At 38.7% G+C, this 144,179-nt stretch overlaps 6 protein-coding genes and 1 non-coding gene across 12 annotated transcripts in view; 4 read left to right on the top strand and 3 right to left on the bottom strand.

The window, feature by feature from the left end:
- Nucleotides 1-14,241: 14,241 nt before the first annotated feature.
- Nucleotides 14,242-14,986, bottom strand: LOC104600840 (histone H4). Its single transcript, XM_010263973.3, has one exon. The coding sequence runs from the start codon at nt 14,877-14,879 to the stop codon at nt 14,568-14,570; it is 312 nt and encodes a 103-aa protein (XP_010262275.1). The 5' UTR covers nt 14,880-14,986; the 3' UTR covers nt 14,242-14,567.
- A 23,331-nt stretch (nt 14,987-38,317) lies between these two features.
- On the bottom strand, nt 38,318-38,909 carry LOC104600841 (histone H4). The gene has a single exon (XM_010263974.2). The coding sequence runs from the start codon at nt 38,815-38,817 to the stop codon at nt 38,506-38,508; it is 312 nt and encodes a 103-aa protein (XP_010262276.1). The 5' UTR covers nt 38,818-38,909; the 3' UTR covers nt 38,318-38,505.
- Nucleotides 38,910-64,137: 25,228 nt separating this feature from the next.
- LOC104600842 (alpha/beta-Hydrolases superfamily protein) lies at nt 64,138-77,791 on the bottom strand. The gene is made up of 8 exons (XM_010263975.2): nt 77,514-77,791; nt 76,862-77,170; nt 74,959-75,158; nt 74,421-74,771; nt 74,104-74,304; nt 73,938-74,008; nt 65,739-65,878; nt 64,138-64,667 (listed from the first exon to the last, which is right to left on the bottom strand). Exons 1-8 carry the CDS (start codon nt 77,551-77,553, stop codon nt 64,318-64,320), a joined length of 1,662 nt encoding a protein of 553 aa, XP_010262277.1. The 5' UTR covers nt 77,554-77,791; the 3' UTR covers nt 64,138-64,317.
- LOC109114927 (uncharacterized) lies at nt 68,251-70,795 on the top strand. The gene has a single exon (XM_019198374.2). The coding sequence runs from the start codon at nt 68,384-68,386 to the stop codon at nt 70,643-70,645; it is 2,262 nt and encodes a 753-aa protein (XP_019053919.1). The 5' UTR covers nt 68,251-68,383; the 3' UTR covers nt 70,646-70,795.
- A 23,597-nt stretch (nt 77,792-101,388) lies between the features above and the next one.
- LOC104600843 (HR-like lesion-inducing protein-like protein) lies at nt 101,389-107,464 on the top strand. Its single transcript, XM_010263978.2, has 5 exons — nt 101,389-101,607; nt 106,427-106,541; nt 106,640-106,729; nt 106,848-106,946; nt 107,042-107,464. The coding sequence occupies exons 1-5, from the start codon at nt 101,540-101,542 to the stop codon at nt 107,141-107,143; spliced, it is 474 nt and encodes a 157-aa protein (XP_010262280.1). The 5' UTR covers nt 101,389-101,539; the 3' UTR covers nt 107,144-107,464.
- A 15,161-nt stretch (nt 107,465-122,625) lies between these two features.
- Nucleotides 122,626-122,716, top strand: TRNAY-GUA (transfer RNA tyrosine (anticodon GUA)). The gene is given in 2 exon segments: nt 122,626-122,662; nt 122,681-122,716. It is a non-coding gene; the product is annotated as a tRNA-Tyr (tRNA).
- A 19,585-nt stretch (nt 122,717-142,301) lies between these two features.
- LOC104600844 (1-aminocyclopropane-1-carboxylate oxidase homolog 1-like) overlaps nt 142,302-144,179 on the top strand; it is a 4,432-nt gene continuing 2,554 nt past the window's right edge. The window contains exons 1-3 of one of the 6 annotated variants that reach the window (XM_088901159.1): nt 142,302-143,058; nt 143,262-143,545; nt 144,004-144,179. The exon at nt 144,004-144,179 is cut by the window's right edge and continues 404 nt beyond it. In XM_088901159.1, the coding sequence (XP_088757285.1) occupies nt 144,036-144,179 (144 nt within the window). In that variant the 5' untranslated portion in view covers nt 142,302-143,058; nt 143,262-143,545; nt 144,004-144,035. Of the gene's footprint in view, nt 143,059-143,261; nt 143,546-143,610 lie in introns of those variants that run through there. The other 5 variants (XM_088901160.1, XM_088901158.1, XM_088901161.1 and 2 more) reach the window with 5 other exon arrangements.

A 144,179-nucleotide genomic window follows, 5' to 3' on the forward strand; every position in this document is an offset into this window, starting at 1 on the left:
AATGATAAAACTTGGTCATTTTTCCAACAAAATTACCTTTTACTTATCACCATAAAATGGACAATAATAATTACTAAAATCTTTCTCGTAATTGAGATATATAAAACGATTAGTTTTCTGAGATATACCCAATTCGTCCTTTTTTAGTTTTTTTAGTTTAAAAAGAAAAGAATTATGTCTTAAAAAAAAAAAGAATTCTAATGTTTTATAGAACTACTTCATCGGTTCGAATTAGATATCTGTTAAAATAGAACGGATCGAATTTAAATCACGATTTACAAAATCTGGCGGGTTCATATTGAATTCAAAGCCCCATAAAAAATTTTATGAGATTGACTCGGATAGACCACTTATCAAATTTGATTAGATCTTTCGTAACCTTACCCCTAACCAATAGAGTTGTAACTAGGTCAGATTTAATTCAGGTCTAGATACATCCGAATCTAATGCAATCATTAAAAAAGAAAAACTCAAACTCATCTAATTATTAAAATTAGGGGTAAGGTGCTTTGGATCCGGCCAGATTTCACAGCACATTCGGATGCTAACTGGATTAAATTATTAAACGAATCAAAGTTTCTTAGAAATTTGAAATAGAAATAATTTTGGAAACCCGCTCACTAAGAAACAGAATTTTAAATCATCTTAATGGCATATAAAAGTACCTAGAAACCAAAGAATCTATGTTTCTTAGAAATTTGGAAGAAACTCTTAGAAGGAATCTTCTGCAATTCTGAGGCATGAAGAATTTTTTTTGGAAACAAAAATCTGGAATCCAGTGGCTCAAAGAAAACACCAGATTCTTCCATATGACTACCCTTCGAAGAAAATTCTATAGTCATTGCCATTAAGAAAGACCAAATAAGTGGACACAAGACCCTTAAGAGCTAAAGAATTTATTTTTTAGATGATTCTAAATCCCTTTATGGTCAACTTGAACCACAAATCCAAACCTTGGCATTTTACCCATGTATCAAATCGATCCCTGACACCCACACCAATCATTTATATTGCACTTTTCTAATTTTTTTTATAAAGCGCATACACATATATATATATATATAGTTGAAAAATACTTGTAATAAAGGTTTTTAAAACCGATTCAGAGAACGAATCGGTCAGGACTCCGGTTCCCGGGTCGAACGATTGGCCTGTTCTAACAAAAAATAAAAAAAATGGTCAAAACCATTGAACAATTCAACTGCCTGGATCAGCGGTTTGCTGACCAAATCAATGTTTTTTTTTGCAAATATCCGGTTTTTTTGGTCTGACCATCCGGTCTGATCCAGTTTTGAAAACCATACTTATAATTTTTGTTTTTCTTTATTCAAACTATTATATTTTCTTTTTTTCTTTTAATAATTTGTTATTTTTTAAATGAAATTGGATAAAATCATATACGAATATCTGACTTCTTATTCGAATTCAAATTCCAATTAGTAATTATAAGATCCAACCGGATCTTCGGATCATATCTATAATGTTATCAGATTGGATCCAAATAATCTAATCCATTTGCATTCCAAACAACAAGCACTCCAAAAATGATATTTTCCCCTCATCATCCAATCAGACTGGTTATCTACCATCAATGCTATTCAACAAGGAAGATGGTCCAATTGGCGAACTGAACTACTAAAGTGCTATTCAAAAACAATCTACACCCAATCGGTCTATGCACAAATATTAGCTTCTCACATTGCTGCAGACAAGCAAACAGATGTGTCCATAGCGTGCTCGTAGAAGATATCTAAATAACCCACGTATAAATATTCTTACTTTTTTGTTAAAAGATATGACTGCTTCTCCCCAGAAAAGATGTAAGCTTTCTATTAGATAGTTTTAATTTCACTTCTTTAGGATAAAAAATAATCCAAAAGTAGTCAAGTTGTCATATCGAGTTTCAAGTTTTTTGACCATGTAATATCTTTCAAACAATATTTATTTGTGTATATTTGTATGTATCATATACTTTTAGCTATGTTTACATATTTACCTTGTAGTGTCAATTGTAAAAGATGTTCACAGTTCAGGAACAAGCATAAGATGACTTGACTTAGGGCTTGGGCACAAACTTTGGAATTCTAGTTAGGTCAAAAAGCTCAGGTTTAAAAATCTTGTGTCATTTGACAAGTTTTTTTAGGAAGATCTTTTCAACGCCAAGATAGTTAAAAAGATATATTGAACTTTTGGAATCTTATCTTAAAGATCAAGACTGTTGGTAGGTATCCTGGTCTACGTGGTCTTTTGAGCTATTAAATGAAAGGTTTTAGATTGTGAAAAGACCATAAACATCATTTAATGCTCCCTATTTTTAGGTCATTTTAGGTTTTTGTAAGTTTTTTGAGTCACAGTTTTTCCAATTTCCTACCTTTTATTATCACATGGAAAGACCAAATTTTGGCCTTCCAAGCTTTGAAAAGCTAGGAAGACTATGCGGAAAGGCTTGTCAAATGCCTCCTTATTCCAATGCTCCAAGCTCATGATTTTTAGGTAAAATTTTCTCACGAGTCAGGACTACAAAATTCTGTTTGACAACTCGGGTCAGGCCCTAGGCTTCACATTTAGGGTTGTCTCTAGGTTAGCCATAATACAAACCCATCACACCCAAGTTACAATTCTAATGATTGGTATTGTTTTCTAACACAGAGAAATGTCAATGATATAGGGTCAACCTCCCGAATGGTCTGAGTTGCAAATCCTTAGGTTTGCAAACTCAGTGGAGGTATATCGAGGCTGAAATTTGGGGATTAAGTTATTAATGAATGTCTTATTATCACCATAAAGGACATAGAGTGAAGATGTATGCACGGTTAATAGAATTCAAGTGAGCTAGGGATCAACCACCTTGGGGCTAAGACAACCACACCCCAATTAGCAACTCTCTTTTTTTTTTATAATTGAGGGAAACAAATTAAATATTAAAAACCACAAGATCAGAGGAGAACCCCCGTAGGCATCAACAAAACAAATATATCCAAAACCCATACAACTATACTTAGAAGAGGAGATATTCCATGAGTGTCTTTTGTTAACTAACCAATCCGTAACATATATAGATAGCCTCCCTAATTAGGATATGGTTTCAATTATTTAGTTAGTCCTTTACTCCAACACACTTCATAACAATCTCCTACATATCAGAGGTTCCATTTTCCTTTGTAGCCATTGCTTGAGCATCAAACGCCGCCCACGCTTCTACTTCATTAATACTACAAACACTATATATCTCGTGCTTCTACATAGAGCACCTTGCCATATATCGTCATCTCTCACCACAACCCCCAACGCACAATGAACAACCTCCCATCTTCACGCACCTTGATAGCTCAGCATAGGTTGCAACATTTCTTGACTCTCCAACTTATGGTTGACATGCAAGAAGCTTGAGTAACATGATGATGAGAAATACAATTAACATCCCTGCTCACAAAAGACCAATACACAGAAATAAAACTAACTCAACTATGATATTTTCAATTAATGATAAAGCAAACCTCCATCAGCTCCATTGGCACTGAATCATTCAAAATACTAACTACACAAGCGCAATTCGAGAAGACCTTGATGGCCAAGAGCCCCGATTCTTTAGCTAGTCCAATACCTTGTAAAATAGCAGAGTCTTTAGAGAATAGAGCCGAGCGAGGAGTTTCTTTCAAAGCCCCTGGGTGCCACAAAAGAACCACTCGGGGAATATAAAGAAAAAAAATACCACAACCAACAAACTGATGAGAACAAATGCGTGAAAAGCCCAATTCTCACCAACAAAAGAAACAGAGTTAGAGCTGAGGATCTATGAGTGTTGAACACTTGGTCGTCCCTCTAGGATTATCCTATGAGGTAGCATTATCCATAACAAAGTTAAAATCAGCCAACTCTTTTCATAAGTTATTTTATTGGGCCTTATCCAATTGCACCAACAAACAATAAGAAAAACCAAGATCTTGTGCTTAATATATGATGCTTGACCCAGTATGTCATCAATCCATTTGAGTAACCACTCTTTTAGGGATCTATTCCCAATCAAGTTTGGTCTTAGCCCAACACTTGAAGCAAACCAAATTATTGGTCTAACAATCAAATAGTAAAGGCACTTTGGGTCAACATCGGTTATTCTCTTTGCAACATGATCTCTCACGGGGATACATTACTTGAGCTTTCCAAAAGAAAGATTATTTAATTTTATAGCTCCAAACTAAATTCTTGAGCCAAGAGTCGATATTGTTTCCTAAGATTAGGGGTCTTTGACCACCCTCAATCACTTATCTAGCCACTAGGTGAGCAATTTTAATAGTGAACACATTGTTGTCCATTGACCAACAAATCCTATCCTCACGGTCTACAAAAGCGATGTAAATCCATATGATTTTCCTTAGAAATCCAAGCCAAGTTGGGGGGGGGGGGGGGGTAATCGGATTAACCTTCCACCTTCTAGACCGACTATTGATCAAGTTAGACACCATTGGAAGAAGGTATCCAGGTAGTTTTTCTATAGGAACTTGAAACCCCAAAACCATTGGAATAAGAAATTACCAACCCTTCACAACCTTTCAAGATAGTTGCATTTTCAGCTCAAACGCTGCACCATCAGCCCCAAGATCACCCACTCTAAGCCTCTACTTTTAGAAGAAAATCTCTATAAAAAAATATTTAGCCTTGTATAATTTAGTTAACAAGTAGGGGTGCTCATAAAAAACCGAGCAAACCGAAACGAAAAATGCAGTTAACCGAACTCATTGATATATGTATTTATATGTATATTATATATTTTGTTAATATATCTCATATATTAATTATATATTATATGCCATTTATTATTTATAACACAATACATTATATTTATTTATTCCTAATATATGTTATAAGTATAAAAAACTGAAAAACCAAATTGGTCATAAACCAAAATTGGTCAACCGATTAATCGTTGGCATCAGTTTGGAGATATGAAAAAACCGAGAGGACCAGTTTGGTTTCTAAAAAACCCTCAGTTAACTGAATCATGAGCACCCCTATTAACAACGACATAGATAGGGCTGTTAATTCAGTCAGTTCGGTTCGGAAATAGAAGCTAACCAATATTTCGGTTAGGGCATTATATAATTGAAATACATATTATATATTATTATTGATATAAATAGTAATATTAAGATTTATATTTACAATTAAAATATAAATATGATATATATTTATTTCAATTAGTTTGATTCAATTGAAAATTTTCTCAAGCCAAACCGAAAATTGAAGTAACCAAATCAAATTAGCTTCTTTGGATTGGTTCCAATTAGTAACTAAATTACAACACCCCTAGACTTAGGGTTCTTAAAGGAAGGGGTGAGCATTATTTGGTTAAAACTGAATTACCAAATCGAAAATTTCGGTTTTAGTTTTTTCGGTTCGGTTTTTAGATAATTTGGTTTTCAGATTTAGAAATTTGGTTAACAAAAAAAACCGAATTAACTATAATTTATTATATAATATACAATATTTAATATTTAATATATGATATGTTATATATTAATATATTATATTTAATGTATTATAATGAAGTTAAATTTCATAATATATATATATATTATAAGTTATAATATATAACATTATGTATATATTAATTAAATTCAGTTTTAACCGAAAACCAAACCAAAAATTTTGGTTTTATTATAATTCGGTTTTTTATTCGATTTTCATTTTCAAATTTCGGTTTATTTAGTTAGATTTTTAATCAAATAAATCGAATGCTCACCCATACTTAAAGGTACTCCATGCTTGTTTTGCCGATAAAACTCTATTAAAAAGGAAGGGATCCCAAATTACAAGACCTCTCACTCCTTTGTTTTTGCACAAAGTATTCCACTTAATCCAATTAATTTTCCTTTTACCCCTTCTACAAGACTACAACCCCACCAAAGGCTCGTTGAACTTTAAGGATAGTAGTGCACACTAATGTCCACAATAGGAAGTAGACATTGAATAAACAAATAAGGCCAAAATAACTCCTTTAGGCTATGTTTGGTTGAAGAAAATGTAGGGAAAGGTAGGAAAACCTTTGCAAACCTTGAATTGATTTTCCTGTCTTTCCCTTTCTTTCTGTGCTTTTTCCTTCAAACCAAATATAGCCTAAGGAGAACCTCCTTACCTACTAGGAATGACAACGGGACGGGTTTTGGGCGGGGCACCCCCTCCCCGTCCCTGCCCTAAAGTCACGATACCTTGCCCCGTCCCCGGTGGTGGGGAGAGTTTGGGGCGGGGCATCCATTCCCCATCTGGGAATGGGAATCTCCGAATTCTCCTTGCTCCAAGGTAATTACTTAAAAATTATCTATTTTATGGACAATTTATACATAGGATATAAGAATTTGAGAGTAATTTAGAATTGAATTATAATACTTTTGGGATAATTCAAAAATAAAATTATGGGATCCTACGATTTTAAAAATTTAGAGAAAAATTAGAGATATTTTAAATATCAATATAAAACCTAGAGATATTTTACTAATTTACCTTCGGATTCAAGGTTAGTTCAGAGAATTATATACAAAACCCATCCCCACCCCATACCTGATTCAAGGAAAATTTATTTTCCCCATCCCTGCCCCCATCCTTATTTAAGGTCAGGAAAAGGGCGGGGGTTTTACGGGGGAAATTGCCATCCCTATTAGCAATTCTATTAAAGACAAATTCAAAGCCTTGATTTTTATCTTTTTGGCTTTCTGAGAGCAAGTTCAAATAGATAATTGGGTGGCACTCAATTGCGCTGAACAGATTTCAGAATGTTGAAAATATTGCTTTTTCAACAGTCAGTGGTCGTTTAGTTTCACCTCTGAACATATCCTTCGAGATCTCTGAAAGTACCTCCAAAAATTTCAGAGGTCGAGATACCTCCAAGTTCATTCGGAGGTAGGGGATGAATTTTTTTTTTCACCGATGCCCCCTGATAAATTGGAAAACCCGAAGGTATTTAATAGTTTCATTGTGGGATGAGAAGAAAATTAAAAAAAAAAAAAAAAAAGCAAACGGTAGCAAGGGAATGAAGAATCCTGCAAAGGAGTGCTTCGATTGAGTTGAAGAATCAAGTAGCTCTATTTCTGGTTTAATTGTAGTGGTAGTGAGGGACAAAAAGAAAAGCATAGTAAGAGAGAGAGAGACTCATAGCTGGGATTGTCGAACAACTTTATTACACTCTGTTAAATTATCTCAATAGTTATGACAGATTCATAGCTGGGATCGCTATCTCTGATAGGTATCCTTAGATATCATGTAGCTTATCCTCTAATAATTTTCTAGATAAACTCTAACTCTATAATTGTTATTTTTTGTACATAATTATCCTCTTGTAACTAGTTCTCTATTTAAATGACTCAAGAGACTGGTCATTCTTGATTGAGTCATTCCCTTCTCATTGTTCTAGTATTGCTCTTATACACTCAAATACCTGTAAAAGCAGAAAAATAAGTTTTTACGGATTGCTTTTAGAGCTTTTTTAGAGTTTTTTTTTCTATTTTGCTTTTTAGACTTCAAAAATTTACCGAATGACACTTTATATTGTTTGCTCTCCTCATTCCAAGAAATTTTGATTAAGTGGCAATCAAACTCTGAAACCTATTATGAGAGTTCTTACTAAAGTAAACTTCAGACTTACAAAGGTTGATTTTCTAACCAAATGCACTTTCATACTTCTTAAGTGTATCTAATATTTCACTTGCTTCTACTAGATCTACCATTGAAAATGTAATTCATCAACAAAAACTTGTGAGTAATTGTGGGAGCTCTTTAATTTATTTTAACAATGGATATGGCTCCACTATTTAATTTGCCAAACATAGCAACTGGTAAGGCTTCAGAAACCAATAAAAGGAGGTAGGGTGAGAGTGGATATCCCTATTTTATGCCCTGACAAGGGTAGATGACCTTTCCAAGGGGAACCATTAACCAAAAGTTTGTATGAAACAATGCTTACACACTTCTAAAAGGCCCATTTAACCCAATTTTGCCAAACGATGCCAAAACCCAACCTAGCCATCACCACTTCTAAAAGGCCCATTTAACTCTATCATAGGCTTTCATCATGCCCAATTTAAGAGCCATTTGCCTAGTGTGGATTTAGTTTTCCTTATAAAATGTATAATCTCATGTGTCAGTATCAGTAATTTGCCTATCAACACTTAAAAGAACTTTGGTTTTGATTAATGAGCTTCTCCAGGACCTTGTTAATCCTATTGGAAATTATTTTTACAATAATTTTGTAAGGGATACTGCACAAACTAATGGGTGTGATTCGTGTGAATTGAGTAAAATAATCAGGTAATGAGAGTGTTTTTTAACTCTTTTAACATTCTACCTATCCTAAAAAGTTCAAGAACAACATCTATTATCTCCTTACCAACTATGGACCAATATTTTTGCAAAAAAAAGAAATTTGGCAACCCATTTGATCTAGGTGCCTTTGAAGGAGCCATACTAAACAATGCCAGAATCATCTCATCCTCAAAAACCGATTGTTCTGGAAAGTGATCTTTCCCCAAAAAGGCACAAAGTAATATTATAAACTAAGTCTTGGTGTTGCTAAGCCCTTCACTACTATACAGGTTACTGAAAAAGCCATCAATGTGATCCGAAATCCACTCAACATCTCTTGACCAATGCCCATTATTATCTTTGATACCCTGAATTTGATTTCTTCTCCTCTAGATGATCGAGACATGAAAGAAATCTGTGTTCCTATTCCCGCAATAAACTCAACATTTTTTGGACGTTTGCTTCCACAAGGTTTCTTGTCTTCGTAACTGTATGTCCAAATCATCCTCTAGCTTCTTGAGATAGTCCTTGTCTTTCACCGATTTGGATCCTTTTAATCATTGTACAAGGCCTCTTCAGCCTTTCTAATGTTTTGGCCTATATCACCAAATGCATTCTTGTTCTAGCTTTTAATGACTAGGCCCATTTTCAATCTTCCTGGACAGTTTGAACATTTTGGTACCCTTAACCTCACTCTTCCAACATTCACTCGTAATAGATTCACATTGATCATGGGTGCACCGCAACACTTTAAACTTGAAGAGTCTTGACTAAATGTTGTCCCCATGGCTCTGACCCATTGCACCCACTGATATACTCCCTAAAATGAGGTTTTACTCTTTATTCTATTAATGATGTATTCAAATATCCTAATTTTTTATATGCTAAAGTGGGATAGGAGATTTCGAAATTTAAGATGGACATTGGAGCTAAAAGCAATGTTTTCGAACCATTGTTGACCCAGATGATCAGACCGTTTGGACCAAGAACCATCTAGGCAACCAATTTCGTTTTACCCCAAATTTGGTCCTCGATCAAAAACTATTGAATTGGTCAATGCCAATGACCTGTTGATGGTCGAACCATCGACCCGTTCAACAATTTTTTGTCGTTTTTTATTTTTTAATTTTTTTATCAAAACAGGTCATCCGTTCGAACTAGCTTGTCAAACCATCAACCAAAAAACCGGTGGCTAGAATTATTCCAATTCCAGGTCAGTTTTTAAAACATTGGCTAAAAGAGACCTCTAATTATTCATATTCACCTATTGACTACAAGCCAACATATACACCTTAACAACATCCAGAATCCTTTGCCCTTCCACAAGATCTACTTTTGTGAAGATGTAGATACCATCCGCAAATAATAATAATAACAACAACAACAATAATAATAATAAAAGAGAGATAGTTGGACAACCATGATAAAACTTAATACAAAAAAATCTGCTTATTTTTAACAAACTTATTAAGTAATCTTGAGAAAACATAAAAGGGGGAGGCATATATATGGTGAGAGAGAATCTCCTTGTCTTCAGTCCCTACTTGCAAAGAAAATTTTACTTGCAAAATCATTTAGAAGCACTTAGTAGGAGACCAAGGTAATACATTCCATTCCATAATACATCCAATCCGTTCCACTCTGTCATATGCTTTATTCATGTCTATCTCAACAAATACGAAACCTTTTCTTTTCCTTTGTTTTTTTTTTTATACTAAAAAAATCTATGGGCAAATAGGATGTTATTAGATATATTTCTACCTTCCAGGAAAATACTCTAGTTTAAACTTTAAAGAACACCTTTAGTTAGTTTTGTTTTCAGCTCATTCGCTAAAAATATTGTTATTATTTTATAAATTGTATTGTATAGACTGACATGCCTAAACTAACTTGGGTCTTCAGGGAGGTCAACTTTGGGAATCAAGGAAATTAAAGTATTATTTACATCCTCAGTAATTTTCCTTCACTGAAGAATAGTTTGACTGTAGCTATGCTGCTTCAGTGTTTCTTTCAAATCTTCTTCCTTTCTTCATCTCTTTGTAGGTCACAACTTAGAGCCTTGCTACCTTAGCTCTAGGCGTTGTTTTCCGTTCCTCAATTCTTCTTTGGAGTTCAAACTTTATTCTTCAGCAAATAGGCAATAGCAATTGATTGAAGGATAGTCTCTTTTCACCTTTCTTGACTCCGTACAAAAAGAACATGATAACATGCATTAGGGACTATGATTATATCATGCCCCCATCAATAATATGTAAAAAACTAAATATCAATGTTTTCTGGATAACTGATTTTTCAAAACTAGTAACCGAATTAGAGCTAAACCGAAATTAAAAACCAAAGCTGAACTGATGATCAAAATAACCAAGCCGATAGAACCGAAACCAAAATTTCAATTTGGTTTTTCGGTTTTAACTGAACTATGCTCAACCCTAACTACACAGACTAAAAGAATATTCTAGAATTCCAACTTCATGCAATGTAAGTTACCTCCTCTCTTCTATAAATAGGGAGGCATCCTCTATGAAAGTGAATCAAAGTCTCATTCTACTCAAAGCAAAGCTCCATTCCTTGCTTCCTTCGGTGAGATCTTCCCTTCCCATTCCCAAGCCTCCAAGTTCATTCTTATTCCTATTAGCTTATAGGAAGAAATAGGGCTGACTGTAAATTCCGAGGATCATAAGTTTTTAAATGTGTATTAAATTAATTTTTAATTCATTTACTTAAAGTGGACTAACAAAAAAAAATGTATTCCTATCACCCCATTTTTGCCACATCTTGATTTTTGTGCCCAAAACACCTCTTCCCTTTTTTAAAGCTTTCCTCCTACATTTGTTAGTGTCATATCCACATCACCTGGAGCTTCTTCAATCCTCTTGTTCAAATTCCCAAAACAATCCCTATTCCATTTCTTCCAATTGCAGCCATCTACATTTATTTCTCAAGTAATGTTGGTTAGACCTCTAATTTCTTTTATCCAATTATCCGCAATCACTTATGCATAGTCTTCATAACAGATTTGGGGTGTGGTCTCAAGCAGCTCGCTCAAGCTATGCCCAAACAAAGTTTAGCATGCTCTAACATTTTATTTATAACGTGTTGATGCTCGGATTGGAATACACATCTCAAGTTCCGATGAGACTGAAGTGTTGGAGTCCTGAGGATTGAAGTCCGATGTGATGAAAATCCAAGGTTCAAAATATTGATATGCATGATACATCGGTAAGGGTATATCGAGCGAATCAATACTATTTTGTTTTACTTTTTTTTTTATTTTTTTTCTAAAACCAGTTTAAGGGGGCGGTTTAGGGCTCCTCCACCCCCTAAACCAGTCAAACCCCCGATACACCCACTATAGGGGCATATCAAAGGGGTCCTGGAAGACCGATATGGGCTGATACATGTCAATACTTTGAACTTTGCCAAGATCCAAGGACCAAGGTCCACTAGGTCTAGTATCTGAGGTAGCTGAGGGCCAAGGGGTCGGTTCTACAAGAGGTAAATTGTTAGAGGCCTCGAGTGAAGACCCAAGGCGAGGACTTCGACAATCAAGTTAGTACCAAGGTGTGGAATGGATGAGGTCCAAGGTACAAGCACCCAGACAAGGTCACAAGAGAGCAATAAATCTCAAGTGCTAGTGGGAGAGCTCGAGTATTCAATCCCCTACTTGGAGGGGGGTCAACTCGTATTTATACTTGGAACCACCTAGAGATAGGTGAGCTCAGACAGTGGGAAACGAGTCCGTACACAGGGAGTGTGTCCATCCTAGGCCGCCAAGGGACCCACACTATTGCTTCCCCGAAATCCGCTAAGCTGGATAGGGCACGTCCGCTGATTGGGGAGCTCTCACTCACGCCACCCGACACGTGTGAGTCCTACGATTGGACAGGGCGATCAACGCCGACATCATAACGCAAATCCATATGTTAGACAAAAGATGTACGAGGTCAAGGAGTAAGCATAAGAAGACCTAACTATTACCAAAAAGAGTACAAGAAGAATTGAGACCAAAAGCAATATGTGGATGATTAAACGCCTTCAGAACCAGGAAAAAAAAAATTGTTGGTTGTTTAGGGTTGAAATTTGATTGGGGCTAATTTGAGCCCAACTTGAACTTTCCCTTGGGCTCAGTTTGGAAGCAATACAGATGCAAATATAAACATCATAAATATATACAAAATATATAAATTTTGCACTCTACATATTTGTATTACTCTTTCCAAACTCAGCCTTAGGCTTGGGTATAAATTTTTATGATTCTAGTTGGGAGCAGGTCTAAAAGTTCAGCCTTACCAAAATGTTGAGCGGGCTAAGGTACACTGAGACCAATTCAAACCTGGCCAAATGGGGAACGCTGAAAAATATTTGGATGGACCTTTATTTTTTTCTAGTTCCGATTGTTAAGAGTCTTAAGATAAGACTGAATAGGAGATAGAAAGAGCTATGAATTAGCATTTATATTGTGAAATTACCAATCTAAGGGTTTTATATTATAATCATGTACCCAAAAAGTATGAAGAATCCAACTTAACATGCAATGTATCCTTTTTTTTTATTACAATTTTTTATGTCATATATCATTTTTCATTTTAAATTGCTAAAACTAGGTCACATTATAAAGCGCGACTCACACTGATCTCACAGCCACATACAATTTTTTGCATCGAGTACATCTCCCCATAGATAATAAATACAAATATGGTGTGAGGCGTGTCTATTCAATTTTTTTGTAGCATTTTCAATTATATGGTTTCTGGTTTGAATCATACAAACATGAGTAGATCGCCGAAACTTGGATCGACTACATTTGTTTTATCGTTCAAGAGATCAAACAAAGTTCAAGTCCTGTTTTGTATCAATTTTTTGTGTTTTCTGCAATTTCTGTTTTTGGTTTGAAATATATAATTTTTTGAATTTTGAATTTTCATCAATTTATATATTTTATGCAATTGCAACTTTTTTGTTGAAATACATATTATTTTGATTGTTTTTTTCCTTGCACTCTTAACTTCTTAGCTGAAATGTATAATGTTTTAAATTTTTACATTTTCTGTTTTTATGTAGTTTATGCATTTTCATTTGAAATATATAATTTTTGAATTTTTTATCATATTGTATTCTTTTTTTTGCAATTTCTCATTCTACTTTTTTTCGAAAAAATTATGGTAATTGAAAGACCAATTCCGAACCGGGGAACACCTCCTACATGACTTAGTAGCTAGTTCATGAGCTAGCATATTATGTTGTCTATTTACATGCTTAACCATACGTACATCATACGACCTCGTAAGAGAGTGAAACTTATCTAAATACAACTTATTAACCCAGTTACAATCCATAGTATTGTTATGTAAGGTGTCACTACTCCCATGACATCACAAAAAACAGATATACTATATTGAAACAGCTTGTCCAACTTTCCAAATGGGCATTTGGAACCTGAAAGGGATTCTCAAGGCCCATATAATGTTCCAATTAACTGTACGAGAAGAAGACGAGGGATGAGGGACAGTAGACTTAACAGAACATTTACGAGATCAAAAGTACTTCCACAACACTCGGTTACTGTTAAAATGAGAAGCAATGTGTATTTTCAACACTTGTCGTCTAAAGCTTGCCTATTCCATTTGATAGATCCTTGACTTTGATATTCTTGCCAATGTATAAGAGATGGAATGCTTCCATGGTCGAATACCATGACCTATCTAATCGTCAAGGTAAACTCTCAATATTTCTTATATGTAGAAGAATCTATTTAGAACCTGTTGTAAATAGTTTATTTCGTTAATTAATATTAATGTTTTACTTATCAAAAAAACACCACAACAGGACCAGCTACGGTAAACCTTGTTCTTTTGAAAGAAGATATTTCTCACCAGCGCTTAACTAAATCCCTTTAGATAACTGAGACTTGTTGGTAGAATTTTAAGGTCAGAATGATGGATCAAATAATCGCCGTATAACCTCTGATCAAAACCATATCATTAACTCCTTGCTATTTAGCGACAACAAAAACCAGAAAATGAGAAATAACACAAAGGAGTCTTCTATCTTAACAAGAAATAAGAAGACAAATTAATAATGCAAGGAAAATAAACATGAAAATATATTGAACTAAGAAGTACTCATCCAATAAGAGGAAAAAAACTAGTATTTTACTTGAACCGCCCATGGAATATAGAATATAATCAACCCCAGAAATGAGAAAGAAACAAGCAAGGACAAAAAACGCGGTTCCCTTCGTATTAACAAACGCTCATTACTAGATGCAAGAAACCCTAACCACCGAATCCGTAGAGAGTCCTGCCCTGTCTCTTGAGAGCATAGACGACGTCCATGGCAGTGACGGTCTTCCGGCGAGCGTGCTCAGTGTAGGTTACGGCATCACGAATGACGTTCTCGAGGAAGATCTTGAGAACCCCACGAGTCTCCTCATAGATGAGACCACTGATACGCTTCACACCACCACGTCGAGCCAAGCGGCGAATGGCAGGCTTGGTGATACCTTGAATGTTATCCCTCAGCACCTTACGATGCCTCTTCGCTCCTCCCTTTCCCAATCCCTTACCTCCCTTCCCTCTTCCTGACATTTTCTCCCTCCCTCTGCAACTCTTCTCTTCCCTCTCCCGCCCCGCGAGTTTTCGCCTTTTCTTTTCCCTCTTTTTTCTGCTTCTGTGTCTCTTCTCTTCGCTTGGTTTCTCAAAAATTGACCGAGGGAGGGGTCTTCTATAACTTTCTCCGAGACTCCGAGTTGGGGTTGAGGAGCACGTTTAAGCCGTAAGATTGGGCTGCGATCCGTGCAGTTCTTTAACGGAGAGGTGTGGTCCGTGAGATGCGAAAATACTGAAATGTGATTGGTCGAAAAAACAAAGCGGGGGATTGTCTTGTCGCTTTGTTTTCTTCTCCCATCTCCCGCTCTCTTTTGGATTTTGCTGTTTCGCCGGGCGGGTTAATTAATTAAAAGTTTAAAACCTCAAAGTGCTGTAATTATCATAATACCTACCACCTTTGGTTTAGTTTTCTACCACTCCTATACTCAAAGTAACAAGTGTTATCGTCCACCGGATATATGCCCTTTTGATGATTAAGGGTTTGTTTGTTTCTTCTTTATTGTTATCTTTTAAGAGGAATTATTTAACGAGAAAAACGGTTGTTAGTTTCTTCTTATTTTTCTTAAAGTGTAATCATACAATTTTTTATTTTTCAATGATATCCCCATAAACGTAAACAAAAATTCTAATATATAGAGTCAAAATGGATATTTGATCATTTTCAGAATTCAAAACAATATTCTCCACATTCACTTCAAATCAAACAAAAAATTACCACTACCAATATACCTTTTAATGTGATTATTGCACTTTCAAATGTTAGACTTCTGAACAAACGAACAAGCCCTAAGTGGTTGTTAAAATTACTTATTACACAAATATTTCTTAAAAATGTTTATTTTAATAAACACTTAAGATTAGTTGGTGACTCACATGTCAAGTCACTTATTATGCATTTAATTACTTATTCGAATGAGGATATTTGGTAAACTACTTTCCCATAAGTGTTTATATTGACACAAATAACAATTTTAGCCCTTATTTCACTAATACATATATACAATATTTTTCACATATTATACTAAACATTTCAATGAAAAAATGCTATATCATGACAACTGAGAACCCACGTGGACCCACACGCAAATAAACGCCACATCATGCAACAAATTAAAATTCGGATTATTCAAAAAATCACAAAAAAGATTACCAATACCAATGAGAATTTAAAGAAAAATAAAATATGATAGTATTAGGTATACATGTTAATAATAAATCAAAAAATCGAATTTTGATTATTCAAGAAAATATAAAAAACACCACCTATATCCTATCTAAAAAAATAAAATAGGATAATGCAACAACTTAAAATTTAGATTGTTCAAAAAAAATCACAGAAACATATCCAAAACATAACAAATATTCACAAGTTGTCAAAAAATAATTCAAACAATGTTTGCATTATTGTTTGCACCATTTTCACTATACAAAAATAATTCAAACAATGCCAAAAAATATACAAAAATCAAGAAAACAATCTGTAACCCACATATTTCAGCATATGTTTGCATCATTTTTAACAATAAAACAAAAAAAAAAAATCTATTCATGCATAGGAATCTATCATATAAATAATGCAAAAAAAAAACCAAGCAAATATTTTGGATCTAACGAAAAATTAATCAGAAGTTAAAAAAATAAAACATCACAAATATTCAAACATCAAAATGCAACCAAGATATTCATCCAACTTCAGTCATTTTTTTGCATGATTTTTAATAAAAAAAAATCGGATTTCTTATATGAAACCAAAATATTTTTATTAGACAAATAATCATACAAAATAACAAAAAAAAAACACCAAACATGGAGGGGAGGAGTTGGGCGAACTAACCTCCTTTTCACTAGTGGTTGGACACTAAGATTGTCACTGTTAAACTCTTCCAAATTGCATATTTGTGAACACATCAAACAAAAGATTTTCAAGTTAAAAAAAAGTGGTTTAATATGAAGAAAAACTTCACAAAATGTAAGAAAATGGCAAAACGATAGGTCTGTACGCCATTTTTCCTCATTGCCAATCGTCACTAATGGACCAGTAACTAGGTACACCGCTATCTTCAAATGAGAGGAGATGAAGGTAAGACCTTCGTGCAGGGGTATTTTGGGTATTAAAAATACTAGGGACTAGTTTGTCCCATTCTATTGAAAGAATTACTTCTCCAAGAAATACTAAAAAAGCCAAATTCGTGTCACTTTAAAAAAAAAAAATACTTCTTTTAAGAAAAACTACTTATTTCCCACTTTTTTACCAAATACATAAAAACACTTAATGTGATCCAAATTGGGCATAAATCACCCAGAAATTTAATTAATATAATACCCTCGTGATGTCGATGCACACTTTTCCAATCCAATATTCTAGACAATCGATTTGATAACCACGTGATGTAATGTTAAATAAACGAACCACAAATGAGCATAATACAGTTTCGTCCATATCAGCTTCAGCCTTCAATGTATGAAACGTGGTTGGGCTGCAAATTAGTCAGTTATGATGCATTTGGAATCACAATTATTTTTAAGAAAATTCTCGATTAGTACCTGTATTTTGCCTCTAGTGTTAATTTGGTCTTCAAAATTTAAAATGCTTGAATTCAGTATCTGAATTTTCAAAAAAATAATTAACCAGCGCTATCACGTAACACCATGTACGAATTAAATAATTAAAAAATTCCAAAATTAACCTTGTTTATATTTTTCAAACAATTTTACCCTTTTTATTTAAAGTTCATAAAATGTTTAAGTAAAAACATACCCTCTGGAATTGCTTCCATTGCATTTGCCTTGGCTGCTTGAGAAGCATCACGGTTCTCTTCCGAGACCTCAAAGATGGGTCTCCCATCTATAACATGTTCAAAATGTCATTTTATTTGGGATCCACCTTATGTGGAGGATCATTGTCAGGTTCTACAATCTCTCCTTCAACATACAATTCCGTCAATTCACTCTCGTATTAGTGGAGTGGAGGGAAAGATAACGAACAACATTATCATATGGCCCTTCGTCTTGCTCACACGTTGCAACACAGAGAGTACCATTTCTAGCGGGTGCTCTTCCTCTACTTTTACGTGTTGTGTCAATGCTTCTACTTTTCATCTTTTAGTGAAACAGAAAAGGTTGATCAACAGAAACAGAGCACCTCGTCGGATTATATTAGGCCTCGGTGCCTCATTTCTGTGTCAGCTTATGGGTATGGCAGGTATGGGCGGACGAAAATCTTTTCTGGCTTCTACTAGACAGTAAGGGATCTCTTCGGTTGAACAGGTTATATTTTCATTTCATTGTTGCGCTCGCATCTATGGTTATAAGCTCTCTTAATGGCTTTGGCTTCTAGAGAATGCATGAATTTTAGGTATAAAAGAAAATTAAAATTTCAAAGCTCCTGGTTATCTCTTCAGTCTCCCATCATTGTCAGGTTTTACAATCTCTCCATCAAGATCGACATCCGATTCGATTAGTGGCAAATGCATTCTGAAGTGGGAGCCTGGGTGTTTTTAATCAATGGCATTATTTCATTACTCCAAGATTACAATCCTAGATTTGGGTGTTATTGTTTTCAATTATAGCGCCGGCAACACTTGGGTGAGTGCTAAATGCCTCCTTCACTAGGTGTTTTTTTTTTTTCCAGTTACAGTTTGCTCTCCTGTACTATAATTTTCACTCAATCAGTGGCAAATGCGTTACAAACACTGACAACCTTGCTTGTCTTCTTCGGCGCCGGCAACAAACGGTCGTCTTCTCCGGTAACAGTATGATTAAAAGCACTTCTAACATTGGCAAATGCGCTCTGTTCTGACGATATTTTCCCAAATAAGTGGAGAAGATCTTCGTACAACACTCTTCGATATAATTTTCGGTCAATTTCAGCTTTTCTGGCGTCGTATTCTGCTTATCAACACCAACAGGAAGAACTGGTCTCTTCGGACTATTAGGGCATAGAGTGGTGAGCAGTGGTTCCCATTCGCAAAGGAATTGAGGTCATTTCCGTCATTTCAAAAAATCATTTCATTCGGTTTTTGAAAACATGTGGGGTATTTATGCCTTTTTCCATTCTAATTCACGATCCATTAATGGTAAGTACCGGATTGTTGAGTTTTGAAAGTCCAAATACTGACTTATCGGATTTTAAAGTTGTATGACCAAATTGTCACTAGAGAAAAAATAAATGGAGAATTTATCATTATTTTTTAATGGGGCTACACAATGGGTAGACCATCCCCCTCCTTTAAACTCTCCCACCACCCACACTAGTAGCAGAGGGATTTGATCCCAGGGTTTTTACTCCAATGAGTTAAAGATCCTATCATTGGAATCACCATTGGTAGGTATTTTGAATTAGATTTATTTAATTGATGGACCTAATTTGAATGTACCACCCCCAATTCGATCCATTAAGATCCAATCCAATATAATTTATTCTTTTAATTTTTTATATCGCTTTAAAAAAATTATTTAGGACACTTATACCCTAAGTTAATAGTTTAGGTTTCATTCAAAGTGTTCTAATTTTATTTTTATTATGTCTAAACTTAGAAACTGACTTATAAGCCTAAAGCCCTAACAAATTGATTTCATTTTAAGTTCCATTCAAACCGCCTAAAGCCTTAACAAATTGATTTCAGCCCATTCTCAGCCTTCAATAGTATTAGCAAAGTTCAGCCTACAGCTAACCAATCCGTCACTACAACCGATCACATGGGTCATGTATGGACACAGATCATGTTGGAAGCATGTTGAAATAGTTTTTGTTGTGAGCAAATCTCAGCCCATTGAATGGATGGTAATAACAACCATATTAAACAAAAAAATGGACCCAAGTATGAAATGCCCTCCTTTATTCTTTTTATCTTGAACAAGTGGATGAATTTAAGTTCCATTTACGTAAAATTTTTTAGTAAATTGCAAATTAGTACCTTGTAGTTTAAAGTAAGTCTCATTAGTACCTAAACTTCCAAACATGCCATGGCAATATCTAAACTCCTAAATACCATCAATTTAGTATTCATCATTAGCATTCCATCCCTTAATTATGTCATGTGGCAACACGTGTGACTTAAAATTTTTGAAAGTGTCATAATTACCCTTTAAATAATTGTTGAGACAATTTTACCCTTTCTACAAAACTATTAAAACATTGGGAACGTTAAAGTTCTTGTTTATCTCATTCAAGCTTGTTTCTAAGAGTGACTGGAGCAGTTCTTGAACAAGTGATTCTTGTTTTCCATTCAACATTGAACGATCGATTCAACTATACATACGTAACAAAGAATACAAATCATTTCAATCATTTTCACCTAATTACACAGAGTCATCCATGTGTTCTCTAGCAATGTTTGTCAACTTTTAGGTCCCTATTTTCCATGGGACATAATGATTCTTAAAGTGGTTCAAGTCACTAGAGTTAAGGATTAAAGTATTGGTATCAGGTATCGTATCAGATAATTCGGATGCAGATATAGATATGGATACGCTTTGGAAACACATGGATACGAACGAAAAAAGATGGATACACATGAATACACTAGGGAAATACACACAAATTTCATAAATATATTAATAATACTAAACTTAAGATCAAAATTATCACAAAATAATATATAAATACATAAAAATATAAATATTAAGGTTATATATAAGAAGAAATATATTACGATTAATGAATCGGGATGCATAATTTCATTTATAGTGCATCAATCAAGAATCCAAGACAATAAACATATGCACCTATTATATTTTAGTTATTATATCAATTATTTTTTATTTTACTATTTTAATTTTTTAACATTAAGAAAAAAATAACTAAATATTAAATTTTCAAGTGCAAATTAAATTATCAATTAATAATTTATAAAAATATAATCTTAACTTAAAGTATATCAAAGTTCTTCAAACTTCTAAGATGCATATCATATACAAATTCATAGTTTTTAATTACTAAAATAATTATTCCATTATTAATATTTTTATTTATATAAATTTTATGAAATAAAAATTCATTTTTTGAAATAAATGTAGATTAGTGGATTTGATAGATTCGATTTAATATTATATTCTTCAATATTGTGTATATAATATTTTATTTTTTTTGTAAATAATAAATATGTTGTTATTACTTATTAATGTAAATTAAAATATTACTTAATAACTAATAAAAGTATATAAAAATTTTAAGATTTATATCATGTGCAAATTTATAAATTTTAAGAATTAAAATAATTATTCTATTTTTATAAATTTCTTGATATTAAAAATAATCTTTTTTATATAAATGTGGATTTGATACATTATTTATTCTATTAGTTTATAAAATGCTATTTTTAAATATACTTTTTTAATTTTTAGTTAGAGTTGTTAAATATAAATATGTGTTTTTTATTTAAATTGCATGTGAACAAAAAAAAAGAATAAAATTTATTTTATTTTACATTAAATTACAAAATGAAGTGTGGCTTACCGGTTTGGAAATGAAGTGAATTCTAAACACATGTGAGGTGACTTGAGTTTGAATCACTTGATTCACATTTTTATGGAGACTACTAATGGACGCAGCACATATCGGCTTGTATCGATATAAGACGAGATCCATTCTCCTTTGTTTTCTACCAACAAGTTGAGAAAATCCACTCTATCTTTGTTTTTCATGGCTAATCTTAATAAAATGCCTTGCCCCATGTTCTCAATTTCTTGTCCAAAGAAAATACTACATCTACCTATGCATTTCCAAGCTAAGAATGCTAGAATCACCTATCAACTAAGGAATAGCCCAATTGGTGCGATAGATGAATTGTCCCAAAAATGGTGCGATTTCAAATCCCACAGTTATCAAAGAAAATAATTGTTGACTATTCACTTAAAAGATCACAGACCCTAAAGGAGTGTCAAACAATGATTAATACGAAAAAAAACAAAACAAAACAAAATAATGCTAGAATCACCTTTAAGTAGTGACGCAATGTTAGTGAATGAAGGAATGTGTCATTATTAGGGATGCATTGAACCATTTCGAGATTTCGTGTCCTCCATTACCAATAAAAATCTCACCCGCTCTGGTTACCAATAAATTTCTTGTCTTTCCGTGCGATTATGGATTCAGGAACTTGTATAGCCAACACTATGGCATGAACACAACCATGTTGAGCATTGCTCTCTTGAACAATGGCCTAAGTTGTTGTGCATGCTTGGGAACTAAATGCACCAACAACCCCTAGTGGTGTCATTCTCGCAGTCCCTACTAACTTAAGCCTCAAAATTAACAACTCCATCATAATTGAATTATTCCCTATAACCCCTATAATTAGTTAACTACCCTTTCTTCTTTTTATAAGAACTCTAATAATTATTCCTACCTCTTTCAATAACCCCTAGGTTTTTTTACAATAATAGAAACCTCTCCTATATTTTGATCAAATACCTCCCCTATAGTTTGAACAAAACGTCAAGTTGCCTCCCTTTTGTCATCTTTCCAATGGAAAGTTCTGATGTAATGTATTTATTTTTTGAAATGCCATCTTTACCCCTAGTTAGTTTTTTTTTTTTTTTTTTTTACTTTGGACAAATATAAAACACTATTCATTATATTTAACCTTTTGGCACCGCAACAAGCAATGCGAATCCAATGACCGAGCAGCAATAGTGACAAGTCTCACCATCCCTCACTTCCTCTTTTCTTTCTCCTCCCCCCTTTTTCCTTCTCTTTCCGTCTCTTGCTTCCAAGTTCCATCTTCTCTACAGCAAGCGAACATGGGAGAAACCATATTAGTCCAATAATTGCTTCATTCTTTTATCTTCCCATCATTCTTTTTTCGGTCCTTCTATCTTTCTCTATTAATTTTCCCTCTTTCACTCGTTGCTACAACTAAACCAAAGTAATCATCCATCACCAAACCAACCCGGTATCTTCCAATATTGAATCCATGTTTGTTCTCACGCCAACAAGATCTATCTCATCATCAATTATCAAATGTTAACAAACTGTGATATATTCTCCATACCCTCAAATCAGTCTATCTTGGGTATCACACCATAAATGGACATTTGGTTTTACAATTCCAATTGATTGTAGGTGGTTAAAGACATCCTAAGCACCTAATTTCACACATACAAAGGAATAGTTGATTATCAGAAAACCTAGGTGATGGTTGCATCATTCTCCATCTCACCATTAGTGATTAAATTGAGGTGGCAACAGCTAAATACCATCATCATTCTCTATTTCTATAATTTTATTTAAATTGTTACACTTGCTAACCCACCAAATTGACGACCTTCACCGCCATTGTTATCAAACCAAAGTTTCCCTCCTCGTCCCACCCTTTCTTTGTAACTATAACATCTCAATGTCGAGTATCTCATTATTGAAGCCTTGAAGGTAATAAATAAGGGTGAGGGTATCTCTTTTGTGCCATTAATCGATTACAGTAGTAGGTTGACCATTGATAGATGTTGCATATGGTACTTGATATGGCATTTTGGTAATTTTAATGGATCTATTATTGAAGAATTAATGGAAGGGAGGTATTTATGCCTTTTTATCTAAACATAAGGGGAGGTTTTGTTAGGGCCAATAGAGAAAGTAGGTTTATAAGATTGTGAAAATTAAGGGGATTTTTTTATATTTTACCCTACTAATAAGTATGCACGTGGCATTTTTTTGTGATGATGATGATGTAAGAAAATAATATATTTTTAATTTTTTTACAATTTTTTATATTTCTATATCTATAAAAATTATTCTAATTTGTCACACTATAATTTCTACAAATACATTTTGACCCAAAATGTTGAATTGTTGACTCTCCACCAAACAAGAAAACAACTCCACCTTTAAAGTTGTATTTTATTTCTATCACCAATAAAACAATTATTCTTTATCACATTTATTTTTCTTTAATTTGGTTAATTAATATAGGATTAAATGAAATAATGGGAGTGAATACCCTAAATGTAAAAATTAATGAGAATGAATCGAATGAGGAGAAATGTAGTAGTTAAAATTACATTTTGTGCCCTCATAATTAGAGAGCTAAAAAATGGGTCGACAATAGATTAACAATCGAGGCCGAGATTTTGGCACCACAACCCTATTGCATGCATGAACCCAACTAACTACTTTACCCCCCTTGTACATCACCGTTTGAGAGCAAGCGGGTTCAGTACGACTCGGCACTAGCTTTATATCACCTCTCACTCGTTCAGAGCAACCACACCAAACTCGTGAAAATGGGTTCAATCCCAACACTGTTAAAAGAAAGGGGAAGAAGACAGATCGGGGGGAGAGATAGAGAGACAGAGGAGAGAGAGAAATGTGAAGGAATCATGGGGAAGATGAATAGTGTTTTTCACGACTAAATACTTTTATTTTTGTAAATAATAAACATGATGCTATTTATTATAAATTAAAATAATAATTAAATGTTTTATAAAAACTTTAAGGTATATACTTATCATGTGAAAATTTATAAATTTTAAGTACTAAACTATTTATTGTTTTATTAGTATTTTTGTATAAATTTCTTGTGATTAAAAATCATTTTTTGATACAAATGTGGATTTGATAGATTATTTATGCCATTATTTATAATAATACCAAATTTGAATATATTTTTCTTTTTCTTTAGTTGGAGTTGTTGAACAAAATGTTATTTGTTTTATTTGCAAGTGGATACCAAGGTTCAAAATATCGATACACCTGACACACCGGTATGGGTGTATCAGGCGAATCAATACTCCTTTTTTTTTTTTGCTTTTTTTCTGAAACCAGTTCAGCGGGGCCGGTTTAGGGCTTGTCCACCCATGAACCGGTCAGACCCCCAATACACCCACTATAGGGGCGTATCACAAAGGTCCCAAAACGATACGTATCAGCCGATACATGCCAATACTTTGAACCTTGATGGACACAAATGGTTATAAAAGTCAAGGTTCAAAGTATCGAAAACGCAAGATATATCGATATGGCAATTTTAAGAGGTGTATGTATTAGGGTATGCTTTAGATACATATGGATACAAATGAAAAATAATGATACATATGAGTACACTAATAAACTAAAGTAAAATCTTAGGGATTCAGCCCCCTCCTACTTTGCTAGTACCCTACCCTTTAAACCGGATCCTATATATATATATATATATATATATATTAGAAACAATAGATATAAGTTTTATATAATTATAAATTAATTATTTAAATATAAAAAACCTTACTTCAAGGGTTTATATAAATTGTGAGATATTAGGACACAATTGGTAGTCATTTGAGTTTGATGGAAGAACTAAAATTTATATTTATGTAACTTAGTTTTCATAAATCAATAAAATTTATTTTAATATTTATTAGTATATAAATTTTAGGAAAAAGCAAATGCTAAAAAATGATTGGGAAAAACTGGTAATTTATTAATAGAAGAGGCCAAACCCGTGAGATGGGCTGCTCTATGTACCCCTATGAGAGGGATTGGGCTGAATGTAATTCAGTGTGTGTCTTTGAGTGGCACGGAAACAAAAAAGGATAGGGACTATGTACAATGACGAAAAGATGCAGTGCACCAATATCAAGGGCAACATTTGAAATAGTCGAGCAAACAGACAAATTATTCTCAACTCTTGGCAAAACATCCAAATCGATCACAAATATGTTTTCCTTAGGTGGGCTCTCAATGGCACATTCTACAGTCCACGCAAAGGTCATATCTTCAATTACCGATGATGGCTTAAAATTGGAATTGGTAACTTTGCTCAATTGAGGGTGCAACGACATCATATTTTTCTCCTTATAGTGACTACTTCCTCTAAGAGTTGGTAGAAAACTCGTAGCATGTTTTGATCGAGGCCAAGAGGTCCAACTAGCTGATGACTTGACTCTAAAAGAATGGGCCATTGTCGAGGCTCTAACGGGAGTGATAAGAATGCTAAGATATAAAAAGACATTTCCTTCACCCAAGAAATTGATGGAAGTGTCAAAATTTTCCCTTGAATCGAGTAATAGGTTCTAGGGGCCTTTTATAAAATGCTACATTTGCACAAGGTCCCGGTAAGTGAGAATGTTACCATCAATCAAATCTTGAATTGCAAACTTCAACTGCTAGCAGTGGTCGGTGGTGTGACCAGGTCCTTGAATTGCAAACTTCTCGTGGAGGCTTCCATGTAAGTAGCCGTAAAAATCCACCTTGAACTAAAGCAGGGAGCAATCGAGGATGAGCACATGGCAAAGGGGAAAGTTTTCTTGAGTGATCAGGGTATTGGGAGGTAGATGATATGTTTGTGTTTGTGTGGGTGAGGGATAATATATTTGCTTGAGGGCTGTCCAACCGGTCTGAGAAGATCCTGAATAAACTACCGCTTTGAAACTTTTTGGATAATATGTTTGTGTTTGGCATCAGGTGCTGCAATTTAACTGTCATTTCACGCACCGATATGCATAATCCAAGAAACTTTCTCCTGAGTTTTGTGTCAGACTCAAGGTCTGCTCGATCAGGTGCTAACTCCATACTATAAGAAAATTGGTCTAAGAATACTTCTGAAACACCATTCCAAGTCCTCTTCTTTTCATCTACCAAATTTGCAAACCAAGTTCTAGCACTCCTGGTAAAGCTATTCTAAAACGTCCGAATGAGTAACTTCCCATTTGAGCCATACTGAAACATATCACTGCAAAATATCTTCAGATGGGTTTGTGGGCATCTATTCCAATCATATTTTTCAAGGTCTGGCACTTTGAACTTAACAGGCAACTCTGCATTAGGGTACAAGCACAACTCTCTAAAATCTATCCAAACTTCTTTTAGCTTCTTCAACTCATATTTCATCTACTCTATTTCAATCTTAAGATAAAGACTGGATGGCGATCATATTCAAATTCTTTCCTCCCGAGAGCACAACAACGAGTTGAAGTATGATTGAATTCTCAAAGTTATGAGTGAAAAATATCCTTGACTGATGAGCCTATTTGGTTTCCGTAATTAAAATAAAGGGAGATGACCAATATGATGCTTTTGACATGGGACCAGGTTATGGAACGAAGATGATGCAAAGGCATAGGATGTAAAAGGGAAAAATGATTGGATTCCCATTGCAAGAGCAGATTGAGCAGTATGATCACTTTAAGGGGTTTCAAAAATGGTAGGAATCGAGTAAAAGTTGGGAGTAATTTACAAACATAGCGCAAGTTTGTGATATGGTCACTATCTCACCCAAAACAAATGGGAAAGCATTATAGGGAATATTCTCCTTTTCTTGTCCAGTGGACCCAACCAAACGGACTGTAAGAGATTTCGCCTTCCTAAAATGTATCCTTATCTTAACTATGTGAAACGATATATGATACCTATAATTTAATCCTTAAATAAACCCTAAACCCTAAGATCAACCAAGAATTTAAAACCAAAACCCACCATAACATATCAAGTGGTTGTTGGATCTACTACAATTTATTTTAAAATGTTTTACAATGTCTTCATACAAATCGGAAAACATGGGTGAAAAGCATTTATTGGTGAATAGATGCCACATAACATAAGTTGAATCTTGAAAAAAACACCAATGTGTTTGGGGAACTTTAAAAATAAAAAATAAAAACTTTCAAGCTTCCCTCCAGTAAGAAATGGCACCATTGGCACAAGGCCGATCCAAAATCGGTTGGTTTTATTCGATTCTGATTCAGCTCAGCGGGCAACCGCTAAGTAGATAATTAGATAACAGCATACCACATAGTTTCCGGTAGATGTTCGGCCCCTTTTGATAGTAGTTTTTCCATGAACCACTGTCATCGTACCTGATATAGCGCAATCCGGTCACTCCTAGTTGGCACCCACGTGGCTCCTGAAAGATACCTGAGATGAAGAAGAAGAAGAATCCCTTGGGGGTTTGCCTGTCGGGGACCCTCCGATGGTTAAGTTAGTACTCTGTAAGAGAAGCAAGGAGAAGGTAAAGACTAAGAGTGCTGATAGCGCGTTACCACTATACTCAAGAGATTAGAAGTCTCAAGAAGAAGTCTCTCCTCCGCCCTGAGGGCTTTTATAAGGGCATTCACGTCAGGTCGGGCATAACCGTCACTGGGCTCCTGCCATAGCCGTTACCTGCTAGGGCTGCGCAAGTGGCCGTTGTGACGTACTTCTCGCCCGGGTGAGTGACACGTCTCCAAAGTGGCAGGCATGCCTCCGCCTGCTGAGAGACGTGAACGTAGGCCGTCGAAAGGACAAGGACTGCGCCATTAGTAAGGGACATGGCACAGTCTGATCGGTACGGCCTGCCAGATAGAAGCTTCCTGAGGAGCGCCCATACAACTCATTCACGAGCTACTTTGTAGCGAGCTTGGAACACTCCAGGATTATCCTTAGTAGAATCGGTCCTTGGGATGACTTGTCTGCTTGGGAGCTTAGGCAAGCTAATAACTTCAACTTGCGAGCTAAAGTTGCCTCGGAGTATCTCTTCAAAGGTAGCTCGGGGAACCCGGAGCTCGCGTTGTGGCGAGCTTCTCCTTTTGTGAGCTACAATATAGCGAGCTGCTTTATGGGCCCGTCACTTGGTCGCACCAGGCTACAACGCTGAGCTGTCGCTCGTGATGAGTCAATGTCCATGTGTCACTGTTTCATAGGTTGGGTCAAATCGTCCTCCATCAATTCCCCCCACTCCTCGGGCTGAGAGCGCTGTCTTAGCGCGAGGAGTTCATGAAGCGTGATAGACTAATTTGACCAAAATTCAAACTTGATTGACTACTTATATTAAATGCATTTACGGGAATCAAGAGATTTTCTGACTTTCCTGACTTTTCAGATTCCGAAAACGTGCTGAAGTGGCTCTTAACTCCGAACGCCGTGCGACCGCGATTACCTTAATCGTGGAAGATGTGCCGCCAATCACCTTCAGTTTTCAGAAGGCGTGCGGTCGATGCGCCTATGAGCCGTTGGATCTGCTTTGATATGGGCCGTCAATTTGGAGGAGTGGAGACTATAAATAGGAGGGCCTTCTGGGCCTCATTTTCTCTCACGCTATCTTGCTGTCTTTGGATTCTGAGGTCGCGCGTTCATCTAGTCCACCCGAATTCCTCAGTTTGCTTCGTTCTGTCTCTTCTGGTGAGTCCAATTGCTGTCAACCATGTCTAGGTACCCATACCACACCTACCACCGGGGCGATAACCAAGACGACGATGCTCCCTCGAGCTCGGGGGGAGCCTGGGAGCAGGTCCCGAAGGCTCGGGAGGCCTCTGGTGATGTAGCATCTACTTCTCGGGGGAGGGAGCCTGAAACTTTTGGCCCTTCCTCCCTGACAGCGGAGAGACTCAGATCTCTGATCCGCTATTTTCGCCTCCCTAGGGACCTGGCCTACAACCTCCCTATTGGCAGCTTCCCTTGGGAGCATGGTCCCAATGACATAGTAATCTTCCAGGAACAGCTCAAGGCTGACTTGCATCTCCCCCTGCACCCCTTGATAGTGGAGGTGCTAAATCATTTTAATGTCACCATTGATCAGCTTCATCCCAACACCATTCGAAACATGGTTGGGAATATATCTTTGTGTTACGAGTACTGTCTTCCCTTGAACCTTGACATTTTTGCCTCTATTCTTTGTATAAAAAATGTTGCTCCTGGGGTCCCTCCGGAGAGGCGCTTTTACTACCTCTCTCCCCGCCGCGGCTATAAGCTCTTGTACGAGCTGCCGAATAAGATTCCCACCTGGAAGCGGGATTACTTCATGGTCCGCAACCCCGAGGGGTGGCCCTTCCCAACTTCTTGGAGGGGCACCATCCAGGACCCCGGGGCCGAGCTGAACCCCGAAACTCGGAAAACGATGCTGTCCTGGGCATCGATAGGCTTCCTCTATTCGGACTACTTGGCCGAGGAGAAACTCATGCAGGCCAGCCTGAGCCAGGGTAGGTTGTCTTTTTAGGTCACGTGGTTTTTGTAACAACATCGTGCTCATATTCACAAGTATATATTTCATTCTTATTGAACTAATACTGATGTCTTCTTGGCAGCCATCATGTCTAGTATTGATTCGCATCGCCTTCTCTCAAGCAACCAGAGGCGCCAAGCGAAGAGGACGCGCTCCGACCGGACACCCCCCTCGGGAGGTACTGAGTTCGGGTCTGCCGAGTCGGTTTTATCCTCCCCTCTGCTAGAGATCCCGGCACCCCCATCCGAGGGAACTAGTGGGGTTGGCTTCGGAGGGGACGAGCTCCCTCAGGAAGGGGTGGCTCCCTATAACCCCCTCCAGCCATGCCCTTACCCTCCGTTCCTAGTGGGGAATTAGGAAGGGGTGAACGACTACCTCGTGGCTCGTCAGAGGAGCAGAAGGCGATTAGTAACGACGAGATCGCTCACTGGGGGAATATGGAGCCCGGGGACCTCGTCGCGTTCGCCTCCGCCCACTGCATGGTGGTAAGTGATTCTTTCCCTTTTTCTTCTCTCATTTTGCTTCCTTTCACTGTCCTCTGACCTTCTCTTCTGTTGGCAGGTGAATTCCGCTATCCATGCCATGGCTCTCCAGACGCGCTTCCACCGCGGCGACGCCCTCGACCAGCAAGCTACTAATAAGAAGCTCCAGGGCGAGCTCGACCGGATCCGGGGCGAGCTCCACCACATTCGCTTGGGGAGCGAGTCTCAAGAGCTGCTCGTCCACGACCAGGAGGATCAAATTGCCCGATTTTCTGAAGAGAGCGCGCGTTACAGGGAGGAGTCATCAAGGGTGGTGGCGGAGAGGGAGCTCCTCAAGCAGTAGGTGCGGGACTTGGAATCCACTCTTCTAGACCGGACTCAAAACTTTGATCAGATGGCAGAGGCTAAACGAGAAAAAGCAGTCTGGGATTTTAGAGACTCCCAGGAATACCACGACCTCCAGGTAGAATATGGTTCGAGTTCGTACCACTCTATGTTTAAGCTCTACCGGTGGCTGGTTCGGAAAAAGTTCTCCGGGCTCAACCTCGACGGCATCACTATGAAGGGCCTGTCTCCCGAGACGGCGGACCAAGCGAAGGAAGAGGAGCCTGACTCCCCAGAGGATGAGGATGAGGAGGCGGACCCTTGAGGCGGTGTTTCTCTGGACTTCTGGATGCCATAAACCCGGTCTTTCAAAGGTCTTTCGGTTGGGCGGTTGTGCCCTGTTACTGTCTACTTTCCCGAGCTGTTTAGCTCGGTTATCACATTGTCTTTTCTTTCTCTTTCTGTTCTTTTTGTTTGTTTCTTTTTTGAAATGGTAATGAAAGTTTTCCTTTTTTCCTCCCAATATGATATGCTCCCTCTATCTTTGCTAAGGCGATTTCAGCACCCAAGCAACTAGAGCTACATACCCAAAGTAGGACTCCTCGATAATCGTTATTTTCGAACTATTCCTTGAATTGTTTGAGACATCTCTATAGTGTATGGCAAAGCGAATACCACGCGTGCCCAAACTATATGCTCGTCGATCATTCTCTAGTTCGATCATCGTACTAGAACGAGCTATGTTTGGTGGGGTTTAAGCCCGAGCTGCTTACACCTCACTTAAAGTTCGCCCATGTCATGGAGACGACTAAGTCTTATTGTGCCGAGATCGTGTTAGCTCGGAATTTTGGCCCCTTAGGCTCTGGGAGTGGCTCGTGGCCTACTCAGTTGTTACAGATAATATTGTCTTAAGTTGACAATATTCCATGCCCGAGGTACTTGTTTCACTTCAAGGGTCTCAAGCTCATACGTTCCTTCCCCGAGTACTCGTTTCACTCGGTAAGGTCCTTCTCAGTTAGACCCAAACTTGCCAGCGCCAAGCTCAGGTATCATAACCTTATGAAGAACCAGGTCACCAACGCGGAGGTTCTGCTTCTTGACCTTGGCGTTATAGTACCGAGCTATTCTCTGCTGGTAGGCTGCAATCCTAATGTACGCGAGGTCCCTTACTTCGTCGAGTAGATCAAGGTTGGTACAGAGCTCATCTTCATTCGTTTGATCACTGTATGCTTCTAGTCGCAGCGTAGGGACTTCGATCTTTGTTGGGATAACTACTTCGGTGCCGTATGTGAGGTTGAAGGGTGTTTCTCCCATGGCGGTCTTCTCCGTGGTCTGGTAGGCCCATAGGACGCTGGGTAGCTCATCTGCCCACAACCCTTTAGCTCGGTCCAGTCGTGCCTTCAGTTCGCGGAGGATGGCTCTGTTCGTGACTTCTGCCTGACCATTTGCTTGAGGGTGTGCGACTGAAGTAAAATTTTGTCGGATTCCCATGTCTTGGCACCAGTCTTGAAATTTGATGTCCTCGAACTACTTGCCGTTGTCAGAAATCAATACCCGAGGTAACCCGAAGCGGCACATGATGTTCTTCTAAAAGAAGTTTTGGACGTTCCGGGTTGTGATCGTTACAAGGGGTTCAGCTTCTACCCACTTGGTGAAATAGTCCACTGCTACTACTAAGAACTTCCTCCCACCCGTTACTGGCGGGAATGGCCCGATTAGATCGATGCTTCATTGTGCAAAGGGCCACGGGCTGGTGAGATACTTAAGGTTGGCAGCAGGTTGGTAGTGAATATTGGCATGTCTCTGGCATTTGTCACATTTCCTAACGAGCTCGATGGTGTCTTCTTTCATTGTTGGCCAATAATACCCCTGTCAGAGTGCCTTCTAGGCAAGGGCCCTGCCCCCCAAGTGTCCGCCGCACAATCCCTCATGAGTGTCGCGGAGTACGAGCTCGGCTTCGGTAGGTCGCAAGCAACGCAGGTAGGGGAATGTGTAAGATCTCTAGTATGGCCGTTCGTCTGTCATGACGTATTTGGCTGCCTGGTGCTGCACCCTTCTGGCTGCATTTCGATCTGTAGGGAGGGTCCCGTGTAGCAAGAAGCTCGCAAAAGGGTCAATCTAGCTCGGCTCTGCTTGGACGACGGGAGCGACCTCCTCTGCCCCCCCGAGAATGCTAGGCCAGGGCAAGTCTTCTATGTACACGGTTCTCATGGTGATGTCGCTGGCGCTGGCTAATCTAGACAAGGCGTCAGCGTTCTCTGACCTTGGGATTTGCCTGATAAAGTGTGACTGGAAGTTGAGCAGGGCCTCTCTGACTTTGGATAAGTAGGCGATCATGGTTGGCTCGCGAGCTTCGTACTCGCCGGTGACCTGGTTGACCACGAGCTGGGAGTCGCTGCAGATAACGATGTGCTTGGCTTTTACTTCTCTGGCTAGAGCTAGTCCAGCTATCAACGCCTCGTACTCCGCTTCATTGTTAGATGCCGCGAACTCGAAGCGTAGCGCGTACTCCAGTTTCGTGCCACTTGGGTCGTGCAGAACTATTCCGGCTCCGCTGCCCTGCTGGTTCGAGGAGTCATCTACATGGAGGATCCAGGGCTCCTCATCCCAGCTCGCGCTTGGCCGAACTAGGAGAGATGCCACACTGGCTGCTACCTCACGGGGCTCGGACTCGACCGGCCTAGGAGCTTCGGGCTCACCCAAATTGAGGACCTCGTTCTCAACCGGCCTGCGAATTTCGGAACTGAATGTGCACTCGGCGATGAAATTTGCTAAGGCTTGGGCCTTAATGGCAGTTCGCGGCTTGTACTGGAGGTCGTACTCGCTGAGCTCAATGGCCCACTTCGTCAACTGACTAGAGACCTCAGGCTTAAGTAAGACTTGCCTCAGAGGCTTGTCGGTGAGAACGATAACAGTGTAAGCCTGGAAGTACGGACAGAGCTTTCGAGCTGCAATTACCAGTGCGTATGCTTGCTTTTCTATCTCTATGTATCTCGTCTCTGCTCCCTGCAATACTTTACTAACATAATAGATGGGTCGTTAACCCCGATCTACTTCTTTTATTACTACCGAACTGACCACTTCGTCGCTTGCCGAGAGGTACAGTTATAAAATATCACCGTCCTCGAGCCAGGTTAAGATCGACATACTAGCAAGGTATTTCTTGAGTTCGTCAAATGCGAGCTGACAGTCTTGGGTCTATTCGAAACCTTTGCTCTTGATTGCCTTAAAGAACGGCAGACAGCGATCCGCCGATTTGGACATGAAGCGGCTTAGGGCGGCTATGCGGCCATTCAACCTCGGAACCTCCTTCAACTTCCGATGTGGTCTCATATCTAAGATGGCCTTAATTTTGTCCGGGTTGGCCTCAATGTCGCGCCGGTTAATGATGTATCCTAGGAACTTGCCCGAGGTCACACCGAATACATACTTGTTTGGGTTCAGTCTCATATTAAACTTACGCAAAATTTCAAAAACAGAATGCTAGTCTTGCACTAATTTATGTGAAAATTGAGTTTTGACGACCATGTCGTCTACATAGCATTCTACTTTTTTGCCAATTAGTGGTGCAAACAACTTATTTACAAGTCTTTGAAAGGTTGCCCCTGCGTTTTTCAACCCGAAGAGCATAACCTTGTAACAGTATAGACCGAACTCCGTAATGAAGGCAGTTTTTTTCTTCGTCCACTGGGTCCATCTTGATTTGGTTATAGCCCGAATATTCGTCTAAGAAACTTAGCAACTCGTGCCCTGAGGTCGCGTCCACCAAACGGTCAATTCTGGGGAAAGAGAAACAGTCTTTTGGGCAAGCCCGGTTTAGGTTGGTGTACTCGACGCACATGCACCACTTGTCGTTGGCCTTCTTTACTAGGATGGGGTTGGCTACCCAACTAAGGTAGTAGACTTCTCTTATGAAGTCAACTGCGAGGAGCTTCTCGACCTCCTCGTCGACCGCTTTCCACCGCTCCGGGGCTAGGTTGTGTTTCTTCTATCTAACGGGCCTAACTACATGATCAGTATTCAGCTTGTGAGTTATGAGGTCGGGGTCTATACCGGGCATCTCTGCCGCGGGCCATGCGAAAATATCTAAATTTTGAAGTAAGAAACTTACTAGTTCGGATCGTAGAGGTTCTTGGACGAAAGCGCCGATCTGAAGCGTCCGAGATGGGTCGGCTGCTGAGGTTGGGACTGCGATTGTTTGTTCCGTGGGCGCGCCTCGTTCTTCGCCTTGCTCCGTAGGCCGCTCTAGTTTGAGGTCGTCGGCCACCTTGGTTTTTCCCTTCAGAGTTGTGACATAGCACATGTAGAACTTGAGCTGGTCGCCCCGCGCTACCCCTACACCGAAGTTTGTTGGGAACTTCATAGCCAAATGATAGGTGGAAACCACTGTCCATAGGACATGGGTGATCGGCCGGCTTATTATGGCATTGTATGGGGAGGGGGTCGCGACCACTAGGAAGTCGTGTTTGAATCTGACTACGCAAGGCCATGTGCCAAATTCCACAGGTACTGTTATCTTCCCAAGGGGCCGGACTTCTTCGCTGAAGCCCACCAAAAGAGTGTTCGCAGGCTTCAAGTCGCTTCTCTACAACTGAAACTGGTCGAATGCAGCTTTGAAAAGGATGTCGGCCGAGCTGCCCGAATCAACGAATACGCGCCTAACCTCGAAGTCGTTGATTCTCAACTTTATTACGAGTGCGTCATCGTGGGGGTAGTGTACCCCTCGCGCATCATCTTCTGTGAAGAAAATTGGCTATTCTATCCTCGGCCGCTTTGGAGGATTTTGTTCTTCCTAGGCGGCCTCACGAACTGACGTCCGAACTGCTGCTGAAGTACAACCCGCAACGATCGAACCTCCCACTATCACGTGGATGGTCCCCCGAACCGGCCTCTCTTCCAGAGGCTGCCTCTGTGGCTGTTCGGCCGGCCTGCCGCTGGACTCGGGAGCATCCTTACCGTGCTCCCCTTGCCGACCTACTTTATTATTACTATTACTATTTTGTACAAAGTTCCTTAAATATCTGCGACGGACGAGCTCCTCAATCTCGTCGTGGAGGTTTTTACAATTTTCAATGCTATGACCGTGATCTATGTGAAAACTACAGTATATATTCTTATTTCTCTCATTGAGATTTCCCCTCAAACAGGGTGGCCACTTCACATACGAGGCGTCCTCGATCGCCATCAGGATTTTGGCCCGCTTCGCATTCAATGGGGTGTAATCCGTTCGGTCCGCTACAGGAGCTCGGAACGACTGACTTGGCTTTGCCCCCGAGCTGCATCGTTTTTCTTTCGGTTGTTCCCTTGGCTGAAAGGCTCTCCTTCCCTCTTCCTCTTTTCAGGCACGCCCTCGCCCTTTTGGTTGATCTCTTCGATGGCTATGAACCTGTCCGCGAGTTTAAGAAATTCGGTTATGGTCACTGGTTGGTAACGACCATGTGCCATTTGAACTCTTTATGCGTCACGCCTTCCTTGGCTGCTGCAAGGTGCATGGCGGGGTCCAGGCGCGGTATCTGCATGCATGCATTGTTGAACCGCTTGATATAGCCCCGGATGGACTCTCTCTCTCTGCACTGTTGAGGAGGCTTTCTTCAATCCACGAGCACTGCTTGCTGGTAATGAAGTGGGACGTGAAGGCTTGCGCGAACTGCACCCAACTTCTTATTGATCCAGGCGCCAGGTTCTGATACCATGTGCGGGCTGCTCCCTTGAAAGTGGTGGAGAAGGCCACGCACATGCACGACTCACTGGCTCTTGCCAGGTGCATCTGCGACTGGAAGGCATCTACATGATCATTTGGGTCGAATGACCCGTCGTATTTGTCAAGAGGGGGGAGCTTGAAGTCTTTAGGCATTGGGACTGTCAGGAGCTCGGGAGATAGATGTATTGAACTGAAAGGAGGGGAGCCTTGACTTCGGCCGAACTTACCTCTTCTTTGCCTCCGGGCTCAGGCAAATCGCGAGTGGCAGATCGGCGAGCTCGGCGGCGACGTCTCTGCTTCTTGGCGGGCTCGGAGCTTGTGCTGCTCACCTTTGTGTTGTCAGGGATGGCGTGTGCAGGAAGTCGCTCAGCCGCCGGTGATAACTGCAAACAGAGGGATCCAGCTTGGAACCTGCGACCAGAATCTCAAATCAATTCTAGGAACGGGGTATCAGGCTTGGAGGGCTGAGGCGACGTGGACTTGACGAGCTGGGGTCCTTCCGACCTGACTGCCCATGGCGAGGCCGGAGTGGCCGGCCTTTCTTGTCTGCCGCAGGAGGAGGCATGGCTCCTTGGAGGGTTCTGGGGGGCCTCTCCTTGGCGAGACCTAACTCGCTGCGAGACTGGGTGTCGAGGAGGGAGCTGCGATTGTTGAAGTTGAGGTTAAGGCAGTTGGGAAAATTGTTGCTGATACTGATATTGGAAGACCTGGTGTAGCATATGTTGTTGATAGAACTGAAACTGTTGGAACTGCTACATTTGAGCATGCATGGCCCGCATGCACTGCATCAAGTCTTCCAGTTGGTTCGGGCTGGCCGCCGAAGGCACAACCGAGGGTTCAATGAAGGTTGCTCCGACTGTAGTAAGGAGCAGTGCGACGACGGGTGCCCCTGTAATAGGCACGTTCAAACTAAGAATCCCGTCCGCTGAGAAGGGGACGGTGAACTGTTTGATGCAGACAATAGGAAACTGGGGCTGTTCCCTAGAGTTATCAATCTCCGTGTTTCGTCCGATGTTGATAGAGAAAACCATGAGTGTTGAGTTTTTGAAAGGTAAAGAGACGTAAAAGTTTAGAGAAAGGCTTTTTGAAGCATTTTCCATAAATGATGCCAAATGATTTAACGCAATCCGATCACTCGTAACTGACACCCAAATGGCTCTTGAAAGATACCTGAGATGAAGAAGAATCCTTTAGGTGTTTGTCCGACAGGGACCCTCCGATAGTTAAATTAATACTTTGTAGGAGAAACAAGAAAAAGGTAATAAGAGTGCTCAGCCCTGGAGGCTTTTATAAGGGCATTCACGTACTGGGCTTTTGCCACAACCATTACCTACCAAGGTTGCAAACGTGGCCGTTGTGACATACTTAAAGTGTGTGGCACAATAAAGGGTGTGGACGCAGGACATGGACTACAATAAAGTGTGTGGCACAATCCGATCGATACGACCTGCTAGATAAAAGCTTCCTAAGGAGCACCCATACAACTCATTCATGAGCTTGGAACACTCCAACATTATCGTTAGTAAAATTGGTCATGGGGATGCTTGGGAGCTCAAGCTAAAGTTGCTTCGAAGTATCTTTTATGAGTCGGTACCTACCTAACCATAAGCTGAAAGATTGGCTATCGTAAACAAAGACGGTTACAGGCTGGAGGGAGATTTAAGATGGAGAAAATTCAGGCTTAGAAGCGAAACAAGTGATTGAAATTTAAGACAATCGAAGTATTTAGACATAATTTTATATTTACATTAAACATGAAATTGCTCGCGAAGAATTGAATAGCTCATTGGTAGAATTTCAGGGGTCAAATGCTTCTGCAATTTCGCTAATGATGATAAATTAGAGAAATAAAAACGTAATACTAGATTTTAGATCTCATCAGCAAGCAATGACCTTAGAATTTGACAGCCCTAAATCCCGGCATAACCTCTGATTACTCTTCATGAAAGAAGAAAACCGAAAAAAAAAGGAAATCAGGACAGAAGGTAAAAATCAAGATAAATGAACATTGGAATATTTTGAAATCTTAACCAATTCTTATCATTCAATACCTCATTGATTCTTTTCCATCAATAGCTCAGAAAAGATACATAACCCCATCAATGTAAAGAGAACAAAGAAGAGAATACATCACATATCATCTATATTAACAGATGCCCATAAGAGAAAAACAAAAAATGCAAAAGATAAAATAGGCCGAAACCCTAACCACCGAACCCATAGAGAGTCCTGCCCTGTCTCTTGAGAGCATAGACGACGTCCATAGCGGTGACGGTCTTCCGGCGAGCGTGCTCAGTGTAGGTAACGGCATCACGAATGACGTTTTCAAGAAATATCTTGAGAACCCCACGAGTCTCCTCGTAGATGAGACCACTAATACGCTTGACACCACCACGTCTAGCCAAGCGACGAATGGCAGGCTTGGTGATACCTTGGATGTTATCCCTCAACACCTTACGATGCCTCTTCGCTCCTCCCTTTCCCAATCCCTTACCACCCTTCCCTCTTCCTGACATTTTCCCCCTCCCTCTGCAACTCTTCTCCCTCACGCGAGCTTTTATTTTCCCTCTTTCTCTGCTTCTGTGTCTACTCGCTTCGCTTTGGTTTGCGAAGCTTTGACCGGCCGGTCCTTTTATAGCTTTGTCCAGTTAAGCGAACGAGTTTACGCCGTAGGATTGGACAGCGATCCGTGAAGTTGCTTTAGGGAGAGGTCTAGTCCGTCAGATCATAAAAGCTGAAACTTTATTGGTTGAATAGACAAAGCGAGGATCGGCGCTTTGTTCTCTTCTCCCGCTCTCTTTTGGATTTTGGAATTTCCGATTTTGCCGAGCGGGTTAAAAACTTCACTTATGACTGTAATACCGCCTTTGTTTTCTTCTTCCACTCGATTTGTGACACGTGCAAAAAACAAGGGTGTTATGGTCAAGATCTAGATTGCATAGCTTCGTTTAATACACATAATGACTAATTGACTACGATGTCCTCGTTAGATGCTACATGATGCAACTTGATTGGTCCTAATCAATAGCACTATAATCAGGTCGAATTCGATTTGGATCAAGTCATATCCAAATCCGATCTGACTATCAAAGCCAAAGCTAAGGGGATGTCAAAAAACCAGAAAATAAGGGGACCAAAATCAGTTCCTATTTTAGTTCAAATCCCTTTCATGATGTTCAAAATTTTAAAGAAAATTTAGAAATTGAAAAAATAACATTGGATTTATTTAATTATATATGGATAGAATGTAACAAAAATTTATATTTATATATAATCTATGTATAGGTGCATAAAATTTATGGAGAAGTATGGATTTACCCAATGCAGATTTCTGATTTATATTATAGAGTTATAAACATTCAAAAGGACCACAATCCACATTCTATGCACCAATGTCCACTTTGAAATGGCATTAATTCCAAGTTGGCACCTACCACCTACCCCGATAATACTTTAAGTCTACAAATTCTGACCTTGGCTTGATCAGTCATTTTCCCTAGAATTTATACATGCTCTTTTTTTTTATAAAAGAGGGTAAACTCTACCTCCCATCCAATCCGATTATTAAATGGCAGATTAAGTTTCTTTACTCTTTAGATTCTCTTGCATCATGGATTAAGGTATATCATCTTGATAAATCCCCCCTTTGTTGTTTAAGTTGCTTCCAAGAAACTATTCACTCTTAGGGGGTGTTCTTTTTCTGGATTTTGAGAGGGGGGAAAATTGGTTGATGGGATTTTGATTCCCTTTGATAAAAAATCCTATGTTCTATTTTCAATTTTATGGTGGACCATAAAAAGTTTTTCTTCTTGGGATACCTATTTCCTAGGTGGGTAAATATCTTTTCCACCTAGGGGAAAGTTGCCAACACTTGAATGGGACAAGCATGCCCCTTGTAATAATGGACTTTATGATTAAAATGGTCATTGTCTTATTTGCATGGGAAATAAAAAAAGATGGGTAAATGCACTTACCCAAATAAGTGTTTCCCATGAAAGACTTACTTGAATAAATAACTTAACGAAAAGTGAACATGGTCTTCAATTATCTAACAATTATCTAAAACATTCCTTACTGTTATTAACCATCGTGTTCTATAAACATGTAACATCATGTGATTAATATATTGTTAAAAGTTATTAAATTATTCTTTTAAAATTTTTCCAAGTTGTTGTTGCTCAGCCCACACATGAACGGGATTCCATGATGTGGCAACAACTTGGAAAAGATGTGGCAACGAGATGCTAGAGGTGGCAACATCGGCGATGGTTGTGGCATTGCCATCTGTGGAGTTATGTGAAAAGGGGACAAAGTGTGCACTGTGTAAAGAGATGGGAGGAGGAAAAGACGTGTGTGAGCTGCCTTGTTGTGACGATTCAACATAGGCTTAGCCTTGCCTACGCTTGGCAGGCTTACGTTAGGGACATCACCATCATTTTCGCCTGTAAGATTTTTGGGAGAACTGATGTCATCTTCAGGCAGACCACCAAAAGCTTAACGTACTCTTTGAGGAGGGGTGGTCGACCTCCTTGGGTGCCTAACCTTGGAACTCCTAGACCATCAACCCCTTGCGGGGCGGCCCTGGTTAACGGCTAGCATGGCTGCCAAGGTTCCTCATGGGTGCACACTTGCTCATGGGAACAGTGTTGGACCGGCACTGCGCTACCGACTCTCAAGGGAGGCTTGGCATGCGGGCCTGGCTCAAGCATGACCCTTCACCTCGCCAACCCCTTACCCAAGCTGATTGAGCTATCCCGTTGCCCCTAGCGCACGGGTGTGTTTCGGCCCAAGCGGTTTCCTATCATCATGGCACACAGGTGCCTGTCATCATCGACATACAGAAGACCCTTCACATCGGTGCCAAATCACCTCATCGGCGCATGGTCGCCTTGCATTATGGTTGTCCCCCTTTAGCACGTAAGTGGCGCCTCCCATGGACCGGTCTGCGCCAGGAGAGTGCCCCGACCATTGGACTTGAGGTCATGATCCAGTGCTATTGACGTTGGTGAAGCCATCCCATCGGGCAACTCCTAGCCTCTAAGCGTACAAAGGCTTGTCCTGGCCTATCATGGCCTGGACACCGCACGGGTTTCTTCCGCTGTAGAACTACCCCCGTGACAGTTGGTATCAGAGCGAGCTAGCCAGTTGCAGCCGCAGCTGGTTTTCAGCAGATTAGCCCAGAGCCAGTTGAAGCGATCATTACGACAAGCAGCATTTTGTGGGGTGCAGTCCCTAGGCACTTCCACCCAGGATCGAGCAGATTTCATATCAGGCCTGGCAAGAGGCCATTCATTGTTCGTGTCCCCATTCCAATGACATTAAAATAGCTTCCCTTGCGGGGGCAGACGCATTGGTTGTTGTCCTCATGCGGGGGCAAACGCGTGAGCTTGATAGGAATATGGGTACACTGCCCGAGCAGATTGCTTATCAGGCCTAGCAAGAGGCCATTCATTGTTCGCGTTCCCATTCCAATGACCCTAAAACAGCTTCCCTTGCGGGTGCAGACGCATTGGGTGTTCTCCTCATGTGGGGGCAGACGCGTGAGCCTTGTTAGGAATGTGGTTACGCTAGCCGTTGGAGCATGGCGGCCCTACATAGGCAAAGTATCATGTGGACATGCTCAGTTTTCAGGTTGATCACTTGCAGTAGCAGAAGCTTATCACAAGGCGAGTGCATGTTCGGCAACTCATGGGTAAAAGTTGCCACCACTCGCAGAGATTGCGGTCAAGTCTCCTTGAGGCAGCAACAGTGGGGCCCCCTTGGAACGAACATGTAGCCCGAACCAGCGAGATGAAGCGTAGTTTCGAGGGCCGTGAGAGTATAAGCCATGACTAGGTTTGAGTAACCCTCACAGGGCGAGGTGAAGACCGCAGGCCAGCCTGGTGAAAGGGTACACCCAACATCCATTGCCAACAACAGGAGTAGACCTATCAGCGTGTTCGGTAGCATCACTAAAAAGCTACCAAGAAGACGGTTGAGCCTTGAGGTAAGATGATACATGGGGCGGACCTCCGCGAAGCACCACACACATTTCTTCGAGGGCCCTTCTTTCACAGTTCAACGACATAGCCATTGCGCGGTTTGAGTAACCTCGACACTGGGGGTGAAGTCTAGGCAGGCCGGAATGGTGAAATGGTTCCGCCCCATAAATGGACACCAACATAGGCAAGACCCGGGTTGACTAGGTGAGCCCTGGAACTGGTGGAGAAGTGGATGGCGCGGGACACAGACGCCCATTCACAAGAAGACCATTGTCGAGGACGACAATGGATTGAGTGGGGGAGCCTGTGACAGTTCAACACAGGCTTAGCCTTGCCTACGCTTGGCAGGCTTACGTTAGGGACATCACCATCATTTTCGCCTGTAAGATTTTTGGGAGAATTGATGTCTCTTTCAGGCAGACCACCAAAAGCTTAACGTACTCTTTGAGGAGGGGTGGTCGACCTCCTTGGGTGCCTAACCTTGGCACTCCTAGACCATCATCCCCTTGCGGGGCAGCCCTGGTTAACGACTAGCATGGCTACTAGAGTTCCTCATGGGCGCTCACTTGCTCATGGGGATAGTGTTGGACCAGCACTGCGCTACCGACTCTAAAGGGAGGCTTGGCATGCGGGTCTGACTCAAGCATGACTCTTCACCTCGCCGGCCTTTGCCCAAGCTGATTGAGCTATCACATTGCCCCTAGCGCATGGGTGTGTTTCGGCCCAAGCGGTTGCCTATCATCATGGCACACAGGTGCCTGTCATCATCGACATACAGGAGACCCTTCACATCGGTGCCAAGTCACCTCATCGGCGCATGGTCGCCTTGCATTATGGTTGTCCCCCTTTAGCACATAAGCGATGCCTCCCATGGACCGGTCTGAGCCAGGAGAGTGCCCCGGCCATTGGACTTGAGATCATGATCCAGTGCTACTGACGTTGGTGGAGCCATCCCATCGGGCAACTCCTAGCCTCTAAGCGTACAAAGGCTTGTCCTGGCCTACCTTGGCCTGGACGCCGCACGGGTTTCTTCCGCTGTAGAACTACCCCCGTGACATTGTGGTCAGTGGTCACATGTTTCACCGGATGTGTACACTGCCATAGCTTGCCAAGAGGAATACTTAACCTTGTTGTAGACTCCGACTTCCGACCGATGATGTGATGGAAAGATTGAGAAACTCTAGGGTGTGCTTGTCAAAATAGGTCGTAACCCAAGGAATTCTTGTGGAAATTGATTTTAGGGATTATTGGGCTGCAATTCCCCTCAGGAATTTTTTTTTCAGCCCCCACCTAGTTGTGGTGGAGTATTCATCGAATACCCCCAATATCTGCCGTATTGAGGGGGGCACTAAATTGCTCCAGAGCAGCACTCTATCTCCCTGTGCCCTTTATTTAGATGAGTTCATCCAAGAAGGGCATAGACACAAGTGTTTCTCTCGGTTCTTCAATCTGGAGATGAGAGTTACTTTATTGGGCTTGATGAGCCATAAGAAATCCAATAACTTTTTCCAATTTTTTATCATGACAGGCTTGAAGTATTCATCGAATGCCTTTTGCTTTTGCAGACTCACAAATCACAACCCTATCATTTCATTCAAAATGCATATGTCCTAAGTATTTCCCTCCATCATAGTCACATTTTCAACAACCATTTCCATGAAATTGGTCTTATGGACAGCTGAGAGCGCTTTGGGATTCATTAGGGTGCAACCCATAAAATTCATGTGTAATCAGTTCACATCCAAAAAAAGCAGAGCTGTTTTTCTTACTTGATTTGTGACTGGATGTCTTTGCTGCTTTGAGATATCAAAAGTGTTTGGCTGAAATGGTATCGTGTTGACCCACCGGTGGTTGAGGAGTTTCCAGATATGCACATTATGTACTTGCTGTGGAGGGCCTAGGCCCTAGAGGACTCTGTTTGTCCTCTCCTTGCTGATACTCCAACTGCAACATACCTAACAGAAGGCCCTTTGGGTTTTGCTCCTTCACACCCACAACAAGGAAAACCCACTTCTAAAACCCTACTGTATGATGCATCTCCCTCTAGAGTCGAACAATAATCTAAAGCAAAAAAGAAAGAAAAAACAGGATTTATGTGTTGAAAGTAATGATTGAGAGAGAAAGGCTGGAAGGGTTTAGGAGGCTTTTTTATCTTCTTACAGAACAATGGAGAGATGAATTGACTGAAAGAAAAAAAGGAGGATGCTAGACCTCTGAAACAATAGGATGTGAATTGTGGAGATACAAGAGTTTAAATTTTTCATCAGTTGGGTTTTGTTTTGAAATTTTGAGAAATAGTGGAGGGTAAATTTGCTATTTTATTTTTTTATTAGTGGAGGGTAAATTTAAAGGTATTTTAAGAAATTTACCCTTTTTTATTTTGTTTACTATATTCCCACGGTCCCTCATTTTCCCCAATTGTTGGGATTCTCTCTTGGTTAGGTTGTATTTTCTTACGTTGGAGTGGTAGGATCTTTCATCAATTAAAAATAAAATGATAATGTTGTTACTGTTCATGAAATTATTTTTTTTTTATGAAACAATGTAAAAATGGAAGCTGGCATCTTGTTATTAAAGTGGATATGATGAAAGCCCGTGATAGGATTGAATGGAATTATTTTATTTTGGTCATAAAGGCCTTAGGTATTTTATATGAGTGGTTTGATTTTTTTTTGTACTTTATATTGTTTATTTTTTATTCTTGTGAATGGTTCCCCTAAGGGATTTTTTTTATTGCTTTTTAGGCAAGGTGATTCATTATCTCCCTATTTGTTTATTTTAGCCTTTGAGAGTTTTTGTATAATACTTGTTAAAGTTGAAGATTTAAGTTTGACTCATGAGGTTGAAATAAGGAATGCTCCCTTTCTTCTCATTTTTTTACTAATGATGTGTTTTTGTTATTAGAGCATTTAGAAAAGAGGTTTCTAATTTGTTGGACATTTTAAATAAATTTCAAGAAATGTCTCGTTAGTTAATGAACTTTAAGAATCTAGTATTTACTAGGGGTGCAAATTGGATGGGCCCAACCTGAGCCTGATCCGGCTCAATTGAAGCTTTTTTTATAAGTTGGGATTGAGTTTTTGAACTTTAAACTGGTCTTGGGCCAGAAACTCAAATCTAACATAAACTTAGGTTGGGCTTGGATTAAGGTATCAAGTAGCCCAACCCAACCCAATCCAATTTGAGATTGCCCAACATTTTATGATATGCATATCTACATATTATCAATCTATTACTACTTGGAAATTGGGCTATAATGTTAAACACACCGAAGCCCAAACCTAGCTCAAGATATTGGGTTAAGATTAGGTTGGGCCTAGGTTGGAAAGAGAAAAATATTGGTAATTTTCAATAATTAATAATTACTTACTAATAAATAACAAAAATAGAATAGCAATAATTATGGATAATTTACTAACCTAGGCCCAAGTTTATCATTCCAACCTTAGCTCGAATTTACCAACCTAGACCCAACTTGAGCTTAACCCAGCATCTTAGGCTAGGCTTGGGGTTAGGCATGTTGAGCTTTGTAGCCCAATTTCCAAGCAGAATATGTTGATAATATGTAGATATGCATATCATAAAATGTTAGGTAGGCTCAAATTGGGTTAGATCAAACTTAGGCTACCCAAGCCCAAGCTTAACATGAATTTAAGTTAGGTCTGAATTTTTTTGCTGAGCTAGCTTGAAGTTTGAAAACTCAAGCCCAACTTGTGCAAAAGTTTTGGTTAAGTTGGGTTGGGCTCAAGTTGGGTCCATCTAAGCTACACCCTTAAATCCCTTTACTTTAAAATCTCTTTTGACAAAGCCCTTTTATAGCACGGGTTCCCACTAGTTTACTAATATTTTTGTGTTGGTTTCTACTATTTCGTGGGCATGGTAATTTTCATACTTTTGTGCCAATTTTTACGATTTCATAGATATTTCTATTATTTATGACATTTTTTGCTAATTACTAGTAATTTATGATCATTTGTGGTAATTTATAAAGATTTTTGTAAATTTATCACATTTTTTTTTAAATTACTGGCAATTTTTTGCTAAATTCTACAAATTTATGGTAATTTTTGTTTATTTATTTAACTAAAAGATTTAAACAACACTCATCAGATTACAAAAATTCAAACAACAAAATTTTTAAATAACAATAATTTAAAATAAATATGCAACCGTATCAAAACGGAACTTTAAACGAAGGCAATTTGATTAGCAAAAGAAAACACTCAAAGCACAAATTCATCAACTAGCATAGTTAACAACAATAATTTTCATTTATACTTATTACTTTTTTATAGCTATTAATAATTTTAATTAAATTTTTAAATTTGTAAATTGATAATTTAATTTACTATAGCTATTAATTTTTAAATTTTATAATTGTTAATTTATAAAAATGATTACTCTTATTAATAGTACTATTAATAACAAAAATATTTTTGGTAATATTAAAAATAGAAATAGTTAATAAATATCATTGTTATTAATAGTAATATTCATTAATATTAATAATTAATAAAATTAATATCACTAATTATTAAAAACAATAATAATTTTTGGTTTCTTTTAATTAATCATGAAAGTATTTCATTATTTTTGTACACAATTAATAACACCAATAATTTTAATAGTTATTAATAGCACTAATTTTGGTATTAATAAAATGAAAATTGTCAATTAACAAAAAATAATATTTGCTGATACTTTTTAACTAATCATGAAAAAAAAAATAATTAATGTTGTTAATATTTATAAATAAAAATTATTTTAACAATAAATTCAAATTTAATAATTACTAAAATAATAAATTTTTGGCATTTTTCATTAACTATTTTTATCTACTGTTATTATATTTTAATATTCAATAATTATTGCTAATTCTACTAACTTTTGGTAAATTATTGTTTATTTTGGTAATTTTCAATAAGTTCTGTTAATTTCCATAATTATTGAATTACTGAAATAACAAAAATTAATTTTAACAAAATTAGTAAATAACAAAAGTTCTTTTAAAAATTACTATTATTATTTTTAATTATTTATTATTATTATTATTCAATAATACTTGCTATTAATACTGGTTTTCTCAAAATTAATAATTATCACCTAATTAGACCAGTGATTCAAAAATTATAGATAATTTCGTAGAATTTTTAAAAATTACTGCTAATTATTAGTAATTCATGAATCGGATTAAGATAAGCATCTGGACCGGAGTCGATCGGATCAAGAAAACGGTACGAACCGTGCAGGAAAGGCCAAATACATGGAAGATTGGATTCGGTATTTCGGTATCGGGTGTAGAGTGGATTGTATCATTGTATAAACCCAAACCTTTAAACCCTTCTTTTTGACCCAGTCAAAAGCTACAGTGGTCGCTCGACATGGCGAAAATAGTAGCAACACAGAGGCGTTGTTTTCACTTTTCACCGTGTTTCCACAAACGACCCACACCCACATACTTCGGCAAGACATACCTAGGATGACTGTTCCCTGCCCCTGTTTTTTCTGTACAACTGAGAGAAAATTGCTATGTTTCGCCCCTGTTTTGTTCTGTAAAACTAAGTGATAGTTGCAGCGGGAAGAAGTTGAAGCCAGAACTTTTTGTGTGGTTTCCTGTTATACCACGACTTAAAATCATGAAAGATTATGACCCTATTTACTTGGGGTGGAAGAGATTAGAGATGGAGAGAGAGATGCTGAGATAGCAACTTAAGAGAGGTGAAGTTGCTGAAGTGGGCCTGTATATGCTGAGATGTCAATATGAGAGAGGGAGAGGAGACCGGTGAGGTGGCTTAATGAGAGAGCAAAACAGACTATCAAATTGGGGTCGAGAGATGGCATGTTCTATTTTAGTAATTGATGGAGGGTGATTTGGCCCAACCTCGCAGCACAGGTACACGTGGGCGTGACCTTGCTCAAACAGTGACTCAACATCACAGCACAACGAACGCAACCACAACTCGGAGGGAAAGTCCCACCGAGCTCAACTCGGCAACTAGGCGGGTAAGCCACTCGCCGGAAGCCACCTTACCCGCACCTCCACCCCGGGGTTAAGGCACTTCGGGGGGGTCCCAAGTTCGGGGCACCCTGACCTCTCTAAAGGCCCGAGCTCCCCCAATGGACCTCGGGCCCCTCCCAGACAGGAACGCACCGATCCATCTCTAGACACCTTGAGGCATGGACACCTCGGGTCAGGCAGCTCGACATAACTTGATACGGGCAGCTCGTCACTCAAGAGATAGCCCGACTCAGGGTAATTTGCAGAAGGGTAGCTCGACAAACCGCAGGAAGGCTTTCTGCCCAACCGTCGTACCCGACAAATCTGTGGACAGCAGACATGTCCCTCGTCAGAAAGCACCGCGCTTGTCACCTTCACTCTTAGCCTTCGTTTTCCCTTTGCTTCCTGCACAAAATACTGACTTAATCATCGGAGTGTTCTCGCCAGGCAAAACCCCGGGAGTTCTTCTTCCTCTTCGTTCCAGGTACCTCTCAGGAGCCACGTGAGTGCCAGCTAGGAGTGACCGGATCGCGCGACATCATTTGCCGCCGTATGTGGGAATACGCTTCAAAAGGCCTTTCTCTCTAAACTCTCACAGTTCTCTTCTTCCTTGAAAAAATTCAGCGCTAATGGCTTCCTCTAGTAACGTCGGACGAAGCACGGAAATGGATAACTCCAGGGAACAACCCCAGCTTCCTACTGTCTATATCGGACAGTTCACCGTCCCCCTCTCGGCGGACGGAATCCCCAGCTTGAATGTGCCTCTTACAGTGGCACCTGTCGTCATCCCACTCCCTGTTACAGTCGGAGGGACGTTCACCGAACCTTCGGTCGTGCCTCCGGCGGCCGGCCCGAATCAACTGAAGGACTTGATGCAGTGCATGCGGGCCATGCAGGCCCAAATGCAACAGTTCCGGCAACTTCAACCCTACCAACAACATGTGCTGCACCAGGTCTCCCAGTATCAACAACAGTTTCCCCAGCTGCCTCAACCTCAGCTTCAGCAACCGCAGTTCCCGCCTCGGCACCCAGCCTCGCAGCAAGCTAAGTCTCGCCGCCAGAACGAGCACCCCTCTGACCAAGGAGAGGCCCCTCAAAACCTCCCAAAAAACCAGGCCTCCCCCGCGACAGACGAGAGAGACCGGCTACCCCGGTCTCGCCGCGAGCGGACAGGTCGGGAGGACCTCAGCTCGCCAGCTCTACATCACCTCGGCAGTCGAAGTTTGAAACCCCGATCCTTGAGAACCGGTTCGAGATCCTGGCAACAGACTCCAAGTAGGACCCCTCTGTTCGCAACCATCACCAATAGACGGGGCTACTTCCTGCACAAACCGTTCCGGACAGCGTAGAGGTGAGCAGCACGAACGCCGAGCCCACCAAGAAGCAGAGACGTCGCCGCCGAGCTCGCCGATCTGTTACCCGTGATTTGCCTGAGCTCGGGGGCAAAGAAGAGGTAAGCTCGGCCGAAGTCAAAGCTCCCCTCCTCTCAGTTCCATCCCCCCTGTCTTTCGAACTCCTGGCAGTCCCAATGCCCAAAGACTTCAAACTCCCCCCTCTTGACAAGTATGACGGGTCGTTTGACCCGAATGATCATGTTGATGCCTTTCAGTCACAGATGCACCTGGCGATAGCCAGTGAGTCATGCATGCACGTGGCCTTCTCCACTACTTTTAGAGGAGCAGCCCGCACATGGTACCGGAACTTAGCACCTAGGTCGATAAGAAGTTGGGTGCAGTTCGCACAAACCTTCACGTCCCACTTCGTCACTAGCAAATGGTGCCCGCGAACTGAAGAAAGCCTCCTCAGCATAATGCAGAGAGAGGGAGAGTCCATCCGGGGCTATATCAAGCGGTTCAACGATGCCTGTATGCAGATACCGCACCTGGACCCCGCCGTACGCCTTGCAGCAACCAAGAAGGGCGTGACACACAAAGAGTTCAAATGGCACATGGTCGTCAACCAACCAGCGACCATAACCGAGTTTCTGAAGCTCGCGGACAGGTTCATAGCCACCGAAGAGGAGATCACCAAAAGGGCGAGAGCGCACCCAAAAAAAGAAAGAGGGAAGGAGAGCTTTCCAGTCAAGGGGACAGCCGAAAGAAAAATGATACAACTCGGGGGGCAAAGTCGGGTCAATTATTCCGAGCTCCTGTAGCGGACCGAGCTGATTACACCCCACTGAACGCGAAGCGGGCCGAAATCCTGATGGCGATCAAAGACGCCCCGTACATGAAGTGGCCACCCCGTTTGAGGGGGAATCCCAATAAAAGAAATAAGAATCTGTATTGCAGTTTTCACAAAGATCACGATCACAGTACCGAGAGTTGTAAAAACCTCCGCGATGAGATAGAGGAGCTCATCCGTCATGGATATTTGAGAAACTTTGTACAAAATAATAATAATAATAATAATAATAATAATAGTAATAAAACAGGTTGGCAAGGGGAGCACGGCAGGGATGCTCCCGAGTCCAGTAGCAGGCCGGCTGAACAACCGCAGAGGCAGCCTCCGGAGGAGAGGCCTGTTCGGGGGACCATCCACATGATAGTGGGAGGTTTGATTGTTGCGGGTTGCACTTCAGCAGCAGCTCGGAGTTAGTTCATGAGGTCACCCGGGAGGAGCAAAACCCCCCAAAGCGGCCAAGGATGGAAGACTCAATTTTCATCACAGAAGATGATGCGCGAGGGGTCCACTATCCCCACGATGACGCGCTCATAATAAAACTAAGAATCAACGACTTTGAGGTCAGGTGCGTACTCGTTGACTCAGGCAGCTCAGCCGACATCCTCTTCAAAGCTGTGTTCGACTAGCTTCAGTTGCAGAGAAGCGACCTAAAGCCTACAAACACTCCTTTGGTGGGCTTCAGCGGAGAAGAAGTCCGGCCCCTTGGGAAAATAACAGTACCTGTGGAAGTCGACACATGGCCTTGTGTGGTCAGATTCAAACATGACTTCCTGGTGGTCGCGACCCCCTCCCCCTACAATGCTATAATAGGTCGACCGATCACCCATGTCCTACGGGCGGTGGTCTCCACCAACCATCTGGCTATGAAGTTCCCTACAGACTTCAGTGTGGGGGTAACGCGGGGCGACCAGCTCGAGTCCCGCAAGTGCTATGTCGCCGCCCAGAAGGGAAAGACCAAGGTAGTCGACGACCTCGAACTAGAGCGACCTACGGAGCAAGGCGAAGAACAAGCCGCGCCCACAGAAGAAACCGTCACAGTCCCAACCTCAGCGGTAGACCCAGCTCGGACGCTTCAAATCGGCGCTTCCGTCCAGGAACCTCTATGATCCGAACTGGTAAATTTCTTACTTCAAAATTTGGATATTTTTGCATGGTCTGCGGCAAAGATGCCCGGTATAGACCCCAAACTCATAACTCACAAGCTGAATACTGATCTTGTAGTTAGGCCCGTTAGACAGAAGAAACACAACCTAGCCCTGGAGCGGTGGAAAGCGGTCGACGAGGAGGTCGAGAAGCTCCTTGTAGCTGACTTCATAAGAGAAGTCCACTACCCGAGCTGGGTAGCCAACCCCGTCCTGGTAAAGAAGGCCAACGGCAAGTGGCGCATGTGCGTCGACTACACCGACCTGAACCGGGCTTGCCCAAAAGACTACTTCCCGCTCCCCAGAATTGACTGCTTGGTGGATGCAACCTCAATGCATGAGTTGCTAAGTTTCTTGGACGCCTATTCGGGCTATAACCAAATCAAGATGGACCTGGCGGACAAAAAAAAGACTGCCTTCACCATGGAATTCAGCCTGTACTGTTACAAGGTTATGCCCTTCGGGTTGAAAAACGCAGGGGCAACCTTTCAAAGGCTTGTAAATAAATTGTTTGTGCTGTTAATCGACAAAAAAGTAAAATGATATGTAGACGACATGGTCGTCAAAACTCAATTCTCACATGAATTAATACAAGATTTGCAATCTTTTTTTGAAATTCTGCGTAAGTTTAATATGAGACTGAACCCAAACAAGTGTGTATTTGGTGTGATCTCGGGCAAGTTCCTAGGATACATCGTTAACCGGCGTGGCAGTGAGGCCAACCTAGATAAGATTAAGGCCATTTTAGATATGAGACCACCCCAGAAGTTGAAGAAGGTTCAGAGGTTGAACGGCTGCATAGCTGCCCTAGCCGCTTCATGTCCAAGTTGGCGGACCGCTGCCTACCGTTCTTTAAGGCAATTAAGAGCAAAGGGTTCGAATGGACCCAAGACTGCTAGCTCGCATTCGACGAGCTCAAGAAATACCTCGCTAGTGTGCCGGTCTTAACCCGGCCCGAGGAGGGCGATGTTTTAGAACTGTACCTCTCGGCGAGCGACGAAATGGTAAGCTCGGTACTAATAAAGGAAGTAGATCGGGTCCAATGACCCATCTATTATGTTAGCAAAGTATTGCAGGGAGCAGAGACGAGATACCCGGAGATGGAAAAGCTAGCATACGCACTGATAATCGCAGCTCGGAAGCTCTGCCCGTACTTCCAAGCCTATACTGTTATCGTCCTCACCAACGAACCTCTAAGGCAAGTCTTACTTAAGCCTGAGGTCTCTGGTCGGTTGACGAAGTGAGCCGTAGAGCTCAGCGAGTACGACCTCCAGTACAAGCCGTGAACTGCCATTAAGGCCCAAGCCTTAGCAAATTTCATCGCCGAGTGCACGTTCAGCTTCGAAGCTCCTAGGCCGGTTGAGCACGAGGTCCCTAATTCGGGTGAGCTCGAAGCTCCCAGGCTGGTTCAGTCTGAGCCCCGTGAGGTAGTATCCAGTGTGGCATCTCTCGTAGCTAGGCCAAGCGCGAGTTGGGATGAGGAGCCCTGGATCCTTCATGTAGATGGCTCCTCGAACCAACAGGGCAGTGGTGCCGGAATAGTTCTACACGGCCCAAGTGGTACGAAACTGGAATACGCGCTACGCTTTGAGTTCGTGGCATCTAACAATGAAGCAGAGTACGAGGCGTTGATAGCTGGACTAGCCTTAGCTAGAGAAGTAAAAGCCAGGCACATCGTTATCTGCAACGACTTTCAGCTCGTGGTCAATCAGGTCACTGGCGAGTACGAAGCTCGCGAGCCGAGCATGGTCGCCTAATTAGCCAAAGTTAGAGAGGCCCTGCTCAACTTCCAGTCACACTTCATCAGACAAATCCCTAGGTCGAAGAACGCTGAGGCCAACGCCCTGTCCAGGTTATCTAGCACCAGCGACATCACCATGAGAACCGTATACATAGAGGACCTGTCTCGGCCTAGCATTCTCAGGGGGGCAGAGGAGGTCGCTCTTGTCCTTCAAGTAGAGCCGAGCTGGATTGACCCGCTCGCGAGCTTTTTGCTACACGAGACCCTCCCTGCAGATCGCAATGCAGCTAGAAGGGTGCAGCGTTAGGCAGCCAAATAAGTCATGATAGACGAGCGGCTATACCGGAGATCTTACACGCTCCCCTACCTGCGTTGCTTGCGACCTACCGAAGCCGAGTTCATACTCCATGACACTCATGGGGGCCTGTGCGGTGGGAACTTGGGGGGCAGGGCCCTCACCCAAAAGGCACTTCGACAAGGGTATTATTGGCCAACAATGAAGGAAGATGCTATTGAGCTCGTCAGAAAATGTGATAAAAATTCTTTTGGAAGAACATCGTGTGCTGCTTCGGATTACCTCGGGTATTGATTTCCGACAACGACAAGTAGTTCGAAGACATCAAATTTCAAGACTGGTGCCGAGACATGAGAATCCGACAGAACTTTACTTCAGTCGCACACCCTCAAGCAAGCGGTCAAGCAGAGGTCACAAACAGAGCCATCCTCCACGGATTAAAGGAACGATTGGACCAGGCTAAAGGATTGTGGGCAGATGAACTACCCAGTGTCCTATGGGCATACCGGACCATGACGAAGACCGCCACGGGAGAAACACCCTTCAATCTCACCTACGGCACCGAAGCGGTGATTCCCATAGAGATCGAAGTGCCTACGCTACGATTAGAGGCATATAGTGATCAGACAAACAAAGATGAGCTATGTACCAACCTCGATCTACTCGACGAAGTAAGGGTCCTCGCGTACATCAGGACAACAGCCTACCAGCAGAGAGTAGCTCAGTACTATAACGCCAGGGTCAAGAAGCGGAATCTCCGCGTTGGCGACCTGGTCCTTCGTAAAGTTATGGTGCCTGAGCCCGGCGTTGGCAGCTCAGGTCCAACTGGGAAGGCCCTTACCAAGTGAAACGAGTGCTCGGGGAAGGAACGTACGAGCTCGAGACCCTCGAAGGGAAACAAGTACCTCGGGCATGGAATATTGTCAACCTAAGACAATACTATCTATAAGAATCGAGTAGGCCATGAGCCACTCCCAAAGCCTAAGGACCAGAATACCGAGCTAATATGACCTCGGCACAATAGGACCCAGTCGCTTCTATGGCATGGGCAGACTCCGAGAGTGAGCCACGAGCCACTCCTCCAGCCTAAGAGCTGAAACACCGAGCTAATGAAGAAACCCCAGCAGCATACAAAAATGAGTTACCCCATTAGCATGAACTAAGTACTTGCAGCGCCTGAGGTGCAGGCGGCTCGGGCATGAACCTTACAACAAATAGCCCGCCCTAGTGCGCAAAGAGTTGGACCCATTAAGGATAATAGACGGCAACCTACCTCGGGTGCAGACTGGTCGGGCATGCGCCCTACTATGTCCCTCACCCCAACGTACACAAGGCTACCCCTACTAAACAGTTCGGGGCCACGATGGCCGTTAAGGAACACCCACTTCGGAAGTCCAACTCGATAGGTTAACAGCTTGGGGTGAGATAACCGTTTCGACAAAAATGAATTGCACAAACTTTTGACAGATGGAAAAAATTTCTTCATTGCAGAAAATTCATTACATAAATTCCATTAAGAACGTTTTGATTACAAGAAAGAAAAAGGGAGGAGATTAAGTTACAAATATAAAGAGCAAACTACTTCGGGAGCTCGTCGCCTCTATCAGGGACCTCCTCAGGGATAGTATCTGGACCAGCATCCTCTGCTTCATCTTCGGCGCCCTCATCTTCAGAATCATTGTCATCTTTTGACCGACGCACGATGTCGTCAGTGATCCGCGAAGTAGTGATGGCGCTCGTGTCCAGCTCGGGGTAGAGGTACCTGATCAGCCACCGACTAAGCTTGAAGCCCTTACGGTAAGCCTCCGTCATCACGTCGTCAAACCTTGAAGAGTTGACGTAGTCAATGACGGCCTGAGTCTTGGCATCCTTGAGAGCACCCTCGAAGATTGCAGTCTTCTCTCTTATGTCTTCCTAGAGGTACCCCACTTCATGTTCCAGCTTCCCCTTCGCCTCCTTGAGGCCTTGCACTTCGAGCTTCAAGGCATCCCAGTCAGCCTTTAGGCTGTTCACCTCAAGCCCTAAGGCCTCCTGACCGACTTTGAGGCCGTTCACCTTGGCCCTCAGCTTGTCTTTGTCTCGGGCCAGCTCCCCTTCTCTACCATTAACACCTCGATGAAGCTCTTTTGATTCGAGGCGTCACTCTCCAGGTAGTGGACCTGACAGCGGGCTGCCCTCAACTCAGTATGGGCTGCGCGAGATGATTTCTCAGCCTCCAGAGCCCGCCTCAGGTGCTGATCTGATTGAAGGGTCAAGGCGGGAATGGCGGTGTTCACCTGCAAAAGGGGAACCGGTCAAGAGGGAAATCAAAAAAAAAGAGGGGGGGGCGAAAAGAGAAGAAAGACTCACCACCATAGTATGAGTGGCAGCTCGGGCGCCGAGCTGACTAGGAGTGAGTTCAGCCCACTCGCTGACCTCCCCCGGGTATGCAGCCATCTTGCTCTTCTTCAGACTACACTGGGGGTTCAGGACGGTTTGGCTCCCCTGACCCTCCGAGCTGGAAGCCGTCATCTCCACATCACGAGTGGAACTCTCAGAGGCATCAGCGGCAGCTTCGGCAGGATGAGCCCCGACAGCAGCAGCATTGGCCTCGGTAACGCTTTCACCAGCAGGTCTGGTGGGCTTGGCAATAGGCTCGGTGGGCCTAACAGCAGGTTCCGCCATCACCTCGGGCCCCTTAGGCACGGCCCCTTCTTCCAAGTCGACGACAGGCGCGGCTACCACCTTTGGCCCCGAGGCAGAAGTCTGCGGAGGTTAGGGCTCGACTGAAGCTCGCGGGGACTCAACGCGCGCCTTCTTGGCTACGCGTTTCTTCCTCTTCATCTAGCGGAAGAACTTCTGGTTGTTTATTCTCTCCGCCTCCATGGGACCTGCAGCGAAACACGACATCAGCAACCCGAAGTAAACATATGAACAGAAAGCCAAAGTGGAGGAAAACCTACCTGGGCTCAAGCTCACCTAGATGAGCTTCTCCTCAGAAGTGAAGTCTTTATAATTCAACCCGAGCTGAGCCAGTGACTGGAGCACCTTCTTGGTCTTCCTGTTTAGGATGACACTGGGGTCTTGAACGGCTATCCTCCAATCGGTGGGGAAGGGCCACCCCGTACTACTCCGGACTACGAAGTAGTCCCGCTTCCAAGCTGGGACTTTGCTCGGGAGCTTGTGGATGAGTTTGAAACCTGGGCGGGGGGACAGGTAGTAGGATTGCCTGTGCCCGGGGAGAGCGCCCGAAGCGCTCTTCTTTGTAGCCAAAATTGTACTGAGAACATCTAAATCTATGGAGAGGGAACGATCAAAGCAAAGAGAGATGGACCCACCACATTCCGTATGGAGTTTGGGTGGAGTTGGTCCAGGGTGATGTTAAAGTGTACCAACACCTCAACGATCAAAGGGTGAAGAGGAAGTTGGAGCCCGACTATCAGTTGCTCCCTGAAGATCACGATCTCGTCAGGACCGTGCTCCCATGGGAAGTTGCCGGTGGGAAGGATATATGAGTATTCCTTAGGGAGGTGGAAACTCTGTATGAGGTCCTGGAGCCTCTCCGAAGTCATTATAGAAGGCCCGAACTGATCTGTTTCCGACCTCGGTGGGAGGTGGACGCCAGATGACCCGAAGCCACCCGTACTTCGGATGGCTAGGCAGCAGAGGAGTCACCCCGAGCTGAGGTACCCACCTCGGGCTCGTTGATAAGGCTGTCTACACTAGACGACATAGCGAACTAAAGGGAAGAAACAAATTTGAAAAGGGGAAGGAAGGTCAGGGGGACTCACCAAAAGAAACGCAACCGGACTGGGAGAACCGGAAGACCCGAGCTAAGAGACCTCCGGCGTGAGCTCAAACGCTAATGACGAGAGCTTTGTGGCGAAGAAAATGGCCAAGGGTCCCCTATTTATAGCCAAAGCTGCGGGTTCCTCAAGGCGAAAACGGTTTAGCGCATTTTTGACGTCTGCGAAGTCCAAATCGCGTGAGATCCGCGCGTAATCCAGACGCGACTCGAGTCTTTTATTATTAAACCGGATGCTAGACCGGTCCAGCTGGACGGAGCGCGCAACAAAGCGGCATGAATACCAACGCCAAATCCACCCGGCGCGCCATGACCTCCCCGCGCTAGGTCATTGTCGCCAGTGCAGGGAGTGGGGGGCAATTGATGGAGGGTGATTTGGCCTGACCTCGCAGCACGGGTACATGTGGGCGTGACCTTGCTCAAACAGTGACTCAGCATGACAGCGCAACGGACGCAACCACAACTCGGAGGGAAAGTCCCACCGAGCTCAGCTCGGCAACTGGGCGGGTAAGCCACTCGCCGGAAGTCGTCTTACCCGCACCTCCTCCCCGGGGTTAAGGCACTTCGGGGGGTCCCGAGTTTGGGGCACCCTGACCTCTCTAAAGGCCCGAGCTCCCCCCAATGGACCTTGAGCCCCTCCTAGACAGGAACGCACCGATCCATCTCTAGACACCCCGAGGCATGGACACCTCAAGTAAGCGAGCTCGGCATAACTTGCTACGGGCAGCTCGTCACTCAAGAGATAACCCGACTCAGGGTAATTCGCGGAAGGGTAGCTCGGCATACCGCAGGAAGGCTTTCTGCCCGACCGTCGTACCCGACAAATATGTGGACAGCAGACATGTCCCTCGTCAGAAAGCACTGCGCCTGTCACCTTCAGAAAGGTGTCTCGCACCTGACAGGCACGTACCCTGCAATGACGGCCCCGCGCGTGCCACCTCAACCTTGCCAGTAACGGCTGTGGCAAACTGACAGTGGCGGTTATACCTGCCCTGTCAGAAGTAGAGGGCCTGAAGCAACGGAATTCAGTTATAAGGGGCTTATTCTCAAGGAACAAGGTATCTTCGAATCACCTGCGCAATCTTCACTCTTAGCCTTCGTTTTCCCTTTGCTTCCTGCACAAAATACTGACTTAATCATCGGAGTGTTCCCGCCGGGCAAAACCCCGGGAGTTCTTCTTCTTCCTCTTCGTTCCAGGCACCTCTCAGGAGCCACGTGAGTGCCAGATAGGAGTGACCGGATCGTGCGACATCAGTAATATATATAGATTGCAATAAGAATGTAAGTCGTTAAGGTGAAAAGTTGATTAGGAGATGTTTAAAGATGGATAATTTGGATCGTACATCAAAATATCTAGATATTATTTTTTGGTCCAAGAATAAGTTATCATCTATTAATTTTGTTTTAGATAATATGTCTAATAAATTGAATTATTGGAAACTTTCTAATTTATCTCAGTTGGGAATATGCATTTTTTTTTTTTTGAAATCTATTATTCAAGTTGTTCCTAATCATATAATGTTAATGGAGCAACTTCCTAATAAAGCTAATGATCAGAGATAGGGTTTTAATAAAAAATTGGTGGAAATTTAACAAGAATCAAATCCATTTATTTGGAGTAATTGAGAAAATATTTGTTCTCCAAAATCTGATCATGGCCTTGGTGTTAAGAAAGCTTAAGAAGTGAATAAAGCATTTCGGTGGGAAATTGCTTGGAAGTTTTTAAATTCTCAAAATGCATTATAAGTTTGTTTGTTAGACTCAGTTTGAAAAGAGTAGAAATATAAATATGTACAATACAAATACATAAAAAATAATACAAATAATACAAATTGAGCCTTAAGATGTAACCATTTAAATAATAATGAGTTATAACCTTTTAGGATGTTGAAGAACTCTTCTATGTTTTGAAAATCTCCTTGTAGGACCTTAATGAAGATCTTTCACTAGGTTGGAGCTAAGGTCTTTAATAATTCTGGTTTTAGTGTTTGTAATGTCCCTTGGGCAAGAATGCACGATTAGTTTTTTGCTCGTGTGGGTCCGAGTATTCATGAGATAGAAATCTGAAAATTTGTAATTTGGTGGGGCCGCGACAATGGTTCTTGGGATGAGAGTTGTTTGAGAAGTCTTTTTTATGATAGTGTTTTGGGGTAGGGGTGTCCATGAAAAACCGAATTGAACTGATCGGTTTGGAATTTTAGAAAAACCGAAGGATCAGTTCAGTTTTTGGTTAACCTACAAAAAACCAGCAGTTAATCGAACTGACCATTATATATATTTTTAATATACGTCACATATTTTCTATATATTATATATTTATTATATATAAATATATACGTATATTATATTTATAATAATCTATTTATAAATATATTATATATAATTTATTATTTATAATATAGTATTATACATATATTTATATAATATATATTATAAATATAAAAAACAAAAAAAATTGAATAACCGAATCAGTCAAAAACCGAAACCGATGGACCGGTTAACCGATGGTACCGGTTCGGTTTCAGTTTGGAGAAATGGAAAAATCGGTACCATCGGTTCGATTCGCAAAATATGCCCATGGTTCGGTTAATCAAACTATAAACACCCCTATTTTGGGGTTAGTTTTAGTTACTCATATTTATAGGATGGAGAGTGGGAATTTATTTTTTGGGGCTCCTAATAGAAATGAGAAGCTCTGTTTGAAAGTGGTTGTTTATTTGTTTATTTTTTATGGTCTAAGAGAGCGAATCAATTTCCCCCTTCAACCTTAAAGTTCAGCTTCGATCAATGCAAGTCCGTGCTCAAACTGTTTGAACATCCTCTTGCAACTTTGCATTGGGAAATGTCTCCCCATGAAATAAAGCACATAAGTATGGAGATATTCCCAATGCAAGGTTGTAAAGGCTGTTCAAATGGATGTTACACTGACCAAAGCAGATCTCTAAACCTTGTGCCTAATTAGAAAAATCTAGATGCTTCCTATTAGACCTACATATAAATTGTTTCTTTGGAGCGTTGTTAGGAATTTTGTTTGTCTTTTCGTGGTTCTAATTGATTCAAAGTGTGCTTTTTGTAATACTAGTAATAAGGATGTTTCACTTATTCTTTTACTTGTAATTTTGTTAGGGATATTTGGTGGAACTTCTACGGGTGTTAGATTTGATGGTTTAAGATAAAATTATGTTGACGTTTTTCTTTTCAACATTCTCAGGTGTTTTTCTTTTAATATGGATAGAAGATTTTTTTTTTTTTGGTTGAGTTGTGTTATTTGTTATAATATTTGGAGTTTTAGAAATGATTTTGCTTTTAGGGCTGCGTTTGGAAATGATGTAAATAAGTGTAAATGCAAATATGTAGAATGTAAAATGGTTCATATAATTGCAAAATTGGGTTAGTTTTGCAATGACAAATTTATCTTCTTACCAAACAGATTTTTAGCTGTAATGGATGCAAATATGAATTCCAATAAAGTATATGCTTTTTTTTATCAAAAGCCTACTTGAATGTAAATTTACTTCTTTTTTATTGATATACTTTTACATCTTATTATCAATGTAAATATGTGTTGGTTTGTCATTTGTCAATGCATAAATTTAATGTTGTCAAACACAGGTGATGTAACCGTTTTTGGTCACATACCATTTTTTGTGATGTATAAATTTTTTGGCTAAGTACCTCGTGTTTGACCTGGTGGTGACGTGCCTTGGTGATGAGCTACTTGGCGAACTCCCTCGGGGAGAACCACTTGGTGACGAATTGCCTGGTGATGCTCCCTGGTGGCGAACTGCCTAGGGGCGAACTGCTTGGTGGCGAACTGCCCGGTGGCGAACTGCCTGGTAGTGCTCCCTGGTGGCGAATTGCCTGGTGGCGAACTGCCCGATGGTGAACTGCCTGGTAGTGCTCCCTGGTGGCGAACTGCCCGGTAGTGCTCCCTGGTGGCGAACTGCCTGATGGCGAACTGCCTGATGGCGAACTGCCTGGTGGCGAACTGCCTAGTAGTGCTCCCTGGTGGTGAACTGCCTGGTGGCGAACTGCCTGGGGGCGAACTGCCTGGTGGCGAACTGCCCGGCAGTGCTCCCTGGTGGCGAACTGCCTGGTGACGAACTGCCTGATGGCGAACTCGTCACTTGACTTGCTCCTAGGCGGCCTGCAACTCAGAGGATGGTGGAGCTCCCTGGTGCAGCGCAACCCGACTACCCTCCGCGTGAGGTGATTTTCTCTCCTTTGTAGACGGCGGGAGCTGAGGGACCTGCGGGAACTGAATCAGAGGACCCGGGGGTATTTTCCCGGCGGGGACTCTCCGATGCCTAAGTTAGCATTCTGATTACAGAGAGCTTGGAGAGAAATGAGAGAGCTAGAGAGCGGGGGTTACCATACTTTTTTTCTCCCCCCTGGCTTTGGGGGTCGGAGTCCTTATATAGTGGTGCCCTCGCGGGTTAGGTGGTTGAAAAGCTTTCAAATGGTAAGACGTCATATCCTGTCAGAACCGGGGTACGGTGATGAACTCCTCGAGGTTGTCAGGCTGGCGCTTGTGCTAGGCGGCCAGGTCGACGCCTGGGCCAGGTTGTCAGGTCGACGCCTATGTCAGTCGGCGGGTCGGTGTCCGGGCCAGGTTGCCAGGCCGGCGCCTGTCTGTCGGCGGGTCGGTGTCCGGGCCAGGTTGCCAGGTCGGCGCCTATGTCCGGGCCAGGTTGTCAGGTCGGCACCTGTGTCAGTCGGCGGGTTGGTGTCCGGGCCAGGTTGCCAGGCCGGCGCCTGTGTCCGGGTCAGGTTGTCAGTTTGGCGCCTGTGTCCGGGCCAGATTGCTAGGTCGGCGCCTGTGTCCGGGCCAGGTTGTCAGGTCGGCGCCTGTGTCCGGGCTAGATTGCCAGATCAGCGCCTGTGTCCGGGCCAGGTTGCCAGGTCAGCGCCTGTGGCAGGCTGATCCGGCCAGGTCGCGCAGGTCGCGCCAGGCCAGCCAGACCGGTGCCCGGGGGGGACACCAACTTGGTAAGTTTTTGCCTGGGTGCTTGCCTAGTTGTCACGAGGTGCCACGTGTCGCAATTTCACTGGAGGGCCAAATCTGCCCTCATCAACAGGCAAAAGTGAACCGGAGTGCAAATTTACCCTGAACCGAGATTTACACTCTATTTGCATCGTTTCCAAACGCAGCCTAAGGGGGTGTTAAGTGCAATTTAGATATTGCTATTTAGAAAAGTTAAATCATCTTTTCAATAATGTTTATTTTGTTGAGGGAAGAATTCTGATATGAAGTCGTATTGATGGGGAGATGGGATTTTATGGTTTTGTCTGTCATCTAATTTGGGGTGTTTTGTGGCTGTTAAAGAAAATATACTTTAAGGGCCGTTTTAGAGATGGAGCTGAAGGCTACCGTGGAGGCTATTTTGTTTACTAAAGAGTCAGGATTTTAGAAATTTTACTGTACTCTCCGATTCTCTTTTAACTGCTTCTATTTTGGAGGGGGATGCTAATGTTGTTTCTTGGACTTGCTCTCGTTTTGTGGATAATATGAACTTATTAAGTTCTCTTGTAAATATTTTACCAAGGCTGTGTTTAAACACATTTCAAGGTCTAGGAATAGCTTAGCTCATGAGATGGAAAAACAAGCTAAATCTTTTGAAGAGGATTAAAGTGTTGGTTAGGGTCTCCTCTTTATTTATTTATTTATTTTTTTCTTTTGAGGACTCTTGTATGGTCAGTTTCCTTTATAGTTCTATTTTTATTTTATCTATCAAAAAATCTGATTATTAAAGTGCTTTTTTTGATATAGATAGGAAGATGATGGAATTTTCAAATTTTGAATCTATCAAATTGTGTAAACATATATCTGAATCCAAAATAATTGAATTGGATGTCATATTAGGTTTTAAACTTTTGAACTCTATTCATAGTCCTACTAGCCAATCCTCCCTTGACCCAAACTGATCATTACATGGACTTCACCAGGTTCAAGTGTTCATGAGATATGACCAATACATGACATGTCATATTGGTATCACAGATGAATGGCATGTGGTAGATCTTCGCCATTTTTTCATTAAAGAAAATCAACTCAAATAAAAAAAAAGTACATCTCCTTTTCTTCTCATTTAATCCTCCAATATTTAGTAAATCTACATGTTTTGATGTTTGAAATACACAAATTTGTTAGTTTATTGTATCTGTTATGCATGTTTTAAGCTTGTACTGTTAGATGTATGGATTTTTCCCCAAAAGTTGGACAATATCCAAAATTTATAAAAAGAATAAGTTTAAATGTTAAAATGATATTCCTATAGCAGGAAAGAACTATAAGATGTATCTATTATTGATCTATTAAATTCATTGATCTAACAGCTATTTATGTTAAAAACAATACTTTTTCTTAATTTTTTAGAAGAAATTCAAAAATTTTAAAAATAATTTATTATATATATAATGATTTTTTATAGTAGGAAAATACCATAAGATGGACCTATCAATGATCTATTAAACTCATTGGTCTCAAAACAATATAATGTGTCTTGTAATAAAGTTTTAGTTGACTGAAAGCTCAAACTTGTTGAATGTATTACCAGTAAAGTTATTATGTGATGTCTAATGTTCTAGACTCCTGGAATTGTTGATTATAAATCATTTTGATTAAAGTTTGCTGGGCTTTGATGCTCAATCAATGCCCAACGATCATCATTTTTTCTTTTGGAAGAACATGTGGTTTTAGAACATAGAATAGATGCTACCAATCCCCTTTTACATTATTTGAACGAATTGTGGCATCGATCACCAAACAATGCCCAACGTCCATCAATAATATACAAACAAACTTTGGTGTTAATTATGGAGACCCAAATTTAAAAGTACTCATTGCTTACAAAAAATTAAGAGAACATATGTACAACCGTCTTTGATCTTTCAATAGATGCTTTCATGATTGTGAGCTGGCAAGCCCTTGAGCACGTCCCTGAGAGCATAGTAGTGGCTATCACACTTATGATCTGAAATCAAGTTGCTGGATAGGATGATCCTCTGAAAATGTTCACCTGCATGCCTCTTCCAGAGAGAGAAGGATTCATTGCTTTTACTGCCGCTGCTTCCACTACCTTTATCTACATTCCTCTTAAGATAATACATCGTCCCAGGTACAAACAACTCCTCAGGTGCTGTGGTTTTATCCTGTTTAACAATTGCATTACTGCTTGTTGCAGGCTTTGGGGTTGAAGGGACTTTGGCAACAGTAGATGATATTTTCCTGATGGAAACATCTGACAACAACCAGCAAATTTTGCAATCAAAGGACATGTGAGAAGAATCAGCCATCTATTATTTTTTTTCCCCTTCTAATTGATGCCACACCATCAAAAGCAGTTTATTCATAAAGACGAATATAAAAGGGAGATACAGATACCCTTAAGGCCCCATTCGCTTTATAAAGTTTATTTTTTATTTATCTTCAAAAAAATACTTACCCGGGTAAGTACATTTACCTATGTTCTTTTATTTCCCAGGTAAATAAGATAATGACCGTTTTAGCCATAAAAAACCATTATTAAAAGGGGCAATTTTATCCCATCCAAGTGTTGGCAACTTTCCCCCCAAGTGGGAAAATTATTTGCCCACCTGGGAGATGGATACATTGGTCAATGGGAACCAAAATCCCATTGGCCAACTTTCCCCCCTCTTAAAATCCAAAAACAAACAGGCTCTAAATCCAACAGAGACTTGCATGAGGGGAGACAAAAACAGGATGGAACCAACACACAAACTCCACCTATCAACATACAGAGAGAGATAGAGAGAGAATCAGAAATGACAATATAAATAGAGGTATAACACACCAAGTCCTCAGGCTCATTTCTCCCAAATAAAAAAAGGGCCGAAATAAACTGCTTGACTAGGGTATCAGGCACAGATATGGGTAATAGAACAATATGTTCATCTTGATATTTGGATATGCTTATATGGATTTTGCATTTTACTATTTCACTGTATGGATTTATATCTAGATGATTAAATAGGTCCTGGTTACAAGCAGAAATTGGCTTACATCTCAAAGGGCTGGCACTATCAATTCCATGAGTCCTACCTTCGATATTCAACAGTCAACTATCAATTTGCATATTTATTTAAGAATATATCCATTTGAATGCCTAGATCCTAATGTAGATATCATTGGATTGCATACTGTCCCATTCCCATGTTAGAATGACAGCATAGTAAGAATGTTAAAGCACCATATAAATCATTAACAGTGTAAAATAACATTGCTAAAAAGCTTACACAAGGTTAACTTATTTTCCCATGGCAAAAATGATAATGCAAGCCTTTCTACTTACCAGAATCATTGGTCTTGCTTCTAAAATTGGCATAATCAGCAAGTTTCCGAGCCACATCTTGTACTGAAGAGACAACCTGCTTTGCATTTGCAACCAAGTCAATGATTGTCTTCCACTCTTCCTTCTCCAAGACACTTGACCTAGAAAAAGACAGACATTCAGGTACTACATTCTGACTACTAAGGTCATGGTTATTTTGGAAAATAGATTATTAAGATGATGATAATTGAATAATAAATGGATGCCAGCAGCTATCCACCTAATGAATAATGCCTCAAAATTTTTTTGTTGATATTTCTCAATGTACAGGGCTGACATTTTCAACACTTCATACTTCCTGTAACTAGAAAGGCAAGCATCACGTTAATATTTCAAATAGTTTCAACTAGCTCTCTTAAATGGAGGGCCGAGTGAATCATTTAACCCAATCCAACAAGGACACCAACTATATTGGTCATCAATGCTGAGGTATTAACCTAACATGTGACAAAGCAAGCTCACAAGAGTAAACCAAGAAGCAGACTTAAGATCCTATTTCTGCAATTTACAAAGGATTGCATGCCATTTGTTAATGTGTCAACATCATCAAGTAACATTAGCATAAGTGTAATTCCTAACCACGAAAAAGCATCGAGGCAGAACCCAATTTAGCCAAGTCAACTCTCATTTGTTCAAAAAATCTCCCAAAAACTACCAAAAAAAAAATCTCCCAAAAACTCTCATTTCCTCCTTCCTGCATTTCTAGGTTTGCCAAGGCTACAACAATCAAAACTTGTTTCATTGAAAATAATGCTTTCAGTCCACCAACGTGATCAGTTTATTTCTTTCATGAAACAATGCCTTAACGCCATAGTTGTCAAGGCGACACCTAGGTGACAAGGCACCCTTGGAGGCTTGCCTCGCCCAGTTGCCAAGCAGTTTTGCATACTGTGTAATAAAATATTTTTATATTGTTATTTTTTGAGATTGTAATTATAAAATAGACATTATTAAAGAAAAATATTTTTTTGTGTTTATAAACTAATTTCTTTTTATTATTTTCTTATTTATCAGGGCTTATCAACACAAACATTGCTAACTGCTGTATTGAACCCTCAATGACTTCAAAATCTGAACCAATAATTAAGGGAAGAACTTAAAATTTTGTCTAATCAACACTTTTTTTTTTGATAAATTTCTAATCAAGACATTTCTTCTTCTTCTTCTTCTTCCACTTTTTCTTTTCTTCTTTTCCTATAACAAAAATAGGGGTTCAGCCCCTATATTTTTTGAATTTTCTTTCTTTTCTTCTTTTTCTTCTCCTAAATATGTTGATTTTCTAGACTTAAACATGAAGTTTATAATTTTCTTACGAAAATTATGGATGGTTATTAAAGAAAGTTGGTGATGGAGCAAAAGGAACTACCCTAGGATACATGATTTTTGCATAAAAAAATAGGCGTCACCTAGGCGACAAGGCGCCCCCCTGTCGCCTAGCCTCACCTTGGCGCCAACTACCCTAGGATACATGATTTTTGCATAAAAAAATAGGCATCACCTAGGCGCCTGCCTAGGCGACAAGGCACCCCCCTGTCGGCTAGCCTCGCCTTGGCGCCTTGAAAACTATGCTTAATGCATGGTTGTAAACTAATACCCCTTAAAGATTTTACTACAGGCCACTTTTCTTATTTCAATTTTTATCACTCTTATTTCAGTTTCATTTAATTTATACATTAGATTACTTTAGTTTTTCTCTCTCCTTTAGCACAATTAGCTTTAGTTATGATGTATGGATCAGTGTTTTAAAAGGCATGGGAGGCATACGCCTGGAGGCACTCCCAAAATGCCCCGAGGCGTATGCCAGAGGCGCTGACACCTTTGAAGCGTACGCCTCATGCACTTTTTTCATGAGGCGTACACCTTATGCGCCTCATGCACATCTTATAAAAAAGACAAAAAAGAAAAGAAAAAAGAAAAAAAAAGGAAAGGGAAGGGAAAGAAAAAGAAAAAAAGAGAAAATGAAAGAAAAGAAAAGGGAAGGGAAGGGAAGGGAAGGGAAGGGAAGAAAAGATAAGGGGAAAGAAAGTGGTATGCATATTTATTCTTTTTAATATAAAATATTTTTATTAAAAATAAAGAAAAAAATGAAATCCCCCCTTCCTCTTCATCCTCCTCCTAACCCCCCTTGTTGTGGATGCGTTCGTAGGGAGGACATACAGCCGCTGACAGCAGCAGTGAGGAGGAGCCCACAAGGCGGCAGCTTATCTCATCAGTTCTCAGCTCATCTTATCTTATTCTTAGTAGTTTTCCTTATCTTCTAGAGTTTGATTTACCTATTAGAAGTAGGAGTCTGTTTGATCTTAAAAGTGTGATTTATCCTTATCTGTGAGTAGTCAAATTCTACTGGGCATCTTCCCACACCTCCTGTAATCTCCTATTTGAGGAGCTGCAAATTGAGAATAAAGGATTCAATTTTCAGTCAAGAAAGAGTTTAGGAGAGTTAGGGTGATCTCTTGAACAAATCACCCTTAGTTCGCCACGATAGGGTCTGCACGCAAAGGGAGGGGCAAGGGGAAGCTAGAGGTTCTCCCCGTGGACCGACCCGTGACGAGATCCTACGCCCGGGCCCATAACATTTTGGTATCAGAGCCAAACGTCATGGCGATATGGAGCAGCTATCATCCAGGGTCCACGAATTGGAACACCGACTCGTGGAGAACCACGCGGAAGTGAGAGAAGTCAAGGAAGATGTCAGGGAGCTTCGTCGCCTACTCGAGTTGTGCTTCTCCACCAGGGAGAGGAGCCCTGAAGGGGCGACCACCAACAACAGCCGCCGACCAGAATTGGTGGAGGGATCCGGTGAACGACAGATCGCCACTCCAACAGCAGCGGTCATACCCAAGTACAGTCGGCTGGAGTTTCCCTCATACAGCGGCAGCGGCGACCCACTGGGATGGTTGTACCACTACGAGCAATTCTTTCGTAATCAGCGCACGGAGGAAAAGGATAAGGTCAGTTTGGTCGCGTTTCATATGACAGACGAAGCACAACTCTGGTTCTACCGGGTAGAGCAGGAGGAACCAGGACTCAATTGGGACCAGTTCAAGTCCTACTGCCTCCTTCGATTTGGACCCCCATTAACAAGCAACCCATTGGGAGAGTTAATTAACCTCAAGCAGATCGGGACCGTAGTCGAGTACCAGCGGCAATTTCAAACTCTTCTCGCCAGAGCCTCTTTAGTACGCCCAGATCAGCAGGTGGATATGTTCACCGCTAGACTAGCCGAACCTCTGAGAGTCGATGTAGAGATGCAGAGTCCTCCCAACCTGGTCACTGCAATGAACTTAGCCCGCGCTTTTGAGCGCAAGCTACAGATCAGCCGAGGGTCTTTCAGCATGGGGCGTTCAGCGACTTCTTGGGCAAACCTGAAATCAACTGGAGGAGGGTCTTCGTTGGCAGCCAGCAGGGAACAACGGCTTCACACAGGTAACACTTCCAGATCGGCACCCAGCATAGGAAGCAACATGACGGCACCTCCCATCAAACGCTTATCTAGAGCTGAGATGGCGGAGCGCCGGGCAAGAGGTCAATGCTTCAACTGCGACGAGCTGTACTCAGCCGGGCACCGATGCAAGCGGTTATTCTGCCTCTTGGTAGACGAACTGGAAGAAGACGAGGAGGAGCATACAGCACTAGAACCTGAGATCTCCCTCCATGCCATCACCGGAATACATAACTCCCAAACCATGCAGCTGCGGGCACAGGTGGCAGGGAAGCCAGTACGTATTCTGGTGGACTCGGGAAACACACACAATTTTATCAGCAAGCAAGTGGCACTTCAACTGAAACTGCCGGTGGAAGGCAGACCGCAACTTCAAGTAGCCGTCGCAAATGGGGAGAGAGTTCACAGCCCTGGAATCTGCCGGAACATCCAAATACAAGTCGAATCCGAACCCTTCTCCGCTGATTTATTTGTACTACCCCTGGACGAGTTTGATATAGTGCTTGGAGTCAAGTGGCTCATCACTCTAGGCCCTATCCTATGGGACTTCAGTGCCCTGACCATGACATTCAACCTGAATGGAAAACAAGTCACCTGGCAAGGAACCAGGGTAAGGGCGAAAAGACCGCAGGTGCATACTCTCCATGGCGATGCCATGCACACCGCAGAGATGAAGAGACTTCTCACCGACTTCCCGGACGTGTTTTCAGAACCCAAGGGACTCCCACCTGTCCGATCGTGTGGCCATCGGATTCCTTTAACCCCAGGTTCAGAACCTGTCGCCGTCCGGCCATACCGCTACCCGCACCTGCAAAAAGATGAGATAGCGAGACAGTGTGCAGAAATGTTGAAACAAGGAATCATCCGCCCTAGCCGCTCCCCCTTCTCTTCGCCGGTCTTATTGGTACCAAAACAAGACAGCACCTGGAGGTTTTGTGTGGATTACAGGGAACTTAACAACAGAACTGTCAAGGACAAATTCTCGATTCCCGTGGTAGACGAACTGCTAGATGAACTCCACGGGTCTCAATACTTCTCAAAGCTGGATCTCAGATTAGGGTACTTTCAGGTCCGGATGGCCCCCGAGGATGTGGAAAAAACAGCATTCCAGACGCATCATGGCCACTTCGAATTTTTGGTCATGCCGTTTGGCCTCACCAACGCTCCATCCACATTTCGGTCTTTGATGAATGAGGTATTTCGACCCCACCTCCGCAAATTCGTCCTAGTATTTTTCGATGATATCCTGGTTTACAGTACATCATGGGTGGAGCACGTTCGTCATCTACGAACTATTTTGGAGCTACTGCGCCAACACAAACTATTCCTGAAGCGGGCCAAATGTTCCTTCAGGGAGCGACAGGTCCTTTATCTGGGACATATAATCAGCGGGAAAGGTGTCTCGGTAGATGGCTCCAAGATCTAAGCAATTCAAGAATGGCCCAAACCTCAGTCCACCAAGGCTCTCCGCGGGTTCTTAGGACTCACCGGATATTACCGCAAGTTTGTAAGGGATTACGGACTCTTGGTTGCCCCATTAACCAAGATGCTGAAGAAGAACGCACTCCAGTGGAATGAAGCAGCGGACGCCGCCTTCACAAACTTAAGGGATGCACTCTCCTCCACCCCAGTGCTGCAGTTACCAAACTTTGACCTGGAATTTACGGTTGAATGTGATGCTTCCGATATAGGCATTGGAGCAGTACTACAACAGCAAGGGCACCCCATAGCCTTCTTTAGCCGCAAATTAGTTGACCGACACCTAAAGCTACCGGCCTACGAGCGCGAGTTGATTGGACTAGCCAAGGCCGTACAACACTGGAGGCCATACTTGTGGGGGAGACCCTTCGTCGTCAAAACGGACCACTACAGTCTCAAGTACCTACTAGAGCAGCGGCTTACCAATCCACCCCAACAGCATTGGGCAAGTAAACTGCTCGGGTTTGACTTCCGAGTAGACCACAAGGCAGGGACCTTAAATCGGGCCACGGATGCACTGTCCAAGCGTGATGAAGATGCTATACACCTTTGTGCAATCTCCCAGCCCCGCGTCACCCTATTGGAAAGCATTAGGAGTGTGCTGCCCCAATCACCAGAATGGAGGGACCTGGTTCAAGAGATACAGTCCAGAGCAACCAACCCGAACTGGTCCATCCACGATGGACTAGTACTATACAAGGGACGGGTATATCTTTCGATCGATTGTCCATTAATTCCCGCTGTCATCTCCAGCATTCATAACGCCACACATGAAGGGGTTCAGAAGACGTTGCACTGCGTCCGCACCGATTTCCATTGGCATGGTATGCGGGCTTCGATTTGGGATTTCATCCAGAATTGCTCCATGTGTCAACAACAAAAATGGGAAAATTTACACCCGGCAGGCCTCCTCCAGCCTCTTTCACTTCCAACACAGATCTGGGCTAATATCTCCATGGACTTAATTGAGGGCTTGCCCAAGGTCGGCGGGAAATCAGTCTTATTCGTGGTGGTGGATCGTTTCTCCAAGTATGCCCATTTCATTCCCTTATCCCACCCATATAACGCAGTTTCGGTTGCCCACGTCTTCTTCACACATATTTTCGCTTGCATGGGCTACCCGAGTCCATCGTCAGTGACAGGGACCCGGTCTTTACCAGCACCTTCTGGAAGGAGCTATTTTGATTGCAGGGTACGACCCTAGCTTTTTCATCCGCCTACCATCCGCAGACAGACGACCAAACGGAGGTCGTAAACCGTACCATAGAGATGTACCTCCGCTGTTTTGTGGGTGACCAACCACGGCATTGGGTGGATTGCCTTCCATGGACCGAATACTACTACAACACGGCCTATCACTCCTCTCTTGGCATGACTCCATTCCAGGTTGTCTATGGTCGAGAACCCCCCCACCTACTGTCCTACGAGCCCGGTTCGACACGGCTGGAAGAAGTCGATCGTAGTCTACAAGATCGCGATGCCCTCCTGGCGGAAGTCACTCTCTGCTTACAGCAGGCTCAAACACGCATGAAGAATGTCTACGATCAGCGCCACAGAGAATTAACTTTCAAGCCCGGACAGTTCGTGTGGTTGAAGCTCCAACCGTATCGACAACACTCTCTCAAAGGTAGATCTCCCCCGAAACTGGCCCCCAAGTTTTACGAATCCTTCAAGGTATTACGGCGAATCGGGAAAGTTGCATATCAGCTTGAGCTACCAGAACACAGCAAACTCCATGATACCTTCCATGTGTCCTTGCTCAAGCCATTTATAGGAACCCCTCCTGATGAGGTACCTTCCCTTCCGCCCTTAAGAGACGGCAGACCCATTCTACAACCTCGGGCTCTGGTTCGATCCCCCGCCAATCAGGGTACTCTCGAAGTCCTAGTGGAATGGGACGACCTACCATCAGCTGAGGCCACCTGGATTCCTTGAACTGTCCTGCAAGACGCCTACCCAGATCTCGAGATTGGGGACAAGCTCGTCGCCCAGGAGGGGTGTAATGTTGTGGATGCGTTCGTAGGGAGGACGTACAGCCGCCAACAGCAGCAGTGAGGAGGGGCCCACAAGGCGGCAGCTTATCTCATTAGTTCTCAGCTCATCTTATCTTATTCTTAGTAGTTTTCCTTATCTTCTAGAGTTTGATTTACCTATTAGAAGTAGGGAGTCTGTTTGATCTTAAAAGTGTGATTTATCCTTATCTGTGAGTAGTCGAATTCTACTGGGCATCTTCCCACACCTCCTGTAATCTCCTATTTAAGGAGTTGCAAATTGAGAATAAAGCATTCAGTTTTCAGTCAAGAAAGAGTTTAAGAGAGTTAGGGTGATCTCTTGAACAAATCACCCTTAGTTCGCCATGATAGGGTTTGCACGCAAAGGGAGGCGCAAGGGGAAGCTAGAGGTTCTCCCCGTGGACCGACCCGTGACGAGATCCTATGCCCGGGCCCATAACACCCCTCCTCTTAAGGAGGCTTGCACCTCCTTGTGTTTGGGAGGCTTATGCCTCGTGTTCTGAACTACGCCCCACGCCTCTAGGTAGTGGAACGCCTTGTGTCACGCCTCCGCGTTTTAAAACATTGGTATGGATAAAGAAATTATCCCCATAACTAAAACTTCTAGCACTCTATATATTTCCATAATGCACTTAACCTTCAAAATTAATTTGGAAGACCACATAAGGAGGGGTATGGTATTGGAATTTGCCAACAGTGATTGTGTACTATGTGCAACATGTCCACAATCTGCTAATCACCTTTTCCTTCACTGTCAAATCATCAGCTAGATGTAGGCCAAGTTCTTAGGAATCTTTGGCATGAAAGGGTACTTCCCAGCTTCTGTTGAAGCTTTTTCTCCCATTGCTGATATCTGAAGGATTTGAGTAGAAGAGGTAAAATATTTTGAGACATGACGCCTCTTGCAATTTTAGGGTATCTGGGGTGAAAGGAATTACACATCTTTGAAAATAGAATCAATACTGATGAAATAGTAGTAAGGAAGGTCAATAGCATTTTGATGCCCCTCACAGACAATGCACAAGTCTTTTTCAAGGGGCTCCTTGTAATTCTTTCCTGACTTGGAAAGTTTATTTGTGAACAATCATTTTCTTTATATTGTTACTTTTTGTACATTCCCATTGTACAATGCTTTGGTGTACATGAGTGTTGAATCATTCTGATGCATATATTTTAATAACATGCTTTTACGTAGTCAACACCATATTCCAATGCTGTACTTCTTACCAATTGGTTTGAAAAATTTCATTCCTCAACCTTGTCAAGGAAGCTACGCTTAACCTAGGAATTATATCATCCTGCAAATGGAACAGAAAAATGAAAAAATTTGAGCAACTAGACATAACAAACAAATTAACTTGTCTTATACAAGTCTTTGAATGAATCCATATACCTGTAAGACAATAGTTGAAACATAACTGCAGCAACTTTCAGCAAGTTCTTTAGAGACACAAGGTGGTGTTGCAATCCCAATGGCAGAGACAATATCAGGACTAAAACCCAACTCCTCCTGTGACTTTTTACGTAGCATTATTGCAAGTAATGAAGCTGTAGCACCGCCAAGAGAATGCCCAACCAGCCTCAACCTAAATCCCTGTAGATATATTAGGCTCACCGAAACAATGAAAACATATGTCCTAATAAATACAGGTCTACCAGATACATCATAAAACTGGATTGTCCAGAAGATAAGGTCACATCTCTACCCACCTCATGTTTCTCCAAGCATTTTCTTAATGTTCCAACCTCATGATGAAGAAACCAGCGAGCAGCTTCAGTTGTACCAAAGTGGGTTGAGTAGCCTTCAAATGTCATTTCTTTCTCACTTGAAGAAACAATATCAGTTATCAGGTCATACACAGTATGAGTTCCACGTATTCCAAGAACTACAAGTTTGTAGCGGGTGTCAATGCCTATATAATATCCAGGCCGCATCACATTGGAATTTTTAACAAACTTCAAAATGTTCTTTTCTCGAAGCATGCTGTGCCGTGCAAGACTTGCAGCATTTTCCTTATACGCCCCTTTTGCCAGTTCAATGTGATAGATGAGCTCTTGAACCTAATAATATTACAAAACTACAAGTTACATAAATCTCTGAGCATTAAATATTTCAGATGAAGAATAGTGATTGAAATTTCTAGAGTAATAAATGTTCCCATATCAGCTTAAGTTAGCACTATGAGATATTTTGTTCATCATGAGTAAGTATAACTATTGTACAAATGGTACAGATTCAAGTAATTACTATAGATTCAGATGAGATCTGAACACCCTTCACATCTTCCACCAGGCCAGCAGCTGCTTGACGAAGATAGACAAGAAAGAGACCTACTGTAAGATCACTCAGGCTCCAGTCCTGAATCCCAACCTTACTCCGCTGAATGTGTGCAACAATCTCTGTAAAAGATCGACTACTAGAAGGGGAGTTTTGCCCATCATTATTCCCTGCAAAATGTGAATACTAAATTGGTCTTGTGGAGAGAAAAAGAGACCTGAGGAACCCATGTGTGCCAAAGTGCAAGCCTCTTTTTCTTTTGTGATGAGTAATGTGAAAGTTGGGAAGAACAAAAACAAAGTTTTTAAAATCAATTTTCTCATGAAAAATAACAGCAACCATTGTTGTACTTTTGGTTGGCAAGAAGTGATCATATGAATTTCAGTTCTGTTAGAAGAAAGTGTCTGGCAATTACCTATAATTTTTCTGATTCTATACACACCAGCTACACAGTGAGCCTTAGAGAAGCATCCAGGATTCCAACTTACCAAGCTAAAAAAAGAAGATTCTAATCTCTATAGAAGCTTAAGCAATCAAACTTCTAATTTTTCTGTTCCTTGCATGCATTAATTAGAAATTGCCTCTAACTGGGAAATCAAACAACTTTCTTTAATTGCAATTGGATCCATTATCGGAATTATAAATTGAACTCCCAAATTTTTGAAATTTAATCCTTTCCTACTAAATTCTTTTAGCTGTAATATCACTTCATTCTTCAATATCCCAATTAGATACTACTATGCTTTCCAATCCCAGTTATTTACAAATCAGTCCTTGGGTATTATATTTGGTCAAAGAAAACCTTTTCTGAGTGCAATCCAACTTTGAAATATAGTATCTAATATATACTTTTATAGTTATAATTTAGAAAAATCATTTCACAAACTCTTTGCAAACCACTGGATCCAGATATGTTTTTCCAAATATTATTTAAACCTCATGGGCTCAGATGGATATTCCCTGGAAACCAAATAATGAATTCCTTGTTGAGAAATAATTCACTCTAGGGCACTACACCATCAAACCAAACTACTCAGGTATTGGTCAAAGATTGATCTCATTGGGTAAGCAACTCAAGGTTGACAACATAACATCCATATTGACATAGCCCTCTTAGGTCCAGGGATATAGGTGAGAAAATATTTTTTCTAGAATAGAGAAACAATTCACTCAGATATTGGTCAAGATTGATCTCATTGGTTAAGCAACTCAAGGTTGACAACATAACCTCCAGATTGACATAGCCCTCTTAGGTCCAGGGATATAGGTGAGAAAAGATTTTCTCTAGAATAGATCACATTATATATAATTATTAGTGGATTTGTTTAATGTAATCTCTGCTACACCTATGTGTAGACCCTGGGTCTTCACTCAAGTGATTGAGACTTTTACCCTATCTTATAGAGGTGTCACACATAAACAATCTTTTTAACTTAGTGAATTGTCCAACCTCTACCAAACCGTGAAAGAATACAAGTTCATAGGAATTGAGCTTGAGTCTCCTTCATGTGCAACTCATGCACACAACCACAACCGAGTAGGTACTCTTGCTCAAGGACAATCTGACCCATCTCATGAAACCAAAAAATCCAATAAGTATTTATTAATTAATAGAAGTTTCATTAAAACTAAACAAAATAAAATAAAAGGATGGCTTAAATGTCTTGATTTTCAGCAGGTGCATGGATTAATTGCATCAGGCACGAATGGTTGCTTACTCTCATGTTTTAATGTGATTTCTCTTCAACACGAAAACTACCCTGCAATTTCTAGCCGTTATGCCAAAATATTTGTAGTCATCCTCTAAATACTTGAAGCATATCAATCATAAGCAATATAATATGGAAAGATACATGACTAGAAAGTGACAGACCTGTTGGCAGAGCCCACCTGTACAACTGCACAGCTGGTTCAAGAGCTTTCATGATCCAATCAACTTCTAACTTCCGCTTGTTATCATTCAAATTCTCTTCATCAGAACTGTACTTGCTGATTCTCGAATCATAATTTATCTGCTTATTCAGATTAGGCATTACCGGAACTCGCGATACATCCTTCCCCTCTCTCGAACCGTCAGTTTCCGCTTTATCCGTTTCTGACGATTGTGATTGACACCGAACAAGAACCTTATATGCAAAACGCTTATACGACTCCTGCTTTTTTAGCATATTTATACTAAAACCTGTGCAATAAAGAAAAGAAAATTGATCCCAAAAATCAAAATACAAGCAGCCAGCCATCAGTTTAGGTAAACTCAAGCACTCTAGCCCTACAATTTTTAAACTAGATAAATGACACAAAAACAAAGTACCAGCAATAGACTAATCTGGAAAAGAGGAACTGATAGAAAAGGAACCGGAAATACAAGTTTAATGCAAATACTCAAGCAATAAAATTCGAGGGCATAGAGATGAAAATATTACAAACAGGATTTGAAATGTGAGCAGAACCTACAGTCTCATAAAACCCCAGAAGAACTTCTTCATACAAATTCTAATAGAACAATAGCTCTATATATAGCTTACCTAGATGATGGAAGAAACGCTTCATGGATTGATTCGCCATTTCTGGTTTATCTGCTGAGAAGAGTAGAGTTCGTTTAGATGAGGGTTCGGTACTTCGTTAATCGTTTCACTAAGATTAAGAAAATGGCAGTTCTCCAATGCGAGTCGCCAATGGCAATCCGGCGCATCAACCGCCCACCGTGGACAGCCGACGATGACGATGGTGATCAAGCAAGCAGGTAACTCCTACGGAACGGAAGTGCTGAGAAGTGAGAACCCGGGTTGCACATGGTTACTTTGGATATCGAAACCTTGATTTGGGTATATGACCGTATGACATCGCATCGGGCGTTATCGGGTCAGTGCTGCAAAAGGGGAAAATCCATATATGCAATCCGAATTTGATTTGTTTACATTCGGGCGTTATCGATACGATACGAGTTTCGGCCGTATCGTATCGGCACTTAGAAACGGCCGAAACTCTATTTTTTTTTTCAAATTTTGGTTTTTTGGAAAGCTTTTAGCATGCTTTTTATTATTAAAAAATTGGGGGTCTAAAACACCTGAAAACAGGCATTTCGGACAGTATCGTTTTCAAAAGATACAATACGATATGCCCGATACGGGGCATATTGTATTGATACTTTGAACCATGCATTCGGGAATCAAATCGATGTCAGTTTTATATAGGGATGCAAACGGATCAGATCGGATTTGAATCAGGGCATATTCAAATCCGATTAGGCACTATTCATGTCAAATCCCTAGTAGGAGTCGATCTGAACTCTTGAATCTTATCTGATCTTATTTGACCCGACTTGTTTTCTTTAAAAATTAATAAATTATTAAAAGAAAAAAATAAAATATATCAATTTAAATAAAGAAAAAAACAAAAATACAAGTATTTTTTTAATTATTTTCGTCATATATATACATTTTTTTATAAAAAAATAAATAATATAACAATTTTATAAAAAAATAATATAAATAATGTATTTATAAATAAATAAATAAATAACATATATATTTATAAATATATAATACATCGGATTGGATCTTCTCGAATCGGATAAGGGTGATCTGAATATTCGACCAGGGGTGATCTGAATTCAACCAAATAGGATTGGATCTCGGATTGGATCAGATCATGATCCGATCCATTTGCTCACCTAGTTTTATATCGGTTGGAATCGAATTTGGATTGCAATCGAATCGGAGAAAGTATTATGTTGGATTTATATGGGTTCGATTATGATAATGGAAAAGCATGATGGAATTGGAGAAAGCATTATGTTGGATTTATATGGGTTTGGTTATGATATTGGAAAAGCATGATATCTCTAGGCGGTGTTTGGCATCGATGTCATTTTTTTAGAAAATAATGCCACATAGGCATCGCATCAGAAAAAGTGGTGCTTTAGAAAGCGGCATTTTATTTGGTACCATTTTTCGAGAAAAAGATTGTTGCTCTAGACCACACCTTGAAAATCATAAAAGTTTGAAATGAAGAAACACCAAACTCAATGTTTTCCCATAAAACAACCCATTGACGCTAGTGGTGCAATGACATGGCATCATCTTGGCCTATTGGGTGTTGGATAATGTAGAATGCATAAAACAAGGTTCAAAGTATCAGAAATGCTATGCATATTGAAAAGGCAAATTTAAGAGACGAATCAGGATACGCCTTGGATATGCATAGATACGAATGAAAAATTAAGATACGCATGGAAATGTTATAAATACTCCAATAAATCATAAATAAACATCAATATCACTAAATATAAGACATAAATGGGCTAATTATGCATAAAAATAACATGTTTTAGTGGGTTTTATGAAAAAAAAAACATATTATAATCAATATACGGGAACAAAAACATATTATTTAATAAAGTACTCAATTCAGTTCTAATGTGTTTGCTTGTTTTATTCTAAAAATTAAATTAAAATTAAAAAAGTATATATGTAATAGCAAAATTGAATAGATCTATGGACATAATGGGTCAAGTAATTATTTTGCATGTTTCATTCTAATTCTCTAAAAAATAAATAATTTTTTGTTTTTATTCAAATATTTATTTTGGATTTTTATTAACTTATTCTAAAAATTAAATTAAAATTAAGAAAAGTAAATATGTAACAGAAAATTTGAATGAATTTATGGAGATAATAGATCAAGTAGTTATTTTGCATGTTTCATTCTAATTTTCTAAAAACTGAACAATTATTTATTTTTATTCAAATAATTATTTTGGATGTTTTATTCTAAAAATTAAATTAAAAATAAGAAAAGTAAATATATAATAGAAAAATTGAATGGATTTATGGACATAATAGATCAAGTAACTATTTTGCTTGTTTCATTCTAATTTTCTAAAAACTGAATAATTATTTATTTTTATTCAAATAATTATTTTGGATGTTTTATTCTAAATATTAAATTAAAATTAAGAAAAGTAAATATGTAACAGAAAAATTGAATGGATTTATGGACATAATAGATCAAGTAATTATCTTGCATGTTTCATTCTAATTTTCTAAAAACTGAATAATTATATATTTTTATTGAAATAATTATTTTGGATGTTTTATTCTAAATATTAAATTATAATTAAGAAAAGTAAATATGTAACAGAAAAATGGAATGGATTTATAGACATAATATATCAAGTAATTATTTTGCATGTTTCATTCTAATTTTCTAAAAACTGAATAGTTATTTATTTTTATATATTCAAATAATTATTTTGCTTTTTATTCTAAAAATTAAATTAAAATTAGGAAAAGTAAATATGTAACAGAAAAATTGAATGGGTTTATGGACATAATAGATCAAGTAATTATTTTTCATGTTTCATTCTAATTTTCTAAAAACTAAATAATTATTTATTTTTATTCAAATAATTATTTTTTCATGTTTTATTCTAAAATTTAAATTAAAATTAAGAAAAGTAAATATGTAACAGAAAAATTGAATGAATTTGATCAATGGACATGGTAGATCATCCATAGATCTACAACATACTCAGCCTATAGGGTTAAATTACATAAATTTAAAGAAATTATAAATATTTTTTTATTCTAAAAATTGAAAAATATATAGAAAAAATCAATTATTTATAAAAAAAAAATCAATTAATCTATTGACATGGTAGATCATCCTTAAATCTACATCATACTCAGCCTATAGGGTTAGACCATATAAAATTAAAGAAATTATATATATATATATATATATTATTCCAAAAATAAAAAAAATCAATTATTTAGAAAAAATTCATTTGATCTATGGACAATGTAGACCATCCATAGATTTACAACATAACCAATTTCTAGAGGTAGATCAAAAGAAAAACCTACAAATTTCATTTTTCAGATTTTTTATTATTCTGGAATTTCTTCAAATATTCACAAAGATTTACATAAAGCAGCAAAATAAGTGAGATTTTTTGCACAAGAATAGAAGATCAACATACATAAAGATGTTTTCAAGCATCCAAACTAAAAAAAAAAAACAAAAACATTGGCTGAAAATGTAAAAAAAAAATTGAAAAAAATAATATTTTCGCTACTTTTTAAACAACCTTGAAAAACTTGTTGAGTATTTCAATTTTGTAGGTGTTTTGATGGGTTTTTTTTCTTCTAAATTTGAGTCTCTAGGAATGTAAAGAAAGTTTCCGAAGGGTTTGGGGAAGAAAGAGGGATTCTGAAATGGGTTTAGAAGCCCTCTTTCGAAGGCTATTCTATTTGTAACAGTGAAGTGGTCGCGTATCGGCTGATACTCAGCCGAAATATATCGAAACGGGCTGATACCAGCCCGATACGAAGTTGATACTGTTTCGGCACGATGAAAAGAGATGGTACATTCGATTTAGGACCATCTCTCATGCCGGTAAGTCAAAAAACCGATACGTATCGGCCGATATGTGACGAAATTTTGAACATTGGCTGAAAACACTGGTTTATTGTGTTTTTGGCCCATCTTGGCCCGCTACCTCAATAATCAAAATTTAAACTACCTCATTGAAAGGAGTACATTTTCACCAAAAACTCATAAACTACTGCTTATTTAATAAGCACTATTTTAGATAATAAGCACTCAAAGTTGTTTATAATGGTTGTTCATAATTACCTTTCCACTGCTCAGTTACATTAAGTGACATGGTGGATTTTTATTGGTGGTTGAAGAGTTTTTTCTGCATCCTGGTTGTAAGTGATGTGAGGATTTTTATTGGTGGTTGTAAAGTTTTTTTTTTCTGCATCTTGGATATAAACGATGTGAGCTCCATCTCCATTACACAAGAGCGGTCTCTGTACCTAGTGGTGGTAATTTTCAAACCAACCCACCCATTTATTAGTGGGTTGGGTCCTACTTTTTAGTCCCGGGTCCTTAGTGGATGCGCCAACCTAACAAAAATAATTTTAATGTGTTGGGCAGGATGGCTAATGGGTATCCAAGGAGCATCCATCAATAAGTTTTTTTTTATTATTTTAATATTGATGGGTGATGGGTATTGATGTCGCTCAATCTAGATGCTCCCTCATGGCAGACAACTCAGACTCTAATGTGGAGGTTCGCTAAGCCGAGCTAATGCTGATGTGTTCGAGCTGAAGCGTGCTATAGACGATAGAAAGAAGGTGAGAGTGCCTAGGTATCTTTTACTCGGGGAGGGCCCTCTGATGCATAAGTCAGTAGGTGAATGGAGATTCTTTGAGATTGTGAGGGAGATTGTGAGTATTAGTGTACATACCTTTCTGGGTGGATTTGGACGCCTTATATAGGTCCCTGGACTCAAGGGGCTTAGGGTAACAGTCTTGAGCTCTTTGTGGAGCAGTTTCCATATTTTCAGACGCATAAAGGTGTTAGTTGAGAGAGATCTTTGCAGGAGTTACAATTCGTCCAAGTGAAGTCGAGGCGACGACTCAGTGAGTCGTTCTAATGGTCGCGTTGTTGGCGCCTTTGGTGGCAAACTGATGGGGACGGTTAGCGAGCTCTTCCTCGCAAGTCACTCAGGGTCCTCTCAGCTCGGCTGGTTTCTAGGACAGGTTGTCGTAATCTTATGGCTTTGCCAACTCGGCGGCACCGAGGTGAAGGTTGGCCTTAGCGAGGTGCTCCAAGCTAATTTACCGAACTGGTCTACTGGTTTAGTGTTGAGGTATCATCTGAGTGCCACGTGTCGCTAAATGATCGGGAAGACCAAATTACTCCTCATTAAATATCCTTCTCCTCTCTCTCTCTCTGTGTATGTGTGTACTAGACAAGACAAACAGTGAAAAACACAACCTTAGATCAATATAGCTAGGGGCTACAATGGATTTTTTTTGCTCATATTTCATCCATTTTCTGCTATTAAAAATAACACAAAATGTGTTTTATGTACTCATGACCTTGAATGCCCAACATGCAGTCGCCATGCATAGATAAGCATCTCTACTCTTGTCTTATCTGAGAAGGCAATTTCTTCATCTATGAGAGAGGGACCTTCCATACCTGATCCATTCATCATTCTATTGCCTCGTAATGGTCTTGTTTTGTATTATTTCTTCTCTTTTGCAGATACTTTTGTCTTTGATTTTGGTTTGTATTCGATGAATGGCAATTATTGTTGTCATTTACTACTTTCTTCTCTTGTTTTGTTTTTCTGCTCAAATTCTCTCTCTTATTCTTAGTTTCTTTCCCTCCTTTTCAAGGTCATTTAATTTTTGGGGTTCCTTTGCCCTTCATTAAGAAGAGAAATATCCCACTTCTTATTTCTATAATTCATTTTATAATTGTCTTTCAGTTTGGTTTTGTTGCAAGTATCAAAGACTTGTTTGTATTTTTCGAATGTTTTTTCCTCTCTAGTGGCTAATGCCATAAGTATGAAAGATTGTAATATGAAATTCTTAGTAGTAAATATTTAGAGTTGCAAGACACAATGACAAACAAGGTTTAAAGCTAATAATTTATAATAACAATGACAAAGTTTGGCCCATGAACAGGTCTAGTGGAGATTTAATGACAAATAATGGACCATATTCTATTTCTATTTTTGTTTTTCTTATAATTTTTCTGCACTTTATGCTTTCTCTATAATTTGTTATTTTTTGCACTCTTTTGTTGTTTTTTACATTTTGTATAATTTCTGTTATATTTCTCATTTTCTATATTTTCTATAATTTTTATATTATTTTGTAATTTCTATTTTTTGTGTAATTTCTGGTTTTTCTTTTTTTGTAAACTATTATTTTCCTTCATGTCTATGCTTTTATAATTTTTGCTATATGATTATGCATTTCTTTTTTTTTGTAGTTTTTCTTATTTTTTGTGCATTTTTTATTTTGCAATTTATATGATTTTCTACATTTTCTATTTTTTATCATTCTATATTTTATATAATTTATATTATATTTTTTAGAATTTATGTATGTCCCATTTAATGAATGAAAAGTTAATGGGTTGGTTAGGATTATAGTGGGTGCGGGTTGAACCCAATCCACCCAATTGAAACCCTTGTCCATACCTAATCTGATCGGGTCCAGAAAGCCAAGTATTTATGGGGATGAGAAATTACCATCCCTACTGATTATATCCCATCAAATTGCTTAGGTATCCAACCTCCTCGACTTGATCAAGTCAAGGATAGAGATTAATAGGATACCCGATCAAAGATGAAGATGGAGATGGGGAGTGAAGAACTTGCTTTGCCCCAACCCCAATTGTATATATTCTTTATATTATTTTTCTAATGTGTTTGCAGAGGGGCCCTTGCGTTGTAGGGGCTTGCTCATAAACTATCAGGCTTGAGCTCGAGCTCGATTCGAATTAGAGACTTGAGCCCAAGTTTGGCTCAAGTTAAAAGCTCAGAAGTTCAAGCTCGGCTACCTTTGATTATAGGTCTCCCTAGCAGCTAAGGTGCTGAGCTGAGGCCTCCCTCAATTGTTGAGGTGCCAAGTCGAGGTCTCCCTTAGCTATTGAAGTGTCGAGTTAAGGTTTCACTAGCAGGCGAGGTGTCGAGCTGAGGTCTCCCTTGGTTGACAACATGCCGAGCTGAGGTCTCCCTCAGTTATCGAGGTGTTGAGCCGAGGTTTCCTTTAGTGGTCGAGGTGTCGTCAAGCTCGACCTTGATTCGAATTAGAGACTTGAGCTCGAGCTTGGCTCTAATAAAAAACTTGGAAGTTCGAGCTCGGCTACCTTTGATTGCAGGTCCCCTAGCAGCTGAGATTCTGAGCTAAGGTCTCCCTTATAGCCGAGGTCTCCCTTAGTTGAAGAGAGAGTGGCATTCTTGTAATTTCAAAGGAAAAAAGCGTGCGCGTGCAGGAGAGAGAGAGATTGTAGGAGAAACAGTGGCATTCTTGTAATTTGTAAGGAGAGAGAGAGTTGATAGGAGACAGAGTGGCATTCTTGTAATTTGTAAGGAAAAAAAAACAAATATTACTATAAGATTCCATTTCTTACATCGTAAGGCTTTCTTTCATATGCATTCCAACTTAATATATTTATATTATACAGAAAAAGCAAAAAATACTGTAAGATTCCATTTTTTGCATCTTGAGGCTTTCTTTCGTACGCATTCCAACTTAATATATTTATATTGATACTCATATATAATATAATATTATTTATATTATATTATATATCAAAATATATAAAATATTATTTATATTTAAAAAATTCTCCATTATTTTAAGTAAACCCTTTTTAAATAAAAAAACTTTTAATTAAAATATCAAGGATTTAGGTCTTAGATGGGAAACCCATCTCCATTAGGGATCAATGATGGAGGTTAACCTTTCTCCCCGACAGGAATTAGAGTTGAGGATGTGGAGTATGGTCCTCGCCCTATGGGTCAAGGATGGATATTGACGTGGTAGGGAAGGGTATTATAGGGATACCTGATCGAGGATAGGGATGGGGATGGGGAGTGAAGTCCTTAACCTATCTCAAGCTATATATATTACATATCAAACTACACAAAATATTATTTATGTTTTAAAACTTTCCTTTATTTTGAATAAATCTTTTTCCCAAAGCTTTTAATTAAGAAAATATGGGATTTAGGTCCAAGATGGGGAACTCATTTCTATTAGGGATCGGGGATGGATGTTAACCTTTCTCCCTAATGGGATCAAGGTTGAGGATGGGGAGTATGGTCCCTGTTGTGAACCCACCCAATTATGACTAAGTTGATTTTATGATAATGTCTGTCCCCATTGATCAAAGGTCCACCACTAGTTGTAATGCAATTGTAGTTGATAAAAACCTGAAAAAGAGAGGCATTTCTTCATATCTCCTATGTCTAAAAGAAAAAGAGCCCATCATTCATGCTTTCCTGCTTTGTGACTAGGGTGCAAATGGATCGGATCATATTCCAAAGTCCAATCCTATTTTGTCGGATTCAAATATTCCCATTTCGAATTTTTGGGTCATATTGGACTAGATGATACGATCCAATTAAAAGTTAGATTGAATTCAGATCACCTAAGGTTTTAACCTGCATCTGAATTCGATCTGAAATCTAATCGGATTTTAACACCTTGGATTCAAATTCAAATCTTAACAAACTCATATTATATTCAGATTTAATCTGACTTTGCTTTAATTTTTTAAAATACAAAAAAGTTAATTACTTTTCAACTTTTATATGCAATACATTGATGTAATTATGTAAAATAACATACTAAATTTATTATATAAATTCATATAAAATATAATAATAATCATATATTTTTTTAAAAATTTAAATATAATTATATAAAATTTATATGCTAAAATCAGTATTTATCATAATACAATCATATTCAAATTTTAATTAGATAAGATGAAATCAAATCCGAATTCGATTTGGTTATTAATCTAATGCATATTACAAAATCCGAATTAAATCCAATTATGTAAAATCATCACTCGAGTCCAAGATAATCTGATTAGATGTCGGATCAGGCCATCGATATCGGGTACCATTGACAGACCTAGGTGGTGGTGGTGGTGGATTGAGTAGAGCGAGATTTCTGTACCAAAATAGCAAAGTTCCTTGGTAGATTCTCTTCTTCCCCTCAAGAAGCATCCTTCTTTTTGGAGGTGCTTCTTGCTTGGTTGTTTCAAATTGAATGTTGATGGTAGTGTTATTGGTGCAAGTCTTATTGGTTTTGGAGTAGCAATAAAAAATCACCACGAGGTCCATGACCATTTGATTGCAACAGTTTTTGGGTCATCCAATGTTGCCCACTTTGCAAGCTGAAGCATTAGCAATCATTAGATGTCTAGAGTTGGTGTGCAATTGTAGAATAGGCCCAAGTGGGAAATGATTGCTTACCTTTGATTGAAGTTGTTGAAGGTGGTGAAGTTGATCTGGCATGGGCACTCCTTGTGTGTGTGTGTGTGTGAAAGGATAGTTTAGGATTGGCCAAGACTATGGGTGTCTCTTTTTATTTTTTATCTTAAGGACAAAGTGGGCTAGATAACATAGTGTAGCCCTCCCCCAAGCATCACTAAAGCAAATATACAAAACTAAGGATTTGGGATATTATCTAAAATTCAACACGACTTTTTTTTTTGTTTTGCATTTTTCTTAAACTCACCATGATGTTTTTAAAATTTTCAAAGAGCCCCTTGCCAATGAGTTTTATTGTCCAAAACTCACATTTCGTTAGATTTCCATTATATCGACATTAGTGACTATTAATATAAATTTGTCTATGTAAGCATTTAAGTATTTTACATGACCAAGCTACCCCTAAAATGGCCATTCAACCTTATTAAATACTTTTAGGACAAAATTTCCTTGAATGGCCAGTCAACCATGTTAAATACTTCAGGCCTTGGCCGGGCTTGATGTATTTGGCCCAGGTTTGACTCTAAAATTTATATGCCTAATGCAGGCTTAGGTCTAGATTAGGGGTAATTTTGTCGTAAAAATATTGAATAAGCTTGATTGGCCCTGTAAAATGCTTACATGGACTACTTATACTAATGGTCACTAATGGTGATCTAACGGAAATCTTAACAGAATGTGAGTTTTGGAAAATTAAACTCAATGATAGAGGGCTCTCTAGAGTTTTTGAAAAGTCATAGTGGGTTTAAGAGAATGTGAAAAAATCATGGTGTGAGTTATAATCAAGGATTAAAATATTGATACGATATCAGTTAGAATCGATACAAGATACGCTACGACTAGTATGATACATGTCCAATCGTGCGTATCAACAAGATACAAGTTAATATCGGTGTGTATTGCACTAGATTGGCCGATACGGACTGGTACGTGCCGATACACGCCTATGCCACTATGCAACTAACACCTTGAGCCACTACGCCATCATACAACTTGTGATATCAAGTAAAATAAATTAACTTTTATTAACTTTATTATTAACATGCAACCTAAACAAATAATATATGTTTATGTTCAAAAAGAAAAAGTTAAAATAAAAAATAACATTAAAAATTAGTACTTTATAAACATTAATGAAATAAACAATCTATCAAATTTACATTTATATAAAAAATTGTTTTTTACTCTCAATAAATTTATATAAATAAAAATATTAATAATAGAATAATTATTTTAGTACTTAAAATTCATAAATTTGTACATTATATGTTTCTTCTAATTTTAATATACTTTTTATAAATTATTCATTGATATAATTTAGACTAAAAAATAACATATTTATTATTTATAAAAAATAAAAAATTTTGTTCACAAAATATTCAAGAATATAATATTAAATTGAATTTATCAAATCCACTAATTTAAATTTATATAAAAATTTATTTTTTATTTCAGAAAATTTATAGAAAAATGTTAATAATGGAATCATTACTTTAGTAATTAAAAATTATCAATTTCATATAATATGTATCTTAGCAATTTTAATAATTTTGATATATTTTCAGTTAAGGTTAAAGTAAAAATATGATGATAATATATGTATCTTACAAAAATTATGAATTTCATATGATAATAATTTTGAAATTAACAAACATTTTAAACTTTAATATTTAATTGACTTTTTTTGTTAATGTTGAAAAGTAAAAATAGAAAATAATTTCTATAGTAATTAAAATATAAAAATTGCATATGTTTTGTGTCTTGGACTTACAAAATTAAACATAATAATATGGTTTTGTGCATGTTTTATTTTGTAAAAACTATATAATATGAGTCTTGGACTCTTGATTGGTAGATTATCAACAAAATTGTATGATATTTATGCATCTTGTTATATTAGTAATATATTTCTTTATCAATAAAATATACATTTTTATGTATTTATACTTTATTTGTGGCTATTTTGACTTTTAAATTTAGTGTAATTGATGTATTTATGAAATTTGTATTATTTTACTAGCGTATCCACATGTTTTCATATCTTTTGCACGTATTCATGCATTTCCAAAGCATATTTGTATCCATATCCAAACTATTCGATACGATACCCAATACCGATACTTTAATCCTTGGTTATAAATCCCTTAAGAATTTAGAGCAAAAAAACAATTTAATAGAGAGACCTTCATTTACCAACCAATCTACTGGAAATAAAATTGCTAATGGTCTAGCTCATTTTTTAGCTAAAATGGGTCTAGTTCTTAGCCTAGCATGGCCAAGATTTGGGCTGGGCCCATTCAAAGCTTAGCAAAAGTTAAGCACAAGTCTGACCCATGAGAAGGTATGCTTGCAACTATCATAATAACTAGTCACATTTTATCTTTTTGGATAACATCTTAACTGTAGAAGCTTTTTTTATCAGATATATTACAACTTGGACCCTCGTCTTTTGTGCTTTGGTACCTCCATCACGACAAGATTAAGAATATGCATTTAAGGAATTCGGATTATCTGGATGCTTTAGTTGTATAGCAGGCTGTGGAACCAATGATGGCACTCCACACTAGTGATAAAATACATGGGGCCCACACTAAGAGGTTGAGTGATAGTGAGCCCCATGTATTTTATAACTGGTGTTGAGAGTTATCATTAATTCCATAGCCTATTGAACAACTAAAGTATTCAGCTAATCCTATCTCGCATCCATTGTTTTAAAAGGCTTAAGCCTTAAGGTGTGAGGCTTAAGTCTTTGTCAGGAAGCATAAGCCTCAAGCCTCAAGATGTGAGGCATAACTTGAGATGTAAAAAGGCACATGCCTCAAGTATAAATGATTAATTAATGATTTAATGCAAAAATATATTTGATGTACTTTTTAGTTCAAAATATATGAAAAAAGCACTTCAATAAATTATGAGCCAAATAAATAAAAAGTAAAAAGAAAAACCAATTGGGGAAATCAACTTCTATTACTTTTTATTAGTGTTATATGAGAGTTCAATGCAAAATTGGCCAACCAAGTTCTTAATTTCTCTTGAATTAAGTGGTTTTTCTTATTATTTTAATTTTAACATCCTAGGTTTGTTATTTTTCTCATTTCTTTTCCTAATGGATTTATTTATTTTTTATTGATTTTTTGCATAGACCAAATTAACTAAGTTATTTTCTTTGTTCTGAACTATTGAATGACCATATATTTAAATATGGATGATTCTTCATATGTTTCCTTTCTTCCAATTTGGTCATTTAAATTATTTGACAACTTTGCATTTTTAAACATGAAATGTAAAATGTTTATAATTGTTAATTGATTCATTATTATTTTATTTAATGCATAATGGTTGGAACTTATTGCTTATAAACTTTTATTTTATGAATATTTATTCCTTCTATCATTCTAACTTAGTATATTATATGATAAGTTTATTAACTTATAAACTTTAATTAACTTTATTCTTAAGATTTGAGGCTTACTCTTCACCTTTTTGGGCCATTGTGCCTTAATTACACCTTTAGCCTTTTAAAACCTTGCTCGCATCTAATTAAGTGCACATTTTCAAATCCTTATTTGTCATCTTGGCTTTGTTTGTTTTAGTGCAATTTCATTTGCACTAATGCAAAATTATAAGAGTATTAATGACTTAAGTATTTGTTTTTGGCTTTATTTTATATCTTGTTTATTTGTAGTTCATATGGAAAATAAAACCTGAAGCAAAATAAAGTCCAAAGCAAAAGTGGGCCAGAATTACATTTCCCATTTGCACTGTCATGCGTTTCTACTAATGCAATAGGAATTGCACACCAAACAAATAGAATCATGGGATAATATAGAAGAGTAGGGGTAAGCAAGAAAAACCAAAAATCAAACCGAACTGATGAGACTAAACCAAAAATTCTGTTTAACCGAACTGACCGATATACATATATTTCTATAGATTATATGTATGTTTATGTATATATATATATATATATATATAATCCATGTATTATAAAATATAAATTAATAAATATGTATTACATATAAATATATTTACAATATATAATATATAATATATAATATATAATATATTATTTATTATTTAAAATATAATATTTTGTATGTATTTCTAGTTTTTTTTTTTTACACCAGTTTGGCAACACCACAAATTCAATCCATCAAATGGAGGAAGAAGAATCTTCAGCTAAGATATCCACAAGGAAGCCTGGGGCGAGGACCAGGCTAAGATATACACGCTATAAAGAGGCAGAGACCATGTTTAGACAATTCATGTACTAGCTTATTCAAACTTCTTGGAACATAATGGATTGAATAATCTAAGAGGGACAAAAATATCTCTATGCACCAAGGAGGGGTGGAGTTCCCCAACACTCCAACAGAGAGCTAATAACCTCTAGCATCACCTTTAATTAGCACCTTATTAATAAATCGTAGAGCCTCTAATAAAGTCAAGGACTCACTTTCTACTATCGATTTAGAGTCCATGTTCAGCGATCTTGCGAAAATTAAGGAGCCAATGTGGTCCCTAAAGGCAAGCCCAATGCCAGCTTTAGTTCCAATAAAAGAAGCATCAAATTTGATCTTTATCCAACCCATAGGCGGCTTGGACCAACCGGTAGTAGTGTAGTAAAGATTCAGAGGTCTTATAGCTTCATCATATGGCCCACTCGAACAAATCATCTCCTCCATGGTCTTGATCATATGAGAACTAGCTTTGACTACAATTCTATGAGGTTCAAATTTAATTCCCTTTAAGGCTAGATCGCATCTAGCTTTCCAGATATGCCACATTACAATAGCACAACGAGCAAGAGTTGATAAGTTGCCAGTATCCAATGGGTTGCCAATTTTAGTCCATTGAGAAATCCAATCCGTAACCATCCAACCTTGATGATAATCTGTGCGCAAACCCAATGGGAAATTCATTCAGATCTATATTGGAGTTAGGGGTGTAAATGAATTGAATTTGAATCGGATCAAGTAATATTCGAGTTCGAATCCAATTAGAAAATTTGATATCCGAATTTGATTTGATATCCGACGGTTATTGAAAATTAATATCTGAATTTAAATTCGATTCGATTCGAATTTGATTAATTAATTATTTTAGATAATTAATAAATATATAAAACACATATTTTGTTGATATAAAGTATATACATATATAAATTATTTATATAACTTAATTATTATATATAAATTATATAAAATATTTTATATTATATATAAGAATTAAATAATCGGTCAAATTCGGATATTTACCGAATCGAATAAGGTCATATCCGAATTTGACCGATTAGATATTCGAATTATCTAAATGCGATTCGATTATGTCGAATGTTGAATTCAAAATCGGATTTTCAAATATTGTTGACACCCCTATTTGGAGCTTCACATTGAAATAACACATGTTCAATGGTCTCTTTGTAATTAGAGCAAATGCTACAAGAAGGGTCGATGTTGCTGATCCTTTTTTTCAGTGTACAATTGTTGATGCATTTCCATAGAAAAAGGTGAACTTGAGGGAGAATGTTTTTGTAACCCCAGAAAGTCCTCCATGAAACATCACTAAAAGCCATTTGAGCATTGGATGATTGGGCCAGGTTTCTATTCAAAAATTTGCATGCTGATTATGGTTTTCAAAATCGGACCGGATTGAATGGTCAGACCAGAAAAACTAGGAATTGGTCATGACCGGTTCTATTTTTCCCCAAAACCATTTTTCCTCCCAAAATCATTAATTTTGGTTAGCAAATCACTGAATCAGCTGGTTAATCATTCGAACAGTTTTAACCGCTTTTCAATTTTTTATTTTTTTATTTTTTGTCAGAATAAGCCGATCGTTCGAGTTGAATAATCGGACTATTCGAACTGGTAACCGGACCTTGACCGATTTGATCACCGGTTCGGTTTTAAAAACCATGACGCTGCTGACATAATCAAGTTGCCATGAGGTGTAAATTTCCAGACCAACGCATCATCCTCTCTCTCCATACTAGAGCAAGCCTCATATTTAGAATATAAATAACGATTGCTGTAGGAAATTATTTCTCAATTAATTCCTGCTTCTAGAAACAACGCAAGTGATCGATCAATGCAGCAACTTGGCAATTGAGGTTTACCTTAGCTTCACGAATCATGTCAGGGTTCCACCCATCGATCTAGGGATCGTTCAAAACATTTACTTGCCAACCCGAGCCAATAAGCCATTGTAGATCTGGCTTGACATGCTACCGACACTGCAACATAGTTTTTTTATTATATATTTATATATTTATTTATAATATATATTATAAATATAAAAAATGAAAAACCGATAAACCAAACTAACAGTTAACCGAATTGGTCAACCAATTAATCAATCAATTTCGATTCTGTTTCAGTTACCAATTTTCCAGAAACCGATAGTACCATTTTAGTTTAAAAAATAAGTCTACAATTCGATTAACCGAACTGCAAAAATCCTTATAGAAGAGAAAGAATCAACTTATATATAGTTTATGGTTTATAAGCCAACCGTGAGCACACCCCTATAGACGAGAAATAATCAACTTATATAGTTGGTGGTTTATATTCTGTTTTTAATTTCTTCTTCTTCTTCATTATTTTTCTATTATTTTATTTTTGGGGGTGGGGTTGCTTCTCCTGTAGAGGTAAAATTACAACTTACAAGACAATAGGACAAGGTGGTAAGGATCATTTAAGAGGGAAATAATAAATAAGTAAAAAAAATAATAAAGCATTAGAAGAGTATCCTCGTATGGTTCTAACTGGAGGGTAATATGAATTGTCACACTTACATAAGAAGTTTTTTTCAAACCTTCAACCTAGAAAAAAAAAAAAAACTTTGGAAAGAAAGACACAAGAGAAGAATGAAAGGAAGAATCAAATTGAAATTTGGATAAAGAAGGTTCTATTTCCTTGATCCTTCTGTATGTGGCGTTGAGAATGTTGGATGAAAATTTATAATTTAGGGACAATTATAGTTAGGTACCTTGTATTTTTAGGGTAGTGACACTTAATGGTCTTTAATTTTCAAGTGTGCTATTTTATTACACCGAATTTTTAGAAATACACAATTAAGTCTAGCTCTGTTAAATTGGCATTGCAGTGAGAATGAAAATTATTAAAATGCTCATATTCAGATTTTACTTCTTTATTGTTCTTCTATTACTTTCAGATGCAATCCAGTGGTGAAATAAAAGAAACACCAATTCACAGAATAACAAAGTAGTTAAAGCCTGTTCCTAAATAAAGCATTCGGAAATATGCAAGAACATGGATGAATAATGAGCAATGGTTACATGTTGTTTAATTTCTTATACTTGTGCAAATGCACTGCCCACCAAAATTCTTTGCCGCCATTGTTTGCATTTGATGTTAGAAGAAGATGAAAAAGAGAATTGGACATTTTCGTATAATTTTATTCTTATTTTAACAAAATTGGGCAAAAATGTATGCTTGTGAAAGTTTAGGGTACAAAACTATCACGATTGAATAGTTTGAGCCCCCAAGTGCCACTATCCCCAAATTACAGATACTTATTTGTTAATTTACCCTATATAATCTATAGCAATTTAATTACAACTTTAATAATTAATGGACATTTTATGATTTAGAGCTCAATTGAGATGGCCATGGTTAGGGGTGTTAATTGGACTGGATTTGGTCCAATCCGGTCCAATCCAATGTGAGTCCATTACAAATGGACCTGGTCCAATCCAGTCCAATGAATATTTTGGATCATTTTGGACTGGTCCAGAGACTGTTCAATCTGTTCAAATTCCTGTTAATTTAGATTGGTTTCAACTCAAATTTGGTTCTAATCTTTTATCAATGGACCAGATATTGGCTCAATCCGATATAAATTTGTTATGGACGGACCGGGTCCAATCCAATATGTCATATTGGTCCATCCAATCCGTCCAAATTCAATGTCTTATTGGTCCGTCCAAATAGATTTTGATTTGGACGGAGTCTAACCCAAAACCAGTCCATTAACACCCCTAGTCATGGTCCCAATATGTTCTTGTGACCAGGGGTGTCAATTGGACTGGATTTGGTCCAATCCGGTCCAGTCCAATGTGAGTCCATTATAAATGGACCAGGTCCAATCCAATCCAATGAATGTTTTGGAACAATTTGGATTGGTCTAATTCGATGCCTGGACCATCCAGTCTGTTCAAATTTATTTTTGATTTAGATTGGTTTCGACCCAAATTTAGTCCATTGAATATATATATATATATATATATATATATATCTTATATCAATGGATGGACCATATACTGGCTTAATCCAACCAAATCCAATATAAATTTATTACACAGACTAGGTCCAATCCAATCTAGTAAATATTTTGGACTGGATTGGTCCAATCCATTCAATTTGATCTTAGACTGGAGGGGGTCCATTCCAAAACCAGTCCATTGACAGACCTACTTGTGACGCCCAAATAAATTAAATACATTAAAACAATCCAACGAAAAAATGGGTAACCTTGTTTTTTGAATTTGAACAAAGTGGGTTGAAGAGAAGATGTGAGCTTCCAAGTTACATAACAACAAAGAATTGAAGGCAGCTGCTGCAACCAAAGCAATGACACACTGGTCTGGTCCCCTCCAAACAGCGCTCTCCATCCCCAAGCAAGGAAGGTATTATTGAAGGCAGCGGGTGGTAACATGCAATCTCTTTCATGCATGCATAGGAAGTGTCCTAATGGCGGGTCCCCATTAATTGTGTCTACACTCTACACATCAAGCATTTGCATCCTCCATCTCCATTGTACACAGGGCTAGTCCTTGAGTTCTATATTTAATACTTCAGATTCAAAGTTTTCTCCTACCATTACACAGATTCAATAAAAACACCGACATGACAGTCATCAAATATTAAGTGAATAAATAAATAAATTCATTGTTTTTTAATTTATTTTTGCTGAAAAAAGAGAAGGTCATCATAAAGAGATCACACCAATGACCCATAGAAGGCCCCCACAAACGCCCCATATGCACATCTCAACGTGCATTGGGAACATCTCCTAAAATTGTTAATGGGAGATGTTTCATATACACGATTGAAATATTCCGCGAGGTATTGTGGGGTGCAGATGTGAATTCCATCATAGTCTGAATTAACCAATAATAATAATCCATGTCAATTATGCATATAATGTGACAGATTGGATTGGTTGTGAGACAAATACACTTAGGTCATGTTTAGGAGTGCCTAAAAATAAATGCTTATTTGGACCATTAAGCATTTATTGGTATTTGGGAAATAAGCTTAAAATAAATGATTATTTTTTAAGCCCAAATTTCTAGTTTTTTAAGTGTTTATACAATAAGCACTTATTCAATTTTTTGTTCCTTTCAAAATGATCCCTAGTTGAATTTTAAAATACCACTTTTCAAATTATCCCTAGTTTAATTTTATAAAAGTACTTTTATAAAGTACTTTTACGAAAGCACTTTTAGAAAAATACTTTTACGAAAGCACTTTTAGAAAAATACTTTTATGAAAGCACTTTTAGAAAAGTACTTTTTGAAAGTATTTTTACAAAAGCACTTTATGAAAGTACTTTTATGAAAACACTTTTAGGAAAGTACTATTATAAAAATGCTTTAATAAAAGTACTTTTGTAAAAATGCTTTCATAAAAGTGCTTTTAAAGGGTATATTTTGAAAAATTGAAAGACAAAGAAAGACAAAATAGCCATAAATACTTATTTAAATTCTTATTAGAGAAAAAAGCTATCAAATGTCCAATATAAAATAAGTGTTTATTTTAAAAAATAAATACTTGAAAAAATTGGATACCCAATACAAATACATGATTATTTGAATAAACACTTATTTTTAACTTAAACACTCTCAAATATGGCCTTAAAGCCCAAATCACTTAACAACTGACTCCATGTCATACAGTTCATGGTTGATGTTGAGTATTATCATTGGCTAAACAGCACCTAGCACAGCAATCAAGTGCAGCTAATCTGGTCTCATTATAGATTGTACTGAATGTGTAATCAGGCTCACGCTACCAACTTGCAGGATTTAAGTCTCCAATTTGCAGCTCTGCTTTTCTTCATCCTCAACCAACTTTGTGGAGATGCGGTTGGGACATTTAATTTGGGATCCAGTTAATGAGTAGTTACGGAGAAAGAAGATTATTACTTCTGCTCCAAGGCCGACGAGTAGGTTGGCAGTTCACAGCTGGTTTTTAAATATATTATAAGTCAGCTTACGGTTTCGGAGTCCATAGACACATTCAGTGATAACACCCTGGAGGAAGAATATATCTGTGTTAGACACTTATCATTCAAGTGTGCCTTTTAATTCACTCCATGACTTAAAACACACTTGAAGGACAAGTGTCACACAGTCACACACTGTGTCTATTAGATCTCGGGTCTAGTAGGTACATCCTTGCAGTACACTAAGGTGGTGTTTAGGATTGGTATTGATTTTTGGGGTTTTTATGATTCAGTCCAATTTTAGGTGGAGTTAGGATTTCCTAGGGGTGGATTGAATCCTGCCCATAAATTGATGTCAAATTTATGAGCAGGATGTGGTTTATAGGGGGGCTCCTAATAGATTAGGAGGGGGCCGAAAAAAAAAATTCTGAAGGGGATTGCAGTCCACCTTAGAATCACATCAGTAATTCAAAAATTGCTGATTATTTTTGGTGTCTGGTTGGCTGATTTATGGTATTTTAATTTGGTGTTTGAGAAATGGGTCGGTTTATGGTATTTTGGTGTTTGATGAGAAAATGATTGTTAAAGTTGGGCTGAAATGAGAAATCAACAAATTAGACGATTTCTATTTTTAAATTGATTTTAATTATTTTTGGATAGTGTAGCATCTGATATGAATAAGAGAAATAGTTCTTATGAATACAAAAATCATTGCTAATAGTCACTACCAAACAAATTCATAATTGACATAACAGCAATGGTACCAAACAAACAATTTCTATGATTTCTAAGAAATCAGTGATTTTAGAAACCAATGAGTTTTGAGAAATCTCATCCAAGGAATCTGCATTATTCCAAACATCTCCTAAGTGATCACTCAATTAATATTCTGACAGTTGTCTTGTAAATTTGCTTTTAATCTTTCCAAGGGTAGGCTAGAGATACTCATGGGACAGGTGTCAAGAATTTCTCCCATTGATTAGTTGTATATATGTTTCCCTTCCTTTCCCTACCCTTTCCTGCAAATCAAACACAACCTCACTGTGTGTGCTTCAAACCAAACACAACCTCTCTTGCAAGTACATCATCTGTTACATAGGCTCAGTTTGGTAAAGATATAAATATATGTTGAATATAAATAGAAGGTTTAGCAATATAAAATACAGTGTTTGTAATGTACATATTTGTACTTGTACTGTTACAAAACTGAGACAAAAACCAAGGTGAGGCTTTAGTATTTGTTAGAAACCTCATGGGAAGTCTAAGGAATTTTCCCACATCATCAAATCACATAAGTGAAATGGGATCGGATTGTCAATGACAATATCTTTCACACATAATATTATCATTTACGGAATGATGTTTCTAATACACAATTGCGCTGCATTATGCGTATGGTGTGAGATATGCTCTTTGAGGAGTATATCCGAATTCAAACAAAATTGTCTTTAGTCATAAATACTGGTGTTCTATATATCTTTCTTTATTTTCCCTCTTTGCTTTTATGATTTATGCTTTCATGGGGCATAGTCCATCCCCATACCCATAACACTCCAACCGTAATGACGGCAGGATTTGATCCAAATATCTTACCAACTGAGTTATCATCAATAGGTAGTTTATTTAAACATTTTTTATTTTCACTTTGTCTTCATGCATAGGATTTAACATAGGCTATGGTTGATTTGATAGAAGAGAGAATTAGAAAGTAGAAAGATGAGGGGAGGTTCTCAAATTTTATGAAATTATTTAAAAATTTCCTTAATTTTCTGTTAAATTACTGTCCAGTATCAAATCAAATGCAGCTTTAATATATCTTCCTTTTTTGTTGCTAAATACTAATAAGGATTACCATGACCTTACAATAGAGCGGGTCCTACTTCTAACCACAAATTTAGTTAGAATTAAGTAAAGGATGCAGCCCAATGCTTCAAAACTGAAAAGAGATGTATATTGTTTGGATAACTGACTTCTATGAGAGGATTCAATGTATGCAAAAAAAAAAAAATGATGGTTAATCAAACAAATATGTATATATATATATATATGTGTGTGTACTAATCGATTTGATTAACCATCATTTTTTTTTATATTAGTTAATCGAAATCAAATCAATATAGGATATGCATGAAAACCGGACGTTTCGTCTTTTTTTCATGCATATCAAACCCGTATTGGGGGCGTATCGATGAAAAAGATACGGCCAAAAACTAAAAAAATTAAAGGGGGAAAGCAAGCTTCTTTTCCCTAAAATAAGCATTCTTTCACCCCCAAATGACTCTAAAGCTCCAAACTTCATTCCTAGAGTGCTAGATTTGCAAAATTTTGCAAGAAACATGTGTGAATCATTAATTTTTTTAAAGATTTTTGAAATTTTGAAAAAATATGGCAAAAATAGGTAAATTTTTTCATTCTTTTATAATATCTTGTGATTTCTTTTTTTTTCTTGAATGTTTAAATTTATGTTGGTGTACATTTCTTACATTCAAAATCATAATTTTTTGTGCTATCAATAGATTTATGGAAATATCATGAAAATATAAATTAACAAAAAATTGAAAATGTAAGTTTTTTCTTTGCCTATAAAGACTAAATATGTTTTAGATCTATGGATTTATCTATCATGTCCATAAAGCAATTGAAATTTTTTTAATAATTATTATTATTTTTTATTTTTAGAATAAAAAAATAAAAAAATAAAAAATTATATTTTATCATTTGATCACAATGATTGAATATATTATAATTCTATGGATGATCTATTATATCCACAATTGAAATTTCTTCTTTAATAACTATTTTTTGAATATATTATATAATGTTTATTTATTTTTATAATTTTTGGAAATGAATAATAAATAATAATTATTTAAACAATAAATAATTATTAATTATATTTTTACATAGAAGTTGTGCCAATGCATGTTTTATGGTTGGATAGGAGAGTTGGGTTTTTCTCATCCCATAAAACATTAAAACTTAAGAATTATAATTTATAAATTATAGTTAAGCATAGGATTTTTAATGAAATTATAATTAGCTATAATATATATCTTCATAAAACCATTAAAATATATTAATTTAATGTATATACACCTCATTGAGGTCTTATATTTAGTGTTGTTGATGTATTTTTATAGTTTATTAAAGTATTTATAGTGTTTTCAAGCATATGTATGCGTATCTTAGTTTTTCTCGATACTTATAGTGTTGTTGATGTATTTTTCTCGATACTTACTTAAAATTGCCTTTCTGATTCATTTGGCATTTCCGATACTTTGAACCTTGGCTAGGGGTGCTCACGGTCTCGTAATCAAACCGTGAGTCTAAATTTCAAATCGAACTATTAGTATTGATTTTTGAAAAATATGTAACTGAAATTGAACTAGAGGCAATCAGTTAACTAGTTGACCAGTTCAATTAACCATTAATTCAGTTCATCGTTTTTTTTTATTTTTTTATTTTTATAAAATATTTTATTATAGATAATAAATAATATGTTATATATTATAAATAATAAATAATATGTTATATGTTATAAATATATATATATATATATATATATATATATATATATATATATATATATATATATATATATATATATATACATACATGCATAAATATATAGTAGTTAGTTTGATTAACCATCATTTTTTTATATTAATTAACCGAAACCAAACCGATACCTTTGATTTTTTTTTTAAATACCAAACCTATCTTTTTGATTAACTAAAATTTTCGATTCAATTTCATCCATACAATTTTTTAGATTTTTCTTACTCACCCTTAATCACAACACATCGCAATTATACATTCAAAACATCTCCTATACTTATATCTTATCATTCTTTAGAAAAAGATATTAAATGAGTAGGTGAAGTGGGTAGATAGTTTTCTTGTGGGTATCATATTCATTTCCAAACTCCCTATGGCTGCTGCTACATTTTCAAGTTTTAAGTTCTACTTGGGAAAAAAAGGCGATTAAATAAAGTGCAAGTACATGGACATGGTAGCCTGGTAGGCATACTTCAAATTAAAGCCATTGAATTGGAATCCGATTAATAATTAATAATTAATAATTATGCCCATTCTGGCATCTAATCTAATTATATTTAGTGCAAGACGTTCTAAGTAATAAATATGTTCAATAAGATTATAAAATAGGGCCCAGTAGTTTGCAGGATCTAAGGGTAAACAACTAGCGTGTAGAGTGACTTGATGTCGAGTACGCAGCTTAGCGTTTTCTCTTTGTCCACATATACACGTGGGCTTCATTTGAAATTTAAAAGGCATTTCAAAGAATTGTCATTGATGGAGATTTAAGGGGTACATACGTCATTTTGTCAAAAAAGACTTTTACGCGCCCGTGCTTTAAGTAGAGAGTTCCATTGGAGGATCTTGCACCCTTCTGTGTACAAGATTACAAACCCTTGTTTTTCTCTCCTGCGTTTTCTCTCTTGACTCACTCAAAAGGAGAGATTCGGACGAGTGAGTGAGGTCTTCTAAGTTCCATCTCTTGCTGCTGGCCGCACATCAATGGGGTTCATTTCATTTATAGGCAGAGTTCTTTTCGCTTCCGTCTTCATTCTTTCCGCATGGCAAGAGTAAGCTCTTCTTTTCCCTTCGCTTTGGTTCCTCAGATCTGATTCAATTTTCTTTTCTTTTGTTTTCCCTAGATTTTTCTTCATCAGAAGTTTTTTTTTTTTTCGGTGTGTTTCTAAGATGTTTAGTCTGCATCACGTTCTTTGTGGGAAAGTTAGGGTTTTTGTTTTGTAGTGCGCATTCGTTAGTTGCTGGTGATTGGATCTGGTAGATTTTTACCTGTTGGTTGATATTTCTGATGGGTTGAAGCGACGGATGCATAGCTAAACTTGTGATATGCTTTTCTTCGCCTTGGTTCATGTATCTATGACTGTTTTATTGCTTGATTTGACTACCTAGAAGCCCGCATCACATGGATCTGGGTTTTTTATCTTGGGATTTGAATAATTTGCATGTTAACGTAGATGATCTGATGCAGAAAACCTGTCAGTGGAAGCTTTTATTGCGTCTGCACGTCATTAATACGTGGATAATTGGATCATTTTCGTGATTTTTGTTTCTATATATAAGATTAGATAGACTTAAAGCAAATATTTAAGAAGCTTGTTCCTCTTCTTCTTCTTCTATTTTTTTGGTGTTTAAGTTTCTTCCATGTATCACGGGTTCTTTGGTGTTCTTTTACTGTCTTTGTATTCCAATGAGCTATTTTGTGTAAATCAGGTTGATTTTTTGATAATGGGATTAGTTGTAAGGGGTTATTAAAAGATTGATGTATGCCTTTTCGTTTGGTTTAGATGGTGGAACTTGTTTTTATTTAGTTATTATTTGTTGTTCTTGATTGCTGTGCTACCAATTTGTTTTTCTGTTGTTTTTTACATTGCTCTTATCCACTCGCCTCTCTTTACCTCGAGAATATGCTTCTTACCCCTATCTGTTATTCTGGTTGTGCTTACTTTCTCGACTTATCAAATAGTTCATTTGTTTCTATGAAATTTTTGCTGTTAAGAAGTCAACTTTATGCGTAAGAGACTTTCACTGCCTGTGTACTATGTTGTATGGGCACTTCAAAAATTGGTGCGGTGTCAGTGTTGAACACTTCAATTTTTCCATGAAGTGTCCGATACCCTGACCAAGACATCTCCTTTCCATGTCCGTGTAACATGCCCTGAATAATAATTTTGCTGGGACACCTCCATTTTGGTGTTCATTTTATAACCCATTATTCAGTTACTTCAGTTAAAAAGAATATGTGTGTTCTGACGTGCATAATTGCATCAAGATGAATACACCATCTTGTCATGGAATCTTAGTAGTTTTTTCCCCAATTAATTTGGTTTCCTTTAAGAATAGCACATCTAGGATACCAATCTGCTGAAACTTTGGCAAATTTATTAATTTTTGTTAGAAAATTTGGCGATTTTAATGACTATAACTGGTTTAGTTTGGTTCATAAACTTTGGGGTTCGCATACGAGAACAGGGTAATCAAATGCTCCTTGTTTATGGTGAAATTCCATCTACAGATTTAGTTTGTTGTTACTTATGCAAAGACTTGGGTGCTTTTGCATTGATGGGGAGTACTTTCTATATTTTACTGAGAGCTTTTGGTCTTAATGACATGGTTGGGATTACTAGGTGTTCTCTTTAGATATTGAACCACTTCCTATATATGGAAACCCCTCGGTGTTGAAAAAAATACTATATTTTTAAGGTGCAGTGGGTTGAGGTTACTTTCTTTATGTTTCTCTGGAAGATCAATGGTGATACTTGAAGGGATAATATTGATGTAGTCATAAAGTTGGTTGCCAGTGATGATGATGGTTGCTGATCAGAACGAAGGAAGAAGATTGTTGATCAATTGTGTGCTTCAATGAGGTCATCTTTATGATGATGCTTGGACTTGTTCTTTCTGATTAACCACTAAATTGACAGTTGAAAAAGGTAAGTGACTTGAAATCTCTGAAATGGTCTCATTTATAGAAAAGATATAGTGAGATTTGAGATAAAAAAACATTAGATGATACTTGGAGGGTTAATATTTTGATGTAGTCAAAAAGTTAGTGGCCAGTGATGATGCTTGCTGATTAGAAGAAAGGAAGAAGGTTGTTGATCAATAGTTGTGCTTGAAGGAGTTCATCTCCATGACGAGACTTGGGATTGTTGACCATTAGAATTGGTAGTTGAAAAGGGTAAGAGACTTGAAAGCTTTGAAGTGGGTACACCTGTTGTAGCTATGTTTTAAAAGTAGGTTTTCTCTGTTTTGATGTGTTTTATGCATTATGCTTGAAGTTGTTATTAATTCCACTGTGGTGCCATTTTTATTTATTTTTGCTGATAAACATTTGATTCAAACTTTGTTGTAAACTCTTCGCATTTAGACACCTAGACTAAATGGAGATTTCCTTCCAACTTTTTACTCTAACAATTTTTTATTTTGGACTCATGGCTGTAATTAAAAAACTTTTCCAAAGGTGATGAAGTGCATGCATATTTTACCTCTTCTATAGTTGCATGTTTCAAGTCTAACCTGTGCTGGCATAAGGTGTATTCAGTGTTTTGAAAGGCGTGGGAAGTGTATGCCTGGAGGCATGCCCCCAGCCGAGGTGCCCCCAAAACGTCCTGAGGTGTATGCCAGAGGCGCTGGCACCTCTGAGGCGTATGCCTTGTATTTTTTTTTCATGAGGCATGCTAGAGGCGTACGGCTCATGCGCCTCATGCATGCCTCATATAAAAAGACAGAGAAAAAGAAAAAAAGAAAGAAAAAAGGAAGGAAAAGAAAGGGAAGGGAAAGAAAAATAAAGAAAGGGGATAAATAGGGGGAAAAGAACACAAAGAAATGGAAAGGGAAGAAAAGATAAGGGGAAAGCTGTATTCATCTTCATTCTTCTTAATATAAAAGATTTTTATTAAAAATAAAGAAAAATGAGATCCTCCTTCCTTTTATTTCTCCTCCCCTTCCTCCTCATCCCCTCCTCTTAAGGAGGCTTACGCCTCTTACGTTCTGAACCACGCCGCCTCTAGGTAGTGGAATGCCTCGCATCATGCCTCTGTGTTTTAAAACATTAGCGAAGCAAATTTCTTTTGCTCCTAGGTCAAGGAGAACGGTGCAAAGAGTGACTACTTCCTACTTAATCCCTAAATTATTATAATTGTTATGGTTCATCATGGCAATGGTGTGCTAGTTTATCTCCTTTGAGGGCTGTTGATCTATCTAATGGTCTCTATCTAATGGTCTCTAAGATGTGAGTCTGAGTGTATCTTGGCATTTTCTTGTGCATTGTATATAATGGGTGTGTTCTATAGTGTATTAAGAGGTTTCTGCACGGGAAGGGGCTAACTTCAGCCATTACAATCTGCTGGAGCACCATTCGGTCAGAAAAACCTTGGCTTGAAAGACTTTCAAGACATTGAGAAGTGTCATGGTAATCTTCTGGAGTATGTAGCAGCAAAAAGAGTCTGATCAGAAGACTTTCAGGATACTTAAAAACACTCGGTGGATTCTATCTTTGGAGGATGTGAGCAGCAAGTGGTGTCTACTCTGTTGATCTTATTCCTTCATCATCTTTGTTTTTTTACCTAGAGGATAGCATTCTTGCCTGAAAAGTCTTTTGGGACATGTCATTTTCTGAAGGATGGCAATGCCAACGGGCTTGCTGTTATTATTCTTATCCTCATTTTCTTTTCTTTCCTTTTCCCTTGAGGATGGAGCAGCCATGACTTAATTCTCTCCCTTTCCTCCTTTCTTTCTCTTTTCTTTTGCCTAGATGATGGGATCAGATATTTATTTTAATTATTTTTTCTAATATTTCACCATGCTTTTCTCAGGTGAGGACCATTTTATTATTTCATTTGATTGTCAAATGTGCTGTTTAGAGCATAACAGTGGAACCGACTACTTACATGCCTAGCAAACCAATTTTCTTCTGTATATGGCTCTACTTTTTAGTTTTTACAAGAGCTATATGACATGACTATCTTTAACAATAAGCAACTCTGTATCTTTGGGAACTGAGAAAGTTGTCTCTGCAATGATTTTATGGTAAAAAGGTGTGATAGTACACTAGATGCTTATGTGTAGCCACCAAATTGGATTGAATAACAAAGAGTTTTCCAGGTAGGCCTTTTTTACTTATTTTATCACTGTTATTATGTTCTTCTCTCATCTAGAGAAAATTCCCATTGATTGAAGAGTTGTCCAGGTAGGCCTTTTTTTTGATAAATTCTTACAGGGATAGAAAGGTGCATGCTGTTAAATTAGGAGGAAAATTTCATGCTATTTATCTAATATATCAGATTTGGCAACAATTTGAATGCTAGAGAATAAACCAGGAGTTGAAAAGCTGACACAATAGATGTTGCTATAGAGTTTTAATCTTTTAATCTTTAATATATATTGATAATTGCCTACAGTTTTTGCTCTAAGCACTAAACTTTAGGTCTTGAGTTTTGTTGTCTTGGCATCTTATGGTGGTATTTCTCTGTATTGAGCTTTTGTTTTTCTTTTTGAAGCCTCTGTATTGGGCCTATCATGTTCAAGGTAATCACTATCTTGTTGGGGCACCTAGTAAGCTTTTGTTCCTTTTGATGGAAAAATTGATTGGATTTGACTTATTCAAATATATGATTAGGGTGTCTGATATCATGTTAGCTTGGTTTTCCTTCTTAAAGTTTGCAAATAATAGAGTTGCATCCTGTGCATAGTTTATCGAGTTTTATCCTATTTATCTATGATTTGTGTCTATTCCTAGCTTTTCAACTGTGCAAATAATTTGTATGTAATGTATATTTTATATTTTTTTTGGTATTCAATGTATATTTTCTATTAATGTAAATAGTTTGCACCTGGGTGTTTCAAGCTTGATTTACTGTGTGACCCTTATAGGTTCAATGAATTCGGGGTTGATGGTGGGCCAGCAGCAAAAGCTCTTAGACCGAAGTTTGATGTTTTGACAAATCATGTGACCTCTAACCTTGGGGTGCAAGTACCTGAAATTGAAGTGAGAATCACCCCACTATGAATACTTTAATCAGTTACAGATTAATTTGCTATGTCACATTGCACTATTCATGACTTTGAGGGTGTGTGGATTCACAGATTAAACATTTGGTTGCGGGGGCGGTAGCTTTGAAGGGTATTGGAGGCATTTTCTTCATCTTTGGCAGCTGTTTTGGTGCATACCTCCTGGTACGTACACCTAAATGTGTCACTTGATCTCATGTGATCCTCACAATCATGCTAGCATATCTCAAGTACTGTTGGTCTGTCTGTATCTTTAAGTACTGATATAGAATCTTTTCTGCAGGTTATACATCAGTTGCTTGCTACTCCTATTCTATACGACTTTTACAACTACCACCCTGACAAGAAAGAATTTATTCAGCTTTTTGTCAAGTTTACACAGGTCAGAGATGCCTCATCTTGAATCTTAGCGGCTTTTGAGTTGTGCTCAATTTGTTTCTTTTAGTAATTTTTTGAACTCATGGTTTTTTTTTTCAGAACTTGGCGCTTCTTGGGGCATTGTTCTTTTTCCTAGGAATGAAGAACTCTGTTCCAAAGAGACAGCCCAAGAAGAAAGCTCCCAAGGCAAAAACAGTCTAAAACAAATGGGTATTATAAGGTGGAGGGACATTTATTGGTGTTGGCAGCTCCTGGTCGATTATAGACATTCGTGATGTTGATCGCCTAGGATTCGTCAAGGTGGTATTCATTGAGATCTACTTCTGTATTCTAGTATTAGACTTTTTTCTTCCTTTTTTATTGTTTATTTTCCTTTTTGAGGTGATTTTGCATCTTATAGGTTAACTTTATGAACCTTCTCCGAAGTTGAGGTTTAGATAACTTGCTATTTATCAAATTAAGGGTCTTTTCCTTGTGTTGGTTGCTCATGAAGTATTGCTAAAAAGTAGTTCCTTTTGGTCATTTCTGTTGCATCGTCTTGTTGATTTCCTGTTGGTAATATAATAATGGCGAGGCTTATGCGTATGAACTTACATTGAACTGTGGAACCAGTAAAAAGCTTCACGGTTCCTATTAATCAAACTCTATTGCCCGAAGGGGACTCATTTGTGGTGGTGTCCGGGTGGGGACTGGGGTTCCACCCTAAGCAGGTGGGAGAAATGCATAGAAAGCAATATATTTTTTGATAGGCCTGGTTTGTTTGCAGTTCACATTTCATTCGCATTGGTGCAAAAGTATTGGAGTACAAATGGGTTGATTGCCTCCGGTTTATTTATTTATTTATTTTTTGTTTCAGATTTTGATTTATTTTGTTTTTTTAGTTTTGCATAAATTATAAATTTATAAAGAGCGTGAAGCAAAACAAGGTAAAATCCAAACCAGAAGTGAATTATAATTTGTATTCTTTACCAGTTGCACACGCATACAATCAAATTTTCGTTTCACGAAAGGGTCCTCGCACTAGGATTATTGAAAAAAGGAAAAATATATGCATATGGTACGAATTCGGCTTCAGGCGCGCTCTATACGCGCTGCGTGAGGGCGCGCCAGCGTCTTGGAAACGTGTGCACGCTTGAAACGTGCTAAGTCCTTCCCTCTCCTCATCGGCGACCGGCGTGTTCCTATATCTGTATGATATGTTTTTTCCTCTTTTTTCTGTTCTTTTCTTTGCAGTTTGCACTTTAGAAAGTGCCATTTTCTAATCAGGAAGTGGCTTAGATGAACAGAGTCAACCGAGTAAACTGCCATTATCTACTGAATAGGTGTGGAAACTTGGAACAGTTCAAGTACGTCCATCTACCGTCTCCAACGCATTGTCTATAAAATTCTCAACAAATACACCAATATCAATGAGGCAGTGGATTCACGAAAGGTCTAAATCAGATCCAAAACCCAGATATCATCTCTTGGACCTCTCTCATTAGTTTGTACCTAACCATTGATCAACCCCACGAAGCACTATCAGTTTTCTCAGACTTGGTTGTATCGGGTTTAAGACCTGATAACTTTTCCATAGTGGGAGCTCTGTTCGCTTGGCGGAATGGGGATCTGAATCACAGAAAGATGGTTCATGGGATGATCTACAGACATGAGTTGAGTTTTGGTCCAATAGTTGGTAATGCTTTGATCGATATGTATAGAAGAAATGGAGAAATTAAAGTAGTTCAATTGATTTTTAGGGAGATGAAAGTCAGGTATTGCTTTGTGGACTAGCTTGCTTCATGGGTTTATCAGATGCAATGACTTGGAATCTGCTCGCTGGGTCTTTGATAGAATGCCGCAGAGAAATTCCATCTCCTGGACTGTAATGATCACTGGTTAATGGTTATATTCCGGGAAGGTCCCCATTCCCCAATTCAAGCACTGGAGCTCTTTCAGAAAATGAATTTAGAAGGAAACAATCCTCCAATATTGATCACAATTGTAGCTGAAGTGATTAAATTTGACCTTGCTTGTTGGGGGGCCTATCCACTTCATCCATTTCTTCCCTTTCTCTGACTAGAGCAACCGATCTTTCTCACGCTCTCATCGTTCGTTTTCAAAGGAACCTTTGATATTGTTTATGCTTCAACTTACCTAACCAAATTCAATAGAATGGGGGTTGATCACTGAAGAGTGAGATCAGAGGAACAACTAACAAGAAGAATAAGCGGATTCAGTTCGGTGTTAATAGTCGCCAAACAACATCTTATTAACGCTTGCCTGAAATTTTTCTCTGGTCACTGGTGATGGTTGTTTGTTGCCGCTGGTTGGAGAGGGAGAGTTGAAAGGTTCAGTGTGGAAGTCTGGCGAAAAAGGAGTGGGAATGAGGAGCGTTTCATCACTTCGCACGTTTAAAGCGTGCATACGCTTCCAGGACGCGTGGCGCGGCCTCACGCTGCGCGTATAGAGCGGGCCTGGACTGAAGCCAAACTCGGTACCGGAAAGACTTTCCTGCATCTGTTATAACAGTTCATCACGTTAGATAATGTAACTGAGCCGAGTCTCAGTCTGGGTAAAAGTTAATGGCGTTTCTCACTTTTGAATATTATAATAATTGTTAAAGTTTTAAACACCTGCCAATACATATCTTTTTTGGTACGAAAAACCCGCCGACTCAAATCTTTTTTTCTTTTTTTGGTAAAGAAGTTCTGTTAAAAGGAACCGACAAAAACATTAGGGGTACATAACTATCCCCTTAGTACAGTTAACAAAAATACTGTTGTAGGATTGGAGGGGATAGTGAGCACATACATAAGTTCTGCGAGATCCAGCTAATTTAGCTATCTGATTTGTTTTCCTGATCGCAGATCTGTTAACAAAAACCAATTTAATATCAACAAAAAAAGAGAGTAGAAGTCTAATATGTTCCAGTAGGGCTTGGGCATCTCCATTTATATTTGCTTCGGTTCCTTTTATAGAAGAGAGAGAAGCTTGAACATCTGAGAGAAGGGCTGCTGTGGTGATGTTTTGCTGAAGAAGATATCTTAGCCCTCTTGCGATGGCCCACATTTCTGCTATTGCTGGGGAAGTGACCAGACATGGTTGTCCTTCTGCAAAAGAGTGATACATAGTGTGAGTAACAAGGTAAAGTCCTGTGGACGCATCCATAGTGTTTGGATCCCATGAACCGTCTACCAATATAATATCCTCATGTATATCAAGAAGATTAATTACATTCAGCTCCTGGCCTGGGTTTTGCTGCTTGGGGGGTTCAGTATGTTGCTGCTTGTAGTATTGATTGGCTCTTCTAAGAATAGAGATGGTTTGTCATTTGAGAAGATTGTTGCATTTCTAGTATCCCAGATTGCCCGGATGATAGAAATGATATGGGCCTGATAGTGTTTACTTTCTTCCTTCCTGATGGTGTCTTTGTTATAGGTTGACCACCATGTCAAGATGTCTCTTGAGTTTGACTGTAGATAGGCTTCGGGGTTTAGGCCAACTTGGGCTTGCAGCTAGACTGCCCTGGCGAAAGGACATAGGAGAAAGAGGTGATCTTGTGTTTCTGGCTCATTGCTGCAAAAAGTGCAGCTAGTGTCATTGGTTTTGACTGCTTGATGGAAGAGTTTCCAGGTGAATAGCTGGCATCTGTGTGGGGCTTTGTAGGTCTAGATTTTCATCCATTTGATTCCATTCGCTTCCACTCTTCTGTTGCTTTGTAAGAGGACTGTGTATGCCGATTTAGCCGTAAAAGTTTCATTGCTGGAGGCTAGCCATAGAAGGTGGTCTTGCACTGACGTTCTGTTGATGTGGATACTGAGGATAGCTTCGATTGTCTCTGGTTCAAACCAGAGTTGTAGCTTTCTAATGTCCCATTCGAGGTTGTCTTGTAGCAGGTCCCTAACCTTCGGGTTAGTTTGAGGGAAGTTTGCTCTCGGTCTTGGGGTGTTGCCTGGGATGCCTGGAATCCAGGGGTCCTTTAGGGCATTAATGGAGCTGCCATCTGCAATTTTCCAACATGCTTGGGTTTTGAGGTCATCAAGCACTTTGATCGAGCATTTCCACCACCTTGAGTCTGATGACCTGGCTTTGCAGTTTAGAGAGCTGGTACTTTGCCAATATTTATGTTTGAGTTGGCTTGCCCAAAGGGTGCCTTCTGAGTTGATTAATTTCCAAACCTGTTTGGAGAAAAGAGCTTTGTTGAAAGGTTCCATTAGCTTTAAACCGAGTCCTCCCTCTTTAGGTTTGCATATTTGGCTCCATTTGATATTATGACCTCCACTTTTCCTTGAATTGCCACGCCACCAGATGTTTCTTTGCATTTGATCCATCTTTTGGCAGATTGTTGTGGGCAGTAGAGTGTGTTGCATTGTGTAGGTAGGTATGCTTTGAGAGACTGCTTTAAGGAGAGTTAGACGCCCCGCCTGGGAGAATAGTCTTGCTTGCCATATGTCTAACTTCTTGTTCATCTTGTCTATTAACTCCTTGCTTGCTGCTATTTTTCTTCTGCTATCCGAGAGGTTAGCTCCTAGGTATTTTGAGTGGAAGGTCATAGGTTTCATACCCATGAGCCTGCTGAGAAGCTTTTGATGCACTCTGTGAGTGTTTTTGCTGAATAAGATGCCTGGTTTTCCTTTGTTGTAATGCTGCCCTGACATCTGTTCAAAGGTGAGGAGAATGGCTTTTATATTTACATGAGCTTCTGGAGTGGCCCTGTTGTGGATGATGCAGTCATAAGCAAATAGGAGGTGGGAGATTGGTGCCGAGTCTTTGGCAATCTGGATTCCTTGTATGCTTCCTTCTTGTTCTACTTTTTGGAGGAGGGTTGATAGAACCTACATTCCTATAATGAACAGATAAGGTGAGAGTGGGTCTCCTTGTTAGAGACCCTTTTTGTTGTAAAAGGATTGTGGGTGTTGACATTGAGCTTAATGGAGAAGGAAGTAGTAGAGATGCATTGCCATGTCATATCACATCATTCCTCTGGGAATCCCATTTTCCTCATTACTTGGATTAGGAAGTTCCATCCCATTCTGTCAAAGGCTTTAGCCATATCAATTTTGAGCACTGCCCATTTCTTCTTGCCTTTTTGGGTCTTTAGTTTATGGATAGCTTCTTTGGCTAAGATGATGTTGTCTATTATGCTCCTCTCTTCCACAAAGACTACTTGGTTGGGGTCAATTAGGCTCTTTATGATTGGTTGAGCCTGTTTGCCATTACTTTTGCAATGATTTTGTAGATTGTTGTGCAAAGGCTTATGGGTCTATAGTGCTCTACTGATTCCGGGCCAATTCTTTTGGGGATGAAAGCTAGGAGGGTGTGATTTATTTACTTTAAGAGCTTTCTGTTAATAAATAAGTTTTGTACCATAGTAGTGACATCACTCCTTATTGTGCTCTAGTATTTCTAGAAAAAGTAAGCAGTGAATCCATCTGAGCTTGGAGCTTTATGTGGGTTCATCTGGAATAGGGCTGTTTTGATTTCCTCTAGAGTATGTGCATTGATAAGAGAGGCTTTCTCTTCTTCATTGATTTGATGTAGAGGGAGGTTTTCAAGCCAATTCTGATTGAATTCCTCATCAACACCACTAACTTCCAGGATTTGGTGCTTGAGGGATTCAGCTATCTGATTAGGGTTTCAGATCCATTCCCCTTGTCTATTTTTGAGCCATTCTAGTCCATTCCATTTATGCCTAAAGTTTGTTCTTTGATGGAAAAACTTGGTGTTTCTGTCTCCCTCTAATAGTCACAGTTCTCGGGATTTGAGTCTCCATAACTGTTCTTCATAGTTTGGCCATTTAATGTGCTGTTCCTCTAGTTCTTTTAGCTGAGATACTGAATGTTCTCTTTGCTCTTGCTTTTCTGCTTCTATATTTTTTTTAGATTGGTGGTAATTTCCCCAAAGGTTGTTTTATTCTGGAGCCTTAGATTTTTTTTGATTGCTTTCAGCTTGGAGACTATCTTGTAGGCCCTTGATCCTTTGATTTCTTTTCTCCACTGCTCTTGGATGATTTCATTGCATCCTTCATGGTCAGTCCACATGGGGAGGAAATGAAAAGGCTTCTTCCCTTCGTGGCAGGTGGGGGTTGTTGTGAGAATTAGGGGGCTATGATCTGAATTTATAGCAAGAAGAGTGTGGATTTTGGCATTTGGAAACCACTCCAGCCATTGAGTGTTTGCATAGGCCCTGTCTAATCTTTCTCTGACTTTCCCCTTCCCTGATTGGTTATTTGACCATGTGAAAAAAGGACCGGAACACCCTAAGTCTAGGAGGCCAAAATGATCTATAAAGTTTTGTAGGGATTGAGAGATGTGAATTCTACTACTGGTGCCTTCATAGTCTGAGGGTTGGGTGATGTCATTGAAGTCTCCCATCACTATCTAGGGTGTATTCAAACGGTGAGATTTTGAGGTTATGAGGGAGTTCCAGTAGTTCTCTCTATCTCCTCTACTGGGGTTTCCATATAGGAACATTATAATCCAGATGGGGTTTTGGGGGTTTGATTCCACTCTTAGCTCAAAATGCCTATGAGTGGAATCGGTTATTTTTAAGATGATATTGTCTTTCCAATTGCAGAGGTCTCCACTAAGGCCTTGCGATCCAATACTACAGGAGTTATAATACTGCAATTTTCTGCAGAAACGATTTGCTTCTTGTTCACTCATTTTGGTTTCAGATAAGAAGAGGATGTCTGGGTTCTAGACTGATATCCATTTTTTTAGGGTTCAGAAAGTTTCTCTTCCTTTCCCCCCTTTATATTCCAGGCCGGGATTCTCATATCAATAGTTAACAGGAGATTAAGAACCAGGTGGTAGAACAGTGTGTAATAGTGAAACAATATGTAATAGTAGAATTGCAGAGTGAAAAGTATTGACAAAATTATTAAATAAAAGGTATGAAGTACCTTAATCAGTACAGAGGTAATGGGGGGAGTTTGCTACTGCTGCTGTTGCTTGTTTGAGGCAGGGTCCCAGTTGTCGATCCACATGGCATCTTCCAGGCTGTTGAGGGATTCTAGGGGTGATTGGTTTGGTTCACTTTGGGGTTTCTGTGTTCAGCCCAGGGTTGGAAGGGCTGAGCACTCTTTCTTGAAAGGTGGCTATCCAATTCTGGATATACGCTCCATATGATGTCATGTTGTCCTCGCTTACTCCGACATAATTTGGGTCTTGGCTGACAAGAGTTTGGATTGCACCCATCATTGCAACTTTGTAGCGCGGGGGCCTTCTCCCCTTGTTTCTCTTGGGGCGGGTGGGAATGATTTCCTTTGAGGTTGACTTGGGGTTTGTGCCTCGAGTTGGATTTCCCGATTCTCCCAAACTGGGCACAAAATTTGAGGCCCATTCTTCTTTCAACTTTTTTGCCCGAGTTAGGTGCTGAGTCAACTCAACACGTTTCCTCTTTGACGATTTGCCTCCTTCGACTGGTTTAGGTTCCTGTTTCTGGACTGTTGCATTTCCTTGCCAGTTCTCGTAGATTTCCGGTGCCTCCAACAGTCTTGGCCTTTTCTCTAGAAGTTCATTCTCCGAGTCTTTATCCAAACTGGCATATCTTTGAGTAATTTGAGCTTGTCTGCATGCCGATGGAGTAGCTTGATATGTCGGTATCTTGAGTGACTTCTTCGATTTAAATTATGCTCTTAGTCAGTCACCTGGCGCATCAATCGTGCAGTTCTCCATTTTAGTGATGACTTCTTCAAAGGTAAAACCTTGCGGGGTTTGCCTACATTTCTTCCATAGATGTCCTACTAGCTCGTAGTAGGAGCAAAGTCTTGTGAGGCCTTTATACGTGAACCGAATCCAAGTAGGGTTTCCTGCATACTTGAGAAAGAAGCCCCTGGGAAGTGGTTTCCTTAGATCTACTTCCACTCTCAGTCTGATGATCCTTCCTTGAGAAGGTTTTCCTGGTAAAATTAGGGTTGAGTTGTCTAAGACATTCCTCGCCGCACTGGCTATTAGCCTGCAATTTTTTTTTCAAGATATGGCTAAGAGGGATATTATAGAGTTGTAGCCAGAGGTTTTGATGCCAAAGCTTTGTCTTCTCGCCTAAGGAGCCTTCCTTCCATCTGCCTAGTAGCATCCAACTTGTGTGGATGAACCATGGCCCTCCTTTGAGAATCTATTGTAGGTCTTCTTCCTTGTCGAAGATGAAGACCTAGCCTCCATTGTCGTGATGGTCTACTTTGACTCCGGTGTGTAGATTCAATGTGTTCTTGACAAAAGATTTGATATTTTCTTCACTTATTTGTATTCTTTGGAATATTCTACCCCTTAGAGTACATGCAACCACATCCATGGCCTTTGTAGCGGGCTCAATATCGATTGCATATATTGAGCCTAAGAGAGTGGTGTGTTGAGCAAGTTCTTTGCCTAACTCTCTCACTTGTCTTTCCATTTCGTTTAACAATGTTTCCTTTTTTTGGTTGCATGCAAGGTCTTGAGCTTCTGCCATTATAGTTCCGTAGAGCGTATAACCAGAAATGGGAGGAAGCTGAGTGGGGGTGACGATTGGAAGAGTGAATGGGTGGGAGTTCCGAGTAAGGGTGGTGAAGGTGACGGGAGTTTTTTGGGCCACGTGAAAGGTGAAATAATTCCTTGTTAACCGACGGATTGAGACCGTTGTCTCTTAAATGAAACAACGACAGTTGTGTAGTTAATGTGATGGGGCCCTTGGCCTCATCTTTCCAAGAAATCAAGTAGTTGTGTGCGGGTTGTGATACAACACTAGGGTGCGAATGAGGAAGAAGAACCCTGAATGGATAACTTACAAAGCATGCCCACCTAATCCCTTTTTTTTTGTCTGGACTCTTCAACTTTCAAGATAGGAGAAGAGAGGCCTAGATTCAATCTTAAATCCTATTTTTTTTGTAATCGAGTCCTTCAGCATTTCCTTTCTCTCACTCTGTCCTTGCCTCCTCCGTTCTCCCATGTTCCCCTCTCCACTAGTGATGGTTGCACCATTGGTACACATCTCCTCCTGCTCTCTCTCTCTCTCTCCCTGTCTCTTTCTTCTTCTCCCCTCTTCCACCAAATCAGCAACCCAATACTCTGATCGGGACACCACTGCAAACTTTGACATCTCTGCAAGACAATGACAGAAAGTGAAAGTTTAAGGTGATGCCATAAGGGGAAAATGGTGTATGGGAAAGTTCAAGATAATGATAAAAATGGTGTATGGAACATCTGTGTATCTATATGTGTGAAGATACCCATCATGATGGAAACAACGTTAATCTTAGCCAACAAAATAATACTATTCAGAGTGACTGGTATCCGGACTTGAATAATTCTTCCACTATGTTTTACGTTTTTATGTGTTTCACAGACGACCTAAATATCCTAATTACCAAACAACAAATAAGAGGATTTGCTGCACTTGAAGGCTTCACCAATAAATAGACAGGTCGGCTTTTGGTAAAAATTGCAAATACGGATCACTAATATGTTTAGTATGGGTATAGCAGCCCGTGATTCATTGGCTTCTTGACGGTCTGATTCCTTTAATTCAAGGAGCATGTGGTTTTGATTTTTGAAAAACCAAAAGAGGTACACAAAATCTTGAAGCTTAAAGGGGAGATGGGGGTGGGAACCAACACATATTTGATTAGGAATGATTCAGTAATTCGATATGTTGTATGGAAAAGAGTATTTTTTGCCTAACCATTGATACCTAGCAAAGCATTCTTCATTTTGTTTTAACTGTTCAATACAATTATATTATTCATATCCTTAAAATTAAGATATCCCTGCAGAATAATGCCATTACTGAACTTTCCCTTTCTGCCATTGTTTTGCAGAGGCATCAGAGTTTGCAGCGATGTGGTGGTTACACTAGGAGTGTTGGGTTGCTGATTCAGCGGAAGAGGGTAGAAGAAGAAACAGGAAAAGGGAGGGAGAGAGAGAGAGAGGTGTGTATCAGTGGTGCAACAATTGCCAGTGGACGGTGGAACAGGGGAGAGAGGAGGAGGCTAGGAGAGAGTGAGAAAGAAAAGGGAAGAAGGTCTTAGGTTGGATAACCTACTACCTTCTTCAACCAAGACATGTGTACAACAGGTGTATACAATAATCCTCAAGTAGTTCAAGTTTGTAGGCCATTGCTCCCATTTGGGGTAAAATTTTATATGGCCCATAATATTGGGTAGCTAGTTGTGACTTGTGATTGCGAATGGCCACTAAAATTTGTTGGTAAGGTTGAAGCCCTAGAAAAAGAAGATCCTTGACATTAAATTCTCTTTTTGTACATTTTTGATTGGCTAATTTTTTCATCTTATCTTGAGCTCTGGTTAAGTTCTCTTTAAGCAGCTATAGGGCCTCTAGTCTCTCTCTTTTAATTCTCTTTAATGCTTTGAATGCGAGTTGTGCATAGGACATATGCTAGAAGAGTAGGTGGTGCATAGCCATAAACCGCTTTAAAAGGGGTAGTCTTAGTGGATGAGTGGAGTGAAATGTTATAACACCACTCCGTGAGGGGCAACCATCGTGATTAGTGTTGTGGTCGAGTCCCTACAAAATAACGAGGTATGCCTTCGATATGCATCTTGTTGATAATTTATGTTTGTCTATTGGGCCTGGGGGTGATAGGACGAACTCAGGTGGAGTTGAGTGCCTTGTAGTCGGAATAACTTTTGCTAGAAAAGTCTTATAAAAACCAAGTCGTGGTCACTGACTATGCTTGTGGGCATTCTGTGTACTTTTAAAATGTTTCCATGAGAAAGGCCCTAGCTACACCCTAGGTGGTAAAGGGATGATGCTGGGGCATAAAATAACCATATTTTGATAGGTGATCCACTACCACCATTATCACCACATCTTCTGGTTACTAGGAGGAAATCCTTCTATAAAGTCCATGGAGATCCCCGTCCAATTCCTTTCAGGGATGGGAAGGGGTTTTAGAAGACTTGGTACTAGAAAATTCTCCCCCTTATTCTGCTGATAGATATCACACTGTTTATTCAATTCCTTGATTTGTATTCTGTACCCATTCAAATAACACACTTGTTTAATTCTATGCATGGTTTTATAGAAACCTTCATGTGCTTCGATAGGTGAAGAATGCAATTCATCAATCAACTGCGATCTTAGTTGAGAATTACTCCCCAATACTAATCAGCTATCGTGCTAGATCAGCCCATCCCCCTGTTGAGTTTACACTTTGAATTTTCTCCATCCAAGTAACCATCTAGGGGTCTTCCCTCATTTCGATCCGCTATATGAATTTCTACCTAATCGGGTACATGTCCAATAATGGCCATCAAGCCTCCCATCACCCGAGATAAAGCGTCAATTGCCAGATTGTCCCTCCCCTTTTGGTATTGTATCTCAGAATTGAAGCCCATGCTTTTATTTAGCAATTTTTTTGGAAGGGGGTATTGAGCTTTTGGTTCAGTAGGTAGCTGAGGCTTTGGTGGTCGGATCAAATTATGAACTTGTGTTTGAGTAAATATTGCCACCATTTCTGAAACAATGGCCAATAACTCCTTGTCGTAATTTGATTGGTTGACATTTTGAGGGTTGTGAGCTCTGCTAAAATAAGCAATGGGCCTTCCACCTTGAGATTAAACGACCCTGATCCCGACCCCATTGGCATCATAGTCCAAGGTGAAAAGTTGTGAAAAATCTGGCAAGGCCAAAATAGGTGTGGTGACCATAACTTGTTTTAGTGTTTAGAAGGCTCCTTTAGTTGTTGGATTCCATCTCCACACCCCCCATTCTTCAACAGATCAACCAAGGGTTTAGCTATCTTACCATATTCCTTAATGAATTTATGATAGTACCTAGTTAGGCATAGAAATTCTTTGAGCTTTGTGATGGTTTGAGGTTAAGGATAGCTTTGTATCCAGCTCACCTTGGAGGGATTCACCACTACCCCTTCTTGGGAGATGATGTGCCCTAGTTAATCCATTTGATCTACCCCAAATAGGCACTTGTTTTAGAATACAACTAGTGAGCTTGGAGTTGATTGAGGACTTCTTAAAGGTGTTACTAGTGTTCGGCTACGATTTGCTGTAAACCAGAATATCATCTAGAAAGACTAGCACTGTCCTTTGTAAGATCTCACTGAAAACCTTATTCATTAATGTTTGAAAGGTGGAAGGGTTGTTGGTTAGCCTGAAGGGCATAACCAGAAATTCATAATGCCCCTAGTGGGTCTAGAAGGCGGTCTTAAGAATATCTTCCTCCTTGACCCACACCTAGTGACAACCCGAGCGTAGGTCCAACTTCAAGAAGATCATGACCCCATGCAGTTTGTCAAGAAAATCGTTGATGAAAGGCATAGGATACTTATCTTTGAGGGGGCGTTCTTTTTTTTTGAATTTTGAGAGGGGGGAAAGTTGGTCAATGGGATTTTGGTTCCCATTGGTCAAGAATCCCACGTTCTTTTTTCAAATTTTATGTGGGGACCAGGGAAAGTTTATTTTCCTAGGTAGGTAAGTGATACCCATCTCCTAGGTGGGTAAATAACTTTCCCACTTAGGGGAAAAGTTGCCAACACTTGAATGAGACAAAAATGCCCCTTTTGATAATGGATTTTTATGGTTAAAATGGTCATTGCCTTGTTTACATGAGAAATCAAAGAACATGGGTAAATGCATTTACTCAGGTAAGTGTTTCCCATGAAAAACTTACCCAAATAATTGCATTTACCTTAGTAAATAACTTACTGAAAAGCAAATGGGGCTTGATGGTTATCTTGTTAAAGCCTCCTATACCACCTGATTGGTTATCATTTTGTAATTGAATTATAGATGCATTTTTTGTCTTACGGGGGAACATGAAGAGGAGGCAAACTAATGACTAAATACACGATTGCCCTTGAAATGCCACTTAGTATATGAATTAGAAATCAAGGTACTAAATCCCAATTAGTATTTTTTATGTTCCTAATTGGAAACAAATTGTATTTTGAGTTATGACTCCACATCCTCTTGAGTGTGTTGAGCTTCATTTTTGCCGATTATGTGGGGAGATTTTATTCTTTTGATTTCATATTATTTTATCTTTCTTTTAGAGGAGGGTTTTAACAAATAGGAATTGCAAAAATTCTAGGAATTTTCCCCCTCTCCTATAGATACACACAAGAAGAAAAACAAGATCAACAAGCAAAAGAGGGAACTCCTAAGAGGCCACTTACCATTATAGGGCTTTCATATAGGGCATTTAGACGTGGAATGGATTTGACCTTGTCATCTTGATATTAGTGTTTTCAATCCCCATTGATTTGGATTGTTGGACCGTTCAAACCGGTCACAATTTTGGGTCCATGTCTCATAAAACATAGAAATCCTTTAAAAGCCGTTCAACCTTGGTAGTTGAACTATTGAATTGTTCAACTTGGTCACGAGTTGCATACTAAATATATATGCAAAGTTTTGGAGGTCATAACTTTGTACTCTGATATCTGATTACAATGATATTTTGTTTTTTGGGAAACTTTTCAAGATCTATGCATCCCAAGGTGCCTTATGCTATTTTTGCCAAAAACTCTTCTTTGATCTTAAATCATAATTTTTAGGATTTTTTTACAAATAAAAAAATTAAATATTGAATTGAAATTTAAATTAACATAAATAATACTTATATATACATATATTACATGTAGAATATAATTATACATTATCTTGTTAATGTAATGGATTCATTGATGATATGGTAGTTAAAGAATAAATATTTAAAAAATAAAAAAGTACATATAATCAAAAGAATATATAAAAATTTATATATTAATTATATCAAACAAAAATTAAGTGTGATAAATAAAAATTATTTATATAATGTAGATGAAATATATAATTTAAACTGATCTGGAAGCAAAGCTATTTTCTTATCTAGATGGTGGGTCAACGATCCAATTTTTCAAAGAAACTCATGATATCATAATTGAATAATAAATATTTTAAAAAAAGATAGAACACAAAAAATGAAAAAGTACAAAATTTTGTCGAAAATATTTGGGAACATTTCTAATGTTGTATATACATTATATTGAATAAAAATTATTTTTATTTAATGACAGAAATGGATTACTACAACAACAACAACGACAATTGTTATTGTAAATAAAGATAGAACACAAAAAATGAAAAAGTACAAAATTTTGTCGAAAATATTTGGGAACATTTTTAATGTTGTATATACATCATATTGAATAAAAATAATTGTTAAAATAAAAATTATTTTTATTTATGACAGAAATGGATTACTACAACAACAACAACAATAACAACATTTGTTATTGTAATTTAAAATTTCCATGTATAATGCACGTGGTGATATATCTAAAATTCAAGTAATTAATATGAAGTTGTGTTTATGTGTATCTATATACTTAATTTTCTGACATGTCACGAGTTGACCCTTTGGACTTAGACGATTGAACTGATGATAACCCACGACTTGGAGGCTGAGCCATTTTGCCTCTACGTCAGTTTTTAAAACATTGGCTGATATCATTCTATAAGAAGGCAATGTCATTGCAACTTCTACTCCCAATTTGCAACTTTGCAAATTCTTTTCGGCTGTGTTTAGTTTGAAATTCCGTACCTTTTCTTTGAAACCAAACACAGCCTGATTTGAATTCCAGGAGACTGTTCAAACTGGAATTTAGTTGCAACTCCATTGTTGCTTTCAAAACTTAGCTTAAATAAAGTTAATTCATAATCTTTCTATTTGCTTTCAAAACTTAGCTTAAATAAAGTTAATTCATAATCTTTCTATTTACTTATTTTTCATTTCTAGAGTTTGTTTCGTAATGTAAATATTGTCACATCGACACCATAGAAAGTATTTGATAGAGCACATTCAACTTGAAATGGAAACACCACATTTTACATGGGTTTTACACACAAGGGTAGGAATCGAGTAAACTTGAATTGGATAAAAAAAGATTCCAATTTGGTTTAATATCTGATGGACATTAAAAATACAAAAACTAAATTTGAATTTGATTAAATAGTTAAATATTGAACAATTAATTATTTTGAGTAATTAATATCTGGGAAGACATGATATTGCGAAAACTTATAACCAATCAGCAGACACCATAAAAGTGATAAGTAATCAGATGGGTTTTCATCAAAATGCACAGATTTTGATTATATAATATATAAAACTCATAGGAGGCATGTGGAGGGCATTACTGCTTAATTTGTCCTATGTGTTTGAAATAATCACCCAAAAGAATCTCCAGTGAATTGGACAGATCAGTTTGGTGGTAATATACTAATCGAACATTTTAATACAAAACAAGAGATATTCTCTTTTTGGGGGGTTAGCTTGTGAATCACTGTGATGCAGCTCATGAGTTGAGAGCCCAACTAAATTCTGCTACTACCTAGCATTCGGACCCTGATTTATTGAATATTGTTCTTCAAGAATCAAGACCTTGGTCCAGTTCAGGTTCTGCTTTAATTATGAACGGAAGTGGGTTGAGATCCAAAGTCCAAATCAATCCCCACCTAAATCCCGAAAGGCATATTCATGCATACATAAATTGTCAAATTTGTGCAATGTTAATTAGACGACTATTTGGCATTTTGATGTGAATGGATCGAGTGTTATTTTATTTGAAAATTGGTGAACACACAAAGAATGTTATTCAGGAGTTTATTAGAGCATCACGTGCTTTGAGTTTTGTTAATCGGTACGTCCGTAGGAACTATTATTTATCTAATATAATTTGAAAACAATAATAGATCACGGAATCCGATCTTAGCTCAGTTGGTAGAGCGGAGGACTGTAGTTGGAAAAGCCTTCAGCCATCCTTAGGTCGCTGGTTCGAATCCGGCAGGTCGGATTTTTTTCAATTAAAACTATAGTGCTTTTTTGAAAAACCTTGCAGAAATCTTGGACCATTTTTGTTTTGAAGTATAAAACAAGTTGGTTTTATTTCACAAAATAATAAAGTTGAAATTGGTTATGGTATAAATCTGAACCAAATACAAAATTTTCACCCACTCCAGTTTTTCATCTACTTTGTTTGTAACTATGATTTGCACCTTTATATGTTACAAAGTTTGTACATTATGTCTCATTTGATTCAATCTTGCATCTGCAAAACTTGTCCACCTTCATCCTACATAATCTTGCTCCCTACTTCACTAGTACTCCCAAAGAAATAACTATTTTTCTACCTCCATTCTTCTTGCATATAAGGTGAAACTACACCATTTTACTTTTTAGAGGTAAACAAGCTAAGAGGTCAAATATGAAGGAATAAGAAAATGGAATCTACACTCTAGTGCAACTGCAATCAAATACGTACAGCTTAGATGTTTCTGAAATCATCTAAAATCCCTCAACCCTAACCCAACCCAATCTTTCATTCATCTTCTTAAAATCTCATAAAATTTCCAAGTTCTCTTAATCTTTGAGTAAGAGACCTACATTGAACTTTTACAACCATGAACCATATATATATTTTTTATTGGTAACTACTTGTTTGATGATTTAAGGGAAGTTGATGAGTGTAAGGGGAGAAAACACAAATGATGTAAATCTTTTTTTTTTTTTTTGTATCGCAATGAAATTTCTTGAGCTGTTTTTTTTTTGAAAAAAAAGTATTTACTTGTTTGATGTTTTTTATTGTTTTTCTAGAACAAAGTAAAAAAAGGAATAATTCAAATGATTAGTGTCTATCATGTATTATAGTAGATCTATTTAAAATCTGAAATCATGAAATTAAACAATAAAACATGAACTTATGGAATGAAAATATTTAATGACAACTTGTCATTAGGGTTAGGACTTATGGGTTAAGACAAATCGACATGATTTTATGTAACAGGGCTATAATACCATATGTACAATTGCAATACTAGAGTTGGGTTCAGGTTACCCAAAGGGTTAATCCTAACCCGACCTGAAGTGAAGTTGGATTGGAAAAATTCAATTCTAACCCAAACCTGATCATTAATCCAATCCAACCCAACCCAACCCAACTTTTAGGGATTAGGTTTGGGCTAACTCGGTCCAACTTGCTACCAATAATCAAAACAATGATTTTTAAAGTAAAAGAAAATTTTGTAGTATAGAATTTAAGTTATATTTATGGAACATGATATTAAATAACCATATGAAAACATGTTCTCTAAACTAGAAACTCGAGAATGTATTTTTTGTGAATTTATTTTAGATTTTTCTTGTTTTCAGTAAATCTAAGCTAATACAAATGTTGCATGCGGTTCAGTTTTGGACTTATTTGTTTGGAAATATGATTTGCACTCTTACCTGATTCAAAATTTGTACTTATTGGTAGTGTGAGCTTTGCATCTTAAAAATTGATACAAAATTTTCACAACTTTTCTCCTATCTTAATTTTCTCTCATATAAAGTGGACACCACATCATCTTACTTTCTATCACACTCCAAAACAAATAACCCTCCTATCTTCGTTCTCTTTTATTTGAACTATGGATCGCTTCATTTTATTTCCTACTTTACTTCTTAACAAACAAATAAGACAAAGTCAAATCCAAATCAAGAGTAGAACAGAGCCTTAAAAGGAACATTTGTTTATTAGTAATTGTGAGGAATGGGGGGTGGGGGAGGGGAGTTGGTCAATGTAAAAAGTTGACCAATTTGCCTACATTCTTTTGTAGAGAAGTGTAAACGAATGAGGCCTAAGAAACAAATTGTTTCCAAACCAGTTTTTGTTTTATATTTTGCATTTATCACAAGAAAACAATTCACATCGGAGAACACCCCCTTAATAAACATAGATCATTCAAACCGACTTTTATAATGGTACAAAAAAAAGACAAACATTTTACCATAAAGGCCCCATTCGCTTTTCGGTAAGGTACTTACCTGGGTAAGTGTAGTTACTCATGTTCTTTCATTTTCCAAGTAAATAAAATAATGATCATTTTAACCAGAAAAGTTCCATTATCAAAATGGACATTTTTGTCCCATCCAAGTGTTGGCAACTTCCCAAGATGGGAAGTTAATTTATCCACCTTGAAGATGGGTAAGTGATACTCCGGAAAATAAACTTTCCCTAATCCCCACATAAATATGAAAAAAGAACATGAGTTTCTTGGTTTGACCTACTTTCCCTCATCTCAAAATCCCAAAAATGAATGTACCCAAAGTATAACTAACTTTCATGTAGTGCATAAATATTTTTAAAATGATGGTATCATATGTAAACATGCGTAAGGTTATTCAGGTAAACCTTTACCATTGTTATTTGAGTCAGACCAAATTCAATGGTTGGACCATTAAAATTAATAACGGAGATGCATGGTTTTTAGGCTATTCAATTCTTAGGGTCCATTTGGTTCACAGTTCAAATCAGAATTCTTCAGAATCGGAATGGTCTATTCCCTTGATCTGTGTGGTTCAGTCTAGAATTGGAATTGGTTGGAATGGATTCTCCGAATGGAGATTCTTTGAAAGTAAATAAAATAGGGGATATCATGATTGACAAACATATCAAATTGAAAGATGTTCTTTATATTCTAGATTTTAAATGTAATCTGATATCATCAAGAAAGTTAAGTGAAGATATGGGTTGTGCTATTACTTACTATTTGAATGTTTGTGTAATACAGGACCCCACCCGGCAGACGCTGATTGGACTGGGTGATCTCAAGGATGGTCTATACTATTTGCAAAACACACATATTGCTCATGCAATGGCCGCTAAGAAGAATACGGAGAAGCTTTGGCACAAACGTCTAGGACATCTTTTTGACAAAAAATTATCCTATTTATCTAGAGTGTGTGGTTTCAACCATAATAAAAATTGTGTTGAGTGTTGTGATATATGTCATCGTGCGAAGAAAACATGAATTTCATTTCCTTTAAGCGACAATAAAGCTTCATGTGCTTTTGAATTAGTACATTGCGACCTATGGGGTCAGTATCATACTCCATTTCTCTCAGGAGCCCATTATTTTCTTAACCATCGTGGATGATTTTACACGTACTACGTGGGTGTATCTTTTGCATGATAAATCGGAAACTCAAAAGGTTTTCATGTCCTTTTGTGTACGGTTAGGAGACAATTTGGGGTTGACATCAAGATGGTTCATAGTGACAATGGGACAGAATTCTCAGGGACTCTCAATGAATTTTTTCTCAGCCAAGGAATCATTAATCAAACCTCTTGTGTTGGGACACCGCAACAAAACGAGAGAGTAGAAAGGTAGCATCAACATATCCTCAATGTGGCAAGAGCATTACGTTTCCAGGCCAATCTACCATTGAAATTTTGGGGAGAGTGTATTATGGCAGCTGCTCATCTGATTAACTACACTCCAAGCAACATACTAGGAGGCCACACACCATTTGAAGTGTTGTTTGGGAAAACACCCAATTATTCTCACATTAAAGTTTTTGGGTGCCTTGCGTATGCCAAAAGGCAAGGCATTGGAAAGGATAAGTTTGGAGAGAGTGCCGAGAAGTGTATTTTCATTCGATACCCGTATGGGAAGAAAGGATGAAAAATGTATAATTTGGAGAAAGGAGATATCTTTACATCCCGAGATGTACACTTTTATGAGGAAGTCTTTCCTTTTAGCAATAATGAGGCGTTTGGAGGAGAACGACTCCCAAGTGAGGGGGAGCATGTGGTTGTGGAAGATGAAATCGAGCCGTTTAGGAATGAGAGGAGTCTTGTTGGAACTAATGGCAACCAACATATGGGCACAAATGAAGAAGGCGTCCACACAGCTGATAAGGAAACAAATTCGGAAAAACAACAAGGAACAGGTGCGTCTGACCAAGCTGCAGTGAACACACCACAAAGAAATGACAATGAACAATATGTTCTGTGACCGGAGCGACCTCAACGGGAAAGAAAACTGCCTGGGTATTTAAGAGACTATGTGTGTGACGCATTGTTACCACCATCCAATGTGAACTCAGTTCGAAAAGAGGCTACAAGTAAGGCCCATTCCCTAACACACTACATTTGCTATAGTAAGTTTAGTCCAACTCATAAAGCTTTCTTAGCGGCCATCGATTCTCATGATGAGCCAACCAGTTATGCACAGGCAATCAATGATGAATGATGGATTAAGGCAATGGACAAAGAGATTAAGGCCTTGGAAGAAAACAAAACATGGAAAATTGTGAGTTTGCCCCTAGGAAAGAAAGTGGTCGGATGCAAATGGGTCTACAGAATTAATTACAAATCGGATGGGAGAATTGAACGTTTCAAGGCCAGATTAGTTGTGCAAGGCTTCACTCAAAAATGGGGAGAGGATTACACAGAGACTTTCACTCCAGTAACAAAGCATGTATCTGTTCGTGTCTTTTTAGCAGTGGTAGTAACAAAAGGATGGGAACTTCATCAAATGGACGTAAATAATGTGTTTCTGCATGGTGACCTCAAAGAAGAAATTTACATGAAGCTCTCACCGGGCTTCAGTTCCGAAAAACCAATGACAACTCTTTCATCCCTTCCAGCCTCTTGAACATTCTCAAAGGCTTTAAGATTACTAGAAACATGGTGTGACACACCACTATCAATAATCTAATTTGATAAGTGGACCAAGGAAAGTTTTTTACCAAATAGTGCATCATGGATCATGTTTTCTGAATCACTTGTACCTAACAGAGACATTAAACGATATAGTTGAGCTTGTGTGAGAGACGACATCTGTACAGTGTTGTTCGACGCTCCCATTTCTTCAGTGACAACACCTGCTCGACCCTGGATGGCATTGGCCGTTGCTCCTTTGCCTCCGCGATTTCCATTGCCTCATCCTCGACCACGGCCTGCTTTACCTCCATTTCAGTTTTTCTAGTGTTCCGAATACCCAATGATTTCAAAACAGCGGGATTTGTCATGTCCATGTCTCTTGCAGTGAGCACATACTATGGGTAGATCAGCAGAGTCTCGCCCTTCTCCTATCTGACTCATTTGATCTAATTTTCCTCGGCTTGCGAAGGCAACAACTTGTATCCTTGGATCTTCGCGCTACCCCGCTTTCAATTGCAATTCTTCTCTTGATATCATAACAAAACAGCGAGTAGTGAAGGCAATGGGTCCATGCTTATAATATTTGATCTGACAGTACCATATTGATCATCGAGGCCCATAAAAAATTTATAAACCTTTTCATTCTCCCTTTCTTCCAGTAAATTGATCAACGTTTTACACGTCGATGCGCACACACAAGTGTCGGTTTTAGTATACTGGTCTAACTGATCCCATATTCCTTTTAGTTTAGCATAGTAATCTGTGACATTTAGTGACCCTTGCTTGAATTCATTTAATTCCCCTTTCAATTGATATATTCGGGGACCAAGCCCTTGATGATATCTCTATTGGAGTTCAGTCCACAACTCTCTACCATCATCAAAGGAAATTATAGTATTTTGTATGCTTTTGTCAACACTATTAAAAATCCATGAAACAACCATAGCATTGCATTTATACCAAGTATTCTTATCAATGTCATCAGCCTTAGTTCTCTCCAGAGTCCCATCAATGAAACTCAATTTGTTTTTAGATTTTAGAGCTCTTTGAAAGGCCTTTTCCCAAACATGATAATTTTCTCCATTAAGAATGATTTGGCTCAAAAGCATACCTAGACTGTCAGAGGAGCTCAGATAATACACAGACGTGGGATCACTGATCAATGGGATCTTGAAGGAGGTGGATGGGTTGCTGCCAGTCATTGCTTCAGACAGAAAATCGCTCAAAAAAAAAAATTGCTGGGTTGAATAAGTGGTTCGGCACACACTGAACCTCAATGCTACGAGTCACACAACTCGTCTTCTTTGATGGGCACACGCCCTCTGAACGGATCAGTGGTGAAAATCACCACGGCTCTGATACCATGATAAAACCATGAAGAAGATGATAACCGAAATCGCAGAATTCAGAGAAGGAGAAGAATTCCAATGGGAGAAAAATTATTCTCATAAACTTGTATGTCAAAGGGACATCGGCTACAGTATATATATACAAGTTACAAAGCAAAAAAGTAGTAAGTAAAAAAAATAGTAAGTCTAGTAACGGTCACCTCTATAATTTAGGACTTCTAATTATAGAGGATATTATACACTTCTAATTATAGAGGATATTATACATTCCTATTAGCATACTTTCTTATTAGATAGTCTCATTTTATTACCTGAATTTTAAATTTTCATGTAGTGCCACTTTTGCTCAACTTCATTAATTAACGTTATAGTGGGTAGTAAAATTATCAAATTGCCTTTTGATGTCATGAGCAGATTAGAACCTTGTACTAAGCGATAGTCTCATTTTAGTACCTGAATTATAAATTTCCATGAAGTGCCACTTTTGTTCAACTTCATTAACTGATATTATTAACAAAACTCTCTCTCTCTCTCCCCCCACTTTACTCTTAATCGTGATTTTGTCGATACAAATATTGTGCTAAATTTGGAGCACAAAAATTAATGCGGATAAATTCAAAGAAATTTAATTTAATTTTTTTTGTAGAAATTTAAGTGGGATACAAACTTCCTTATTCTTGGCAAAGAAAACTCTCTGATTCTCTTGTCTTGAACAAAATCCGAAACCGCGGATAGAACTTGCAATTATGAGAAGCAAGTAATGCCTTGTATGAACGAAAATTTACTCACGCTCAATCAATGGTTATAACGTGAACAACTAAAAGCAGTGTCCTCGCTTGTAGAATTAATAGAAGCCTTTCGGATTACGGGAATTTAAAAATCGGAATTTCACGGATTGATGTAGTATGAAATTGTAGCAATTTCGATGCTTGGGCAATTAAAGAGTTGAAGCCTTTCTTCTTTCTTCCTTGATCTTAGTGCAATCCGTTTCCTCTCCTTTTTTTTCAAAAGCAACAGAATTGGTCGGAGACAAATGGAAGTGATAGGAGACGAAATTGGTGGTTGAAGAGGGGGGAGCCGAATGGGAGAAAGACCATCCGAACTAGAAAACCCCCATCCCCTTTTATAGTGAAAAGCCCACCCAATTCTTCATTCAGATCTGAACCATGCATTTAATTTGGGGGGACCCACAATCTTGATGATTTAATATTTAAGGATTGATTCATGATCTTATTTAAAAGCTTATAAGGAAAGGGGTTGGATTTGTCCCCCTCCTATTTAAAGCCAAGTGCCACTTGGCAAAAAGGGATTGGGTCCATACAACTTTTGAAAAATCCTATAATGTGAATTCCTTTTTAAATGGGATTCTCTCAATTAAGAATTGTATTATTTTGTAGGCTTGCTGGTTGGGATCTCCAATTACCAAATTGGTGATCTTTGTATAAATAAGGTTGATTGGTAGAGGTTTGCCACTTGTCAAGAAATTAGGGCCCACATAAGAAAGGAAATCCATTAATTGAATTAAGCTAATCCTTCTTGAATTAGTCAACAAAATTTTTCCTTTAACCAAATTGTCAATGATTGTCAATCAATTGGGCCCCACTAAAATTGATTAGAGAAAATCTCTCTAATTGATTTGAGATCTGTTTAAGAAAATCTTTGTAATTGCCATTAATGGTGGGCTTTGACTCAAAATTCAAGCCTCTACGTGCTAGGTATTCATTGCTCTTATTCAATTTGACTTATAGTGAGTCCTACCCAACACATTCTAGGATTTGAATTTAACGGTACCTCTCCACTCAATTCTTTTTGTGGAAATGCATTAAGGAGCCCATTTTCTAATTATGCTTTACATTGGGTCCCATCCAAATCTTTATTGGGCCCAAATTTTGTTATTCAATTCCATTTTATAGTGGGCCCAAAATTTACATATCAAAAGCTTTTTCTATCACTCATTCACTTGCCATTGTTGAATGATTTGAAGTTTTGTATCTAACATCATCCTTCAAGGTATAGTGACCATCTTTTTTGGCAGCAGGAGTATGTTAATGGCTGCTCTGATTCTGTTTAGAGCAAGAAGATAGTGAACAATGTTTATAATTTTGAGATTTCAAAATGTTATAAATCGCACAAAGTCACATGTGTCATATAACTGACACAATGAATGCTAACGGCTGGACTAAAGTGGCAGACCACCCCAAAATATAAAGTAGAGCAACTTGCTGCGATTGGCTTCTTCTGTGGTTTCAACTTGATGACCCTTTGGCGGAATCTCACTTATCTATGTTCGCACAGGGTGCCATCATTATGCGGAATATTTGGAAAAATCGATGCAAGGTGGTATTTGAGCATACCTCTTTTGATCCTTTGGTTGTACTAGTGGCTCAATCCAAGATGACTGAACTGATTTCAAATATTCAATTATGGACTTTAACTCAATCACCTGAAATTCATTCACAAACTCTAATTGGTTGGATCAAGCCACCTTCCTCTTCTCTGAATCTGAAGTTGAATTTTGATGGAGCTCTAAATTCATCTACTGGTGATCTTCAGTTTATGTAGAGGGTGATTCTCAATCGATCATATTGAGTTTGTTGGAAGCTGATTCTGTACTTCCGTGGAGAATCAGGACTGTTATTACTGATTGCAAATCCCTTACTTCTCGGTTAGTTGGGCCCCAGTAACAAGGCAGCCCACTTGTTGGCCAAGTAAGCTGTTAACTTTAATCATGTTTTTACTTGGTCGTCATCCCCTTCCTTTTTATTTCAAACTTTATTGAAAGATTGTAATTCCAAGCAGATTTGATAATGAATTTGGTCTCCTTCTTTCCATTGAGGGACCTCTTGCCTTAAAAAAAATAAAAATAAAAACTTTAAAACATAATTTCAAAGTATTTATTCTTTTTCACTGTTTCATGCATTTGATATTCAAACAACTTGATGATCTCAGACGGTCAGACTGTATAATCCAATTATCAAAACAATTGTGTTCATGTCCATGTCTGAGGACATTACCTAAGAGTTTCGGGCCCTAGGTTGATAGTTTTAGTCACAATATTCAAGGTAGGGGTGCCAATCAAAAAATCGAAAAACCGATTTGAAAATTCCATTGACTGAATTGATTGTTTCGATATTTTTGAAAAACTGAAGGTATCGATTTTGTTTATATTTTTCTTTATTTACAAAATAATATATTATATATATTTTTAATATTTATAAAACATTGAGTCATGACTTGGTGATCTAGTCTAGTATTTAAAAACTAAAATCGTCAACTTCCGAACTTTATCGCACCAGTATGACCAGTGGGTACAATATTAAATGAATAATGATATTGAATAACCTGTGACATGAGAACTCAATTTTGTAAACAAATTTTAAGCATTAGAGTTTGGAGATACCAGATCAACACAGTTAGAGATAACGAAAATTTATTTACAAAAGAGAACGTATAATAATCCGACCTTAGCTCAGTTGGTCGCTGGTTCGAATCCGGCAGGTCGGATTAATTTTTAATATGTTTTTCTGTTCTCACGAACTCCCTAGCCATTTACCTTCATTTTTTCCTTGCCAATTCCTTGTTAATTACAATATATTTTCAAACTCATTTGATTCAATAGGAGAAATCGAGAAAGGGTTCAAGATAAATTTTTGGGTTACTTTTTTAAACAGGCTTTTTGGAGTGAAAAATCTTTTTTTTTTTTTGGCCTCTCTTTTACTAAATGTCCATTCGGGATTTTTTTAGTGCTTTTAGGCTCTGCTTCCAATAAGCAAGAAGCCCAATAAGAGCTGAATATTAGCACTCCAAATGGGTTTCTTGTTTATGAAAGGCCTTCGCCAAACGTAAGAAGCCAGAGTGCCAAATTTGTGGCTTTTCTAAATGGGCTTTTTGGTCTTTTTCACCAAACACCTAGCTTTTTGGGTGCTTTTGGCTTGTGACAAGCAATAAGCTGCAGAAGTGCTTATTAAAATCCATCCCAAATATAGTCTTAGTGGCTTCTCCAAAGCAGCTCAACAAAAGCAATCTGAGGTGTTCACATTAAATGTCGAACCAACCAAATCAGCCTGACCCAACCTGAGTTGATCGGTTTTTCAAAACCATTGGTTGGTTCCGATTTGTGTGAGAAAATAAACTGACAACTCAGTTCAGTTTTTATACATGAAAACCAAAATCAAACTGACCCTATATGTTTTAAGTAAATACTAAGTAGTCCTTACTCAGTACTCCTTAGTCATTCCCTATTCCATATCATAGTTAACTTTAAATTTGAGTAAAGTTATTTATTACCTTTATTAGTCTATTTATTACCTTTTGGGTTTAGCAAGCATTGATGTCAAGGAGTCTTCGAAATTGGAATGGACATAGATGCTGGATTGATGGAGTCTTTACTCTTCAATTTTGGAAAGAGAAAAAAGAGAGGTTAAATAAAGTTATTTATTACCTTTTTGGGTTTAGCAAGCATTGCTGTCAAGGAGTCTTAGAAATTGGAATGGACATACTGCACTGATGGAGTCTTTACTCTTCAATTTTGGAAAGTGAAAAAAGAGAGGTTAAATAAATATTTATTATTATAGACACATTGATCTGTTTAAGTGTGTTGGAATTTTTGCCCCCTTTCAAGTATAAAAAAAAGTAACTATTTTAATTGTTATATAAACCGACTAAATCGACCCTTTATGTTTGGGCCGGTTTTGCTTTAGGGTTGGTCAATTTCGGTTTAGTTAATAAATAAACCGACTAGGTCAGGTCAATTGAAGAAAATGACTCAAACCAACCCAACCCGACCCGTGAACAACTCTAAAAACAATTAACTTAACCAAAGCTTCAACCCTCTCAAACAAGCCCTAGATCTCACTATCTACTTATGATGATAGATCTTTTCTAAGCTAATGTTAAATTATTTTCTATATTTCAAATTTATAAAACACTAGTAGGGACCCGTGCGATGCACATGCTTTGTTAAGTGAATGTTAGATAATAGAAACACATAAGAATAAAAAATTGTTTTATATTTTAACTTTTAAATAATTAATAATTATTTATATTTTATATACTACTTTTAATAATTTTTTGTAATACAAAAAATAATAATTAATTTTAGCTAGGGCTATTCATCAAACCAATAAAACTGACTAACCCGATCCAATTCGACCTAGTTGGTCAATTTTCTAGTATTTCTGGTCAACTTTGGTTTAACAACTTCCCAACCCGACCAGGTTGGGTTAACTTTAGTTTGGCCATTTGTAAAATCAAATCGACCCAATCATAGATATATATTAATATTTTATATTTTAAACATGATTTTTCTAATACGGGAAAACAGGAAAATTCTAATATTTCTTAGTTTAAAGTATTTTATATTATAAATTTAATTTTTGATTTATTTTTTCAATAATACCATTGTAATTATTAAATTTAAATTTAATTTTTTTAAGTTTAAATATTTTGAACTAACCAACCAAACTGAAAACCAATCCAAACTGATACAACTCGAGTTGGCCAGTTTTCAGTAATGGCTGGTCGGTTTCGAGGGGTCAACTCCCCAACCCGACCATGTTGGGTTGGATGACCAAACAATCTGCAATTGAACTGACCTAACCTGTGAATATTGCTAATTTCAGCTAAATTAATAGTTAAATATCCATTAAATAACAAGAATTTAATCTCCAACAATTATTAATAATTTATAGCAAAAATACAATTATTAAAAATAAATTTATAATAAAAATACAATAAAATATTTAAAAAGTTTAATGATTTAAATTTTATTTATTTGAAAGTTATTACATAATATTAAATAAGTTTTCATATAATTATCTAGCTATTTTTAATATTATTTATTTAAAATATTTAGTTATTGAAATATTTAAAAATTATTTTGATTTTTTTAAGTTTCATTATTTAAAAAAGAAATTTAAATAATTTTATTATTGAAAATTTGAAAATACTTTTTAGTTTTTATATAATATTAAATATATTGTTATATAATTATTTATCTATTTTTAATATTTTTATTGAAATATTTAAATAATATTTTAATTTTTTAAAATTTTTACTATTTAAAATATTTTTTTACTGAAAATTTTAATATGTAAAATTATAAATTATATTGTTATTACATAATTTCATTATTAATATCATAAAAGTATAAAATTATTAATTATCTGAACATTATTAAATCTATTATAATTATTTTTTGTTTTTAATAAATATTTTAAAGTTATTACATAATTTTGTTATAATATTTAAATAATTATTAAAATTTTTAATTCAAACTTTCTTTAGATAGATATAGAGGAGAAGTGGGGAAGAGGATAAATAGGAATTAGAGATAATTTAGGAGAGAAATAGAAATTAGAGATAATAAGAGATAATTTAGGAGTATGTAAGTTAGATTAAGAGGTGTTTTAAGAGGAATTTTAGGTGGAGAGATTGCATAGGAGAAATTTTAGGAGGGGGTTGGCTGATTAGGAACATGGGAGAGGGAGAGGGAGTTGGAGTGGGACTCTTGTGAAGAGAGGGCTGCAACATGGCTACATGGAAGGGCCGGGAAGGGGTAAGGGAGAAAGGAGAGAGTGTTAAGGAGAGGCCAGGATTGGGGTAATAGAGAAAGGAGAGGGTTGCTAACGTGGCATATATTGCTATATAATATAGTAAATATATGAAATGTTTTATGTTTTTGATTGATAACTTAACAACCCTCGTGACCTTGGGATGGCAATTTTCATCCCACTTGGATAGTACTTGTCTTTACCAAATCTGGTGGTATAGTTTTTTGTTTTTTTTTGGGGCACATACCGATTTTGAAACTTTACATATACTAAACACTATTTCAGAGTTGAATTTAATAATATTTTAAATCTTTCTTGAAAATCCAATCTATTGCAAAAAAGGAGATCGACTTCAGTCAGTGCAAGGCCCGTTAGAACACCCTTTGAACAGCCTTTATAGCCTTGCATTAGGAACATCTCCTATGCTTTATTTCATGGAGAAGTATTCCCAATACAAGGATATCATTGCTGTTGGAACAGGTTCTGCACTAACTGAATCTGGTGCGAAAAGGGTAGGTCGATTTTGCATTTTCACATGTAGGAGGGTATGTGAGTATGTCTTTTATTCATTGGCTGAGAGTTTAACAAAACAAATCAATCATGGATGTTTTCTACTTTCAAGAAAATGAGCTGAATGATAATAAATATAGTGTTCTGATATGATACTAAGTCACATTAACTCACAACTTACAAGAGGCCTGGAGTTAAGTTACGGGGTGTTCTGTAGTGTAGATGAGAAATTGGTAGGTATGGACTGGTCCACACCACACCTTGTAGTAGGGACAAATCCACACCACACCACAGTTCACAACTATTCCATGTATCTCATATACATTTATGAATGATCTACACCAACCTTTTAAAAAGCAACCTGGAAATGGAACCGTTCTCGCCACCAGTTATTGGGCTGATGGTCCGGCTGTCCGGTTCGAACGGACGACCCGTTTTGACAAACAAATTAAAAAAAAATAATTAAAAATGAAAAATGGTAAAAAACCGTTGAACGGATCGATGGTTTGATCGCTCGGGTCAACGGGTTGTTGACTTTTTCAACGGTTTTTGGCCAAAAACCGTGTTTGGAGTAAAACGAAACCACTTGCCTGGATGGTTTTTGGGCCGAACGATCCGATTGTTTGGGTCAATGGCTGTTCGAAAACCTTGATCTACACAGTTAATCATAAATATCTAATTTTTGTATTTTATATGTTAAATATATAAAAAATTGAATCAATGAATTAATATTAACCAATAAATATTAATTTTTTATAAAAACAATAGTACAATAATAAAAAAATTAAAAAATATATTTTAAATATTTAAAAATATTGATAAAAACATTAAAATAAAAAAAAAATAATTAATATTTTACTAACAAAAATATTAAAATATAGAACAGACAATAAGATTTCAACCTTTCAGAAAAAAATATGAAACAGAGGATAAAAAATTAAATGTAAATAAGCCCTAACCACTAGATTTTGTCATAAATGAAAAATTGGAGTGTGGACCGGGCATGGACCGATCCCATCCACAGCCAGATGACTGTGTCAACCCCGACAAATTGTTTTTTGGGTTGCTGGGTCCCATTAGTTCCTACTACGTTGAAAATTCAAATTAAGGTTACTTGAACTGATTCAAAATCATATCTGGTTTGTGTACGCAAGTGTGCATAGATGTGTGAATATTCGGATCTGGGCTGTGGGCAAAACCAAGCGTTGCGTACACATAGTTAGGACGTTCATGATTGGTTATGTACCATTTTACAGAGTGATGAGCAGCAGGTCCGGGCTCAAAACCATAGTTAGGACGTTCAGGGTCGATTTGGATTATAGTTGGAACCGGAAGCGGAATGATTTTTTTTTTTTTTATAGTTTATCAAATTCAAAATTTTAAATAAGAATAGAAATGAGAATTAAAATCAGCAGAAATAAGATTTTATTCTCAAGAAGAAAAAGAAATGATCATTTCTCCAAATAAGAAAATGCCATTCCACTAAAAATGAAAATGAGATTCGGATCAGCCCAACTAAAAGGAATAACTCATTCTGATTTAGATTCTAGACCCCTATTCCCACGAATCAAATATGACCTCAGTTGCCAGTGGAGTAATCAAAATAAAGAAAGGTCATGTTTAGACGTCAGACTTAATATTATTTATTTTGAACTATTTTACTAATTTTTATTACTCCTTAATCCCTAAGGATAAAGACAATGAAAAATTCCAAATGTGTCTCTATCAGGTTCGACTACTTTATGAAAAAGATATGATATCTATCAATAAATTGGAATTATAAACATGTTAATCAGGTGTTATTTATCAAAATTCATGGCCCATACCATATCTTTTCCACATCACAGACTTTTTTCGTCTCTATAATACGTTGGACTTTCAATTTGTGCCTGAGAGGTCCCAATCGTTAATTGACCGTTAAAGGCGAATTGAAAATCCGATTAAGAGAGATATATTTTTAGAAAAAGACATTATTGTCCTCATCTAAAAAAAGGGTTTATTCATCGGATGGACACACTGTGCAGTCAAAATGAAAACTTTGCGAAAATTCTTCTTCTTCGTCCTCCCTTATTTTGAAAGGTACATCCCTATATATACAAATAGGAGCCTCACTTTTACTAGGAGTTGATTGTTCAAATACATCTAGGAATATAGAGCACCCACCGAAGGTTGCGTTTCGGTAGGAAGGTTACGTGCATATCTGGTTTCCCAATACTCCCCTTCAAATTGGCACATGTAGATTCCGGATGCCCAATTTGCCAAGGAAATATGCGAATTTCTCTTTTCCCAGAGCCTTTGTCAGGATATCAGCCAACTGCTCTGTGGTTCGAACATAGCAAGTAACAATGTTCCCATGCCGTAGCTCATCGCGAACAAAATGATAGTCGACCTCAATATGCTTTGTTCACTCACAGAACACTGGATTCATGGCTATGTGCAAAGCTGCCTGATTGTCACAATACAAACGCGCGTGTTCATCATGCGCCACCCCAAAGGACAAAAGAAGTTTCTTCATCCACTTCAGCTCACAGCTTGTCGTAGCCATTGAACGATATTCGGCTTCTGCAGAGGAGCGCGACACGGTATGTTGTTTTTTTGTTTTCCAAGAAACCGGTGAATGCCCCAGCAGAACAAAATAGCCAGTCAGCGATTGTCGTGTCAATGGGCAGCTTGCCCAATCAGAGTCACAATAGGCATATAGACACAGATCGCTCTCAGATCGGTACAATAGACCTTGTCCCGGATATATTTCATATAACGTACTACGCGCAGAGCTGCATCCCAATGTTCTTGTTGTGGACTTTGCATGAACTGAGCTAGGATATGAACACAATAACACAACTCAGGCCATGCAATAGTCAAGTAGATCAACCGTCCCACTAACCGTCGATACTGATTTTGATTCTCCATCAGAGCGCTCTTTGCCAGCGCAAGATGATGATTCTGTTCAATGGGCACGGATGTTGGTTTGGCTCCCATGAGTCCACATTCGGAGATGATGTCTAGGGAATAATTCCGTTGCGACAAAAATATTCCCTTAGGGCCATGAGCTACTTCAATCCCTAGGAAATATTTGAGTGGGCCCAGGTTTTTCATACAGAAGCACCGATGGAGATATTCTTTGAATTTCACAATGGCAGCAGTATCATTTCCCCCAATAATCAGGTCATCAACATATATCAGCACATGCAAACGAACATTGTGTTTGCAATAGGTGAACAAAGAGTAGTTAGAATATGTTTGAGCAAACCCAAACTGTATCAAGGCCGTTGTTAACTTTGAGAACCAACATTTGGGAGCTTGACGCAGTCCATAGAGAGATTTCTTCAGTTTGCACACTTTTGTTCGATCCTTAGATTTAAATCCTAGCGGCAACTGCATGTATACTTCCTCATTCAAATCCCCATGTAAGAAAGCATTATGTACATCCATCTGATGGAACTCCCAATTCCTAGCGGCTGCCACGACTAAGAAGGTTCGAACTGTTGTCAGTTTGGCCACAGGAGCAAAAGTCTCATTGTAATCCAATCCTTCAACCTGTCTATTCCCGAGAATAACTAGGCGTGCCTTATACCGTTCAATCGTCCCATCTAAATTATATTTGATCTTATAGACCCATTTACTCCCTATGGCCTTTTTTCCGGGAGGTAGAGATTCCAATGTCCATGTATCATTATCCTCCAGAGCCTGGATTTCCTTCCTCATAGCTTCTCTCCATTGCTCACTTTTTACTGCCTCAGAAAAACTGGTAGGCTCGGCTCCTGCAGTGACCGCAGATAAGAAAGCTTGATGTTTAGCGGAGAAGTTAGTACATCTCACATAATTTGCTATGGGATAGGGGGTCATACCTGAGGACTTTGATTCAGAGTTGGCTTGAGTGCGAATGGGGTCTTTCAGACATCGAGCAGTGTAGGTTACATAGGGCTTTAATAAAACAAACAGTGTGTGATGTCGATGTCCCTGCCAAGTTGCTCTTCTAGTGTTGTTTGTGGTGCTGGATCCACACTAATTCTGTCCTCACTGCCATTAGCTTCCACTTTCTGCACATCCCCTCCATTGCCTTGCTTCTCCTCTCTTCTATTAGTATGTTGAAAGCTCTCCCTATCATTCGCACAGATATCCTCTTCGTCACTCCCCCTGTTTTTATTTCCTCTGTGGCTGTGATTAACATCATCATCAACTATAGCCGCAATTGCCGGGCCAGGGTTGTTTTCAAGAGGTACTTCTAAATCGTTGGCATATGGAAATATATCTTCATGGAAGACTACATCGCGGGAGACGAAATATTCACCGCTCTCAACATCATATACGCGCCAACCTTTCTTCCCGTAGGGATAGCCTACAAAAACGCATTTCCTACTCCTCGCTCCAAACTTATCCTTATCTCGAGGGCTCCAATGGGCATAGCAGAGACAGCCAAACACTCTCATTTGCTCGTACCGGGGTGTCGTCCCGAACAGTACCTCATACGGAGTCTTCCCGTCAAGTACGGAAGAAGGTGTCCTATTTATCAAGTATCCGATAGTCAAGACACACTCTCCCCAGAAACGAATAGGCAAACCTGCTTGAAACCTCAATGCTCTCGCAACATTCAAAATATGCCTATGCTTTCTCTCCACTCGACCATTCTGTTGTGCCGTTCCAACATAGGAAGTTTGATGTAGAATGCCATGAGTTTCAAAGTACGACTTCAGGCTTTTAAACTCTGTTCCATTATCACTTCGAACAATTCTGACTTGGTTTGCCAAATTGGCGTTCTGCCATGGCACAGAAATTCTCAACAATATGTGCTACTTCACTTTTTTCAAGTAACAGGTAAACCCACACAGCACGAGAATAATCATCAACAATGGTTAGAAAGTAAACGACACCACCGGAAGCAGGTACTCTATAAGCACCCCATGTATCACAATGAATTAGAGAAAAACAATCATCAGCTTTATGTTTACTTTCAGGAAAAACTTCCCTAGTTTGTTTTGCTCTGTAACAAACATCACATGGCTTATCACTTTCAGGTTTACTGTTCAATTTATCTACTTTAGGAAGATGAGATAATATCTGTTTAGACGAATGCCCTAATCTGCGATGCCACAACTCCCATTCACTTATTCCACTTGTCCGATTTGCTCGAACTGGTGCTGCACCTCTGAACTGATAGACCCCATCACACTGCTCACCCGCTCCAATTAGAGTCCTCGAGGTTTGGTCCTGTATCACGCATAGCTTGTCAGTAAAAGTGACAATACAGTTTCTCTTGCAATAATTTAGCTACAGAAATGAGAGTGTAGTTCATTCTTGGTACGAAAAGCACACGATGCAAATAAATATTTCCACCCAAATGCAAAGTCCCTTCCATCACTGCGGTAGTTTGCTTCCCATTAGGAAGTTCAACCGGACACGACATAATATTTTGGACTTCAATCAACAAATTAATGTCTCCAGTCATATGGTGCGAAGCCCCGGAATCAATTATCTAATCAGTAAAACTTTTCTTACCGGAAAGTTTTTCACCAGATTTATGTGAATTCAGAATATTGAGAAGGGTTGTCCATTGATCTCCGCTCAGCCCCGGAAACCTGCTATGGTCATGATCATTTGTGCTTCCAACTTTCTGTCCTCCACTCTCACTTCCCGCTGCTTGGGTAGCGTTTGCTCTTGCCTTGTTTCCTCGTCCTCGTCCGCCCGAACCACTTCGTCCGCGGCCTCCTCCTTTCCCGGTTGAGCGTGGTCTATCTCCCCACCATTCCGGATATCCAATCACCTGGAAACAATCCTTTGCTTCATGTCCGGATTGTCCACAGTGTGTACAACTCACGCTTTTATCCTTTGTACGTGCAGCAGCTGCTTTTGCACCAGCATGTACTGCAAAACCCACATCATCACTTCGTTCTTCTTTGCTCTTGGCTATACTTTGATGCCTTTCCTCTTGAATGACCATTGCATAGACGCGGTTTAAATTCGGCAACGGCTCTATGCTCAAAATATTCGAACGTACGGTGCCATAAGTTGCGTCGTCAAGACCCATCAAGAACTGATGTACCCTCTCTTCTTCTCGCTTCTTTTCAAGTATGGTCGCAATTTTGCAGTTGCAACCGCTACAGCGACATGCGGGTACTGGATCATATTCTGCCAGCTCGTCCCACATGACCTTCAGCTTCCCGTAGTAAGCCATCACTGCTTGTCCCTGTTGTTTACAAGCGACCAAGTCAGCCTTCAATTGATGAACTCGCGGTCCATTCCCGATAGAGAATCTCTGTCGCAGATCCTCCCACAAGTCTTTCACACTCTCCGTATATGATATAGTGATTCACAAGGTTGGTTCGATTGTGTTGAAAATCCATACAACCAGCATTGAATTTACCATCCACCAATCTTCGATATCGGTCGAATCATCTGTTGGTTTATCCAACTTTCCGTCAATGAACCCGAGCTTTCTCTTTGCTCTGAGGGCGTTCCTCATAGATCTAGCCCACTCCTCGTAGTTATCACCTTTCAATTGGACAGGTGAAATGATCAGGGTTGTCAGACTGGTGCAAGTAGTATGGCGAGAATATGACCATGTCCCTCCCTGCACCTTTCCTACTGTCTTCTCCACCGGTCATGGTGGAAAAACTGTTGACGGCACTCTCGCGCCGCTTGTTCCTCCTGTGATCGCAGAACTTCTTAGCTTCAGAGATGGAACCGTTTCACAAGGATTTCGTCCGATGCGGGGTTGCTTCGCCCAAGAAGAGTGCAGCGAACAGTTACAGGTGCGCCGCTGCTCTGTTTCTGTTTGTCGACAGAGAGACGACGACAACGGTGCCTGAAAATGGCACTCTCGCGCCGCTTGTACCTCTTATGATCGCAGACCTTCTTCGCTTCGGAGACCGAACCGTTTCACAGGGCTTCGTCCGATGGGTTGCTTCGCCAGGAAGAGTGCAACACACAGTTACGGGTGCGCCACTGCTCTGTTTTCGTTTGCCGACAGAGGAACGACGACAGACCTTCCTCTTCTATTTCTCGAAGGTTACGTGCAGATCTGGTTTCCCAATCAAAACGATGTCTTTGTTCTGAGGTTGTAGTGTTTGCCACCGGTGTGATTGTTCGGATAAACGCCAGAGGCCACTTTCTAGTACCTTGAAATCTTTGCCGATGATTAAATGGGCATTCAATCCGGTTTGTGGTTAGAGGGTTTTCTCTGATACGGTTGTTTAACAGGAAGAAAGTAATATCAATACCTTACCGTCGTCGAAGAAGATACTACATAGTGGTCATCGCGAGGGAAGGCAACACCCCCTTGTCGTCGCCGGAGAAGAAGGTAAAAAAATCGCTTTTTAACCATATTTTTTGCCCCTTTGGTTATGATTCTCTGTTGAATTTTTAGATCAGTTGTCTTGTGTTGTCCATTCGTTAGACATACAAAAATCCCATGGTTTCTTTGTCTTCTTTAGTCTTGTTTAGTCGATAGATGTAGATTATTTTGGGTTTAGACATCTTCACTTTTTCTTGATTTTCGGATAGGAATAGCAATGCATTTTATGGTGGACGATGGAGACTGAACAGGGGATGGGGGGGCTTGAACAGGGGATCACGGTTGTCGTCGCCAAGGAGCTTCAATAGTGGCTCACGGTGGACGGTGGAGACTGAATGGAGAAATTCAACAGTTGCTCACGGTTGACGGTGGACACTGAAAGGAGATCTCCAACAGTGGTTCGTTGACGGCAAGTTTGAACCTGGGAGATCGTTGATGGCGAGTTTGAACTTGGGAGATCGTTGACGGCGAGCTTACTGTGAGATCACTGATGGTGAACTTCGGTGTCCTTGTTCCCCTTCCCTTTTTCCCTTCGACTGTATTAACACTCAAACACAATGGGCGAAATGGTCAATAAGTATAGAAAAGGGTAATTTTGCCATTTTAAAAAAATTATTCACACTTGACATCACGTGATGTTATTGACTGACGGTCGACTAACGGGACTTATCAAAAACAAATTAAAAGTCCAAGTCTGCAAGATACTGCAGAGACACGTTTAAAAATTCGGAAATTGATAAGAGAGAGACAACCCTAAAAGTTCAGGATACTGTTCAGAATTTTTTCCTAAAGACAAAAAGACTACTTAACAATACTGGCCTGAGATTGTCAATGCTGTGAGTTTGGTAGAACTTCCATGCCTGTCTGTTTCATCTTTTTAGCAACTTTCTTTTGATCTCTAGGGTCTGTTTCTTTCTAAGGGCGATTGTCTTCCTCCATCTCCTCGTCCAGATCTTCTAAACTCAGAAAAGAAATTGAGGAGGATGGTGGTCTCTGGCGATGGCGGAGATTCATCTGGAATACTGATAAAATCGGATTATGATCGGATGAAAGAATTAAAGGAATTCGACGACTCTAAAGCTGGCGTAAAAGGACTAGTAGACTCTGGCCTGGTGAAGGTTCCTCGT

The sequence above is a fragment of the Nelumbo nucifera genome, chromosome 3, assembly GCF_055504915.1.
Source record: "Nelumbo nucifera cultivar China Antique chromosome 3, China Antique-T2T, whole genome shotgun sequence".
Classification (NCBI taxonomy): Eukaryota; Viridiplantae; Streptophyta; class Magnoliopsida; order Proteales; family Nelumbonaceae; genus Nelumbo; species Nelumbo nucifera.

Excerpts from the sequence above, each read along its gene's own strand:
- LOC104600840 (XM_010263973.3), bottom strand. The coding sequence starts at position 14,879 with ATGTCAGGAAGAGGGAAGGGAGGTAAGGGATTGGGAAAGGGAGGAGCG.
- LOC104600841 (XM_010263974.2), bottom strand. The coding sequence starts at position 38,817 with ATGTCAGGAAGAGGGAAGGGTGGTAAGGGATTGGGAAAGGGAGGAGCG.
- LOC109114927 (XM_019198374.2), top strand. The coding sequence starts at position 68,384 with ATGGAGCAGCTATCATCCAGGGTCCACGAATTGGAACACCGACTCGTG.
- LOC104600842 (XM_010263975.2), bottom strand. The coding sequence starts at position 77,553 with ATGGCGAATCAATCCATGAAGCGTTTCTTCCATCATCTAG. Across the intron at positions 77,171-77,513 it reads GCGTTTCTTCCATCATCTAG|GTTTTAGTATAAATATGCTA; the intron begins GTAAGCTATATA and ends TTTATTGCACAG. Across the intron at positions 74,772-74,958 it reads AGATCTCATCTGAATCTATA|GTTCAAGAGCTCATCTATCA; the intron begins GTAATTACTTGA and ends TAATATTATTAG.
- LOC104600843 (XM_010263978.2), top strand. The coding sequence starts at position 101,540 with ATGGGGTTCATTTCATTTATAGGCAGAGTTCTTTTCGCTTCCGTCTTC. Across the intron at positions 101,608-106,426 it reads ATTCTTTCCGCATGGCAAGA|GTTCAATGAATTCGGGGTTG; the intron begins GTAAGCTCTTCT and ends TGACCCTTATAG. Across the intron at positions 106,542-106,639 it reads TGCAAGTACCTGAAATTGAA|ATTAAACATTTGGTTGCGGG; the intron begins GTGAGAATCACC and ends GTGGATTCACAG.